At 39.1% G+C, this 144,179-nt stretch overlaps 3 protein-coding genes across 3 annotated transcripts; 1 reads left to right on the top strand and 2 right to left on the bottom strand.

The window, feature by feature from the left end:
* Positions 1-30,580: 30,580 nt before the first annotated feature.
* Positions 30,581-40,991, bottom strand: NAT9 (N-acetyltransferase 9). Its single transcript, XM_070934641.1, has 7 exons — positions 40,808-40,991; positions 38,319-38,405; positions 36,816-36,925; positions 34,152-34,292; positions 33,282-33,341; positions 31,546-31,640; positions 30,581-31,448 (listed from the first exon to the last, which is right to left on the bottom strand). Exons 2-7 carry the CDS (start codon positions 38,393-38,395, stop codon positions 31,305-31,307), a joined length of 627 nt encoding a protein of 208 aa, XP_070790742.1. The 5' UTR covers positions 38,396-38,405; positions 40,808-40,991; the 3' UTR covers positions 30,581-31,304.
* Positions 40,992-41,256: 265 nt separating this feature from the next.
* Positions 41,257-107,445, top strand: TMEM104 (transmembrane protein 104). The gene is made up of 10 exons (XM_070934640.1): positions 41,257-41,344; positions 45,402-45,507; positions 48,025-48,146; positions 53,063-53,144; positions 53,434-53,536; positions 56,630-56,710; positions 68,108-68,207; positions 69,016-69,124; positions 92,336-92,429; positions 106,276-107,445. The coding sequence occupies exons 2-10, from the start codon at positions 45,463-45,465 to the stop codon at positions 107,034-107,036; spliced, it is 1,497 nt and encodes a 498-aa protein (XP_070790741.1). The 5' UTR covers positions 41,257-41,344; positions 45,402-45,462; the 3' UTR covers positions 107,037-107,445.
* Positions 107,446-135,115: 27,670 nt separating this feature from the next.
* LOC139310257 (endogenous retrovirus group 3 member 1 Env polyprotein-like) lies at positions 135,116-137,578 on the bottom strand. Its single transcript, XM_070934417.1, has 2 exons — positions 135,830-137,578; positions 135,116-135,217 (listed from the first exon to the last, which is right to left on the bottom strand). Exons 1-2 carry the CDS (start codon positions 137,576-137,578, stop codon positions 135,116-135,118), a joined length of 1,851 nt encoding a protein of 616 aa, XP_070790518.1.
* Between the last annotated feature and the right edge of the window lie 6,601 nt (positions 137,579-144,179).

Raw genomic sequence — 144,179 nt, 5'->3', positions numbered from 1 at the left:
TACAAGTCAACTTTTGCTGGCAACAACACCTTGGCAATCTTTGGTAGATATTCACATGGGCAAAAAATTCCCATTTGCAGTGGAAGTAGCTGATCAATATACTTGATAAGCTGGAAACCCCTGATGCATATCTTTCAGGTATTTCTCTATCCCTTTTCTCTTCTTAGAACTACTGGGAGAAAGCTAAAGAAATAGTCTGTCACCCAGTTATTACAGGGCGTTTTCTACCTGGTTTAAATTAATCTGTGAGAATTGTTATTTATATTTTCATACACAACTAAGCTAATACCTCACATTTTTCTTGCTTTGCAGGTAGAGTTGGGAGAAAAGTCCAGAGCATATCTGGAAAGGATTGGGTTTCCAGGCACAGGCAGAGCCCAACCACAGACAGGGGTCTGGGGCTTTTGACCTGTCCAAGCAGAGCATGAAAAATATGAAGTTTTGGCTGACTATTACTACTACTACTACTACTACTACTAATAATAATAATAATAATAATAATAATAATAATAATAATAATAATAATAATAATATAGGGACTTAAGCAACTAATAAAGAATTTAACTTCAATTGATTCCTCCTTAATAGAAAATGAGCTATACAATTATGTTTTATGGGTGAAAATTTCAGCAGCAGGACTTTGGGTATAAAACAACTTGTTTTTTAAATATTTGTAGAATTGATTGAGCTTTTTAAAATATGTATCATAATTATTAACTATATTCGTATTTCTTATTTTGAAGAGCTAATGTGCCAAATTATTACTGGGGCAAATTGTTGCTTATTTAAACAGCACTTGTGAAATGTTAAGGTATAACAGAATAACAGAGTTGAAAGGGAACTTGGAGGTCTTCTAGTCCAACCCTCAGCTCAAGCAGGAAACTCTATACTATTTCAGACAAATGGTTGCCCAATCTCTTCTTAAAAGAGATTGGACAACCATTAAAAGGCCTTTTCTCTCAACTGAAATGAATCAGTATATACTTATATTTTGATTTTCTTCATGGCACCATGGACCCTAGGATTTAATTTGGGTAATGTAAGTTGATCAAAGTACAAAACGACATACAAAGGTCCATATTTTTTAGATCAAGGAGAGAAAAACGGTGGGAGAGAACTGGGAGGGAAGGGACAGGAGCGGGTCCACCTCTCCCTGCTTGCTTTTCTTCAGATCTTCTGCCTAAACTATAGCTTTCCTCAGGGGATTTCAAATGCTTGCTTTCTATTGAAGGTGGCAGATAGCCAATACAAATACATTAGGAGTGTAAACAAAACCCCTTATCAGAGAACAATCCCGCACTGATTTCAGTGAGACCACTTCTAAGTCACTTTATCAGTAATATAGAAGATTCAGAAGGTATATGATTCCAACAAATCACCATGCTGAATTTTAGAGAATAAAACTTACATAATTGTCCTCCATTCTCTCTATATATATATTTAGCCAAGTAATAGATCTGCACTCTACTTTTTCCCATTCACTGATCTTTAAACCATTAAGTTAGTCAAGTATCTAACCTCGCAAATAAATAAATAAGGTGTCCTTGGGTTGGTTTTGATTCCTGGTGACTGCCTGGACAAGTTTCTCCAGCTTTCTTGGCAAGATTTCCAAAAGTAATTTGTCTTTCCCTTCTTCTTTAGGCGGAGAGAGAGGGATTGGTCCAAGGTCACCCAGCTGGCTTTAAATCTAAGACAGGACTAGAACTCCTGGTCTCACAGTTTCTAGCCTGGGGCCTTTTACATACACTCAAATTACAGTATAATACAATTTTTACTACTCCATGCTTGCTGGAAGTTTTCAGGTTGTGGAATAAAACAATAATACACAAGAGACAACTAAAATATATACACTGGTGCTAACAAAATAACTGAGTTTATAACTCAATTATGTGGAGAGGTCTGCATCATGTGAAATTCGGGGGAGGGGTTGTCATAAAATCTGATCTAGAAAAAGAGGTGTATTTATTTCAAACTGATATTTTGAAATCTTGGTGGGAAAAAAATATCCTGGCGCAATTTATTTCTCTCAGAAGAGCCCCAAATGATATGTATCATCCAAGGAATTTAAGAGGAAAAGAGTATATCTTTTCCAATAAATGTTAGTAAGGAATGCCTGCAACTGTTTCTTCCTCTATTTTCCCTTCTCATTTGTACAACTAAAAGCAAGAGAATCAATGACTATTATCATTAGCAGCTGCAAGGATTGATTCCAAAAAGACACATAGCTAAGCTGCGTTATCACATTGCATAGCAACGATAGACAATGGACAATGCACGAATGCCAAGCGGCGTTCTTACTACAGAGGCGCATAGATTTCTGGAAATGGATTGAGAGAAGTTGGCCTTTTCTTTATATGTAATCTTGTGCCTAGATTATAAATCAAAACTTATTCTTGGCAGACAGGTTAGAGAATGAAACCACCCAGTTAGCTGGTGTGTTTGTGGATCATTTAGTGGAAATAACTACATTAAATGAGAAAAGATATAGAGCATGAAACTAAAATCAAGGCTAGCCCTACTATTAGATGGAATGAATCATCTGCCTCAGAAAGCAGACCCTGGAAAAAGATGGAGAACAGTGGAAACATATTGAAAAACAAAGCTGGGTGCATCCTGCACCCTGTGAGACCCAATCTGTTGCCTTGACCAACTTGATTCAACTTACAATCTATTCTTTTTTATGTGGTAGGGAAAATATCAGGTTGTTCCTTGACAGGATAATAGTTTAGGTGGCCTTGGTTACAGGTAATCCTCATCTGATGAGCCTCAGTGGCGCAGTGGTTAGAGTGCAGTACTGCAGGCTACTTCAGCTGACTGCCGGCTGACTGCAATTTAGCAGTTCAAATCTTACCAGGCTCAAGGTTGACTCAAGCTTCCATCCTTCCGAGGTCGATAAAATGAGGACCCAAATTGTTGGGGGCAATATGCCGACTCTGTAAACCACTTAGAGAGGGCTGAAAAGCACTGGGAAGCAGTATATAAGTCTCGGTGCTAAGTGCTATCTTACAACCACAACTGGGATGAGAATTTTTGTTTCTAAGCAAGGCAGTTGTTAAGCGAATAGCATCTGATTTTTACGATCTTCTTTTCCACAGTTGTTAAGTGAATCACTGCAGTTGTTAAGTGGCTCATGTAATCATTAAGCAAACCCTGCTTCCCCCACTATTTTTGCTTGTCTGAAACCATCTGGGAAAGTTGCAAAAGGTGATCACATGAGCCCACACATCAAATGCTACAACTATTGTAAATACATGTCAGTTGCCAAATGCCTGAATTTTGCTCACGTGACTGTGAGGCGCTGCAACAAGTGTGAGGACTGGTTGTAAGTCACATTTTTAGTGTGGTTGTAACTTCGAACAGTCACTAGAGGAATGGTTTCAAGTTGAGGGCTATCTGTATATGTTTGTGTCTTCTAAAGACAATATTAATATTATGTTGCTCTGAGGGAAGATGTTGACTTCTACAGGTACAAGGCTCCACTTAATGGTGAACTTCTATCTGCCAGGAGAAGTAACCTACAGAATCATCCACTTTTAGTCTTGTTTGGGACTTGATTCAACCCAGATGAAATTCCATATACTCCATAAGGAGGTCTTCTAATTGTCTGCATCTGAGATCCAAGCTGAGGGATCTCTGAGGAGCTCTGAGGAGCTCTGTTGGCTCAGCAGACTAAAGCACTGTTATTAACATCCACTTACATCTGCTGCCTGCAATTACTGCAAGTTCAAATCTCACCAGGCTCAAGGTTGACTCAGCCTTCCATCCTTTCTAAGGTAGGTAAAATGAGGACCCAGATTATGGGGGCAATAAGATGACTTTGTATAAATATACAAAAGTATGAAGTCTATTGCTTAACACATTGTAAGCCACCCTGAGTCTCCGGAGAAGGGCGGCATATAAATCAAATTAAAAAAAAAAAGTTCCTTCTGATCACTTGCGGTAAATATTCCTCTCCAATGAGTGCCTTTCTTTGGATCCAGAATACTTTTTGGGCAGTGGGCAAAGTCAGATAGTTGTACACTCATCATGGACAATGCTATCAACCCTGTCCTTTCAACTACTTGACTATTGCCCTTATTTCCATCAGCCTTGTACTTCTGGCAAGGGCATCTGCCTTTGTTGTCATCTTATCTAACAAAAGAACTATCAGCCAAAACTGATTAGATGGCAGCAGCTGCTGAAGTAGCCCAAAGACCTTGACTACTGTCCCACCAGAATTGTCAGTTGCCATTTCTGCACAAATGACATCAGGAAGCAATGTTCCAGGGACTCGTATCCATATCCAACTCATTCTGCTAGAAAGTAAGTGTGACAAAGTAAAGTCAGGAGAAAAAAAACCCAGGAGCTCTTTTTCTACACCCCTTTGATTAAGTTTGCCCTGTGCTGAACATCAAGCAAGACTCCCAAACAGGACGAAACAGGAGCAAGGGCTCCTTTATCCATCAGGCTAAGTCACAGCGGTCTGTGGCCTGACAAAGAGCCTATCTAAACTACGCTAGATAATGCCTAACCCACGGGTCAGCAACCTGTAGCTCCGGAGCTGCATGCGGCTCTTTGGACCCTCTGCTCTGGCTCCCTATCAGGTGATCCCACCACTGGCTGGCCCTCCCCTCCCAGTCACTCCTCGCCTGGTCTGAGAAGGTAAGGGTGATGGCGGGGGATGGAGAAGCGGCCAGGGCAGATACAGAGAGATACAGAGAGAGGGGGAGAGAGGGGGGGAGGGAGGGAGGGGATTTTGTGGTTCCCGGTGTTTTTTAACAACTGGTTCTCTACCCTAATGACCAGGTGGGTAGGCGTGGCTAGGGGAGTCATGTGACTGGTGGAAGTGAGTGACATAGAGTTGGTCACGCCCACCCAGGTTTTGTGGCTCCCGGTGTTTTCTTTTTTGTGGGAAACGGGTCCAAATGGCTCTTTGAGTATTTAAGGTTGCAGACCCCTGGCCTAACCAATGACTTTGGCACAGCAGTCAAAAAAGCTGATGAATTTGGAGTGGAATGGGACATCTTGCAGCAGCCATCTCACCATGGTCAACTCACCATGGCCATTTCACCACCGTCAACCCACCAGGGCCATCTCACTGTAGCCATCTGCAAGTGGGACAACTCACCGTGGACAATTCCACATGGGATAACTCAACGTAGTAAATGTTAGCCGCCACTGTTTCTTTGACATTATTTCAACCAAAATGGAAATAATGTTGACGAAACAGTGATGAATAACATAAAATTGCTTTTAAATAAACAGTTGTCATTTTTCCACCATAAAGTGTTCTACATTTGATGATCAGATTTTTGTAAGAATATACAAATTCTGCAGCAAAGCTGGGTTTTAAGGTCTAGATCGATGAGGATTCTCTTATCTTTTTAAAGGGTATCCAATGGTAGTTCATAACTTATCTCTGGGAGAGTAAATATTTCTCTTTGATGTGTCAGTTTTCTATTCAGTGGAGACTCATTTGGGCATCATTTACTCATTGCTGTCACTCAGGATAGTTTAGCATTCTTCCATCTGATGTCTGTCATATTTTCCTGGAGTTCTGGGTTCTCTATCACAACAATTTTTATGGGACAGTACAGGTAGTCCTCGACTTACAACAGTTCATTTAGTGGCTGTTCAAAGTTACAACAGCACTGAAAAAAGTGACTTATGACCGTTTTGCACAGTTACGACCTTTGCAGCATCCCCATGATCATGTGATCAAATATCAGACGCTTGGCCACTGATTCATATTTATGACCATTGCTGTGTCCCAAGGTCATGTGATCTGCTTTTTGTGACCTTCTGACAAGCAAAATCGATGGGAAAGCCAGATTCACTTGCCAACTGGGTTACTAACTCTATCAGATATATATTGATGGTCGTGCTCATTTGGTTCTATGAGGAAGTTATTTAGTCAATACAGCTTCAGGTTCAAAAGGTTGTTTTTATTATTTACAAATATATACATGCATACGATAATGAACAGGATGTCCTGTTACATTTTTACCCTACTTGTATGACTCAGATGTTGAGAGGAGAGAGAAGTCCACGTGTTGTCTCGCTGAGAGATAGATGAGAGAGAGAGAGAAAAAAGGGGAAGATGTCCAAGTGGTTTCTAGGTAAGAGTCCAATAAGAGAGTTCATTGGCTGATATAGTCACATGTGATGTCTGTAAACAACCGTGACAAGAAAGGTCCTAAAATGGGGCAAAACTTACTTAACAAATGTCTCACTTAACAACAGAAATTTTGGGCTCCCTTGTGGTCATAAATTGAGCTATCTATCTATCTATCTATCTATCTATCTATCTATCTATCTATCTATGTTTGTTTTCTGAGGTTTTCGCAGGTGTTTGTATGTAGGTCTTTGGTTATTCAGGTTTTCTCCTGCGTAAAATTGGAAGTGCCTTGGCGACATTTCGATGAAGTCTCATTCGTCATCTTCAGGCTGGTGTTTTCGGCTTCGTGCTTCTAGGAGCAATGTGTGATCGCAGCTGTTTCTTCCTTTTAACTGCCAGTTAAAATCTATCTATCTATCTATCTATCTATCTATCTATCTATCTATCTATCTATCTATCATCTATCTATCTATCTATCTATCTATCTATCTATCTATCTATCTATCTATCTATCTATCTATCTATGACTGTATAAAGACTCCTGCCTCGGGCAGGAGTTGGACTAGAAGACCTGCAAGGTCTCTTCCAGCTCTATGATTCTATGACTGTCCTGCTTGTTTTGCTTTAGTTAACATTAGTCTGGCCTTTACCTGTTCTCTGTATTTACAGAGGACAAGAGTAAGAAAAGCACAGCAGTGTGCTTAATTCATGTCTCCATTTTAATCTATTTTTTATGTCCACTAGGTGTCAGAATAGATTTAGATTGCATTTAATTAATGGAGGTACCGAGAAGTTCAAGAATTCTATCAGCTCCCTTTAAACATGTTTGCAGACCTCAAAACCCTGTAAAAACTATTTACTAGAAATGGTTTTATAGACACAGAATTATTTCTTTAACCATGTTAGCATAATTTTAATCCCCCACTTTCAGCTGCTGCTTCCAGCCATAGATTAAGTGATTTTAACTGGGTGGTTTTTGTCTAGGTTTAGCTAAATATTTGCAAATTCTTTAGCTGTAAAGCAATAGTAATAGCACTTAGACTGATATACCACTCCACAGTGCTTCACAGCCCTCTCTAAGCAGTTTACAGAGTCAGCCTATTGCCCCCAACAATCTGGGTCCTCATTTTACTGACCCTGGAAGGATGGAAGGGTGAGTCAACCTTGAGCCAGGTTAGAATAGTGCATTCTAACCAGTGCACCCCCACAGCTCTTAACTAACGCAAGTAATTAACCCAAGTTTCATCTTTCTGAAATTCTAAATGGACTAGCTTTAGGGAAGAGGATATTCTATTTTGTCAGTTTCTACAATACTGGTTTGTAGTAAACTATCTAGCATTTGAATAAAATATAATATTTTAATGTTAATTAAAGGGTAGAAATTGTAATTAAACAAATGGAGCCAAATATCAGCACAATATCCAGTGTTTGTATTTGTATTTATATTTGTATTTATTGAATTTGTATACCGCCCTACTCCCGAAGGACTCAGGGCGGTGAACAGCCATAAAAATAAAACATGAAAGTACAAAATTTAAAATAGAGATAAAACAAATTAAATAAATTTGGCTGAACCATATTTAAAACCCCGATAATTTAAAACCAAATTTAAAATTCCCATTTAAAAGCGGAGAAGTTTAGGTCAGGCCGGCTTGCTGGAATAGGAACGTCTTAAGCGTGCGACGGAAGGTACGCAGATCCGGAATCCTCCGTATCTCGGGGGGGAGCTCGTTCCAGATAGTAGGTGCCCCCACAGAGAAGGCTCTCCCCCTGGGGGCCGCCAGTCGACATTGTTTGGCCGACGGCACCCGGAGGAGCCCCTCTCTATGGGAGCGTACTGGTCGGTGGGAGACTATTGGTGGTAGCAGGCGGTCCCGTAGATAACCAGGTCCTAAGCCATGGAGCGCTCTAAAGGTGATAACCAAAACCTTGAAGCGCACTCAGAAGACCACCGGGAGCCAGTGCAGCTCGCGCAGGAGGGGCGTTACATGGGAGCGCCACGTCGCTCCCATCACCACCCGCGCGGCTGCACTCTGCGCCAGTTGGAGCCTCCGAGTGCTCCTCAAGGGGAGCCCCATGTAGAGAGCATTACAGTAGTCCAGACGGGAGGTGACGAGGGCATGAGTGACCGTGCGTAACGAGTCCTGATCCAGAAAGGGACGCAACTGGCGGATCAGGCGAACCTGATGAAAAATCCTCCCGGTCACGGCCGTCAAGTGCTCTTCTAAAGACAGCCGTGAATCCAGGAGGACACCCAAGTTGCGAGCCCTCTCCGTGGGGGCCAGTGCTTCGCCCCCAATAGTCAGCGATGGCACCAGCTGACTATATCGGGACGTCGGAAACCACAGCCACTCGGTCTTGGATGGGTTGAGTCTGAGCCTGTTTCTCCCCATCCAGATCCGTACGGCCTCCAGGCACCGGGACATCACTTCAAGGGCATCGTTGGGGTGGTCTGGGGTGGAGATGTACAGCTGGGTGTCGTCAGCGTACTGATGGTACTCCACCCCAAAACCACGGATGATCTCACCCAGCGGCTTCACATAAATGTTGAACAAAAGGGGCGAGAAGACCGATCCTTGTGGCACCCCACATATAAGGGGCCTCGGGGTCGACCTCTGCCCCCCTGTCAACACAGACTGCGACCGGTCGGAGAGAAAGGAGGAGAACCACCGTAGTACGGTGCCTCCCACCCCCAACTCTTCCAACCGGTGCAGCATGATACCATGGTCGATGGTATCAAAAGCCGCTGAGAGATCTAATAGGACCAGGACAGAGGAACAACCTCTGTCCCGAGCCCTCCAGAGATCATCCACCAACGCGACCAATGCCGTTTCCGTGCTGTACCCAGGCCTGAAGCCCGACTGGAACGGATCTAGATACGTCGTTTCATCCAGGTACCGGGGAAACTGTCGTGCCACCACACTCTCAACAACCTTCGCAACAAAGCGAAGGTTGGAGACTGGACGATAATTAGCCAATATTGCCGGATCCAGGGAAGGCTTCTTGAGGAGAGGTCTCACCACCGCCTCTTTCAAGGCGGCGGGGAAGACACCCTCACTCAATGAAGCATTTATAATCCCCTGGAGCCAGCCTCGCGTCACCTCCCGGGAAGCCAGCACTAACCAGGAGGGGCACGGGTCCAACAAACATGTGGTCGCATTCAGTCTACCCAGAATCCTGTCCACGTCCTCAGGGGTCACAGGGTCAAACTCATCCCAGATAACATTCTCAGGACCTGCCTCCGTCATCCCCACTGGATCTACCCAGTCGTGTCGAGACTCCATGCTCGACAATCTGACGATGGGATCTTTCCTGTAGAAGCGGAAGTACCGAGCAGGGGGGGTGGTGGGGTGTGATTCGGGATGTCAGTTCTGAGCACGATCTGGTGACGGTGGGTGTGAGAAGGAGTAGGCGGGCGGTCACAATGCGGCCGAGATAGGATGCTGAACAGCTGCTGCGCGTTGCCGTTCCTAATTGCTGGGGCGCGCCGGCAGAGAGGAGCCCGGAAATACGGCTAATGGGCGTGCTTATTTAACCTGCGCTGAGTGGCGGTGACGCCCAACACCGACTTTGTATTATCTTTACCTGAACTCAGCAAGCGTTTGCAGCACCTCCGGACGCTGAATAAACTGTTTCCTGCCTTAACGAGCCTTGACTGCAGCGTGGTTTATTACCGACCTCAGGTGTGAAGCGAGAGAGCTGAGAGAAAGTCGGCGTTCCCCCCCCTTTTTCCCTGTGAGTAACGCCGAGAGCGAAGGGATGGCGGAGGGAGCGGATGCCGGGGCGGCGATTCCCGAGGGACTGGAGGACGACAACGCCGTGTTGCAGGCGGAGGAACCGAGCCCCAAAGACCTTCCAGTGGTTAGAGCGAAGGAGAGGAAGCTTCAACCCGCCGAAGGTGCCGTTGAGACCCAGGACTCGACCGAGACGCAGCGGCTGAAGAGCTCGGCAGGAGAGTGGTGGCAGAGCTCCGCTCTCGTGGGCTCTGGCACCTATAAAGCCCCAACCCCCGGGGGTTACTCGGGGGAGTCTTCCTTCCGTGGCTGGAGGGAGAGGAAATGGCTAGAAGACGAAGAATGGGATGAGAGTCAGTCTACTGGCCTTGGAGCATCCACTCTGGATATCTTAAGGGAAAAATTCGGGGAAGGGAGTTTCAGAGATGCAGCGTCCTGGCAGCCCTGGATGGGAACGGAAGTCCCTGACTCGTGGCAGAGAGGAGGAGGGGGTCGGGAGTCCCGCTTCCATTTAGCAAGCCCAAAGTTGCGGGTAGAACGGAGGGAAGGCAGCAGAGGCCAGCCAATGGGACAGTCCCGACCCAGGGGTTCTTCAGTAAGCGAGCCGCCCCGCGACACTACCCACGAACGGCAGCCAAGGGTGGCAAGGAGGGGGATGGACCAGAGTGGTGCTGGAGGACAGCCTCGGTCAGGGGCACCGGTGCAGGACAGTGGAGCCAGCAGCCATCTCCCCCCCATGATGTTGCCACCCGGAATGTGGCCTCAGCAACTCCCCGCTGTGTGGGGTCCTCCCCCTATACAGGCTACGTTTGACGGGAGCCCTGATAGGGTCTCTATCTTCCTAAGCCAGGTGCTCAGTCACACGGATCTCTATGGCCATCTGTATCCCTCTCAGTGGGCTGTAATTATGGCCATAACCGCAGTTCTCCAGGGGGAGGCTGCTAATTGGGTTGCAGACTTACATAGCGAACATGCTAGGGAACTGGCCGACGTGGGGCTGTTTTTAGAGGCGCTGCGGGGACGTTTTGAAGACAGCGCCAGAGTCCAGGTCACCGAGGGGGAATTATTGGCGCTGCGACAGAGAGGCCGGCCGGCCAAAGAATACGTGAAGGACTTCCGGACGCTGGCAGGAAGACTTAGGTCTTGGCCCGAACGGTTACTAGTACACCAGTTTCGATCTGGCCTGGACAGGGAGGTGAAACAAGCCTGCGTATACCGTGGGTTACCCCCAAAACTGTCCGAATGGTTTAAGGCCGCAGTGGAGTTAGAGGTTGGACTACGGGAGTTTCGGGGGCGCGTGGGCCAACAACCCCAACGATTTGTACCAACCGGACCGAAACCAAAGGAGTATGGGGTGAGCCCCGCGCCCGGCAGACCAACAGCAGGCGGAGGACGAGGGGCTTTCCGTTGCTTCCGGTGCAACCAACTAGGACACCGGGCTGCCGAGTGTCCCATACCCCCCTTGCAAGCTTCACCAGCACGCACCCCGCCGTCTGGAGCCAAGGTGCGGGAAAGGGCACGGTCAACATCAGAGCGAACATCCACGTCCACACCGATGCCCGCTAGCTGTTCCCGATCCACGTTAACCGGTGTGCAGAGCCCTTCGGGGGAAGGGGCTTTGCCAACGGTAACGGATGGCAGCGATGACAGTGGACCAGAGGACCCTATGGTAAGCGGTCCTATACGTCCGTTTGTAATACCAGTGGTGCTACGCAATATACGCACTCTAAAGGGGGTTCCACAGGGAGCGCTCATAGATTCAGGGTGTACTCGTTGTCTTATCCGCAGTACAGTTGCGGATCGTTTGGGACTACAACGGGTGAAACTAAAGACCCCTATCCGTTTTGAACAGATGGATGGGTCATTGTTAGGAGGTTTACCGGCCTCTCACGTTACAGAGGCCATCTACTTGGAGATCGGGGAACACACGGAGCGGATCCGGTTTATTGTAGTCGACCGGATGGTCGAGTCGATTATCCTGGGCCTTGCATGGTTGGATAAGTGGCGTCCCACTATATGGTGGGAGGGAGGTTACCGGAAGCTGCAGATCAGTTTAGGGCCAGACCCAATTCCCGAACCCCAATCACAGGTCCAGCAGTGTCATGGCTTAGGACATGCTGGGTCAGGATATCCGGATGTATATAAAGATTTAGCAGCTGTATTCGACGAACGTGAGTGTGAGACGCTGCCGCCTCACAGAGTGACAGACTGTGCCATAGAGCTGATACCGGGGGCGAAGTTTCCTAAACCGCGTATGTACGCCATGACAAAACCAGAGTTAGAAGAGCTGCGGCGTTACATTGATAAAAACCTAGCTAGGGGGTTTATCCAGCCCAGTCGGGCGCGTATGGCAGCCCCGGTTCTGTTTCGCGAAAAGAAAGACGGTGGTCTCCGTCTCTGTGTTGACTTCAGGGGCCTGAATGCTGTTTGTGTCGAACACCTTTACCCTTTGCCGTTGATGAAGGATTTATTAGCCACACTGGCGACTGGGAAGGTGTTCACGAAACTGGATTTACGGGAAGCTTACTACAGAATAAGAATAAGAGCAGGAGATGAGTGGAAAACAACTTTCAATTGCCCGTTAGGAAGCTATAAGTTCCGTGTCATGCCTTTTGGGTTGCAAGGCGCACCTGCCGTGTTTATGCAGGTTATAAACGAGGTGTTGCATGAGCATCTATATCGGGGCGTTCTTGTGTACCTGGACGACATTTTGATATACTCCGATACGATGGAGGAACATGTCCAGCTAGTGAGGAAAGTGCTGTCTAAATTACTGGACGCAAAACTCTTTGTCAAATTGTCGAAGTGCGAATTCCACTGCACTACGTTAGACTATCTTGGGTATCGTATTTCAGCACGAGGGGTGGAGATGGATCCGAAAAAAGTGTCAACAGTACTGGAGTGGCAAGCACCCAAAACTCGGAAGCAATTACAAAGCTTTCTTGGTTTTGCCAATTTCTATCGGCAATTTATCCCATCGTTCGCACAGGTAGCCCTCCCATTGACAAACTTGTTAAAGACGAAGCATCTAGGAGGGGGTAAGGTAAAACCAGGACAACTGTTACCATGGACCATGGAATGTCAACAATCGTTCGAGCGGTTGAAAAGTCTGTTCGCTAGGGAACCTGTATTAAAACATCCAGATCCCTCGTTGGAGTTTGTAGTACAGGCAGATGCTAGTGACGTAGCGGTGGGGGCTGTGCTGTTGCAGCGGACATTAGATGGAACCCTGTGTCCGTGTGCGTACACATCCCGCAAATTGACACCCACAGAGCGGGGTTGGGCTGTTTGGGAGAAGGAGGCCTTTGCGGTGCGATGGGCTTTAATGACCTGGCGACATTTGTTGGAAGGAACGGACAGAAGGTTCGAGGTCTGGACAGACCATAAGAACCTAGAGGCCTTGCAAACCCCTAGGAAACTGTCGCCAAAACAGGTTCGTTGGGCACAGTACTTTCAGCGATTTAATTTCGAGTTAAAATATGTCCCAGGGGGCAGGAACTTCCTAGCCGATGCATTGTCCCGGATGCCTCAATTCGATAGTAAACGGGAAGATGTGGTGCAAGCGATAATCCCACAACCCCAACCGATAGCAGGGGTGGGCGATAAATCAACCCGATTCGAGTGGAAGGTAGAATTGGAAAAGGCAGTGCAGTGCGACCCTTGGTTGGTTGAGCACAGAACAATGGTAACCATGCGTGAGGGCTTAGCGTGGATGGGATCCAAGATATATATACCACAATCCATGCGGACAACAGTGTTGAATAAATGTCATGATTCCAAAACCGCTGGACATTTTGGGTTTCTGAAAACACTCCATCTCGTTCGGCGACAGTTCTGGTGGCCTCGTATGCGGAAGGAGGTAGAAAAATATGTGAAAGAGTGTCACGTATGTGCTGTAATGAAAACAAAGCCCGGTAAACCACTCGGTTTGTTACAACCGGTCGCTAGGCCCAGCAGACCATGGGAAGAAATAGGGATGGATTTCGTGGTAGACCTGCCTGATAGTAAAGGCCACACGGTTATATGGACTGTGGTTGATCTTTTTTCTAAGCAGGCTCATTTCATCCCCTGTAAAGGCCTGCCAACTGCAAGACAATTGGCTCGGTTGTTCATACGACACATATACCGGTTGCATGGGACGCCCCAACGAATCATATCGGACAGGGGGGTACAATTTACAGCGCGCTTTTGGCGTGAGTTTATTGGTTTGATCGGTTCATCCCAAGGGTTAAGCTCCGCTTACCACCCTAGTACCAATGGGGCTGCAGAAAGGGCGAACGCTATGATAGAGAGATATCTACGTTGTTATGTATCATATCAGCAGTCCGATTGGTCAGAGCTCATACCACTCGCTGAGGTAGCCTACAACAACGCGGTACACCGAAGTACTGGTGCTACTCCATTCCAAATCGTGTATGGACGAGACTTTATTGCAATCCCCGAACTTGACGTAGGTGAGCTGGAGAAGGTATCTCCTAAGGAGTGGGGAATACGGATTGGAGTCCAATGGCCGAAAATCAAAGAGGCGTTACAAAAAGCGGCACAAGAGTATAAAACATTCGCAGACAGGAAACGGAAAGACCACAAACCGTTTCAGGTTGGAGATCAGGTATATGTATCCACTAAATACATTAGGTTACAGATACCCAGTAAAAAGCTAGGTCCCAAATACCTCGGGCCTTTTACTGTTGTAAAGCTTATAAATCCAGTAACAGTTGAACTTCGGTTACCACCATTACTGGGAAAGATCCATCCGGTGTTTCATAGCAGCCTGTTAAAGCCCGCAACTGGTATGCGTAACCCTCCACAACGTCCAGGGCCTTTAGTCGGCTCCCATTACGAAATTATAGAAATCTTGGATTCCAAATTAAGTAGAGGGACATTAAAATATCTAGTGAGGTGGAAGGGCTATCCTCTGGAAGATGCCTCATGGGTACCAGTTGAAAATCTTCGGGCTGAAAAGTTGCTTAAACGGTATCACAAGAAATACCCCCATAAGCCTGGGAATAGTGTACAAGCAACTGCATAATTACATGTTAATCTCTTATCTTATCTCTTACAGGTGGACCCCTGGTAGGGGGAGCCGCCTGTCGAGACTCCATGCTCGACAATCTGACGATGGGATCTTTCCTGTAGAAGCGGAAGTACCGAGCAGGGGGGGTGGTGGTGTGTGATTCGGGATGTCAGTTCTGAGCACGATCTGGTGACGGTGGGTGTGAGAAGGAGTAGGCGGGCGGTCACAATGCGGCCGAGATAGGATGCTGAACAGCTGCTGCGCGTTGCCGTTCCTAATTGCTGGGGCGCGCCGGCAGAGAGGAGCCCGGAAATACGGCTAATGGGCGTGCTTATTTAACCTGCGCTGAGTGGCGGTGACGCCCAACGCCGACTTTGTATTATCTTTACCTGAACTCAGCAAGCGTTTGCAGCACCTCCGGACGCTGAATAAACTGTTTCCTGCCTTAACGAGCCTTGACTGCAGCGTGGTTTATTACCGACCTCAGGTGTGAAGCGAGAGAGCTGAGAGTCGGAGTCCAGATCTTCCCGAATCTGAGTGATTTTGTCATACAGATACTGAACAAAGTCCTCGGCTCTTCCCTCCAAGGGGTCCTCCCTCGCTTCCTGGTGGAGCAGGGAGCGGGTCACCCTAAACAGGGCGGCCGGGCGGTTATCTGATGACGCAATAAGAGCAGCAAGATGAGTACATTTCGCTGCTTTTATCGCCACTAGGTAATTCTTAATATGAGATCTTACCAGTGTCCGGTCAGATTCAGTGCGACTGGCCCTCCAACTACTCTCTAGGCATCTTTTCTGGCGCTTCATCTCCCTCAGCTCCTCGGTAAACCAAGGAGCCAGGTGAGATCGGCGCCGGGTCAGAGGCCGCAAAGGCACGACTCGATCCAGAGCTCCAGCGGCCGCCCTATCCCAGGCGGCCACTAAGTCTCCAGTCGAGGCGTGAGCCAGGACCTCAGGCATTGGCCCAAGCTCCGTCTGGAACCTATCAGGTTCCATCAGGCGCCTGGGGCGGTACCATCTTATCGGTTCCGCCTCCCTGCGGCGGGGAGCAGCGGTTCGAAGATCAAGGCGAAGGAGGGAGTGATCCGACCATGACAAGGGCTCGATGACTATGTCCCCTATCTCGAGATCACTCAGCCACTGTCCAGAGACAAAAATCAAGTCCAGTGTGTTTCCCCCCCATGTGCGTAGGGCCATGAATTAGCTGGGTCAGATCCATAGCCGTCATGGAAGCCATGAACTCCCGAGCCACCTCAGACGTCTCACCCACGGACGGCAGGTTGAAATCCCCCATGACCATAAGTCTGGGGGTATCAACCGCCACCGCGGCGATAACGTTGAGTAGCTCGGGCAGGGCTGCTGCCACGTGGCAGGGAGCCAGGTACGTGATCAGCAAACCCATCTGAACCCCATGACCCCACTTCACAAGGAGGGTCTCACAACCGGCCGTCTGAGGAACAGTGGCCTCCCTCGGCCTAAAACCTTCTCTAATAATAACCGCTACTCCCCCGCCCCTCCCCTGAGACCTCGGTTGATGAAATGCGTGGAAGCCTGGTGGGCACATTTCTACCAGAGGGACCCCTCCCTCCAGGCCCAGCCAGGTCTCCGTAAGCCCTGCCAGGTCCACGCCCCCCTCCAGAACAAGATCACAAATGAGGGGGGCTTTATTTACTGCGGACCTGGCATTGCACAACATCAGCCGAAGGCCCGGGCCCTGAGGGTCTGTGCAACCTGGAGAACGAGTGGAGCCTTGGGGGCCGGAGCACGCTACCGCATGGAGACAGCGGGTGCGCGCTCCCTTAACATGATATGGCCCCCTGCTCCCGCCATATCTACCCCTCCCCCTCACAGTACCGATGGTAAAAACACAGTCTGGACAAGCTCGACCCCCCCCATTTCCTCCGGAACTCCCACCCCCCCCCGCCGCGTATAGTGGCCAGGCCTGACCTTCCCCTTGGTGGGTTATCCCCCAAACCCACTACCCTAGTTCCAGTTTTACCTCCCCCCCCCGGGACCCCTTAAAATTTTTTCCAAAAATTTACATAAAAAACCCCTCAACCCCCTCTTCGCCGCATGCCACCTCTCTGGGTTCCAAGACCCGTCATTGAGGTAGGCCCTCGATAACGTAGAGGGCCAGGCTTGCGAGAGGGGGGAGTCTCGCAATGCAAGAAGCTGTGCCCTTCGGTACATCTAAGCTCTGAGGTAGTGATAAGGTATGGCCCAGGGCTCCATGATAGTCCAAATTGTCCTGAAAAAGGCAGGTTGACCATAAGCGGAAGAGTCTCCACTGTCCTCTCACGGCAGTGGAAGAGTCCAATGTTCCAACCAATTCGAGGGTAATCGTCCAACCAGCCTCTCACGATGGTTGGACAACTCGCCATGGGGAAGATGGTACATCCCATCGATAGTGAAACAATGATAGAAACCGGCTCCGTTCGTCCTCCTGTAAGCTGCCATTTTTCATACAGCCAGCGTGCTAGATAACAAACAGAGCCAGGTCCAAAGTCTCCAGAAGAAAATAAGCTGTCCACAGTATTCATACAGGTAGCATACAGATGGATAGTACAGGCAAGCAGATAGAGGAAAATAAGTGGGGGCCACCTCCATCGAGCAAAACCGGCAGGGCAAGCAAGTTAATCATAGGGCCTGATAATGGCCCAACTAGGATGGGAGGGGAGGGGGGTGAGAGGGTTAACCAGGGCTGCGCAGTAACTCCAACAGCCCCTCCCCTCCACCCTCATTAACCCCCCCTCGAGTCTTTAATGATAGCTCAGACCAATATCAGACAGCCTCTCTGCAACCAATATTTTTTCCAAGTTAAAAGATGCCCCTTGCACTGAATCATTTGTATTTAATGCTATTTTCTCTCTGGTGGTGTTAGCTGTCATTTGCCAGATGTTCTATTATAATAAAAGTGCCTACTGACTGTATGCTTTTGTCAAGATCTAGTCACCCTTCAGTGACAAAAGACTGAGTCTCTTGGATGCACAGGTGAACCTTCCAAAGGAAGGTGTAGTATGAGCCACGGTGGCGCAGTGGTTAGAGTGCAGTACTGCAGGCTACTTCTGCTGACTGCCGGCTGCCTGCAATTAGGCAGTTCAAATCTCACCAGGCTCAAGGTTGACTCAGCCTTTCATCCTTCCGAGGTGGGTAGAATGAGGACCCAGTTTGTTGGGGACATTAGGCTGACTCTGTAAACTGCTTAGAGAGGACTGTAAATAGAGGTGGGCATCACATACTGCAACAACCGGTTTGCCTGGAACCGAAAATGTAAGCATGCCTTCTGCGCATGCACACAGCATCAAAAAACCAGCAATTATATAGGATGTGATAGCACCAGGGCAGGTTGGCAGGCCCAGCCGCTGGTCAGAATTACCAGTTCATCCAAACCGGTCCAAACCGGCAGCAGACCACCACTGGCTGTAAAGCACTGTAAAGGGGTATATAAGTCTAAGTGCTATTCCTATTGCTAGCATAGAAAAGTAGTGCATACTCCAACACTTAAAACACAAGGAGACACCATACTGCACCATGTACAAATATAACCCATGAGCAAGGAATCTGTTCTTATGGCAATGGTTATGACAGCATACAATTTTGTGGGCAATCCATTCTCACTCTAAGCCCTGTAGACTCTGTTAACCTCAGCAACCCCACATGGTTCACAGATGGACCACAGGGAGCTCCCAATGTTAATCAAGTCAAAAGAGGCAAGCAACACAAGCCCCTGCATGTGCTGAAAGTATCCCCAGTGTAGGGACAACATTAATTGCATGAATTCAACCAATAGTTTTGTAAAAGAGGGGTGTCAAACTCGATTTCATTGAGGGCCGCAATATGTGTGGCCAGGGTGGGCGTGGCCAACTTGACATCACTCATGTCAGGGGCACCTATGGTGGCCCAAGTGCTCTGCCAGCAAAAACAGGTTCCCAATCTACGTTTTCAGCTGGGACGGCCTCCTGCAACCCTCTGCCAGTGAAAATGGAGCTCCCTCACTATTTCCAGGATGGCACTGCGGGCCATATCTAAGCACCCCATGGGCCAGATCCGGCCTGTGGGCCTTGAGTTTTACATCCCTGGGCTAGAGAAACTTCATATCAATCCTTGCTCACAAACACAATGGAGAGAGACCAAGGAAGGACATCTCAGGTGCCTTTGAGAGCCCAGAAAATGTAATGAATTATAGGAGGCATCAAGACAAGATTTGGGGTTGAGTCACATAAATAATCTGCTACAGGGAGGGTAAAATTCATACTTACAGAGGAAATGATATGAGAATATGAGAATTTGAAGATGTAGTAACAGACAATACTTTAGTTGGTAACTAAAGTATTTAGTTACCAACTAAAGTATTTAGTATTTTAAAATAAAACTACAGAGTGAGAAATAAAAATGGACAGAACAGGTAAAAGCAAATAAAACAGAATATATTAGAACATTGGGTAAAACAAGCTGACAAAGAATCAAACAAAAAAAGGACTAAAAGCTAAATGAAAACTATAGAAAGACAATAATGCTTTACCACACTAATTATTTATGTAGAAATGTGGCTACATGTTAAACAATTGTACATTTAAAAATGTATCCTTCTTTCCTCTAAATTTTTAAGAGAGGCAATTACTTTCAGTAATTAACAGTTTTGCTGCTTTAGTAATATTACCAGACTTGAAAAACACTGTCTCAACTCATTTATAATTTTGCCAGAAAACTATAGTTGAGTAATGATCCACCCCGAAATGATTCAAATGTTTGCATTGTTAATTGCAAGGCTGTTAGGCAAGTTCAGAGTTAATAAGTTATTTATTCTGCTTTTCACTGTTAGATAACTGGATTGGTGGTTTTTTGAGTCTTTTTCGGAATCTTTAGCCTGTCAAAATCCTATAGTCAGCAGGGGTGAAATCCAGCAAGTTTTGACAGGTTCTGGAGAACCGGTAGCGGAAATTTTGAGCAGTTTTGAAGAACTGATAGCGGAAATTTTGAGTAGTTTGGAGAACCAGCAAATACCACCTCTGGCTGGCCCCAGAGTGGGGTGGGAATGGAGATTTTGCAATATCCTTCCCCTGGAGTGGGGTGGGAATGGAGATTTTGCAGTATCCTTCCCCTAGAGTGGGGTGGGAATGGAGATTTTGCAATATCCTTTCCCTGGAGTGGGGTGGGAATGGAGATTTTGCAGTATCCTTCCCCTGGAGTGGGGTGGGAATGGAGATTTTGCAGTATTCTTCCCCTGCCACGCCCACCAAGCCACATCATGCCCATCAAGCCACGCCCAGAGAACCGGTAGTAAAAAAAAAATTGGATTTCACCACTGATAGTCAGGCTATTGGTTGGCAACTTATTACACCAATATTTTCCAAAGTTGGCAACTTTAAGATGTGCATTATTAAGATGTATTTCAATATCCAGAATTCTCCAGCTAGCATTAAAGTCCACACATCTTAAAGTCGCCAACTTTGGAAAACAGTGTTATACATACTGTATCACTCTGGCTAAAATAGCTCTGGATATCAGCCTGATTTTGAGCACTGTTCTGATTATTAAATTTAACCAAATGTCTTGCGCCGTAATAATGAAAGAAGCCCTCCTATCAAAAGATAGTATACCTACCATATTTAGACCTGAGAAGGGATATAACAACTCCATAAATAATCAAACTGTCATTAAGCCTTCAATAATAAACATTGGAAGTCCCCTAAAGCAGATTAATGTGAAAAGGTATTGCTTTGAGAGAGCAGTAGTTTGAGAGAAGTTTGTTGATTACATAAATCTGTTTTTCTTCCTCATAATCAGTGTTCTCATAAAACAGGTGAATATTTCCACCCCCTATGATTTCCTTGGGGATGGCTCTTGAGGAGAAGGGTCACATGCCAGTGCTGCGGGAGGCAAAGCAGAGCTGGGAACCAAGCATTTTCTCCCCTCCTTTCCTCTTGTTGACATTTCTCTTTCTCTCTGAAATAATTCATTTTTTGTCTTTCGGAGATCTTTTTCCGTTTCCTCCCCTTCCAAGAACACAAATTGATTGCTTCTAAAAACACTTTTTATAATTAGGCCGAGTGCATCTAAAATTAGCCTGCAGCTGCAAGAAATTATGGGGAGGGGGGGGCGTTTAAGGGAAAATATTGTTTCCTCTCTCCTAAAAGCAGATGAAAAGGGTGGAAAGTCTAAAAACAAATAAAAACAAAAGGGTGGGGAAAAGGGTATAATTTTTTTTGTTTTATTCTTTGGAATCTTGGCAAATGTCTGGACAAGTCCCTGCAGTTTTCCTGGCAAGGTTTTTTTTAAAGTGGTTTATTTCTTTGCTTGTTTTCTTTGTATTATCTATCTATCTATCTATCTATCTATCTATCTATCTATCTATCTCCCACCCTTATTATTATTTTTTAAATAAAGAACTCAAGGCTGTGAACTGGGATGAGATAGAATGATTGGCCCAAGGTCACCCAGACGGCTTTCATGTCTATGGTGAGACTAGAACTATAATAGAATTAAAAATCTCCTGGTTTCTAGCCTGATGCTGTAATTGCTAGGTCAAATTGGCTCTGCCTCCCCATGGTCACCCAGTTGACTTTGTGCCCAAAGTGGTACTAGAACTCACACTCTCCCAGTTTCTGTCCTGGTATCCAGGGATGGGCTTCAGATCCTTTAGCAACAGGTTCGCTGCCCAGTTGAGGGGTGGGGGTGGCCATGTTGGGCATGGCAGGGGTGAAATCCAGCAGGTTCTGACAGGTTCTGGAGAACTGGTAGTGGAAATTTTGAGTAGTTCAGAGAACCGGCAAATACCACCTCTGGCTGGCCCCAGAGTGGGATGGGAATGAAGATTTTGCAGTATCCTTCCCCTGCCACGGCCACCAAGCCACGCCCACAGAACTGGTAATAAAAAAATTTGGATTTCACCCCTGGGGTATGGCCTAGTTGGCCGCCTGCACCACAGTGGGAGGAGGTGTTTTTTCGCCCTCCCCAGGCTCCGGAGGCTTTCTTTGAGCCTCCGGGAGGGCGAAAACAGCTTCCCCTGGATTCCGGAGGCCCTCAGGAAGCCGGAAACAGGCCCGTTTCTGGACTTCTGTAACCTCCAGAAGGCCCATTTTTTGCCTTCCCAGACCCTCTGCACGGCCCCTGCACTTGCCTGGAATGATGAATGGGCCACGTGGAGACTCCTCGGAGGGACGGGAAGGGGCAAGAGGGGCAGGGTGGGGTGGGTGTGGCCAGCCAGGAGTGGCATTTGGGGGTTCACTGAACCCCAGCGATCCTTGGCTAGAGGATCACCCGAACCCCGCCGAACCCCCAGGAGCCCGCCCCTGCTGGTATCTAGGTCTTAACTAGGCTTTAAGTAGTGTTTTGGCATCTTGTAGGATATTCGTGGGGTTTTTTTAAAAGCAGTAAAAAAGAAACTGTATGCAAAATGTCAGAAATGCTTGGGTTCATTCTCACAGCAGTTCAGCAGTTCTGGGCTGACATGTTGAATGCCATTGTGATACTGAAGCCGCTGTGGCTTCATCATGGCTCTGCAGGTCCCTAAACTTGAGATCTGCTCCATCATTGTTCTCTTTATAGGGAATCTCAGAAATATCCATCGATCTTATTTTAAAAAGTTGCCCTGGTAGACAGCACAAGGCTTATTGGTCACTTCTATTTGACCAGCACCCTGACAGATCTTTTCCAAATTTGCCTGGTTTTATGTTATTACATAAATAAACAATTAATGGTTGTCCAACCAACGACTGAAATTTAGCATAAATTCTGGTGATTGCCACTGTTGTCTGTATTACTGTTACTATATTAATTTATTCTTATGTATTCTTATTGTATTTTACAACCACCTTTTAGTTTTGTTAACAACTATAGGTGTATGCATTTTTATTGTAATGTCTTTGACCTAAAGCTCATAATAATGGTTTTAAGTTGTTTTGATTTGAAAGCCTCCCGGCACAAGAATGATTGAATCATGGTGCTGTGGAACCTCCATATCTTTGGAGATTGATTATGTATTGTTGGTGCCAGAGATTATCCTTCTTAATAGAAAAATGAGGTGATGGGAGATGAGGCTGCTGACTAATATGTGATAACATTAAAGAGATGCTCCATGAAATTACTGTAATCGTGAGCTACGAGAAAGGTCCTTCTTGGAAACAGGCAACATCAACGAGTAAGACAGAGGAGCTATTTTACTGAGGTTTGTTAATACCTAATCACACGCATAGGTCTCTGGGCAGGGCCAAAGAGGGCAAGTGATGAAACATGCATGATGATGTTCCAACGCAAATTCTGTCCTTCACATGCAAGACAACAAATGAAAGACTGCTCTGGTGTCACAATGTCCACGTCATCATTTTGCATTATCTTGATTAAGAATGGACATTTATGGCCAGAGGGTTAATGATCTGTTCTAGTCCTTTTGCTTCTGCAGTTAGTCTAATTGCTCTATTAGAACACATCCATATTGGCTGGTCTATTCAAATGCCTTTTCAGCAACCCTTGATAACGCTGGGGACAGTGCCTCTACTCCAATAGAAAAAGTCCAAAGGTAGATCTAATGGGTTGAGTCAAAGGGAGATAGAACCTCCTGTGCTATTAAAGATGTCTTGGTGGTTTGAAAGGAGAATAAAAGAACATGGGAAAAAACAAAACTCTGTGTTCTACTTATATGCATGAAATCCTAAATATGCAACATAGAGAATAGCAGTTAGTCCCCTTTAACAATTTGGACAAAGCAGTTAAAAGATGAATGGCGGTAAATGCAAGCATTTTGTATTGACTCATCAGTACCAAACTTATAATAACATGTTTTTTAACTGTGTTATTGTAAGTTTGGTACTGACGAGTCAATACGAAATGCTTGCATCTACCGCCATTCATCTTTTAACTGCTTTGTTCAAATGGAGAATAGCACCTGATTTTGACAGCTGGAAAAAACAACTCTCTGTCCACTCTTTCCCCAATTTCTCCCATGCCTAGAACTTCCTCAGTCTAGATTTGCATTTTGGATTGTCAACAGACCCTGTGCTATTTGCTACGGTTCAGATCAGAGGCATCTCAAAGTAGCTAGTAAAGCCACTATGGTAGCCAAACTCAGCTTGATTTTTCTGGTTACAATGGGGAATCCAGGATTTGTTATATGGTGGGTGACTACATAAATGTTTTAAATGAATAAAGTGGCAGTTGTCAGTCCATCTGTGTTAAAATCTTGATATTTTGCCATTTGGCAAGCCAATTATACTGTATGAAGGCTGACATCCCATGCTATAGTTACCAGGTCTAGCTTGTGACTTAAACTTGTAACTACTCATATAGCTGTACTTGCAAGTTTGTGCTATCCTACGTAATCTGCATTCATATGACTGTTTCAGTAAGTGACAGTGTGGTTGTAGAACAGCTTGGGTGGCCAGTTCAAAGTGCAAAGATGCAATGGAAAATTCTCAGAAGTCTTGAGGATGATCCAAAGGGATTCTTAACAGAGACTCTTTATCCTCAGTGAAACAAAATGACTGTTTTAATAAAGATTTATATTGCTCACGAGAGCAATATAAAATACTATCTAATAGTATTTTATTTCCGTGGCCCCAAAATGTGGTTTTGTTGTTAGTGTTTGAATCTGGAGGATCTGGCAGAAATTCTCTAATTGAATACTGACTGCTCCAGGGATTTACAAATAACTCTGCAACAATCCAGAGGTTTTTGCATGACCTACAAGCAAGGAACTGGATCTGCAAAAAACAAATTGCCTTTCTTTTTATTTTAAACCCAGCCTTCAAGGAGAAACTAAAATCAATGCAGACTTGGTATTTTTTGCTTTCACGGTGGAAATAATTATTTTTTTCCCAAAATAAGTTTTTCCTTGTTCACTTAGTCTGCCAAGCTATGCATAAATACCTTATACTTTGTTACTCTCTAGTGATTTGATTGGCTAATTATACATAAAGGACACGTAGAAATCTGATGATAAGTAGATATTTATCCTTAATCTAAAACTGTTTCCCATGGCCTTTAATAAGCCATTTTCTTGTGGCTCTCTGTAAATACTGAAGGCACAATTTGCCAGATTTTAAAGCAAGGACAATTTATCTCCCACTACTGATCCACAGGCTCATTGTAGAAAGTCAGACTTGGGAATCCTTATACCTTTGGGGAAGTGACCATAACCTCTGTATTTTGAAAATGTCATACAATTCTTAAAGTAGCGGACATGGCAAATGGATTTGTCCATTTATAAGCGAGCATAGCTTGTCACAAAACATCTATTTGCCATATCTTGAATGAGTGCAGGTGGTTTTTCAATTCAAATTTCATTTATTCTCTCTCTCTTAATTCAACTATCACTACAATAGAATCAATTTTAAGGACACATAACATGCAATACACGTAACTGATGAGGAACCAACCAGTCTAAAAAAAAAACAATAAGCATATCATGGTATCCCATTAACACCCAAACCCCCTTTATTGCTGCATTTCTTTATTAATATGAGCTTTATCTACTGCCTTGGTCCTGAAAGATTCTAGCTGTTACATAAATATTACTAATAAAGTAATGTTAAATAATAAATAATAGAACAATAAAATCAATTTTGGTGTTGGAAACTCCACAAAAATTTCCCAAAGGACTACTGGACTATTCAGTTTTTAAAAACTTCCTGAGGTAACTTCAAGGCAGGCTGTTCCTTAGGAAGGGAGCTCTCAAAGACAAAACCGTGACAGATTTTCTCCTATCACATCTCACAGTAGAGATGTACAGGTGCTCTTTGTCATCCAAACTGGGCAGTTAGAATCAGTCTGGGAAAGGCTACCCAGATACCAGGCCGCATAAAATTGTAGAGGTGGCAATTGGCATCTTGAATTGCACTCAGAAACACAATGATAGAACAGATACCACAGCAATGTTGTCATGACATAGGACTGTAGTCCTCTGCATTTTGGATCTGCATAGCGGTCTTCAAAGGCAGCCCCAGGGTCAACAGACTACACTAGCCTAGGAAAGAGATGTCAAAGGTGAGGAAGGAAAGGGAGGGGAAAGAGGAGCAGAAGAGAAGGTTAGAAAGGGGGAAGAAGGGAGGAGTGGGGGAAGGGAAGGAGAAGTAGGAAAGAGAAGGAGAGGAAGAACGAAGAAAGTAGGAGGAGATAGAGAAAGGAAGAGAAGCGGAGGAGAAGAAGAAACATTGGGGTAAAGATAAATGGTAAAAGAGCAGCTCCGAAAAAGTAAAAATGAAAAATGAAAGTTAAAAGATGAATGAAAAATGATTTGCAATTTGTTGGAAATGTAAGAAATCCCAAGGAACATATTACCATTTATGGTGGACGTGTCCGGCAGCAAAAAAAAAATTGTCAAATATTTTTGTTAGTAAGTAAGCTTTATTGCGGTCAGAGACCAAATTAGAATAGACAAAGAAAGGGAGCATTTTTTACAAATATGGATAGATCATGGGACAGTATACCATCTACTGCCTCAAATACAATCTGTACTGTCAATACTAGTGATCCTTTGCTGTTGGGCTTACCCGTCTCTTTTCCCGTTTTTTTCCAGCCACGACTGCAGCAAAATTTTTTGCCACCTTTAGAGTTATATTGGAGTCTGCGTCCTGGAGTAGGAAATAAAGGCTGAACATATCAGGTGAACCAGGGAATCTCTGGGAAATAGGAGAAATGAGTCTTGATCTTATATCCCGGTAGTGGGGACATACGAATGTAATATTGAACAGGGATTCCGGGGATCAGCCGTCACATGTACAATGGATGGATTTTACCCCCCCTGAAAGCCTACTGTCGAAGACATTCGAGGGGATCACATTAAATCATGCCTTCATAAATGCGAGCCTGTGTTTGATAGAGTGTAACGCGGAGAGGTAAGGTGGAGGGTGAGACGAGGGAACAATACCAAGGGAAAATGGTGAGCATGTTCCCAATCCGTGTGCCAGATTTAGTTGTCTATTAATGTCATCCAGCCGTTGAAAGATCAATGATTTGGCAGCATCAGGGCCTAGAATAAAAGCTTCGATGGGGGAAATTCCGATCTTCAAAAGTTTTGTATGGATATTACGGGCCCAGAGACTATGAAAAGGGTCCCGCCATAGGCATTGGCCTAGGTAATAGCCTGGGAGTCTGGTCCACAGGGACAACCAATAGCCAATTGCACGTTTCCACAAGATTGTTGCAAGTGAGGATATGCCCAGTTCCAAACGAATTGCGGTGTTACTTACGCGGGGGGGGGGGGGGGGGACTCCCATCAGACGGCGTAGGAACTGGCTGTGAACAGACTCAAGAGAAGAAATGTTGGATTGGACCCAGAGGGAGGCGCCATAGGTGATAGCAGCTATCACCTTTGCCCTGTAGACTTTTAATGCTGAGGGGATGTGATGAGCTCCCTCAGTATGAGAAAAGTGCAGGAGGGCATGGGTGGAGCCTTATTACAGAGGGACTTAACCTGCGCAGGCCACTTGGTATTGGATTGAAAAAGGATACCTAGATATTGGAATCCGTGGACCTGTTCCACTGGGATGCCATCAAGGTTCCATTGATAGATTTTCCTGCTTCTTGCAAAAATCATGATTTTAGACTTAGAGTGGTTTATATGCAGTTGATTAGCAGAGCAATAGGCAGAAAGGATTTTTAAGGCTCTAAGTAGGCCCACCCGGGAAAATAAAAGTATTGCGGCATCGTCAGCGTAGAGCAGGAGTGGACATCTATAATCAGCTAATCTAGGGGCATGGATGTAGACCATGTGATCCGAAAATGCCTTTCTCCAGTCACTGATATATAAATTGAAGAGAAGGGGTGCCAGAATACATCCCTGCCTAACCCCCTTGTCAAATATTAAGAAATGGATAGAACAAATAACAGAACAACAAATAGAAAAGAAGCCAGAAACATTCTTGTTAGGAATTTTTACAAAACTATATTCCAAAGAAATAAAATATTTGGTGCTACACATCTTAACAGCAGCATGAATAACGTATGCAAAAGACTGGAAACAGGAAAGAACCCCAACGGAGGAAGAACTAATAGATAAGATCTTAGAATGCACTGAGATGGACAGATTAACAAAATAAATTAAGGAAAAAGAAGAGAGAATATTATAGAATATGGAATAAATGGTATAATTGGTTTAAGACTAACAATAAAGAACAATAACTATTAGGAGAGAAAAATAGAAGTACAAAATAGAGATGTATCATATGTGCGGAGTGGAATAAAAATGTATATAATATGAAGGTAGAAATGTATAATAGTAAAGAGATAACTAAAATGTATAGTTCTCTATAGGGGAAAAAGGAAAAAAAGAGGGGGGAAGGAAAAGGAGGGGAAGAAGATGGAGTAATAGATTAAGATAAAGAGGAAGAAGAATAAAGTAGTAACTGGAAGACCACTAAGAAACAATGCTTAAATATGATAAGTTATTTATATGTTGTATGTTGTGTAAATGTCCAATATGTGTTCTAATAAAATTACAAATTTAAAAAAAGAAAGAAAGAAAAATGATGGATAAATGGCTGTACATGTAAATGTGTTTACAGAAATAAAAAATAAAAAAGGAAAGAGATGTCAAAGGTGATTGTCCTCAGTGTATCCTATTCCACTTAAGGCTGCAATTGGCACGCCATCAGAAACCGGGCAAAGGCTGTTTTGGTTTTGGCTTCCACCATGCTCTTTCAGCAGGAGTTGCAAGTCCAGGAGGACTCCCCAGATTGCATATCTGTTCTGTCTGAAGGGCAGACCTTTGTCAGTCAAGGCTGGCATTTCTCTAAAAGGTTGAACCCTGGGACACTCCAAAACAGTATTCGAAGACCCACATATCTTAGTTGCCACTGCTTGGACTCAGATAGAATAGACCATATAACATGGTGCCTCCAACTCCCAATCCTCACAGATGATTAATCATAAATGAGACACCTAATGAACTCTTTGAAGAGGCTGAAGGCCCAGATCAATGGGTTGTGGACTAATGATTAAAAGTCAATTTCACATGGGTAAAGCTGGCCCATACACTTGCTCAGCCATGAAGTTCACGGAGTCTTGACCAATTATTCTTCCCTAGGATTAGCTTTCTTATAGGAGTCTTATGAAAACATGGAAGAGTGGAGAATCATGGCATAGAAGCAACAGATGTTATTGCTTTCCTGATGAGAAAGTAATAACAGAAAAACGTCATTGACCAGATAAAAGGAAAATCCATCTTCCATTGACACTTTCACGACTAACAATTGATCAATGAAGCTTAGAATATGGTGCTTATTGCCTTGATTGAGCAGCATTTCATCCAGAGGAAATATATTTAATGCTGAAATTTGCTGCATAGGTACCCAGAAGTATGCTCTACAGTAAGAGTTATAACTAGATCTGAGTGTATGTGCAAAGAACTGCATTGTTACCTAATTCTATATAAAGCAGTGCCTAATTCTATGGAGTGGTGGTGAAATATAAAATTTGTTACTACCGGTTCTGTGGGCGTGGCTTGGTGGTGGGGGTAATGTGACTGGGTGGGCATGGCCAACTTTTTTTTTTTTTTTTTTTTTACTTTTAAAAGCATTTTTTCTACAACCTCTTCGGCTGAAGGGGTTTTAGAAAAATGCCTTTAAAAGTAAAAAAAAAAAAAAAGCCCCTAATGATCGTGCGGCTCAGCTGGGCATGGAGGGGGGCAGGGATTTTTGCTACCAGTTCTCCAAACCATTTGCTGTCATCACTACCAGATCGGGTAATCCGGTCCAAACCGGAAGCATTTCACCCCTGGATTGGAGGCCATTTGCTGTTTTCTCCCTACAAATCAGTGGACTTTCATATTACTAAATCTTTCATTCACATCTCATCAAGAACAGAGCCACAATAGCTTCTGACTACTTCTGGCCCTTTTTGTTAATTGTTGCTGTCTTGCACTTTGCTGACATCACTTTGCCAAATGTGTTATTCATTTGTTATCAGCCGGATTGTTTTGCTTTCACCAGCTTCTACAAAGAGGCAAGCCTCTAGTTCAGAAGCTTGATGCCGATTGTCACCACTTTGAAGGTGAGGACAAAACAGTATAGTAGAAGCACACTCCAGACCATCAGACATATGAACACTCTGCCAAAACTAATCTCTGCTATTTTTATTATTTATTTATTATTTTGTACTTTATATTTCCAGGCAACAGTTTAGCAATTTATGTTGAGGTACTTGGAACCGGGACTGAAAACCAATATACCCAGATCTATTGAATTGCCTGCTTTTTAAAGGGATCATCTGTCATTGTGGTTATCATTAATAAAATGTAAAAAGACAAACAATTAGAAGCACAAATATTAAACAGGTTGACGGTTCAGCTTTATGCAATAATGTTGACAAATGAAGTCTCCCCCCCCCCCCCGAATTATGAATGCTGATCCATCTCTTATACAAAATGGAGCTTACAAGCATGGTTTTACTATATTCCTGTGTTCCCTCCTCCTTCGAAGATAGCATTTTTGATTTTAAAAATATTGCAAATATGATATTTTTAGCCTATTTGCAAAAGGGTGCTTTATAGATTAGAAAAAGTTAGCAATAGATTCAGTGGCCAGAGGGATTTGGAATTATAGCCTTGAATTCATTAAAACAAAAATCTCATGGGAAAACAATGATCCCTTTGTATTTTTATGATACGATCTTGAAAATTGGTCAGGAGGAGGAGCTAGAGGATAAAAAAATGGAGCAGACATCAATTATCTGATTTTTTTTAAATAAGCTTCTTCACAAAATGAACTTAATGAAAAAATGGACAAAGTATGTTTTATTGGAATTATAGAAAAAGAACAAGTTCCACTGGATGTTTGAGAAATCACTCTGAAGGAGGACTTAAATGTAACACAAATGGAATTGATGGATGATTGATTCCCTAATGGAGATGTACAGATATGGGACCATCATAATGTATAATACCCATAAAACATTTATATACAGGCAGGCAGAGCCAGCTCTCTTCATTAGCATTAGCTGGTCTATCCCATTATTTTTTTTTAAACTTGCCGTGTTTCCTACTGATGCCAGTAGGAAATCCAAACACTGTGTTGTAGACTGGGAAGTTGGAAAACATCTTAGAAGGTAAGTTAGGGTTTTTAGTAAAATGTATCCATTATAGTGACAGCACTCTCGACCTATTTGTAACATCATCCTTGAGTTCTTTGCCTCAAAATGCAGCTCAGTCATACTTTCCTATTTGTACTGAATTAAACAGTAAAAAAGTCCAGGACATATTGTGACAGCAGCTGTTGATCAAACTCAGTTCAAACTGAATGAGTTTTCAGCTGAAAATTCTTTTTTCTCACAAAGATGAGGCAGTTTATTGTAACTATCCTAGAGGTTTATATCCTTAGAAAAAAAGTACCTAAGGCAATAACAAGGCAGAGGTCACACTTCATTTTCTTCTTCAGCAAGAACTAGTGCCATGGATTCGGGATACGATTTCCAATTTTGGACAATAAAAAGCCATTTTTCTAAATTTGAGACAAATTGAGCATAGCTTCTCAGCTGTCACAATTGTGATGTAGTTTCATGGCAATGTATTTTGTTTCAATCACTCCATTAGTTTGCTCAAGAAGCCACCGTTTCTCCTGTTCGTCCATAATCAGTTTCAGTGTCACTTCTTGGAAGGTACTATTTATTCCCACCTAGGTAATATGGAAGATAAAGTTATCTTTAAATGCTGAAACAAACACACTTTAATATCAACTCGACATACAATAGGAGAGCTTCTAGTTACTATACCTCTTTAAAATGAATTTTTTTGAACATGCCAATACTGGTTTCATTTTCCAATTTAATTTTTGCCTCAAAAGTGGCGAGTCCAAGATGCGTAATTCCTATAGACCAAGATAATAAGGAAGATAGAGCTTTACTTGGAAAAGGAATGATTACAGACTAATGGTAGAACACAAACTTTGCATGTAAACATTCCTATGCTGAATTCATGGCACCTCCAAGTGGATCCACTGACTCCTTAGAAACAGTACCATCTTACACAGATAAGTAATTTGATATGGTTCTGCTAGCTAACTAAAGGTATGCTTATAATGTTCCTACTGTTAAAGATAAATTGAAATGTTATTGTTTTTAATATATATATATATTGTGCGAGTTGGAAGAAAAGTTTCCAACTCCATCTCCTTGAGTACGGGTTCCCCACAGGGCTGTGTCTTGAGTCCACTACTGTTCACCTTGATGACCCATGACTGCTGTGCCAAATCTGCTACGAATCAAATTGTGAAGTATGCGGATGACACAGCAGTGGCGGGTCTTATCCGGGATGACAATGAAGATGATTATAGGCAAGAGGTGAAGGCTCTGGTGGACTGGTGCAATAAAAGTAACCTGGTTCTAAAGGCTAATAAAACAAAGGAGATCATTGTAGATTTTAGAAAGAGCTGGCATAGTCATATTCCACTCAGTATCAAGGATGCAGCTGCAGATGTGGTCAACAGTATTAAGTATCCGGGGGTGCAGATAACTAACAATCTGAATTGGACTCTCCACACATCATCCTTAGTGAAGCGTGCAAACCAGCGTATGCATTTCCTGCATCGGATGAGGAGAGCACATCTTTCGCCTTCTGTCCTGGCCACTTTTTACAGAGGCACGATTGAGAGTGTTTTAACAAACTGCATCACTGTTTGGTTTGGTGGCAGCAGTGCCTCAGATAGAAAGTCCATTCAGAGAATGGTAAGGACAGCCAAGATTATAGGAAGCTCGCTTCCCCTTATTCAGGATACTGCTTATAAGTGCTATGTGCTTAGAGCTCAAAGCATCGTTAGAGACCACACACACCCACTTTACGGTTTGTTTCTATTGCTCCTCTCTGGGAGGAGGTTTCTGTAACAGCTTTGATCCCGTCTGGTAAACTCAGAAGATTCATTTTTCTCACCATGTACATGTATACATTCGAACTAGACTATGCTGTTTCTCTGTGTCATATAAGAGAGTATATGTTTGTTTGTTTGTTTGTTTATTGTCATGCTTATGTAGTGTATACTGGAGGTGGTGACCCTTTGCGAGCTGTATGCAATGAAATTTCATTTTAATGTATGCCAATTAGTGTACATTTAAAGTGACAATAAAGTTATTCTAAATCTAAATCTAAATAAACAATACTCATTCATAAAGTACTTTACATATTTGAAGCTAAAATTCAACATCTACTGGAATGTAAACACACCACACCAATTCAAAACAATTGAATTGAATTTTGGCATTTTTAAGACACAAAGAAGTTGAACAGAAATCACACACAGATCTGAAGTAAAGGAAACAATTGATATGGAAACAATTTCCCATTCTCCCAACATTAAATCTTTTGCTCAACTGTTAATATGCTCTGTCAGAAAATCTGTTCTGTTGGGTATCCTCTTTGACCATACAAATTCCTTAATTTCTTTGCTCATTCTGTTCCTCTCACATTGTAACAACTAAAAATCAGATTTTGCACATTCTATGTCAGGCATTCTTACCATAAAATATCATGATGAGAGTGGCCTCCTTGCCAAACCCTCTGCCACGGTAGCTGGGCTCTGAAAGAGGGAACAGGTGCCAAAGTCTCTTTTTAGGAAAATTATATAATTCTTCCTACATTTTACAAGATTTGGTATTACACAAAACTTATTTTTAGAAAGCATGAGATTGGCAAAGAAAAAAGGAGTGGGGGGAAGCTATCTCATTCTATATCTAACCCTGTTCATCAAGATGTATCCTATAGGTTCAAAACATTAACAATACCGTCTAGACAACCTTCACTGGCCTGCTAAAAAATATTTGAAAGCCATTCTTTCAAACATCTCTCTTTCTCTCATAAATGACTACATATACTCAGTTTGATTCTGGTAGGTTTCAGATGCAAAGGCATGTTGCTATAAACTTAAAGATTATTCCAAGATGTAAAGGAGTATTTGAGAGAATTTTTTCCACCAATATAATCCAACTTCTGCACTAAGTTTTATTTGGGAGGCCCCAATGAGTTGGGCTTACAATATGATGCCAGGAGTACAGCTTTCTCATTGGCAGTAGCGAAATAATGAAACTATCCCCTGAAAGGAATTTGGGTCAATAAAATAGTTGAAGATATCCTTGTGTGCTGAAGCATTTGTGAAAATACACTCCCTTTAAACATGTCTGTGATTTAAGTTTTTTGATTTTTAAAAAATGAGAGCTGATTTTATTTTTTATTATTATTATTAAGCACTGTTGCCTTTGATTGTTGCATTTAAGATTCATCTCCCCCCACCCTTTTTTTTTTGGTCGTGTAAATCTCCTTGGCTCTGCTTGGAAGAAAAATGATATAGTAACAAAATAAATACTGGAAGATATGAAACAAATTAGATGACCTGCAATCATGATTTCTATCTCTCCCACTGTTGGATCTTCAGAATTGGTAAGGAACAAGTTCACATCTCCCACCATACAGTCTTCTTCTGTGGCTTTCTGGCTAGACCACTTTTCAGCATCAAGTATTATAAATGTGCATTCTGGGAAATGTAAGACAAGAAGAATGAAAAAAAGATTATGATGAATCTCTGAAAGAAACATAACACATAAAATCAAGGTAATCAATCATATACATGATTACTAGAAGCAATATTACCTAGCTTTGGCCACTATTCTACTCTCTTACCAGCACTCCACTTCACATTCTGCAGACACAGAAAACTTAATTAAAGATTTCTCACTTTACATAAATATATATCTTCTAAAGGCAATTTATAGTATTTTTCTGAAATACTGAAATCAATTGGCATCAGATAAAAAAATAAATATCTGGTCTTAACAATAAAATTTAAGACATTGTAGCTTAATAAAACTAATGTTAAAAAGCCAAATACAACTTTTCGAAAGAAAGTCTGACAGACTCCCAATGGCAACTCATTCCACGATTGTGCAATATTACAGAAAGCATTTCCAGCCTGCAGATTCCAATTTCACTCACCACAAAAATTTGAAAGAGATGTTTGTTTCATGTCTGAGCAGTAAAGATCTCTTTCTAAATACATAACACCATATATATTGTGTAATAAAAGTCTATCCTGAATGCCATCAGGTTGCACATTTGGGTTTTTGACAGGCGTACAACCTCATTTAAGAGTTGTAAAGGTAAAGGTTCCTCTCGCACATGTGCTAGTCGTTCCCGACTCTAGGGGGCAGTGCTCATCTCCATTTCAAAGCTGAAGAGCCAGCGCTGTCCGAAGACGAATCCGTGGTCATGTGGCCAGCATGACTAAGCACCAAAGGCACACAGAACGCTGTTACCTTCCCACCAAAGGTGGTCCCTATTTTTCTACTTGCATTTTTTACGTGCTTTCGAACTGCTAGTTTCAAAATTAAGAATTGTAGATCTCCATAAAAACATTTGATTTTCCAAACTTTAACTCCATTGTCTTGTTCTCCTACATTTACCCAAAAGTGCTTTCAAATCCTGAAACACAAATTCTAGGGCCATCCTGGAATAAGTAGGTATGTAGAAATAGTAAAGAGATTCTCATGATGATTGCATGGAACTTCAGGATTACTTCCTTGAAGGATTTCAGGGAAATGTTAAACATGGAAGATAGAAGCGTGTTCACAGATTAATGCTGACTAACAATGCTGTGGTAAAATAGAATTTTCTTAGCATCTCATTTTGAGACTATTCTTCCTGGAAGAACTGGAATCAATATTAATATGTCTTCCAGGGTGGGGGCAGGGGTGAAATGTAAAATGTGTTACTACCGGTTTTGTGGGCATGGCTTGGTGGTGGTGGGATAATGTGACTGGGTAGGCGTGGCCAACTTTTTTTTTTTTTAACTTTTCAAAGCATTTTTTCTAATGCTTTGAAAAGCCTCTGGTGATCAGGCAACTCAGCTGGGATCATCAGAGACTTTTCAAAGCATTTTTTTAACCATCTCTTCGGCCAAGAGGTTGCAGAAAAAAATGCTTTGAAAAGTCTCTGAGGATCCCAGCTGAGCTGTGCGATCATCAGAGGCTTTTTTTTTTTAACTTTTAAAAGCATTTTTTCGTTGGAAGAGGTTGTAGAAAAAATGCTTTTAAAAGTAAAAAAAAAAGCCTCTGATGATCGTGCGACTCAGCTGAGCATGGTGGGGCGGGGGGCGCAAGGATTTTTGCTACCGGTTCTCCAAACCACCCGCCATCGCTACCGGATCAGGCGATCCGGTCCGAACCAGGAGCATTTCACCCCTGGGTGGGGATTCTACTTATCTTTACTACCGGTTCGTAATGGAGCCGCGTGTGCGCGCAAGCGAAGCGAGCATGTGTGCGCACTCTTCTGCACATGCACAGAAGCTTCTGCGCATGCACAGAAGTGTTCTGATGATGTCGGAGTCGGTGGGTGGAACCTCTCGCCGGTGTTGCTACCGGTTCTATAGAACCCGTGCGAACCGGGGGCAACCCACCACTGATGTCTCCTAATGGTAATCCAAGCAAATGATATAGAAGGGTATAAAAAAAGCTGAAAAGACTAGAACCACCAATTAATTTGTATTCCTTCAGAAACCTTTCATTGAGTACAATAGAATGCCCCATAATATACATAAACATTTAAATCAGATTTTCTATTATATTACAATATCCCTTTGTGTTTGATCATGATTGAACTGAGTTACAATAAAAAGCGTTTCCAGAAGTGAAAATTATGAAATTGCAAATTTTAAACTGTAACATTTAGTAGTAATGGTCTAAAAATGCCACTTTGAACTATGTGTGGGGCTTGTCATGGGGGTGTGTCATACTGAGGTGGTTAACAGACTGAAATGAGACCCCACCTCTTCTCTGTGTGTATCTTGCTCCCTTCCTTGCCATCTTTGTTCATTTTAAAGTCAATTTTAGTGTCAATATTTATTGTTTTAATATTTTATCTTGGTGCTTTTATCGGTTGTAAGCTACCTAGGCAAGATGGTGGTATTTAAGTTTCACAGATAAATAACATTTGTGAAATGAACCACCCAACGTATGTGTGGACTACCCATTTCCAGGTCTTCCCAAATATTCAGAAATCTCACTATCTGCATCTTCCCGCCAGCTGCACTGCATCTCATATTCCTGTTCAAGGCTTAGTGGTTCAGATGCAGTCAGACGCTGTAGTTCTTCAGACTTCATCCACTCATGGTATCTAATCAGAAAATCGAGAAAAAGTAAGTAGGCTTCTTTAGAATATTATCCCCTATAAACTGGTATGGCGTTAAGTACACCGCTTGATGAACTTGTGTTAGTGATACAATATAACTCATATAGGCATTTTAATAGCCCCCATTCAGATTAAGAGCTGCCATCTCAAATTCTGCACACTAGCCCTTTCCTCCAGTTAGAGGTTGAACTTACAGATAGTCCTCGATTTACAAGTTCATTTAGTGATGGTTCAAATTTACAATGGCACTGAAAAAGTGACTTATGATAGTTTTTCACAATTACAACCGTGGTAGCATCCCCATGGTCACGTGATCAAATTTCAGATGCTTGGCAACTGACTCATATTTATGACTGTTGCAGTGTCCTGGGGTCATGTGATCCCCTTTTGCGACCTTTTGATAAACAAAATCAATGGGAAGCCAGATTCACTAAAATAACTGCAATGCTTTACTTAATAACTGTGACAAGAAAGGTCATAAAATGAGGCAAAATTAACTTAACAACTATCTCACTAAACAACATAAATTTAGGGCTAAATTGTGCTTGTAAGTTGAGGACTACCTGTACTTGATGCTTAGAAAGTGGGTTTCTAGCTATCACGAGGAGAGAAACTGAATATATAACACTGTACTTTTTCTTTTTACAAAAAAAACACCAACCCTCACCCGATAAACATTTATCACGGAAACTGGCATTTTGTTGATTTCACAGGATGACCTTATGGAAAAAACAGGGCTAATGGCTGAACCTGGCATATGATCCTTGGGTTTCTTATCACTGCTCTAGAGTTAGCAAGTAATACAATTTAGGGCAAAGACTAAGCAAGTATGCAGAGTTCATTTCATAAGAACTGGGTTAAGTCCCTTTTGATCCTCAGTTGCCATTCACTTTTACAAGAAAGCGGGGGTGGGGGGGGAGATTTCATATGGCGAAAAACTTGCACAAAAGGGAAAATATGGAATCTTCCTCTGATTGTTGGAAGCCTGGTCCCCATTCAGAAATGATTTTTAGATCTGTTGTAACAGCATATAATAAACATGTAGATGTCTACGTTAGAATTCTCATTGTTACTACTTCTAATTCTAATCTCCAAATTTTAAGATCAAGGATGAAACTTAAATGTACGTTAATTTTGGAGTAAACACCTCTGAATGTAGTATAGTTTACTTAGCCTAAACAGCAATCTATATTTAAAGGGGATAAGATGACTCAGAGTGTGTATGCATGCTGCATCTGTCTGAAACTCCTTAGTTTATACTTATATTTTTCTTTGAATGGAAAACATAAACTTTGTAAAATGAATATATTTTCAAACCAGAGCTCTCAAATCAACATCACCGCACCCCACCCCCCAAACTAAGTTATTTATTGCATACCTGGGTACATGAGCAGACGTGTATGGTACTAGGGCTACCCTCTTCCCCTGCAGTACAGTGTTTTGGTTAATCTTCATAGTCTGAATCCTGAAACAACAATAAATGAGAAATAAAATCTAAGTAGAAAAAATATTATAATTAACTCAAGACATTTACTGAACATTTTATTTGTATTACAGTATGCTTGATTAAAAATATATGAAATACAAAGGTATGTGTACCTATATGAGTCATGAGACAAAAATATGTTATAATAACCAATCTAATATAGTTCTGTATTCTCTATGGCTGCTATAAAAGGCAATTTATAATATTTCATTTCCATTTTGATTTTTTTCAACTACTTTTAACACTTAAAAATCCAGTTAATGTTAAACAAAATAAAGATCTAGAACCATGAACTAATATCTGGATAGGGCAGTGTCCACAGCATTCTTTGGAAAACAGTTTTAAAACTTACATACAATATCCAGATATAACACATAAAAGAATGAATGTATCACCGGATAGTGATCAGGGATATGGAATTTTCTGGCCCAAAAATCTTTGATCATATTTCCATCCTTTTTTATATTGTTTTTTCCTATTTAGAGATTTCCCCCCTACTTAGCTCAGAAAGCTAAAAAGCAAGCTGATAAAGACTAAACTCATTTTCTTCTTCCCTACCACATATGCACTACTGTTTGATAAACAGGTCAGGCTGTTTTAAAGCCTCAGTATGTTTGTCCTCTGATAAGCCAAGATCATAATCCTTTTTGAACCCTATATGGGATGTCAAAAGATATAGATATAACAAAGTTTGTTTTTTTAAAGCTGTCACGCTTTTTCCTTACAAAACAAATATCTACATCTTTACAGACAGCATGTTGACTAAATGAGAGGGACAATAGTATAGATTACTGGTATTTTGTAGGATGGAAAATGCCAATGCTTATGTAGCACTGATGAGTCATGAGTTTATCAGGAATGGGAAGAGTATGAAGGTAATGTGGAGAACAACTGGAAGGCTGAGGGTTCATTAAAATCCACTATGAAGGGTTTTAGATGTAGAAAAAAATAAGTCAGAAGGGAAAAAAAGATCAAGCTAACTCTAAACTTAGGTCTGTATAGCACTTTGTAGCTGCTGGTTAAATAAGCTCCTCCAGTTTCTGATTTTGAAAGTTGAAGAAGCAATATAAGAAGAGTATTGAAGCTTTTGAGCCATTTGTGTTGGACAATATTCTATGGGCAGCCAAGTAAACAAATCAATGGATCATCGAACAAATCAAACCAGACTTCTCACTCAAGGCACAAAATCATTTCTGGCTCCTAGTGACCACATAATTTTCTCCATGATGATCCCTTACTGGTTCTCTAAAATTTTCCAACGGGTCTCTCATTGCCACCATAATGCTGGTCCACTTTCCTTTTTTCCCCACCTTTTCCAACATTAGAGCTTTTTCCCAAAGTTTTGGGTCTTTACATGTGTCTGAAGTAGGGTAACTTGAGTCTTGTCATTTGCACCTCAGAGAATTATTTGCCCAAGGATCCATTGTCCCAAAGGTTCTTTTTTCAAGAGGCAGCTGGACTTTCTGGTTTTTCTTTGAAGACATTGCGCTTCTCATCCAAGAAGCCTCTTCAGCTCTGACTGGATGGTGGGGAATGAAAGTCAGAGCTGAAGAAGTTTCTTGGATGAGAAGCGAAACATCTTCAAAGAAAAACCAGAAAGTCCAGTTGCCTCTTGAAAAAAGCACCTTTGAGACAACCAGGATCTGGATGACTGAGAATCTCGACATTCAACGATCCATTAATTTATTTTTTTGACTGTCCACAGTATTCTCAGGAGTATCCTCCACCAAAATTCAAAGCCGTCAATACTCTTCCTAACCAGCATTTTCAAAGTCCAACTTTTGCTTCCATGTAGTGTCATAGGGGAATGCCATGGCTTGCACTATTCTGATTTTGTTAAGGTATAGATGTATCACAGATCCAATTATCCATCTCATCCTCGTGGGGAAAATCTGTCTGATGTGTTTGATGTTTCAATCAGAATAACAGTTGGAAGGGACCTTGGAGGTCTTCTAGTCCAACCCCCTGCTCAATCAGGAGACCCTATATCAGGGGTGAAATCCAGCAGGTTCTGGAGAACCGGTAACGGAAATTTTGAGTAGTTCAGAGAACCAGCAAATATCACCTCTGGCGGGCCCCCGAGTGAGGTGGGAATGGAGATTTGCAATATCCTTCCCCGAGGAGTGGGGAGAGAATGGGGATTTTGCAGTATTTTCCCCCTGGAGTGGGGAGGGAATGGAGATTTTGCAGTATCCTTCCCCTGCCACGCCCACAGAGCCGGTAGTTAAAAAAAAAACTGGATTTCACCACTGCCCTATATACAATTTCAGACAAGTTCGCTAAGAGTCGTCGCTGACTTGATGGCACATCATCAATCAATGAATCATCTAAGTCATAAACTGGCCAACTGTAATGTTAGACTTCCGTGCTGACGACCGTACCTCTTGACTATTTAGTTGTAGAGAAAAAAAAATCGCCCCACTGAGTTTCGACGACCGTTCCCTCCCTAATCGTACTTCGAGCTAGGCTTTTAATATCTACGCTCCTGAAGGAAGGAGAGCAAATAGCCAACAGAGCTCACGAAAGGATACAAAGCCCACCCGCTCCGTCGCCCACGCCAGCACCAACTGCCGCCACATTTAAAAGCAACAGGAGACCAGCGCGTGTCCCCCGCAATCTCATAATTCCTCGATCTCCACGCTTGCGCAGTCGTAAGGCCCGCCTACCTTAAATTGACCGCTACGGTAGCCGTGGAGCTTCAATCCGCCTCGCGAATCGCCTCCTCGATTGACGTATTCGGACAGCTGTACAGTCGCGGTTGTTGCTTTCTGTAGTGGTTGAAGCGGGCCCCTTTTGGCCGGGGTGGCGCATGCGCTGTCCGTGGCTTCGCTTCCCCGGGCGCAGCATGAGGGGAGCCGGCTTGGAGTTGCGGGTGAAGCCTCTGCCTTGGGGTTTCGCTGGGCTTGTGGTTGTTACCGGTAAAGCCTTTTTTTTTTTTTTTGAGAGAGAGAGCGATAAGGAAGGACGTTTCGTGGTGGTTTGGGGGATGGCGGGAAGCGGCAGGGCGAAGCAGCAGCCCTGGGAGGCAGAATGGGAAGAGGAAACCGCGGCTGGGCGAGCTTAAGGGACGTGGCATGCCCGAACCAGCTCCGGCAGAGGTTTCGTTTGGCTTCCTAACAGCAGGGACTGCAACCCCGAAATGCTTTTCGAAAGAGCCCGTGTAGGATGATGCCTATAAAGTACCCCGAAGTCAGCGTTGGGCGTTTCCGTGGCATTGCTAAATCGAGGGGGTGACTTCGTGTTAGGACGGTCGTCAGCATCGTTTCAGGGGCTGACACGCGTCTGCACGGGCAGGTCTGTGCTTACAGCTGGTGAAAAGGTCCGCTTCGGCGTACTTGATCGCCAAGTACGCCGAAGGATGTAATCTAGAAAAAGGTGTGCAATACTGTATAATAAGCAAAGAGTAAGCAAAGGGACTAACGTGCTAGTTAGTCACATCTTTTATGCTGTATTGTCTTTCCCAAATCCATATTCTGTAATCTGAACTGCATTACTAAAGTTAGATCCCCCCCAATATACATAGTTATATATAATTATGGATTTAGTGAGCATAGGATGAAGTGGGAAAAAATTGGACTCCCACCCTGTAGTTAGTCCTGGATTCAAGATAATTCATTACTGATTTATGAATTGGTTCTATGTCAGTGTTATAGAAAGATTGTCCAATTTTATTCCATATGATCAAGGGGTAATGTGTTTAAAACAGGAGCTGATGGTCTATGTGTACCGTACAGGTAATCCTTGATTTACAACACTTCATTTAGTGACTGTCCAAAGTGACTTATGATTGTTTTTCACACTTTATGATAGTTGCAGCATCCCCATGGTCACATGATCAAAATTCAGATGCTTGGCAACTGACTAATATTTGTGACAGTCACAGTGTCTAGGAGTCATGTGACCAGCTTTTGCAATCTTCTGGCAAGCAAAGTCAATGGGAAAGCCAGATTCACTTAACAATTGTTGAGGGAACTACTGCAAAGGATTACTTAACAACTATAGCAAAAAAGATCATAAAATGTGACAAAATTCACTTAAGAACTGTCTCACTTAGGAACAGAAATTTTGGGCTCAGTTGTCGTAAGTCTACTACCTTGCACTTTTTATTCGTTGTGTATATGTGTTGTTGAAGCAGTTTTTAAAAAGACAAAAGTTGTGCTTAATTGAAATTATGTAGTTTCACATGGGAGTCAGGTGACCTATGCCACCATACTTTTTGAAAGCTGACTTTTGAGTGCTGTAGAAAGCCTGTATGGAATGGATGATGTCAGTAGAGAAGAGGTAAATGAGTATTTTGTTTTTTAAAGATAAAACCTATTGTAGATGCAAGACAGCTAGTTTATTTCTGCTTTAAGTTCAGAGATGTGGATGAAAAAGGATTATTTTGGGGAACACTCTTCATTTAATATTTTTGTTGATAGAAGAAAAATAACTGTAATTTGAGGAGCATTTTTGGAAAAATGAAGTACACAAAAAGAAGAGAGTATTGGTGTTTATCATGAACACCCTTGTATTTAAATTGGAGTCTGTGTGTATATGAGTTGGGTGTAAATATGAAGAGTAAGATTCTGCTTTTTGAAAAATATCTCTAGCAGTCGTAGGCCATTCCCATTTCCACCAAGATTTCTAGATTAAAAAGCAAGCCTTTTGCCTAATAGTTGAATGAGTTTGGTTTAGTACTTGTATTGGAAAATAGATTAGATTGCAGAGTCGAAGAAGTATCTTGGAAGCATCTAATTGCAAAACACTTTGTATTATTCTAACAAAACAATATGGACTTGGCCAAATGAAAAATAAAAGCATCCTGAGGCTAGCCTATGTCACACAAAACCCATTCTCCCATACCAAATTCCATCATAATAAACCAGTAGCTCATATCAACGGTTTTACATAGAATCATAAGTGATAGAAGGAAGCTCAGAGGTCTAGTCCAACCTCTGTTCTATGCAGGATTTTGTGTGCCTAGTTGAAACAGGAACAATTGATGCAATAAGAATCTACTAGCAAGCATACACTCAAGAGTTACTTTTCCCAGAGCAGTTATAAATTCTGTCCTCTCTTCCTATTAGCTTTAAAGGGTAGCATTTTAAACCTGTATGGGGGATTTGCATGCTGCTGAGTAGTGCATAAAAAAGTCGTTAGGAGGAGAGCTCAAAGAAGGCATTACTTCCTAATAGCCTAAATCTTCATTCACTCTTCCTGATTTATTTCCAGACTGATAAATTCCCTTTCAAGCTGTTATATCTTGGGGTTGTCCTCAACCCTAAGAAACAATGAAAGAAAGAATAGCCTAGCAGTCTACTAATCTCTCTCTCTCCCCCCCTCCCTCCCTCCCTCTCTCTCTCCATCTCTCTCTCTTTCTCTCTCTCACACACACACATATATGAGATATCTAATTTATTACCCAGCACAAGAAATGTTATTGTTCTCCATGCAGTGAGACTAAGTTGAGAACATCAGTGTGTTTAGAATAAGATGGTCAGGGAATCTATTTTATTGTGCTTGTGTGTTGAAGTATACACCGAATCTGAACTTGAACACAGACTCCTAATGCTATTCTGTCTCTAAACCTACCTTTTCTAATCCAAAAATGATAGCCTTACTTACTTAGTTCATGATAGAGGTAGATAGAAAGGGTATCGGAGAGCCAATACATTTTTCCCCAAGAGCTAAAGTAACATGTAAGCCTATTGAATAAAGGTGGAAAGTAATCCCTGTTTATTATTAAAACTTAAAGAAATTTATAGCAGTACTTTAGCATTAACATTATTGCAAAGATAGAAAACGGGATAAAAGCAGAGTTAAATGACTAGTGCTACCATTGGCCAACTTTCCTCTGATATTTCAATCCTGTTCTTTATGAGAAATACAGTATAACTTCTCATTTATTCTTACAATAGTTATAATTATAGTAGTGATGATTGCAATCTCACTATCATTGATAAACTTGTTTTAATAATGATGAAAGATCAATAATTAGAATGAGTATGATAATGGGATTCTAGTAACTTTGAGGATGTTAAATAATCTTTGTTATAAGTTGGAAAATATTTATAATGGATTTCAGAACTGGAACGATTAAATATTTCTTAGGCTACACTTCAGAATGAAAATATTGGCAAAAGAGATTTTCATTATGAAATATGTAAAACTGATGACTGGGAATAAATAATACACTTTAAAAAGAAAATCTGATCATATCCCATATAAGCTGTGCCTATTTGGCAGGATGCTCTATTAACAAAAAAAGATGGATTAACTTTCAGTCTGATTTCTGAGAAGTTTTGGAAGTTTTTAAACGTGCATTTGAGGCAAAAAAAAAAGACTTTTGACAAGGAAAACAGTATTTTGCCTTAAGATCTTTGGATTTATTATATGAAATCTTTTATGTCTTTGGTCAGAAATATTGAGAATACTGTTGAATCTTGGAACCATCAAATTAAGGAGATATCTATGGATATTTTAAAGTCACATTTGTGCTTTCTTGGTTAACAGAAAGATGGGCTATAAATCCAGTAAATATACTTTATTGTGTAGAAAATGTTTTGTCCAACAGGTTTCTTGCAGCTTCCTGTTTGATTGACTGACTTTATTTGCAACTGATGTACTGTATTCTCTTTACTTACTCTAATTTTCTATTATGAAGTAATTTCATATATTACTAAGATCTCATAATTAGCTTTTCCTTGAAATAATATAAGTGTTGCCCTAGGATGCAGATCCAATTAGGAACTAACAATTAAAGGGAAGAGTGCCTTTTATTTACTGCAATCCAATTTCAAGCAGAGAAGATCTTAGAGTTGTTTAATAAAGCAATGGCATGAAAACCGGTGATATTTTTTAAAATTGGTTAAAGCCATGATAGTTAAGTCTGTGATACTATTTTTATCTCAGTAAAATTTGTTATGCGGTGGATTCAATTCTTAATAATTATAAGTAAGTTTGTAAAAAAGTTAACTCTTTTGTGTTTTTCAGGTTAACTGGAACAAGAACGACTGACAACATATCTGTCTCAAGTCCTTAAATTCTTTTCAATATGGCTGGAAGCATCACTGATACAGGGGAGCTCTACTCTCCTTATGTGAGTGCTTAGTATTGATACAGTCACTTACGTAATGCATGTTTTATGTTTTGTCCAGTATTAGCATGCAAAATTGTAATTTTATGTAGGGCAATTGTATTCTTGTGCTTGTTTTGTTATTTTCTCCAAATTATTGAACATATTACAGCCTTTTTCTAAATTGGGTTTTGATACTGAATATTGTTTTGATCATTTCACAACTGCATTGTAATCGACCTAGAAAAAGATTTGAAAATACTAGTAAATGATTATATCTATACTTCATGTAAATACAAATTTAAAGAAAATATTATAGCGCATTTTAAAATAATTTTTTGATGCCAAAGGGTACATAAGCAAATTTATAAATAAGCAGCAATTCCCTGCAGAATTACAGCAACAAGTTTTTTAAAAGAAGTTTAAGAATGTTTCCTGCTGACTAGCTATATTACATAATAACAAAATGCAGTAAAATACTTAATTATTAAAATATTATAAATATTATTAGAATATTTTGTTTTTCCATTGATAAATCTTTGCTTAATGTTGATGGTGGTGTCTTATCTTTATTTAGGCAGTAAGAATATAAGCTTGATAGGAATTATTTTATATGTCTTTACAGGTAAATTAAACATATTCAGACTCCTAATTAGCACAATATTTGATAAAATATAATACGTTCAACAAGAGATAAATTGAGATCATCTTCATGAGTCATTATTTCCAAATTGGAAATACTAATAGCAATACAAAGCTTCTTAATTGTTTTTTATTCAAAAATATGTTGTTCAAAAATAGGGTCTTTAGGTACACAGGCACCCTTACATTATGCTCTAGTAGAAGTGGGCTCCAAATCCAAATCTAAAAAAGAAAAGAGAGGAGAAAGACAAAAACAGAACAAAAAAAAAATGTGCATAAAAGACAAAGTAACAAAGATACACATAGATTGTCCTCCTGGTTGAATACTGATAAATATATTTCAACTGTAATAGTTTTCCCCTCTTACAAAACAGGTCCTCAATTAATGAATTTCTAAATCTCTACTAAATTACTATATCACATTAAAAATATTACAGATATGAATATCTATTATCAATCAACCAATTTGACCTACCAACTATCTACTGTAAAAAAGCAGTTAACAGCTAGTCCCAACAACAAGCTAAACTTCTAGTTTATCTATGTACAAGAAATAAAAATATTTTGACAGTGAAGATGGGAGTTCTATAGAGAGCTGCTTTTATGTATAGAATTCCTAATAAAGCAGTTGAAGGCAACAGTGTTACTTTCTTTTATTTTGTCTTTCTTCCCCCCCCCCCTTTTTTTTGTGTGTGTTTCCTACAATTCTGATAGGTATGGTAAATTTTACAGGATTGCGTTTTTTTCTGCCATTATCTTGTGCTTTTAGGAAGTGTTCTGTGTTTACTTATACTATATGAATTTCTTGCTCAGAATTGGCTTTCTGCCAGATTAATTCTCTTCATATCAAGTACACTGTGCTTTTGGGTGCCTTGTGTGTAATGATTTCCAAAACCAGCACTATCCGGATAGGTAGCTTGCTTGAGAATTTATTGATCTATTTCAGGCCTGAATCGGAATACTTCCTTATAATTTGCAAAAGAGTTTTTATAAGAGTGTAACAAAACGGAGTAACCAAGCATTCTTTGCCATCATTTCAATTGTCTCCCAGCACATGAACTGTACTTCAGCCTGTTAAACTCTATTTGGGAAATGCTGATAGTGAAACAAATTTAAGGTTTTCACATATAAGAGGGGGAGGAAGGGGAAATAGGCAAGGAAGCTACCTGGAAGGAAGTTGCTGAACTTGGAAAAAGGAGCTGAAGATGGGTGGTAAACCAAGTGGGATTTAAGCAGTTTTGGCTGCTGAAGAAGTGTAGGTTCTAGAATAGATGGAACACAAGATTACCAAAGATGTAGACAGACCAGGCTTCAAGAAATAAATCTGTCTTGCACAGAATTATGGAAGGAAAAGATAGTGATATGTAATATCAATGAAAAGTAATATATTGCTAGATAAATTTTATAGGAAGCCCTTGGTTAATTTTAAGGATTTTTTTTTATGTCTTGCAGGAAACATGATGAGAATTAATGCAAGTAGGAAGTTCTGGATAGGTAGGAACAGATGGTAGCAAGCCAGATTTAGATTGCTTTGTCCATGGTGACCTTATTTAGTTCCACCCACTGCTCTACAGGCCCCATTAAGCACATCATGCATTTGGCAAAGTCATTGACTGAGACATTTCTTTGCAGGCTTATACTATGCCAAATGAACCACCTCCATGAGTTGAAGGAAAAAAATCCTTCATACCATAAAGCAATATTATTACTGGAACAGTTAATATGAACTAACAAAGATTATTTTTATTGGGCTGTTAGACTTCTGAAATCACATAGTCATAATACCTGAGTTTGGATTGCTCATGTGGAGATTGGTACTGTATACTGTATACCCAATTTGTCCAAAGATGGAACTAATTTAAATAGTTTCTATTAAATGTTTCTACTCTTTCATTGCAGGTTGGCTTGATTTATATGTTCAACCTCATAGTTGGCACAGGAGCTCTAACTATGCCAAAGGCTTTTGCTGCTGCTGGTTGGCTTGTCAGCCTTATTCTAATAATGTTCTTGGGATTTATGAGGTAAATCATACTTTTCTCAATTTCTCAATTTGGCTAAAACAAGAGGTATGTGGAGATATACCTGGGATTAGCTGCAGCTCATTGAACACCAACTTTCTTTGTTGTATATTTTCAGTATGGTCACCAGCAAGTAGGATCAACATAAAATACGCTGCTTTAATTTTACATAGTTCTGTAACTCAAATTCAGCAACATCTTTAGACCCAGTGGAATCACATCTTTAAAACTAAGGTTAAAAAGGTAGAGCTGGTAAAAGCCTTGAGCAACAGTGACATGACCCACAGAATGGAATTGGGGATCACAGTGGAAGAAGTAAGAAACCATGTCTTTTGATAACAAAAGACCTACTGTGTGACTTACTTTTGCTGCCAGCAGACTGAATTCTTGTTTTAATTGATTTTTGGCAAATTGAAATAGCACAGTAAATAGTAATAGTACTTAGACTTATATACTGCTTTACAGTGCTTTACAGCCCTCTCTAAGCTGTTTACAGAGTCAGCATATTGCCTGCAACAATTTGGGTCCTCATTTTACCCACCTTGGAAGGATGGAAGGCTGAGTCAACCTTAAGTCTGGTGAGATTCGATCTGCCAAATTGCAGGCAGCCAGCAGTCAGCAGAAGTAAGCATGCAGTACTGGACTCTAACCACTGTGCCATTGAGGCTCATACACACTCAATACACATTTATTTTAAGTATAATGATATGATTTTTTAAAAAAATAAATTCTTTCCTGTGTCAAGTTTTATTCTTAGTAATTGCATAGATACATCTATATTCTTTACCTTGTTATTGCTGCCTTTAAAAAAAAATCTCAGTTTAATCTATATCCTTGAAATTTCCTGGTGTGCTCCTGTCCAGGTACTACTAAATGTGACCTGGTTTTTCTTCAAGATTGGCCTAGGCCTACTAATATTTCACCTCCTGAAACTATATGAAAATATAATTGCCCTGAAAATTAGATGCCATTCCTAAATTTTATGAACAACACTTTTTGAACAAATGTATCCTATTTTAATGCCAATAGGATACATTGACATTTATGCTTTAAAATGTATCCTATGTTACATTAGGCACGTCTAATGCTTTACTGGGTTGTTTACTTAGCTGCTATTGTTAAAGTTAATGGAAGCTGAATATCTTCAGTTTGTTAGGCAACTAACACGTGAAGATAGCTTTGGGATTTCTTGGTGACTTGAACTGTTACATACTGAATATCATAGATGAAGTGTTTTCTGAATAGTCTAATACAAGCCTGTCAAATTGGCGGCCTGCGGGCCGGATATGTCATGCGCAGGCCACGCCCACCCAAGCTCCGCAAAGGCAAGATATGTCACGAAAAGTCACGTGATACAATCAAGTTTGACACCTGTGGTCTAATACATACAGAAAATTCTATTTTACACATGTGGTATATTCAGTAATCATTGTTTCAATGAAAATTAATTTGCTGAAATCAGATTCTCTTTTTAAAATTATGCTTCATAACTAAAGATCCATGTCTATCCTTGCCTATTGCATACATTGAAATTTTAGTTCATTTCTCCTGAGCCCTGGTGGCACAGTAGTTAGAATGCAGTATTATTGGCAAACTCTGCCCACAGACTGGAGTTCAATCCTGGCAGGCTTTAGGTTGACTCAGCCTTTCACCCTTCCAAGGATGGAAATGAGGATTCAGATTGTTAGGGGCAATATGCTGACATTGCAAACTACTCAGAGAGGGCTGTAAAGCATAAGGAGTGGTATAAAAGTCTAAGTGCTATTGCTATTTAAAATAACTCTTATAAAGCAAAGAGGTTACAGATCTCACTGGGAAAACTAAATGCAGCGCGAATGCATTACTTAAAAGTATCTATGGTAAAACAAGAAAACATTGAGTTGCAATGGAAAGAAGAAGAGATAAAGTCAAGAATGTATAGTGATGCCTGAATGTAGAAAAATGACTGCCCGGTACAAAAGAAGTCCACAGGTTTAGTCCCATAGAGAGAATGAATGAGAATTAAATCATGAAACCAAAACATGAAGAAAAAGTGAATGGGTAAGGAGGAGGGGGAGTTGGAATTGGATGAGATCTTGGAAAAAAGAGAAACAAGAAGTTCACAGTATACCTGAGCGTCCATGATCCCCTTCCCAGCCAGCCAGCCCTACCTCACCTCCTTGCCTGGCCGGCCGGCTGGCATAAAGCTTCACCACTCTTCTCCTCCTCTTCTCCTCCTCATCCTCCCCACTCAAGTGGTGACGTATGCAGGCAGGGGCTGGCTTCCTGGGTGAAAGGAAGGTGCTCAAAATGCAGTCAGCCTGCAGGATAAGACGGTCCCCAGGGATGCAGGGCTCCGTGCATGCTCGCTGCCTCCTGTCCGCATGCCCAGAGGGCATGGTGGGAGCGGCCCTGCGGATCTAAGGCTGACAGCTTTCCGGTCTGGATGGCCACCACCAGATTGTAGATCAGCGCCCAGTTGACCTAGGATGAGCCGAGGTGCCATGGGCTTGTCCTTTGCTGTTTCCAGGCCGGCTCCGTGGGCCAGATCTAACCACATCGCGGGCCGGATCTAGCCCATGGGCCTTGAGTTTGACACCCCTGCTCTAGATCATGGTTGTCCAACCTTTTGGTCTGCTTGGACCTTATTGAGTGAAGAGGAATTACATTGGACTGCATGTAAAATATATAACAGAGTTAATATACATAAATAATACATTTCCTTTATTTTTCAATATTTTTATTACCTTGTGGGGCCTCATTATTAGTTGCCCAGGACCCAATCTAGATGATATATTTCTTCCCCCTACCCCCACCAGTAATGCCCCCTGGAGCAGAGTAGGGAGGTAAAGATTGCATGTTGTGCAGAATAAAAAAATAGATTTAACCTCTCCCATGAATGTTTGCCTTAAGTATAGAGAATTCATGGTAATGGATCAGTTTTATATCTCTAAATGAGCTTTAAAAATGTACAGATCATGCAAGAATTTGTTCTGTACTATGCAAAAAAAAAAAGAGATGCAAGTAAAAAAACTGATAGTTCCCCTCTTAAATGCTTTCTATACTGGTCATTAATAGTTTAAATTTGTGGATTTGTTAGATAAGTGAAACTAATTATTTACAATTTATGCCTGCATTTAATTGTTCTGCTGTGAGTATCATTACCTTCCATTGTAAAAGTATTTCCTTAACAAGATTTTCTTGTATCCTTCCTTTCTCCCTCAGTTGAGACCGTGTTGTTTCCAAATTAATCTTATAAATTACTACTGAAGGCATTGAAAAAGTGCTGGTTTCTTTGGATGGAAAGCGTAAATCTTTATAGATTGCTTCTGAGCTTTGTAAAAGAGATTATTTTAAAACCTTAAGGCTTATCTATAGTTTCCTTCCTTGTGCTGTGATTTCTCTTCCTGTTCATTTCTTTGTATTGATAGGTTCTGTTCCAATTTGTAATTATTTGTTCTATTTGTATTGTATCATCCCTGAAATTTTTCTTACTGCTGTCAAGTTGGAAATGTTTCCTGCAATATTACCCTGATACTTTCACTTCTCTATAAGCACTTCTGAATCTGTGATATCCCTGAAGTATATTTGATATAGTAAGAAGCCCTTAGGGGGAATCATTATCTAGGCTCCGGGGAATAGTTATTATAGATTAATCTTAGCAGAAATGATTTCTCACTCAATTTTTGTAAATTAGTTCAACTTGTAAAGCAGCAAAATATTATTTTTGAGCTTAGCATTATTCTACCCTTTGCTCATTTTTGCTAAAAATAAGAAACAAATTAACTACTTAAGTGGGTGAAAGCTCCATAAATCAAATTGTAATGTTGATCTCTAATTGAAGGATCTTGTAACTTGTAACTTGTAACTCCCAGTTATTGTCTTAGTAGATCTTAAAAAGTATTTTCAATCCTTAATACATAGCATTGTATGTGAACCACTGACCTATTTCCATATATACTATGGTAAGTTAGGATTTTCAAACCATGGTTTGTAAAATAAATATAACCTGATTTAGATACACTAAGGTATACTTGGTAGCTCAAACCTGCCACATTTATGATTTAATATGATGTGTGAAACCAGCTCTGGTATATCCATATAATCTAACTATTGATCTTCTAGCCTTTTCTGTAAAGAGTGGCATAAATACATGAATTGTCCCCATGATTATTATCTACTATCTCCGTAATACAATTGCTATCTGACTAAATAATAAAATCAGTGATGTAATAAAAATATATGAAAGAGAGTCAATTTGGCATAGTGGTTAAGGTATCAGGCTACACATCATGAGACCACGAGTTTTAGGCCTTTCTTCGTATAAAACCAGTTGGGTGACTTTGGCCCAGTCACTTTCTTTCAGCCCTAGGAAATAGTCAATGGCAAACACTTCTGAAAAACATTGCCAAGAAAACTTCAAGGACGTGTCCAAACAATTGGACAAAATTGAACAGAAGAGGAAAAAATGAAACATACCTAGCCTTTCTTTAACTTCAGTTTTGTAGTTCCTTGAAAACATTGGAATAAAATCTGTCACAAATACATAACATTGCATTTTCCAAATGTGTCTTTTCCATCCATCTACAATATTTTAGTCAGGTTAATTTTATTAAGCTTTGCCAATTGACTCCAACATTGAAGATGGCTGGGAGAAAAGCAAAGTGTCAAGGGAAGCTAAGAATTGGAAGACAAACTTACTTGAGTTCTCCAATTCTTCACTGATACCAAATGTAAAAATTAAAGTTCCACCCCTGCTTTATACAAAGCATATTTGGAAAAAAGTTGGCTGCCTGCATTATATTTAACTTTGCTTTCAATATTCAACATTGCCTGAAAACTCCTCAGAATAGAGCTTTAAAATGAACGTGTTAATATAAATGGGACATTGTGAATCATTTTTGTTTTTAAATAACTGATATTTTCTAATTCTCTTATAGCTACATGACAACAACTTTTGTAATGGAGGCCATGGCTGCAGCTAATGCTCAGCTACACTTAAAGAGAATGGAAAAGCACAAGGTTTGTGTGGCATGTCTTAATCTGATATCTCTCCAATCGTACTGTTACATCGTAGGAAACTTTTAAAATTGCTCTTGTGCCTGCCCTTAAAATATAGCAATAGATTCGATATTCAGTATGATGGAGGAACTGGAATTCTAAGCATCTTAAAGACCCATAGCTAAAGAATTTTGCATTTTCTCCAGCTAGTAGATGCGTTTTTAATTTACTGCTTAATTTTCTTTTACTTATCAGAATTCTACAATAATCCTTCATTTTTGAGATCTAGATTAATGTCTTACTTTTCTAGGAAGATGACAATGATGAAGAAGATTCTTCATCTGAAGTTTCTGATAGTGAAGTTCTCCCAGATGTCTATGAACGATCAGAAACACGGCCTATTCTATCTGTGCGTAAGTATCTAGCTGATTCTACTTTCATCTTGACAATATGTAAGAACCAATCTTTCTCAGTTCTTTGCTAATGCCAAAGGCAAGTGAAAAAAAGATCCTTATCCTTTATTTAAACTTTCTGTAAATAATACAAGTGTGCATTCAAATCAAACATTTGTAATACTTTACAAACCATATTTTAATTGAAAAAAAATAATTTATCAGAGTAGAAAGCTTGTTCTTCTTTTGCAGATGACCAAAATGCATATTTAAAAAATATTTTTCTTGATTCCAGGCCACATTGCTTGCAACAATGGTGTCCTTGTAATATGCATATCTTGTCCTTCTTTGCAATGTTGGATACATAGTCGGATAACTCTCAGAGCAAACAACATCCCCATTCTCACTGGTTTCAGTAATATACGCCAGATCTCCCTGCTTGTCCATCACTAAATAATGAATGAAGGTGGTCTTATTGTAGAAGATTAGCATTAATCCGTAACATTATGAGGCCAGGTTCCCTGATAATCTGATTACCAAGACCTTCAAAAGCGTTGGAACAGAAGATCACATCAAGATTGGCAATCTCTCTTCCCTTGAGTAGCTAGCTTGGCTCTCCCTGGTTTTAGTTTTCCTTTTATTGATACTATTTCTATACAATGGAAGATAAATGTATTCTAATAATGATGTATATATTAGAAAATAACTGCTCTGTTGCATCAATATCAATGATTGGTCAGTTCACTATTTAAAATCAGGATATGAACTTTCTACTCCATTTCTTATCGAGCTTAGATACAGTATCATATTTAGTAGGTTCCCAACTTTACCATATTCTACTTCTTTAAATTTGATTGGCTTATTAACAGTTCATTTTGTGTAATTGCAGTGAATAACAACAATCAGAAATATACATCACATTTTAATTAGGATGAAATAATCTTTCAAATAGTTTAGAAGCCAACTTTTTTGGTCTATGTATGTGACTTCTCTTCTTGACTTCAATTACTGCTCCAACTTGGACTGAAGATTTTACAACCACTTAAACTGCTTTTTACTGTTGCTGCAGTACTTGCTATCAATATATAAAACATTTTTACCTTCAGACAAAACTATAAAATCACTTATTTCCTTTAGGTTTCATTTGCTCTTTATGATCTTCCATCAATCTTTAGTAACTTTAATGGAAACTCATTAGTCTTAAAATCTGTTTGAATTTACTCTTGCAGCATCTATAGGATTATTTTTAATTACCTAGAACAAATGGTGATTTGTTTTAGTTTATTTTGTTTGGGGCACAGGAGTGGTACTTGATTTTCTTCTTTTCCCTTTCTCTTGCCTTTGTTATATATCATCATCAAATTCCAAGTAAACAGGGACTTGCCAAAAGCTGGATCTATTCCTTGTATAGTACAAAGCCTCTGCAAGCAAATGGGAGCTATGAATTCAAATCTTTTCAGGCTCCCATATCAAACAAGCTCATTGTTGAATTGCTTTGTATCAATATTATAATTTTCCATTTTCTCCAGATTATAATCTTCCAAGCTCCCCATGACAGCTCCTCTCCAACTAACATAATTTGCTTGAGACATTTATAGTGTAATTTTCAGCCTTGTACAAAACACTTGAAGACAATATCTGCACCATGTTGCTTTCTTCCCTTCTCAGAGGTTATAGAGTTTAACTGATAGTAAACTCTAGTTTCCTTCTTCCCTCATGGCTTGGATTAATATCACATCAAAAGGGAAGAAAATACTGTTGCTAAATAAATTTTACTGAATAACTTCTGCTTTTGAACTGTTTGTGAAAACAAGTGTAGAAAAATTATCTTTTTCACATTTCATTCCATAGATTCTACCTGCTTTGATAAATTCAAGATATGGTTTTGAACTGTTATTGTTGTATAACAATGGGACTGGTTTCTTTGTGTAAGATAAGAAGTTTCAATTTTAACCTTACATTCTAGCAATAATGAGGGGGGGGGGAATCTCATGCGTATGTTTCTCCATAAGACTGCTGTGGACTGATCTTGTTGAATATTATAAGAACTATGTAGAAATAGTGGATTATTTCTACCGCATAGTCCTCCTAATGGCTTTACGTCATCCTGAAATTATTTACTGTGCTTCACATCTGTGGCATGTTGTTTGTCAAATTTTTCAAACAGATTATTGCATCGTGTGGATTAATTATGAAGGATTTATGTTTTGAACTAGAACATCAAAACTCTGCCTGAGCTCCAAAACATTCTACTCCCATGTTTTGCACGTTTACCTTCATAAATAAAAAAATCTAAAATTTGTAAATCATTGGGGTCTTTAAAATTGTGAACATAGCTTTTTTCCCCCTGTTACTTACTCTTTTGGGTCATCAACCAAATCTTCCAGCCTATTTAAGCAGCTGTTCTCCTTCAGAGAGGGAAGAAGGAGAGACTTTTTTTCTTAATTCTGGCCCAAAATTAATCAAGTACATTACTCAGTAGTACAACCAAAAGAGTCATTTAAAGGATGAAAAACAAGAGAAGATTGAGCAATTTAACTATAAAACAATTTAAAATGAGCTTAAAAATATGCATCTATTGCAACATTTCTTTCTTTTTATTACATGTATATATGCATATTGGTACTTCATAAGCAAGATACAGGTCCTTGACATATGACCACAATTGGGATCAGAATTTCCATTGCTAAGCAAGGCAGTTGTTAAGTGAGTCATGCCCAATTTTAAGACTTTTATAGCCACAGTTATTAAGTGAATCACTGCGGTTGATAAGGGAATCATGTTGTTAAGCGAATCCAGCTTCTCCCATTGACTTTGCCTGTTAGAAGCTGCCTAAAAGAATCACCGATGGTGATCATGTGACCCCCCCCAGGACAGTGCAACCATTGTAAAGCTGGTTGCCAGGTGGCTTAATTTTGATCAGGTGGTTGTGGGGATGATTTGATGGTTATAAGTGTGAGGATCGGCCGTAAGTAATTTTTTTCAGTGTGATTGTAACTTGTAATAGTTGCTAAACAAATGGTTGTAAATTGAGGACTACCTGTGAAAGAAATGGTTTATAATATGAATAGTTTGGACTTATTATGGGTCTAAAACATTCCTTCTAATTTTCAGAGAGACGAGGAACACCTAATATTTTTGAAATCACCGAAAGGGTAGAAATGGGTCAGATGGCCTCCATGTTCTTCAATAAAGGTAACTACTTTTAAGCTATTAAGGCCCTGTTTTATATTTCAGATATGTTTTGTTAGGTTTTTATTTAAACATTATCTGGTTCATTTCCTAAAACATGCCTACAGTTTTTATTTGTGGAATACTTTCAAGTAAACACAAACTAGGAAACGCCTGCACATTAATACAGAGAGTGGAGTACTGCTAAATTATTGTCAAAAAGCTCTCAATTTCCCTCTACCCCCTCATTCCCCCCTCAATTTCCCCCTAAGTATAAGTTTTATTGGTGATGGCCTGGCTGAGAACATCTATGGCTGCTATGGAAAATAGATCAAACGTATGTAAGTGATAGTTCCCAAGATCTGGGATTGAATAAGCCTGTGTATGGAATCAGGGGCCTTTGGCCTCTTCTTCATTAAGCTTTGTATTCATAGCAAAGGTTGAAGTATCGTTCTGGTCAGCATCGTCCAAAGTGAGCTAGTAATGGTCAAGATGTTTTGGCTAACTTTATCTTCCCACCTTTCCAAAGGTAGCTCTTTCTGACTTTACACCAGATCTAACTATCTAGTAAGAAGTAATAGTTAATGAAAGGAAGTTGTAGGCAATGAATGAGAATGAAATAAGGAGGGTAAATGGGATGCAAAACTACATTTTGTTTATGCTATTTGTATGCAGGAGTACCTTTATTCCACCATTTTGTTTTCCTTTGAGGTAGGGTTACCTTTTCAGAATTAGAACATTTTCTTACTGTATATCTTAGCATTGAATAAATGTCTTGCTTGGGGAAAAAAGGAGATTTTGTTTTTATCATGGATGAGATTAAATTTTTTTGATAGTGTGGCTGGAGAAATACATTGGAGAAATACAGCTCTGGGATAATATGGTAGCATTAATTCTCTATTTCTGCTATGAATAATTTTACACAGTAGAGGGTGCTCAGATCACATATGTGAATGCAGGCTAAGCATACTGTAGTTAATTTTTTTAAACAAATGCTTTCTTTGGTTGACAGTTCAAACAAAATTTATTCAGCTCTTTTTCGCTTATTATAGGCAGGTTGTGATACTAGCTTTCTTTCTCAGAAGGAAAAGTTTTTAAAAACTAATAACGAACAGTTATAGCAAAATAAAAGTATCCCTTCAAAGATAGGGATGGCCCTAATTTGTGTCATATGATTTTTCTATTCTTTTGATCAGTAGAAAGATATCTGGGTGCATTAGAATGCTTTGGAAAGATCATAGAGATTTCCAAATCCAAGCATACATTATCAAGCTGAATTTAGCTAGGAGAATAATGAATTCTCTTCCTGCCATTCCTTCTTTTGGCTTCTTGTCTATAGAGGTTTTACATTATGGATGTCAGTATTGGCAAAATATTTTAGTGTGCACACAGTGTAGTGTTTTGACTGGTCTCTAAATAGTGTTTGGTTAGAAATACATCATAGTCTAGTAGTATAGTGATATGAAGCAAAAATGTACATACTGAAACTGAAGATAGAACCATGACATTAGCCCATGCAGCATGGCTTTCTATAGGAATGTGGAGGGTGTCTCTAGTTCAAACATATCTAGATAGCAAGATAATTCTAGATAATTTCCCTAAGTGATAAGACTCTTTGTTTTTTTTTTTAATATAAAGGTTTGAATGACAGCCTCTTACTAAATGTTTTAGTTTTCTCATTCAGCTAGACTAAAGTTGACTGCTTCTGTTGCTGAATTATATCTTTTGTCTGGATTAGATGCAATTGCATCTTTTTACAAACAGAAATAAATGTAGGTAGTCCTCGACATATGAGAACAGTTGCGGCCAGAATTTCCATTGCTAAGCAAAGTGGTTGTTAAGTGAGTCATGCCTGCTTTTTTTTTGACCTTTTTGTGGCAGTTTTGTTAACTGAATCATTGCAGTTGTTAAATGAATTGTGTAGTCGCTAAGCAAATCCAGCTTCCCCCATTGACCTTGCTTGTTGGAAGCCGGCTGGGAAAGTCACAAATGGTGATTACATGACCTTGATACACTGCAGCCATCGTCAATACGTGCTGGTTGCCAAGCACCTGAATTTTGACGACGTGACGGTAGGGATGTTGCAACAGTTTTAAGCGCAAGCACCACCATAAGTCACTTTTTTCGGTGCTGTTGTAAGTTCGAATGGTTGCTAAACGAATAGTTGTAAATTGAAGGGTACCTGTACTGCTGAAAAATCAAATTTCTCAAATGCATGGTTTTGCAATTGTCTTCCCTGCTGTTCCCTTACCAGGGGTTTCACTCAGTTTTTCTTGGAGGTTGTTGGGTGTCGGAAATTCCCAACTGCTATCCATCGTTTCCAATTTGCTCTTTCCTTACCTCACCCTGGCATTTGCCAGGCTTCCTGCAACTGAGGAAATTCTGCATAATTTTTCAGTAAATGAAATCCGCACAACATCAATTACTTGCTTTTAAGAGCTAACTTCTGACATTGCTTTTTATGTGATGTAGTTTTAGAACAGACTAAAACAAATGTATGCAGTCACGCTGAATATATCTAATATAATGCCCAATTAAAACCTGGCAAGATTTGCTACCAGGATAAAAAGATATAGCGCAGGCAAAGAATAAGATTTTCAGAATATCATGTTCTATTATAATTGCTGTTATACACAGATCAGTTAGTTATAGGTTTGTTAAAAAAGAAAGTCTTTGTGTTTGCTGCATATCCTGCACATTTCCTTCGGTAATCTTATAAGAATCAATGCTTGTCAAATTGTTATCTTACCAATTTAAGCCTGAGACACATAAGACTTCACGCTGTATTTTGTAGGAAATTGGCATGTAGTCTTAAAGAGAAAGAAAGTCTTCTGACGATTTCTATGAAAGGTGTCTAACTCTGAAGGATAGTTTGGCTTGCTCTAACAGGGATTCTGGAATCATTTATTGTAGTAATGGATTCTAGGCATATATGTCATTACCACTCCTGGAGAAATCCATTGATCTTCCTTTTTTGTGTCCAGTAATGAAAGTATCTATCAATGAAGATCCATGACTGTTTATAAAACAGATCTGGCACAATGTTTACCTTAATTGAAAAAAACAAATGGCAAACCAAAGTCATAACTTTATTGTAAAAATTAATATGAAACACTACTTTTGTTGAAGAATTAAGAAAGGGAAGCCAAAGTGTTCTTCAGGGGAACCACAAGATTGCCTAAAAAGCAATGGTTTCAAATCCTAATCCCAGTGAACTGACCTATCTAATATTAGGGAAAAACTGTGATCCAAAAGAAACCAAGTTTGCATAGTTTCTCCAGTGATGCCAGCTTAACCTTATAGTTAGATCACGCTAGATCAATACTATGGCAAAGGATCTTAGATGTAGAAGATCAAACAGAAATTGCTGCTTTCTTTCATAATCTTCTCAATTATATTGTAACTGTAAATAACCAAATTTTAATATCTGAACCTGCCTCATAATCATATTACAGTTCCCAAATTTGAGAGAGCTTTATTTTTAGCTTGATTTCATGTTCTTCCCACAGCTGTCCTGAAAGGGAAATACAGGAAACCTCATATGAAATACCAGTTGATTAACTGGTGATTGATTTCTTTTATTGAAATTTCTGGGGGACTCTAACAGCTTTTATCTGCACTATCTATAAAACAATAAAGATAAGTGTATTTATCTAAAAATAGCAAAATTTTGTTATGTTATGTATAAGAGTCCCGTACAAATGGTTGATAGTAGTTCTTGTTAGAAGATTGTTTTCATTTTATTGATAGTATTTGACCAAAATAAAGTTCTGTCTGTCAAATGAATAATACAGAATATTAAAACAGAAATATGTTCTTAGAATTACCTTAAATCATAAACAGGAGTCAAGGCATAATCATTTTTGTAGCCCAAAGAATGAGTAATGTGAGCATTTTTGTTTTACTTTCTATTTAAGTATCTAGATTATAATCTACTGAACTAAAATTCTTATCAGAAGCATTATTAAATATATATTCAAGTCTGGAATCAAATGATCTAAGTAGTGAGCAATATATTTAGTTGGTTTGATTTTAACAATGAACAATAGCAGCCCTTTCATAATCCTTCTATCTTACATGTTGTCCTTGGCCTGTTAAATGGACTATTTGAAAAATGACAGTCTAATTTTACTGTATATCTCTGATAATATTACAACTGTTCCTAATTCAGTTTTTTCCTGAGAATCCAAGTATTAGCTTTTAAAATAGCTGCTATCTTGTTCTTACATTTACTGAGATATATTCAGAATACCCTTCCAGGAGATTATAACCTTGATATGGTAGAAAAACTCAGTAACTTCAAATAACATGAAAGTGAGGATAGACCTATGAGTTCCTTAAAGGTCAGCTTTGCCAGGGAAGTTCTAAGGTGGGGGTGAGGGAATGAAGCTAAGGGCTCCTTAGGCTCAGTAACTGGCAAAGACAGGGGTGGATGTGTGAGTGTGAAGTAAACTAAACCACCTTTCAAAAGGAATTGTAAATCAAGAAATTATGTAGTGGATTATGACATGTAAGAAGCCTGGACAACAGAAAATTTAAAATGGACAAAGCTGAAAGGTATTAAATATGACATTTTAGGAATAAGCAATACAGCTATATGAAAACATGGAGTGGCAATCTTTTTTTTTTTTAATGTCCTTAAATATGTGGATGGCTGTAACTGAGTAAATTTGGAATCCTATCTAGTGGCATTAGTTATTATTCATTGAATATCAATATTATATCAATTGATATATTTTAAAATGGCAGGATTCATTCATTCAATACAAATTTAAACTATCTTAGATATAAATATGATATCACTTAACTGAAAGTAAAAATGACTTAATGAGCTGATGATAAAAGTGAAAAATTGGGTTTAATATTAAATATTAACTCTTAAAGAAAATTAAAATGAACCAGCAGGCGTTGGTAGTGAAAAAATGAAGGTAGTAAATACTTTGCTTTCTTGGATGCAGAAATAAAGATATATGGAAAACTGGAGAAATTAAAAGGAGATTAAGTCCAAGAAAGAAGACAATGTACACCTAGAAAAGATCATGAAGAATAAAAACATTTCAATAAAAACAAAAATAATAATTAAAATAATAGTTTTCCTGTGGTAACGTATATTTCTGTATACTGGGCACTGAAAGAGAGAGAGAGAAATGTCTGAGTTAAGGATTTGGAAATTATTTTTAAGATTATTATGGACCAAATAAACATTGGCTATTCCCTTGAGGTGATGATTGACAAGCAAAAATACACATATTTCAAGCATGTGCTGTGAGCAGATACAGTTGTGAAAAAATGATTTTTTTTCAATGTATTTTAACACAGAGATATGCGTTTCATTTCAACAATATTGATATAACAGATTTTATGCAGTACTTACATTTTGTAGTGCATTGTGTGATTGAAAAAAACATAAAAACATAAACATTTCACATTTGGGAAAAGTAAGCACATTTGTAGATTTACCACTAGATCAAATACCTAAAATTAGAAATGCACCAGATCAGGTACAAAGGATTGGAACATTATTAGAGAAGATCTTGAATGAACCTGTCTTATTGAAACCTCAAATATTTAGTTTGTTTGCTCTTTGTTGTTGAAATGTGAGGTATCACTGTGTCTAGATTAAAAGAGCTCTCATAATCTTCAAAAAGGAGATTATAGGCCCCTATGAGTCTGGGAAAGGGATTTAAAAAGATTGCTAAACAATTGTACATCAATCATTCCACTGTCAAGAAGATGATTAAGAGATGGAAAAGATTTCAAAGAAGTGCCAACTTGCCCAAGGCAGGTCATCCCAGTAAGTTCACAAGATACTTAAAAGATCCCTAAAACCGGGGTGGGTTCTACTTACCGTATTTTTCGGAGTATAAGACGCACCGGAGTAAGAGACGCACCTACCTTTTTTGGTGAGGAAAAGAAGAAAAAGAAATCTCCATCTGCCTCTGAGCAATTTTGCCTGGTTGCAGCAAACAGCAAACAGCCTGCTTTACTTTCATTTTCATTTTCAGCATAGCTTGATTAGCACAAGGGGAAAAAAAATCTGCTCCAGCAATTTACCTCTTTGCAGCAAGCAGCAGAGCCTGTGAAAAACAGCTGAGAGCAACTTAGCTGAGATTTGGAAGGCCGATCCAATCAACTTGTGCTAATTAGGCTGTGCTGAAGCTGAAAGGTGCTGTTTTTTCTTGCTGTTTGCTGCAAGGAGGTAACTGCTGCGAGGCAGAGGCCAAAGGGTGGGGGCCAGTGGGTGGGCGGGGCTACATTCGGTGTATAAGACGCAGCTAAATTTTCACCCCCTTTTAGGGGGGGAACAGGTGCGTCTTATACTTCAAGAAATATGGTACCTTTACTACCGGTTCACAACGGGATTGCGCACTCGCGCACGCGCCTTGCTTCTACGCATGCGTGACATCAGGGTTAGTGGGCGGAGCTTCCCGCCAGTTTTACTACCGGTTCTATAGAACCAGTCTGAACCGGGGGCAAGCCACCACTGCCTAAAACCCCCAGAATTTTACCATGTAACCTGTAGGTAAATCTCACTACTATTGGTGTCAAAGTTCATGAGACTTCCATTAGAAAGAAGCTGTACAAATTAGATCTACATGGGAGGTGTGCCAAGAGAAAACCATTGCTTACTGAAAGTATTTGAGGGCAAAATTAACTCATGAACACCTAGGCTGTGAACATGCAAGATAAAGAATTGAGATACTTGGTCACAATATCAGAAGACATGCAAAAAGCCAAAGCTATCATTTTACCAGAAGAAACTGATTATAAAGCAGGCAGGGGCGTGCTTTATGGTATGGAGTGCTTTGGTGTCCATCATAGAATCCATTGTTCATTGTGCCAGAGGGTATTTGAGGATAACGTGAGATCATCTGTCAAAAGCTTAACTAAAAGTGGACCTTGCAACATGACAATGGCAATAACCATTCTAGTAAATCCACCAAAGAATGGCTGAAAAAAAAAGAAAGGAAATGGAGGGTTCTGGAACGGTCAAGTCAAAGCCTAGGTCTAAATCCCATCAAGATTCTGTGGAGTGATTTGAAACAACTTGTGCATGCAAGAAATCCCTCCCAACATTGCACAACTGAATGAAGAGAAAAATGAGGAAAAAACTACTCCTATTCAATGTCAGAAACTGGTAGACAGTTATAAGAAATGTCTACTTGAAGTTGTTTCTGCCAGAGGGGGTAATAATCAAATATTAAAGGTGGACTTATTTTTTCTATGGAAGGCAATGGCAGGTACAAAAAAAACCAAAAAGGCAAATGATTGGAGCCTGGAAAATGGGCCCCTTGACAGTCAACAGGAGTGTTGATTTACCACCAGCTTATCCGGTATTAGGAGCCGAGAACTTGGCAGCACAAAGAAAAAACAGGCAACAATTTAATAGTTGGCCATCAGCATCCCAATCAACAACTAAAAAGCCACACACAGCCAGGCATCACATAAATACTATGCATAGAATAGCCCAAAGCACACATTCTGGTAGAGAGAAGTTCCCTGTTGATTGGCTCCAGCACGAGTCCGAAAGTTCAAAAGAGTAAACCTCTGGTCCCAGTGACAAACCCAGGTTGGATCAATCTGATAGTACCTAACTGTTCTAAAAAGGTAAAAGTGCTGCCTTGAACTTGTTAGCTGAGGTAGTCATAGCTTGATTTCAAACTTGAATGTTAGCCCAAACTCATTTTCTTGTCAGAGTTTCATGAGACTAATTTCTCTTTCTCCTAATTAAGAGTATTTTTTTCTCTAGTGGGACTATATATTCAATTTAGCATTTACAAAAGGGCTGACAAAAATCCATTATAGTTTAATAAATAATATACATGAATAATGACTTTAATGTTCAAGTTTTATTTGGTTTTAGATTAATTTGAATTTGATTTTTTTTTCTTTGAATAAGATTTTAATAAGCATTTATAGCTGCAGTTGTTTGTACATTTAGCTGGGGAAAAAGCTGCAATAGGTCTTAAAGAATTAATGAATATTTTAATCTATTTACTACTTTAAAAATAATAGTAAAGCCCAAGCTGGGAATAAGTATGCTTTTGATTACCATGCTGCTCTTGTCTCATTTTAATATTATGAATATCTAAATGTGGAGACATAATTACTGATTATTACTGCAGAAAAATAGTTTTGCTTTTATTCTACTGATAGACATATCAGTATTAACAGATGGCTAGTATTTTGTGGGTTTTTTATTGTTTTTTATGCTTTCTTGTTAAATTACACTAACAGTTTTAATAATTTTTAAGAACTAAAATATTTTTAGGAGGAGAGGAGAAAGAAGAATATGTTGTAGGTATAAACAAGATTTTTTTCTGGTTTCTATCTATTAGCATACTCTAAAATTATTCGGCTTATTCTTTATGAAATATCATTGCTTAGAACAATTTCTGGGCTATACAATGGCATAGAAATGCTAGCAATAAATGAATTGATGACTCTTTCAATTGAAGTTATATAATGAATGGAGGTTTTATAAATGGGATGGCTATTCTACTGCACTGCCCACTTAATTGCAATATACAATTAGCAATTGAAACTGGCATGCGCTGTGCTTTTTGCATATTGTGTGATGCATTAATTCATGATGGTACACATTTTAGTAGGCTTTGACAGGACACTTGCCCGGAAGGTAGAAAGTGAATTTCATCTAGTGTTACAATTTGAACTTGCATGTGCGACAGACTCTTCTCACCTAGCATCATTGGTTTCAGTTAGATGTTGAAGTCAAAGTCTGATCTCTGGGTAGTCATAAGGAACCCTCAAATAAGTATCTAAAGAGGAACATGTTGTAAGTCAAGTGAAAAACCAGCCTGGCAACAGACCTCAGCAGGCATAAATATATTGGCGATTAGCGTAGTTCATAGATCATTATTTGTTTAATAAATACATATAATTGGCATTGATCATGTTTCAGTGTATCATGCATGGAGGAAACTAGAAAGCTTGTCACCTTCTAGTGGGCCAGATGCTTAAAACAAATAACTGCTTGTCCAAGCTTTGCATCAGGTCAGGCTTTGACATACTTTTGGTACTGATTCATAAAATAATTCGGTAGGAACCTCTTTCAGGAAGTGAGACGAATTATGATGGGGAAAATATTTGCTAAGCAGTTATAGAATTAATACTGCTGAATAGTAGCATAGGTGAATAGTGCTCATTTCCATTTATCTTTTGAGCAAAGTGTTCTGAAGAAATAAAAAGACTTTTTGCTTGACCCCATTTAGTAGACATGCAGTGGCTGAGTACACCATGTTGTTTCTGTTTGGGGATATTTTTTTTTAATGTAAAAGGCATTATTTTGGTCAAGAAAAGAGGGTTGCCATTTCTTGTAGTACTTGTATTTTTCTAGCGGTGACCTTGGCTGATCTCAAAACTTGAGTAAGATGCGTTTTATATTCAAATGGGAGACTATCAAAAAAAATAAGGATAATTCATAGGCTAGATTGGAAACCAAAACTCAGAAGAAAAAGTTGGCAATTTATTTACTTTTTATTTAAATTCTGCATTTATTTATCTGAGCATGGATAAAGTTAATCCAGTACCTCAAAACTGGTGAGATATAGGTGGTTTGCAAACGTTGCCCAAAACATATAGAGACATGTTTGTGAAATCACCAAGCATTAAACTTGACTGAAGAATACTTAATATTTTAACAGAGTTGTGCATGTGTATATGTATACAGTCTGTGCATATGTATATAACTATGTGTACATATATTCCATCCTCACAAATAGATTGTGGAAGACCATTCATAGTGCCAAGCTGAATATACTCCGTTTTTGTATTTCTTATATTCCTTTTTTCTTCCTGTCTTTGAATTAATGCCTTCTGTCCTTGGCCTGATTACTTTGAAAATGAAATATGTTTAGATTGAGTTATTTCAGTTCCTTATTGAAAAACAAGCTGATGTGTTTTGGAATTTCTTTATCTTTCCTGATGTCTGACCATAAAGCTTCTTTGAATATCAATAATTTTGTCCCCAAATTGTAAAGAAAAAGAATTGCATCATAGCCTTTTATAAATCGTATGGTAATTTGGCAAGATTAGAATCATACCCAGTTTTGGAAACTGGAAGTAAATGTTGGTTTTTAGCAAATCGGTTGCAAAACACATCATGGAAGACTGCCAGAGTTTATAAATGTGGCCCAATTGCCAGGTGCCCAAAGTGAAATCACATTACTGCGGGGGGCGGGGGGGGGCGGGGGGAGACACAGACAACTGCCAGAATTTCAAATCCAGGTTATAAGTACTCCCCAGGTAGAACTTCGAACCAGTCTGAAGCCAAGGCCTACCTGTATATTGTGGCCCGCCAGTGGCCTGCACGGATTGTTGCTGATCCCGACGACAAGGAGGCTGGTGTGGTGCTGCGCCAGCAGCCTGTGCAGCCAGCATTCGAGTTGGACAACGAGGAGGCTGAAGAAGATGTGGTGCCAGAGGCAGGGAGTCAGTCAGGGCCTTCAGAACCTCCAGAGGCTCCTTTAAGTGAAGAGGATGAAGAGGAGGAGCTTCTTCTCAATGCATGAGCACGCAGAGCTGCCAAAAGGCAGGAGTGGTTCCTCAGGAGAAGGTCTCCTCGAGAGTAAGGCTTGGGGCTAATTGGCCACTCCCTTAGCCTATTTAAGAAAGAACACAGCTTGCAACAAGCTGCAGGAAACAACTTTAGTTCGCTAATCATCTCGTTGGGATTTTTCTGCAACCTTGATTCTGGGCTTTCTGCCAACTCCAGTAAGACTCTGACTATCTTATCTGTGGAATTCTGGCAGGCTGTTAAGTACGCTTATTAACAGCCGGCATTTGCTAAAACTGCGTTATTTGAGTAAACTAAGTTTTATTCAGAGTTTGTGTGTGCTGTGTTCTTTAGGATCCGTAGTTGGGGCAGAACACTGTAGTCCATTAAAGAGGGTTACTGTATGCTTTAATAAAATGAAATTTCAGTGTGATCATACGGTACCTATCATAATTTTTATATACTCTGAGTGAAATAATAGATGCAAATTGTAGTCAAATGAAGCAGGTATTCTACTCTAGAAACACACACACACACACACACACACACACACACACACACACACACACAGTAAGATCCTTTACTTCTGCCTGGAAGTTTGTCATAGTGAGAGCCTTATATTTAATGTAACATTTTGAAATACTTAATTATAGAAAACAATGTTAACAGATTTTAAGATACTAGATAGGGTACCATGTTTTTTCCTGTAAGGTTTAATTCCACTATGCATTGATTATATTCTTTTTTTCAAGCAGTGTTTTGGATCTGTTTCATTTCAGCATCCATGGGTTCTAAAAAAACAACTTTCAACAAGAAATGACTAAAATATTAAGCTTTTTTAAAAAAAGTGATACAATTTTGTGAATTGCAATGGTTTATCTTTTTTTCATTTTTCTTCTTTGTAGTGGGAGTGAATTTGTTTTACTTCTGTATAATCATCTATTTATATGGTGATCTGGCAATCTATGCAGCTGCTGTCCCAGTTTCTCTCATGCAAGTGACTTGGTAGGTATGCGTTTGTTAACAATATTGTGGATGTGTTCATTTTCTAAAAAAGCTAAAATATTGATGGTTTTGACTTTTTATTGATGTGCTTGCTTCGATTTCTATCCCAGTTTTCAAGTCAATTTCAGACTATACAAAACTTAAAAGAGCCACAATGTACTTAAAAACCATTGTTAGAAATATCATGAATCCAGCTCATAAAGATAATCAGCAGGAAAGGAGAAGGGCTCTGTTACAATGGCAATGGGTATGCCATTGGGAGACTTGAAGGTTGAGGACAGATCATCTTGGAGAAGATCTATCCACATGGTTGCTAAGAGTTGATAACACACATATAAAACTAATGGCAAATTTTAGTGTCTGGATATATTTGTTTATAGCTCGAATTGTTTTCTCAGATAGGCCCCAAGCTAATTAGGAAAGTGAAAACCAGCACTTGAATTCCTGAAAAACATTTGTCAATGTATGCAAATATTCAAGGCAAGCTAAATATACCAGTTAGTAATCCAACTGTGGCATGAATTACATCTTCTGAATGCTGTCTAGGGCAGCCCACATAGAATACATTACAACGATAAGAAGTAACTGCAGAATGGAAAACCATTGCCATAACCAACTAGCTAAGGAATAGTTGCAGTTGTCATACTAGCTACATCATCTTCTGCTTAAAATGATGTTATTACTTGATCTGCAACTGTTTCCTGGACATACTTGTATGATAGAATGTATATTTATGAAGGGAATATGTGAAGGGTCTCCTCACATATTCAGATGAATATTAATATTTTGCTTTGCTTCTTTTTGTTAGTACTGTGACTGGCAATCATTCATGCAGTGTGGAAGATGGGACAAAGTATAATGACACAGACAAATGCTGGGGGCCAATCAGGAGGATTGATGCTTACAGGATTTATCTGGTAGGTGTCACTAACCAAAGGCGCAGTATGAATTTTGCTTTGTTCTTAAACAAAATAACATTGTGAAAGAATGATTGATTTAAATTTTAAGGGTATAATCTGCTGCTGTTTTCAGCCTCTTTCTCTTCCTTTTTTTTTTTCTCCTGGAAGTTTGTTAACTTTATACTTTTCAGTAGGTCAGCCTTGTACTGTAGTAGTCCCTTGAGAAACACATAGGTGGTGGAAAATTAATGATACTTTTCAATGGAAATTACCTCAGCCTCAACTCATATTTATCAGGCTGTCTACACACTGCACTTCAGGCACAGTATCCTGTTGAGTGTTAGCTTTGGCTAACTGTAATGCTTCCTTCCTAATTTTCTTCTTTTCCTGTACAAGGCAATAACTTAAGTAGCTCTTCTTTTCCAGGCCAGAAATATTTACAATACTAATAAAGTGATGAAAGCTTGAAAAGGGTTGTCAGACTACCTTGGAAAAGCAACTAAATTTTATTAATATTGCTACTTGGGTCCAATAAATATTAGATGCTTCATATACTTCAGCAGTTAAAGTAGGACTGCTCGTTGTATGTTGGCATTTTATAAATGAGTGTGATTTTTAGCAAATATGTTCACTCGTCCTGCTTTACCAATATTTCAGTATATAGTAAAAGATTTTACCAAAGCAGACGTGTAAATTTTCAGCTTGGGATCCAGTTCATTTTATTCCAAACTTGTGATATACCAGTTGAAGCTGCATGTGAAAAATACACTGCCTGCTTAAAAAAAACAACTGAAAATTAGCTCAGTATTTGAACTAATTTCATTCTTTCTATGGAAAAATCAACCATCTATCTTGATTTTAGAAGTATAATTTAAGATGTTAAAAGAGATATTTTTTTGCTGTTGTAGTTAATCAGGTGACAGACTAAGGAGTTTGCTTGTCTACTGCAGTTTATCCAGAGATTACCTTCTTCATACTTGTATGTTTGTCATAAATTTACTTTGACATTCGGCTGTTAGTTGGTAACAATCAAGCATTAAACGTAATAATTAGGGAAAAGAGTGATAAAACAAAAATCTTTTTAAAAAGTTCATCAGATTTTTATTGCTACAATCATGGCAGTGGCAGATGGTAAGTAAATCATGCAGATGGCAAAGAAGAAACAAACCTGAAGCAATAAATACAGTTTTCCTTCAGGGTACTCTGTGCATCTTAAACTTTGTTCCTGCACTCCTGACTAGTTTATTATTATGAAAAGCACGCTTTGGGAGGATGGGTGACACACAGTAATAATGCTGAAACAGGAAGAAAGCCTTGGTAATATTAAGAAATGCCATAGCCTGGTTAATTATTTAAAGGAAGTATTGTTTTATTAAATTGTGTCTAGGCCTGTTTCTCCAGAATTTTTATACCACTGAAGGTTTCTTTTGTACTGAGTTTCAGTAACAGTTTGATCCAGCAGAAGGAAAGGCGTGCAGGCATTAATTATGGCCTGTATCTCTGAGATATTGCACCTATAATTCATAAGGTAATATTTTAAACCAGGGATGGAAGAAAATGTGTCTTTATGGAAACAGTAGGTTGAGTATTCTGTGAAAGCAATAATAGTCTATAATAATACAGTTCTGTAATGCTGTCTTTCCTTGGCTTTGTGGTGCATTTGGCATCTTTAATGTTGCAGCTTTAACAGTATGTAAAAATTAGTAGTGGAATCAATGAACCTTCTGTGCTCAATTGCTGACTGACTCTAAACTATTAGGAAGAATGATTGGGTTGAGTGTTTCAGAATCATTGCTCATGGCCTGCGGTACATTCATACTTTGAGATGAAGTGTTTAAAATTAAACGACCTGATTCCCAAAGTTGCATGTGATCTCTTTTCTTTATGGGCTTCAGAGCTTTATATGACCACTGCAGCAGTAAACCAGCAATATGATTTACTGCTTCCAAACCTCCCCCAAACACAGGTTTAAAAAAGTAGCATAGGTTTGCTCCCATGTGTTACACCCTTCCCACGTTTTTTTGAATTTACTTCATTATTCTATGTACTGTGGCCTTTGCTCTATTAAAAAAAGAAGCAGCATCAGTAATAGTTAAATAGAATCCTTGGCCACCCCTCAAAGTTGTCCTTCCCCGATCTAGATCACTAAATATTTTCCTAATTTTTCAGTTTTCCCGTTGACAGTTGTATGCACAGTTGTAAAGACAGTTTCCCTAATAGGTTCATTGGGAAGAAGAAAATAAGGCTTACAACTGAGTCCACTATCATTTTCAGTAAATATGGTAAAGATTTCAGTGTATGTGAGTTTGTTCTCAAACTGTCCACTTTTGCCCCCCAGAAAGTTGAAGTTTGCATTCTGGTTTCCTATATTGTACTATATTTTGCCAGTTTCTTATATTGTGCTATATTTAGAATCTCAGAATTGCTGTTTGTCCATTATGGTAATTTATTATATATACACATGTGTGTACTCACACACACAAGCACATCTATACTCTCTTTATTCTAAGATTTCTGTTCCTTTGTACTCTTCTCCCTCTCCTCTTGCAGTATTAACTTTTTTATTATACATTAACTGAATCCTGAAGCTAGAAAAGAAGAAGAGAGAATGATGGGCATAAAAATATTATTTTGTAGTTTGATGTGCAAAAGCTTCTCCAGAAATAGTCTTCATTCCTGTACCTTGAATGAAGGCTGAGTGCCATGCACGTAGTGAAAATATTTAGACAGATTAAGCTGCTTGCTGATGAGTTTCCTTCCTGTGCAGCATCTTAATATTACTCTGCAGGCTCCAGCAACCTAAACATAGCTCTACAGTCTGGTAGGCTTACATTTAATCTTCGTCTTTCACAAATTTCAGGCTGGACTCTCTTGTAAACTACTCCCTGGAAACTACCATTCCAAAGTATAATCTTGATATAATAAACAAGTAATTAAATAAAAGTTGTTTAGATGATAAATGATTAAACGTTCCCTCACTCTCAAACATCATGTTGTTGGATGTGGGATAACCATTTGAAATGGTATAGGGTGGGGGTTGGACTAGAAGACCTCCAAGATACCTTTTAACTCTGTTATTCTATTCTATTCTATCATTTTGAAGTCTTTTTACAGATGGGTTTTGAATCTTGGTCCACTCATGAAGTGTTGTCAATACTTCCCCTCAGCCCTAATAACTGGCATATTTGGTGGCATGAATTCATGACAATGCAGATTTATTGGTTAAAGCAAATGATAAAGTTTGACCATGTTTTCTGGTTCTTATTTATTGTTTATTGGCACCACAGCATTCAGATTCCAAGTGGTTTTGGAATCACTTGCAATCTCCGGTTGAGTTAATTTTTCCCATTTTAGCTCAGATAATAGTTTGAAGCCATATTAGAAATTAACTTGCAATGCTAGTTTGGAGGGCATATATTTTCCTAGTTTGGATGTAAACAGTTTATTATATAGAAGGAGCAATTAATTGACATAAAGTCAAGAGAAAGGTTGAGGGAGTTTATAGCTTTCTTGAATAATAACAGACCATAGCTTGGCATTATGCCTGAAAATATCAGTATTATTTATAAGCTGTCATAAATATTTTTTCTTAGTCCAGAGTGATGAGGCAATTATGCAGCATACATTATTTAAGAATGGGTAGTTCTCTTTGCTATACATTCTTGAATAAGCTCTTTGCTTTGTTCTGCAGCAATTCTACATGTGGATTATAAATTAACGAATTAGCATCCCATCCAGCCTATTTATTCTTAATCTTATTATATCAGGCTCTTTGGCAGGGGCTAAAAGTGAAAGTGATTTTTTTCCCAAGGAATATTTTCGGATAATTCTCATTAGCAAGATTTATTGAAATGAATGGGATGTGGTTAAAAGAACTGTAGCCTATTATTTATTTAAATCCAATATATCCATGTGCATATTAGGACCAAGACATTCTCCTTTTGTTTTCTAACAGGTGTTTTGGGATCTGTTGAGAAGGCAGGTTTCTTCACTGATAATGGAGAGAGTTGCTCCTGGCTTTTACATAATGGCCTTCTAAATATTTATCAAAGTAGAATCAACCCTCACAAATTACAGCTTTGTTGTTATCTTTGTGGCGTAGATCTTTGTCTTGGCTGTTATGTTAGAATTTAAACTGGAACAATTAGCAAAGGGATACAACACAAGAATTGCAAACAATTCTATTGATATCTATCTGTCCAAATTGCTTTAGTTTTCACTCTACTGTTCAACTATTTTTCAAGCACAAGGAAATATTTAATGCTTTCCAGATAAGAGAACAAAATATTGATTTGATATAGAGTGTTGCAAAATATGTTATCTCCAATCTGTCTTGGTCTGTTTGAGACATTTTATTACATCTGTTGGGATGCAATTTTTGAGTTAATTAAGATGAGGGCTGTATTCAGGCATATAGTTTCAGAGATGCTGCAGTATTACAGAGAGCCCAGCAGGTGTAGGCTGAGCAAAGAGAGACATGCAGATGGTTTGATGGACATTATCCCAGTTGGAAGCATACTAGTGCAGTGAGTAAAATTAGGGTTGCAAGTACTTAAATTTTCTTTAGGAAGAGGCAATGCTATCCCAGGCAGACACTGATTAGAATCACAAACAGGTATACCTCTTCTGGTTTGATAGAATGGTGATTCTGATTTGAGATAAACCAGATAAAGAAATACTAAAGCTTCACTTCTTATTTTTTCTCATTTTGATTTACTTCCAGAACCTTACTTAAGAGAAATGAACCCATGTGCTATAATAAACATGTATTATTCTTATTTTTTTCTCTTTTTTCACCTCCCATTCCAGTCACTGGAGTCTCCTCTCCTGTCCATGGATTGTGAATAACACTTGATATTTATCACATGCAGAACAAGTCTAGAAAAAATCTAGGTGGTTTGAAGTGGAAAGCTCACCTCATTTAGTTTATATTAGGAATTAAGTAATATCCCTGAGAATTTTATCAGACCTCTTGTTTCTGGAAAATGTTCCCATCTTAGTCTTTGCAAAATATCTGGAAATTTTTTTGCTAATCTTAGATATTTTACTTAGATGTCATTGTTCAAGCCCCAAAAATAATTTCCAGTATTTAGATACAGGCCCTAAACAGACTTGTTACGGTATTTTCCACACATGAGTACACACCCTTTCAATTTTCTTAGTATGGTCTGGCATTATGCACTGAAAAGTTGTGATTAAAGAATGCAAAGGATGTTGTTTACATTTGATCCAATAATAAGTAAATGGTCAGAGTTTTTTGTAGGCTAACATTTCCTAAATACTTTAAAAATGAATCCCTAACCAAGCAATTTTTTCATGTTCTGACTGTATATTGTTCCTGCACTCAACTATAAGCTTGTGACAATTGAATGCAGATAGTTTAACAATAGAACAATTGTGATTTAACAATTGTGTGGATGGGGATAAAGTAATGAAAGATCTTTACTGTCTAATATATCCTTGCCATATCTTTTTGGATTTGGAAAGGAAATAGTTAACAGAATGGTCGTCCATATTTTTTTTTAGGATTAGTAGTTGTTGAAATACTTCAGTCTAGGTTATCATCTGATTTTGAGATCAAATTCGTTTTATTGTCCCGATGGAACAATTTTGTCAGAGACACAGGGATACATTTTTAATCCAATACTTTATTATACCTTCCTCACATTTATGCCCGTTGCCACCACAGTGACAAGATAGGGCGCAAAACATAAAATGTGAGTACAGTTGTAAGTGCGAGGACTGGTCAAAAGTGCGAGGACCGGTCAAAAATAACTTTTTCAGCCCTCTGAGTAATCCATATACACAAAAGGATACAGCAATAGAGAGGGATGAAGGAAGGAGAAGAGAGATGGAAGAAAGAAGGAGAGACAGGGAAGGAAGAGAAGGGAGGAAGGGAAGGGAAATTAGAGTAAGAGTGAGGGTAAGAGAGGGAGGAAGAGAGGAGGAGAAAAAGAGGGGGGGAAGAGAAAGTAAGAAGGAAAGAAAAGAGAGAGGTGGTAGGTTTGAGGAGAAAGATTGCTGTACAGTAAAAAAGATGAAATGGAAGAAAGGCAACCCCAAACAAATATAAAGATATTAAGATAAAGAATGAATTGTTAAACTTTAAAGAATAAAAGAGAATAAATATGAATAAATAGCAGTAATTAGAAACACACATACAAACATACAATGTATTTTCTTTGAACAGAGTATTTGGCCAGTTCACAAATTTAAACAGTGTTTAATCATTTCAATTAAATTTACAATTTCTATATTTCCTTTTTGCCATATTTATTCCTTATCTATTTTTTTTTAAAAAAAACAATATTACCCTTCATCCTCATCTCTAATCTTAATCAAATTCAATTTTTCCCTTCTATTCTATATTATACCCCTTCTCATTGTCATCTATTTTTATATCCATCCTCACATTGGTTAATTATGTAATATTACAGTTGTTTAATATAAATTCAACATTTTAATATAAATCAATTAGTTATATAACTATCTTTTTTGTATATTAATCAATATGAACATGAATATTCCAATTATTTCCATGCAATCCAATTTCTTACAAATCAATTAATTATATTTACCAATAATAATAAACCAAATAATTTCCCCCATATATTCCTCCAAACCACAATTTAACCATTTCTGCTTTCAACACAATATACAATTAATAGTATCTCAATTATTACAATTCCCTATTTAAATAGAGCTTTTTTTCTTTTGTGTTTTAAAATCTTGAACTCTCCTCTTTTTCCCTAAAGAGGAACTACCTCTTTAGGGAAAACTACCTTTCCACTAAAGGTAGTTTGCACCTACCTTTTTTGGTGAGGAAAAAGAAAAGAAATCTGCCTGCCTAATTTTCAAACGTTACAGTAAAGCAGGCTTTTACTTTCAGTTTCGTTTTTCAGCATAGATGGGGAAAAAATCTGCACTCTTTGCAAGCAAGCAGCAGAGCCCTGAGCAAAACAGCTGAGAACAAATCAGCTGAGAGTCTGGAGGCTGTTAGAATCAAGGGGCTAATTAGCCTATGCTGAAGCTCCGCAGGCCAATAAAATTATAAAAAAACACCGAACCGTTTGTTAAATTGCTGGCTCGCTCGCCCCTCGCCCACCACTATTTATTGGCAATAAATAGTGGTGCGGAGGGGCGGGGCAAGGGGTGGGGTGAGCCAGCAATTTAACAAATGGTTCGGCCGAACCCCCTAGAACCGGCAGAATCCCACCACTGAGCCCTTACTAGCATGTGAAATGAGTGCAATGGTGCGATAGTTTGAACATTCTTTGGCATTGCCTTTCTTTGGAATTGGAATGTAAACTGACCTTTTCCAATCCTGTGGCCATTATTGAGTTTTCCAAATTTGCTGGCAAATTGAGTGTAGCACTTTTACTGCATCATCTTTTAAGATTTTGAATACTCAGTTGGAATACTGTCTCCTCCACTAGCTTTGTTGTTGCTCAGATTTCCTAAGGCCCATTTGACTTCACATTCTAGGATGTCTGTCTCGAGGTCAGTGACCACCCCATCGTGGTTATCAGGAATGTTAAGCTCATTCTTGTATAGTAGTTCTGTGTAATTTTGCCACCTCTTCTTAATCTCTTCTGCCTCTGTTAGGTCCCTGCCATTTTGGTCCTTTATCATGCCCTTTGGTCCTTTGCATGAAACGTTCCATTCATATCTCCAATTTTCTTGAAGAATCCCTGGTCCTTCCTATTCTATTGTTTTCTCTATTTCTTTGCACTGTTCATTTAAGAATGCATTCTTATCTCTTCTAGCTATTCTCTGGAATTCTGCATTCAACTGGGTGTATCTTTCTCTTTCTCCCTTGCCTTTCGCTTTTCTTCTTTTCTCAGCTATTTGCAAAGCTTCCTCAGACAACCATTTTGCTTTCTTGCCTTTCTTTTTCTTTGGGATGGTTTTAGTTGCTACCTCTTGTACAATGTTGCAAACCTCCGTCCATATTTCTTCAGGCAGATCTAATTCCTTAAATCTATTTGTCACCTCTACTGTATATTAATCAGGGATATGATTTAGTTCATACCTGAGTGGCCTAGTGCTTTTACCTACTTTCTTCAATTTAAGTCTAAATTTTGCAGCGAGAAGCTCATGATCTGAGCCACATTCAGCTCCTGGTCTTGTTTTTACTGACTGTATAGTCAGTAAAAATATATATTCTACTCTATATTCTACTCTACTCTACTCTACTCTACTCTACTCTACTCTACTCTACTCTACTCTGAATTCTGAATTCTGAATTCTGAATTCTGAATTCTATTTATTTGATAAAGCTATCTATCATTCCTGATGCTTCATCCTGCATTACAAACCAAGTATAAGCTTCAGAATTAGCTTCTGAGGTCAGATTTTAAGGTGGAATTTGGGTGGATTAGAATGAGAAAAATAGACTTCGGTGATATGGCTCTGAAGTGGATACTGAGCTTGTCATGCACTGCAAAACTTGAGATGGTTGGGAGAAGGGTTTTAGGAGAAAAGCGATCCTATTGGATTTTTTTTTTAAATTTGATTTATATGCCGCCCTTCTCCGGAGACTCAGGGCGGCTTACAATGCGTTAAGCAATAGCCTTCATACTTTTGTATATTTATACAAAGTCAGCTTATTGCCCCCACAAACTGGGTCCTCATTTAACCTACCTTAGAAAGGATGGAAGGCTGAGTCAACCTTGAGCCTGGTAAGATTCGAACCTGCAGTAATTGCAGGCAGCTGTGTTAATAACAGGGTGCTTTAAACCACTGTACTACCAAGGCTCTGTTTTATTATTTTATTAGTTTGTCTCACCTTACAGATAAATAGTAGCAAAGAGGGCTTGAGAATATTCTTTGAGAGACAGAGGTGTCTTTGCACTTCACAAGAGGCCCAATTGTATTTATTAGTTTCCTTGATTGCTTGCTCAATTTATATTGCTCTGCATGGCTAGGATTTTGGCTTGTGGCTTATTTTCATTTAAAGCATGGTCTGTGCTGTCATTATAGATCAGACTGTTTTGGAATAGTCTTATAAGGAGATTTTTATAAATTTCCCCTTTCCAATCCCATAGCCAGAACATTTATGCAAGGCAAAAAAAAATATATTATGCATAGTAGTTCAAAACTACATAGTTTGATTTATTACTTACGGGCCATGAAATCTGTAGGAATACAGCCAAACTATGGCAACTGGTCATATCAATTGAAGGCTTACTGATGCAAAACCATACTGTATTAGATTCAGAGATTTATTCTTTTTAGAATTTGTCAGTTTAAGAATATGTTAGGATTTGTCAGAAGAAACTATCATTTTATATAGTATTAAGTTTTCTAGAGCATATCCTTTGGAAGAAATATAAAAGTCTTGATTGGGGCTGTATATATTCTGCATGCTTGGTAGCAGATTTCTGTATGGACATAACTGCTAAGGCTTCAACTAAAGAAATGTTTGTCTTTCTTTTTTGGTAACTTAGGACCATGTAAGAAGAAAATTCACAGTTGAGTAATATATTAAGAACAACAAAAGTGCAAGTATGTGTTGAGTTTTTCATCTCCATGGGGAAAGGATCTAACCCTAATCCTTTCTGTTGTCAACCCTTATTCAACTTATTCAAATTTACCTTAGTTGCAGATAAGTTTTTATCATTTTCAGTTCACTTAATAAAATATAATGAAGGTATTTTCATTCAGAAGCAACTCAAATCATTTTAGCAGTTGAAGTATGAAAGGATAGAATCGTATATTTTGTTTCAGGAAAGAATACTTAGATCTAGTAATCACATGAGCTAATTTTGGATATGATTAATTTCCTTCCATCTATGTTCCTCCCTTTAAATATGCTTTAACTTTTTGCTAATTGATTGTAGTCTCCATTTCTCAGGGATTTATATTTTTGTTGTTGTATTATTTAATAGTAATATTTTATTATACTCCTTTGTTGAATTGTTTATGCTTCAAAACCTACCCCAAAATGTCCTTAGGCAATTATGTAACTACTAGAAACAATTTATTGGATTTCTACATTTAATTAATTGTTAAATAGTTTTGTTCATTATTTTGGCAACTTTATGCCAGAGCAATTCCATGGTATATAATACAGATAGTCCTCGAGTTATGATCATAATGAAGCCTGCCCATTGTGTTGTAACTTGTGGCAGACATAAAGTGGGTCGGTCATGTAACTAACCTGATTTTATTATCTTTTTTGCGGCAGTTGTAAAGCAAATGCCACTGTAATTAAATGAAAGCTGCAGTTATTAAGCAAGCCAGTGGCTTGCTATGGATGTGATTTTGCTGAAAACCAGGAATAAAAGCTGGTTTTTGTCAAAATCATCACAAAACACAATCAAGTGACCACAGGACACTGCAAACAGTTATAAATGTGCCCCCACTGCTGAGCCTCTGAAGTGTGATCATGTGACTGGGTGTGTGTGTGTGTGTGTGTGCAACCATTGGAATCTTGAATCCAAGTCATAAATACCCCCAAGTTAGGTCAGGGGTCCTAGGTGACCTGTTGTAAATCGAGATCTACTTGTATCAGTGCCACATTCTTAATCCTGTTTTCTTACTAGTTTTGTTTTCGTCCTTCTCTATCATGATATATTTGCATTTAGAATAGTAAAAATATAAGCAAAATATGGTGCCAAAGTGATTCCTGATACAGCACCATAAATAGTCTGGTAATAAAAAATTAAGTAGCGGTCATCTTAGGAAATTGGCAGTCTCTTTTTTCCCCCCTAATTTGATTGTGGAAAGTAACAGTGGAAGTATATCTACATTCTAAACTGCAAGCTTGCTGTTCATTACCATTTTTTGTCCTATATGTGGTAGGATCCTGTGTCCTTGCATTAACTTTCTGAAAAATAGCATCTTTTCAGTTTACTAGGAACAGCACCACCTATTTAAAACCCACTTTTTTCAACCTAAGGAATAGATTCAAATACATTAGTAATTCACGCCTTCATTATGCTGTTGTATTGGCATCCCCATCCCTTAACTTTGAACAAGGAAAGCAGTTCTTATTGGTCCTAAAACAATCAGGCCAAGAAACAATCAGGTTGACAGCATCCTCCCCTCCCCTCCCCTCCCCCTCTTTTCTTTGTTCTTCAATCAAGTCCAATTCTTAGAGATTGCCTGGAAAAAGACCCTGCAGTTTTCTTAGCAAGGTTTGTCAGAAGTGGTTTGCCATTTTCTCCTTCCTACGGGTGAGAGAAAGAGTCTGGCCCAAGGTCATCGAGCTGATTTTGTGCCTAAATCACAACTATAACTCATAGTCTCCTTACCAAGCTGCTTACAAATCTATGCCCGGAATTGCATAGGTCAGGAACCTTGGATCAAACTGACTTCTCAAGTGAGTGCCCAGCATCTTGCAGATTCTTACTGAAGCCTTTGAGTAGTGTCTGCCTTTCTGGCACAGGAATCTGTGCCTTCCTTACACTGCAGGATTACAGCTCCTATAGTCCCTCAGTATTGGCCACACTGGCTCAGACTGCTGTTTGGTGGGTGGGTGGGGGATGAGGTTCAGCATCATCTGAAAAGTCCCCCTGCCCCCTCATTTTTTGGTAGTTATAATTTTTTTTTTTTTTTTAATTTGATTTATATGCCGCCCTTCTCCGGAGACTCAGGGCGGCTTACAGTGCGTTAAGCAATAGCCTTCATACTTTTGTATATTTTATACAAAGTCAGCTTATTGCCCCCACAAACTGGGTCCTCATTTAACCTACCTTAGAAAGGATGGAAGGCTGAGTCAACCTTGAGCCTTGGAGAGATTCGAACCAGCAGTAAATTGCAGGTAGCTGTGTTAATAACAGGGTGCTTTAAACCACTGTAGTACCAAGGCTCTTTTTAATTCCCTAAAATATTTAACGTAGCAGAATAAATAGCTGCAAAAAAAAAAAAAAAGATAGAGAGATGGTGGAAAAGAATAAAGTATCAATAAATAACAGAGGTTAACAAAATGACAGGTTAACAAAAATTTTGAGAGATCAAAAGGATCCCGCATATTTTCAATGCTGGGACCAATGGTATACTTGGTTGAACAATAGAATGAAAAGAAGATAAGGTTAGTGTAGATTTTATATCTTATTTGTATATTTTGACTGAAGTTAATATATTGTGTAAAGCTCCCGTTGCGATCTGTATGTGAATAAATACTTTGTTTGTAAAGAAATAAATAATTTTTTTTAAAAAATAAAAAATAAATAAATAACAGAGGAAATAGAACAGTTCATACTGACTAGAGGAGCTTAGCCATAAATGAGAATAACTGCCTTGCTTGATCTGATTTTAAAATATTTTCCTTAGGGGACAATAAAATTTGTTCCTTGTTGTCGCTTGTCTTGTTTAGTCTGATGTGAATGTCTCTTTTGAATCAGTTGTTGTAAACCATCAGTAAATTAATGCATTCCAATTATGAAGATTTGTCTGTTCCAGCTCATTATACGTCTGGATCTTTGTCTGTTTGTCTATCTGTCTATGTATCTAACTTATCTAATAGTGTTAGATTTAATTGCTTCTTTTCAGCATGGTAATCACTTTCATTTTTATTGATTCAGTTTATGAGGTTATGAAACAGACATTGACTGTGCATCCAGCCTGTTGATACAATTTCTAAAGAACCCATTTTTAATTTCTTCACTTTAGTTCAGGTACTCTGGCTCCTGATTTGCATTTTTATTTCCTATATTCTATCCCATATGAGAATCATGTTTTAAGATTGTATTTTTATACCATATTTTAGTTGCTTACATTATTTTTCCAATTCCTTTGTTGCACTTGACCTGTGGCTCATCCTAATAGGGGCAGAGTTCCCCAGATTTTTTCAGCTTTGCAAACCGGCAGGGCGGGGGAGAGAGGTTGGTTGCACATGTGTGATGAGTGCGTGCACCTGTGCTCACACAAGTGGGTATGCATACACACATGCCTGCTCTCGCCCACCTCTTCCATGGCCGGTTCCGAGAGGCGCTCAAGGCCCAGTAGTGGGCCGTGGGCTGGGGGTTCAGGACCCCTGTAATAGGGTGTAGATAATTGGCTTGATGTCATGCATCAGATGTTCATACTTCTGACACATACATTTATTACCCTCTTCTTGCTGATACCTTCTCTTTTAAGTATCCTACTGAATACCACAAAATCTTATTTCTTTATCTATAGAATGTTATAAGATTTTAAAGAGTCCTGGGTAGTAAGGTTGTTACCCTTAGGATGAACGAGATAAAGCCCAAGCTCACATTTTCCAAAGGTTTGTCACTTTTATTCTGGGTTGGGAGTCCTCATTCGAAGAAGTGTTCCAAATGTATGTTGCCTGTGTGTCTTCCGTCTTTGATTATGTATGTCAAAGAAATATAATCATAATCATAAGTTTATTTGCCAAGCATATATAAGATAACAGGTAAAAGTATAAACATAATTTGAATACATGAAAAGAGTAAGTAAAAAGGAATATTAGGACAGGGACGGTAGGCACACTGGTGCACTTATGCACGCCCCTTACAGGTGTGGAATGGGGTGAGGTCAACAGTAGACAGTTTAAGGTTAAAGTTTTTGGGGTTTGGGGAAGAAACTACAGAGTCAGGTAGTGCATTCCAGGCATTGACCTCTCTGTTACTGAAGTCATATTTTCTGCAATCGAGTTTGGAACGGTTTACCTTGAGTTTGTATCTATTATTTGCTCATATATTGTTGTGGTTGAAGCTGAAGTAGTCATAAGAATAAGAATATTCTTATGCAGGGCGTAAGAACAACAAGAGTTAATTGTTTTTAACTTTGTTTCATGGCAAGTGGAATGCCAGGACAACTGCACTGTATTCAATATATTTATGTCTACAACAATAAAAATATATATTTTTAAAAAGAGTTAATTGATTCTGTGAAATTAACAGTTGCGATAGTACTGAAAACCAGGTTGCATTTTCTGCATTCAACCCGGGCACAGAATAAATTGGATGATAGTCTCTTGAGCCAAGAATCTACAAAACATAAACCTAGATAATCCTGCTTGGATTTCAACACAGAGAACTTTCAACCACAGAGTAGGGTGGTTTCAGAAGCTTTTCTATTCTAGGGCTGAAAATTCAAGCTGTTCTAAGGCTCTTGTGCACCCTCCCAGGCACTTCCTCACTCTCTCCTCCATCTATCCTTTCTGGGATTCGCAACTTCCTGTCAGTTTCCTCACATAACAACCAGCACATTCACTTAATGATGGCAAACAGGACTATCCAAATTGCTTTCTCTAACAAAGCAGTCACACTTTATGACCACATTGCTTAGTGACAGCAATTCTGGTGCCAATTGTGGTTTGTGATCTGAGGATTATCTGTATGTTTGTTCCTTAGTAAGAGGCTGACTTATGTGTGTGAGAGAGTGGGAGAGGAAGGAATTAATTTTCTAAATGGGGTAGTCTTATTTTACAGGCAATTAACTTTAATTATTAGTGATTGGGGTGGGTTTGCTCATTGCTCTGTTCTTTTTTGGACTGTGGTTGCTTGCAAATATACAGTATACATGCACGTACAAGTATCATATGTCACACATTTTTTAGAGAAGGTGGAAATATCCTGGATTGGTTTCTGCTGGTGTTGACAGTTTTAGATTAATCGTAAAGGGAACTTGGGCAGTGGCTCTGTTTTAAAGAGGGAGAGAGAGGGAAGGAAGGAGGGAGACGGGGAGAGAGGGAGAGGGAGAGAAAGAGAGAGGGAGGGAGGGAGCGAGAGAGAATGGTACAAAATATGGTACAAATCTATTTCCCATTCCTTTATCCTGATTTTTCTGTTTGGGGGGATAATATACTTATTGCACAATTAATAGTTATATCCGCTAGAAGTTACAAAGGATTTATTCTTAAATGTCATGGATTGAAGAGTGTGGTATTGTTTACTTCCTTGTATGGGTTGTTTTGTTGTTTTGTTTTGTTTTGTTTTGTTTTGTTTTGTTTTTTTGGCTGCTGATTATTAGACATAACCACTTTGAGCTTTTTAATAGTGCTTATATGAAACCTTTCTGAATAAAAAGTTTAGGCATTATTTTTCCAGCATCAAGTACATTCTCTTTCCCCTCTCAGATAAGGCTTATTCATGCATGCTTACTGGTGTGATACACCAGTAAGCATTTGTTATTTGTATTCGCATTCATCAAGCATTCCTTTAAACTTTTAGCTTAATTTAAAATGCATGAAGAACAAAATATTCTTTCTTAATACAGGAGACTGGAAAACAAAATTCATAATTCAGGTGCAATGATTTGTGACTATTCATTCTAGTAATGAACTACATGGTAGAACCTTTTAGGAGAAAGAAGTATTTGAAGATATGATCTTATGCAATTTAATGGTGAAGTTTGCTTCAGAATTAATAATCATGCAAAAGTAAGATAGATTTCCAATCCGAAAAAGGGTTCACTTCAAAAAAATCTTATAGCAATAAATCAGACAGCACTTTTTTTCCTCCAGTGAGGAAGACTGTTGTGGCTTTAAATAACAGTTGATGTGCTCAACTGTAGGTTTCCGATGCTTCAACTTTGTTGATGGCAATTTTCTGTCCTTTTATGGAGCTGAAGCAAGTTGCAGATTTTGCTGGTGGATTTTGGTGTGTTCCAATTTGCTGTGAACACCTGTTCTTTAATTATCCACATCCCTTGTCTGTCTCTTTGTTTCACCTCTTTTTGATCTATGGGCTAATCTTTTTTTTTTCCAGTGGGGATTGCATTAGTAGTCCAATCATGTTTTCCTAAGAAAATTGAATAGGGATCTGAATTATAATTTCTAGACACAGAAGATAGCTATTCTCCTTTTGGCACTGATACAAGCTTTATACTTACTTAGTGTGGCTATGAATCATTATCCTTTTTTATCTTCATTGTAATACGAAGTTTCAGGACACTTCAGATAATTTTTGTAGATCAAATATTTAAAAAGAGAAATTTTACGCTGCACAGCTGCTCATATTATGGCTTAAAACATTAGTTTAGCAACATCAATTGACACATTGTTAACTCAAAATGTTTAGTTTGCATTCCACCATAAATATACAGGTAGTCTTCGCTTAATGTAACTGAATGTGTGGATGACTTTGGGGAATGAGGGTAGAGATGCTGCCTAAGAAGCAATCAGACAAGAGAAGTATTTATTTATTTATTTATTGGTTCGATTTATATGCCGCCCTTTTCCAGAGACTCAGGGCGGCTTACAATGCGTTAAGTAATAGCCTTCATACTTTTGTATATACCTGCTTAGTAGGGCTTTCGGCCCCTCCTAAGCGGTGTTCTTTTTTTTTATACAAAGTCAGCTTATTGCCCCCACAAACTGGGTCCTCATTTTACCTACCTCGAAAGGATGGAAGGCTGAGTCAATCTTGAGCCTGGTGGGATTTGAACTTGCAGTAATTGCAGACAGTTACTGGTGTTACTTAACAGTGCTTTAGTTTGCTTTGCCACCAAGGCTCACCAAGGCACTAAGGAGCCCCCAGTGGCTTAACTTAGTTAAGAGAAACTTAGGAAGGACCTGCCCAAATGGATCAAACAGTTAAAAGTGGTGGCAGGAAATTTGTATTTTCAGACTTGCCAATTCATTTAATGTAGCCTTACAATAAAGTAGAATTAGTCGTTCTAATTATGTGTCCTGTCTAGGAGTTACCTGAGAGGGTTGATAGTTCAGTTGGGACTGGCAACTCCATCGCTAAACAACATGGTCCTTAAGAAAAACATCAAGTGACCATGTCTAACATATGACATCATTTCCACTTCAGTTGTTAAGCAAATCACCCATGGTCATTTAGTGTGATGTCACATCAGTGGTGGGTTTCTACCAGTTTGCCCTGGTTTGGGCAACCCGGTAGTGGCAGCAGTGGGAGGCTCTGCCCACCAGCCCGGACATCATTGCAGACACGCACTCCTGGTTCCGAACCGGTAGCAAAGGTAAGTGGAACCCACTACTGTGTCACATGACTGCAATTTGTGACTTATTGCTGGAAGTAAGCAATTTATTTTGTTGGAAGCCAGTTGTGAAGGTCATAAATGGCAATCATATGACAGCAGGACACTGTGATCATTGTAAGTCAAATTAGTTTCAAAGTGCCTGAACTGTGATCATGCGACCTCGGGATGCTTGTGATGGCCATAAATTTGATGACCAGTCATAAACCTTTGTCAACTCTATTGAAAAAGTTTGAATAGTTGCTGAACGAGACAATTGGTAAGTGAGGACTACCTGTATCATTTGGCCTCTTCCTGGTTTCTCATTTTTGACTCTAGTTGTAGAGACAATTCATTGAAAGTTAAAGGTAGTCCTTAACTTATGACCACAATTGAGCCCAAAATTTATGTTGCTAAGTGAGAAATTTGCTAAGTCAGTTTTGCCCCATTTTACAACTTTTCTTGCCACTTTTGTTAAGTGAATTGCTGCAGTCGTTAAATTAGTAACACCGTTCTTAAGTGGACCTGGCTTCCCCATTGACTTTACTTGTCAGTAAGTTGCAAAAACAGATCACATGATCTTGGGACACTGCAACCGTCATAAATATGAACCAGTAGTCAAGCATCTGAATGTAAATACAAATGACCATGGGAACTTTTTTTTTTATTATTTGATTTATATGCCGCCCTTCTCCGGAGACTCAGGGCGGCTTACAATGCGTTAAGCAATAGCCTTCATCCTTTTGTATATTTTATACAAAGTCAGCTTATTGCCCCCACAATCCGGGTCCTCATTTTACCTACCTTAGAAAGGATGGAAGGCTGAGTCAACCTTGAGCCTGATGAGATTTGAACTTGCAGTAATTGCAGGCAGCTGATGTTAATAACAGTGCTTTAGTCTGCTGCGCCACCAGGGCTCTTCAGGAACTTAATTTCCTGATGGTTGCCAATCTATAAAATACCTATTTAATGTAGGTAAAATTACTAAATTTTTATATGGCCATTGGACAAGTATTTTTAACAATTGCATTGTAACTTCATTCTTGGTTCTGCAGAAAAAGGAATGACATAAAAGGAAAAGAATATTTCTCTGGCAGCAAAAGGCAAATTTTCCTATCAAATGTGAGATTAGATTAGTTTTGTGGTCTGTGAGATCAGAAATGCAATCCCTTGAAAAATATGCAGCTAATTTTTAGGGTTAAAGGAATAGATTGGCTAAGAAAGAAGATCATAGGAGGCCTTTTTCTGTATGTTTAAGAGTTTTAAGACATTGGACACATCTTCAGACTTGGTATAACAGGAGAGCAGATCTTACCTGCAACAAAAGGGTACCAGATTTCATGAATTTTATATTTCCTTTCTATTTTGAAAATGCTTGTGATATTAGCTACCTGTGTTGTTTATGGATTTGTCATATTGAGGTGTTTATTATGGCTTGCTGAGTGTCCAGCTGAAAGATAGACCAGTGAAAAATATGATAAAAATGCTATTGTAACCTCTGCTTAACACTCTGTATTGTTTAATTCCTTCATTTCTTCATAATGAGTTCAGAAATGAGTTCATAATATTGCATTTGTTTTTAACCTTAAAACATGTCCTGAAATCTTTGAAGAAAGGTTGTAAAGATGATTTACATGAAAATACATACATTCTTGCAGCCACTGATCCACAAAGCACACGTCCTGTCACTCAGAATGTAGTCTGCATTGCTGCTTATATGATGTTCTAGTGTTGTTCCAACAACACTAGAAGCTGAGAAGCTGTTGTTCACCTTACTAAACTTCAGGCGTATCCCGCTACCACTAAATATTGTTTTCCTCTGTTGCCTTATCTTAGGGAATCGGAATTCACCTTTTCCCCTTCATTCCAAGCAGAGTTGATTAAATGGTTTTGTCAGAGGCACACAAGGACTGTTATAATCTTAAATCCAGGAAAAGTGGGTCAATATTTCTGGAGAATTCACCTTTTGAATTATGAATAATAGCAACCAAATGTGTGATATTAAACAATATTAAGGTTCTTTTATTATTAATTGCTGAATACAATATACCCATATGCCAGATTATTCCTTTTCATGTAAATTCTCAGCCAAATTATACAGCAACATAGTACACTCTGCATACAGAAGTATTCATACATGCCATCAATGAGCATACCACAACCGTTGCATTCACATGTATGCATAAATATACTTAACTACCAGGATAATTCACTTGTCTTATTCCCTAGACACAATATAGAATTGCATCTTATCTTTAATTTGCAAAAGGACAGGCTTGCAACAGAATAGACTGTATGCAGCAGAATATTTTTTTTCCAGCTTATTTGGCTATATTATTTAAATAGAAAACACATATAGAATTAATCAGTATCCGATATTTTATTGGTATTTAGGAAATTTTCAAGATTACTTTTAAAATGAATTTTTCATATTTAGATAATAAATTTAGAATGTTAATATCATTAGTTCAAGGCTAAATAATAATAATAACAATTATACCTATCTGGGCATTTTACACTTGGATGACATTAGATTAGGAACACAAGTTAAAATAGGGAAGAAAATGGTAAGTGAGCACCTGTCTACCCTAGACAAGTTCAAATCACCAGGACCAGATGGATTACACCCCAAGATTCTGAAGGAACTGGCAGATGAGATCTCAGAACCACTGAACTATATCTTTCAAAGATCCTGGAGCACCGGGGAACTGCCAGAGGACTGGAAAAGAGCTGATGTAGTTCCCATCTTAAAAAAAGGGAAAAAAATAGATCCAGGAAACTACAGACCTATCAGCCTTACCTCAATACCAGGGAAGTTTCTGGAAAAGATAAGCAACGAATCAGGGTACACCTAGAAGCAAACAAAGTAATAACCAAAAGTCAGCATGGGTTTGTCAAAAACAGATAATGCCAGACTAATCTTATTGCATTCTTTGATAAAGTGACAAAATTAATGGACCAGAGGAATGGTGTCAATATAATTTACTTGGACTTCAGTAAGGCATTTGATAAAGTAGATCATAATCTACTACTAGATAAAATAGAAAAATATGGGTTAGACGGCATCACCACCAGATGGATTCGTAACTGGCTGGCCAACCGCACTCAACATGTAGTCTTCAATGGAACTGCATCTACATGGAAGTATGCAGTGGGGTACCCCCAAGGCTCTGTTTTAGGCCCAGTACTCTTCAACATCTTCATCAATGATTTGGACAAGGGGATAGATGGGGAATTCATCAAATTTGAAGATGACACCAAACTATCAGGACTAGCCAATATTCTGAAAGATAGGCTTAAGATACAGAAGAATCTTGACAGACCTGAACATTGGGTGCTACCTAACAAAATTAAATTTAATGGTGAAAAAAGTAAAGTTCTACATTTAGGCAAGAAAAACAAAATGCACAGGTACAGTATATGTGGTACCTTTGTCAATAGTAGTAACTGTGAGAGGGATCTTGGAATCCTAGTGGACAACCATTTAAATATGAGCCAGCAGTATGCAGCAGCTGCCTAAAAAAGCCAACACAGTTCTAGGCTGCATAAACAGAGGAATAGAATCAAGATCACGTGAAGTGTTAATACCACTTTATAATGACTTGGTAAGGCCACACTTGGAATACTGCATCCAGTTTTGGTCGCCACAATATAAAAAAGTTGTGGAGACTCTAGAAAGAGTGCAGAGAAGAGCAACAAAGATGATTAGGGTGGGTACTGGAGGCTAAAACATATGAAGAATGGTTCCAGGAACTGGTATGTCTAGTTTAATGAAAAGAAGGACCAGGGATGACATGATAGCAGTGTTCCAATATCTCAGGGGCTGCCACAAAGAAGAGGGAGTTAAGCTTATGCACCAAAGCACCTGAGGGCAGGAGAAGAAGCAATGGGTGGAAATTAATCAAGGAGAGAAGCAACCTAGAACTAAGGAGAAATTTCCTGACAGTTTGAACAATTAATGAGTGGAACAACTTGCCTCCAGAAGTTGTGAATGCTCCAACACTAGAAGTTTTTAAGAAGATACTGGATAACCATTTCTCTGAAGTGGTGTAGGGTTTCCTGGGTTGGACTAGAAGACCTCCAAGGTCCCTTCCAACTCTGTTATTCTGTTATTTTGTTAATATCAAGCATGGATAAATTTAAAAACCAATTAATAAAGAATACATCCAAAGAATGAGAAAAATGCTAAAGACAAAATTGAATGATGGAAACACCATCAAAGTTATCAATACCTGGGCTAAGCCTGTGATATGACGCACACTTGGAATTATTAACTGGACACAAGCTGAACTGGACAATTTGGATTGAAAAACAAGAAAACTGATGACTATTCGTTATGCATTATGTCCCTGAAGTGATAATGATAGATTATACCTGCGCTGCAAAAATAGAGGCAGAGATTTACTTTAGGACAAACTGTGAAGCATGCATTTGGTTTATTTAAAAGTCAGTAAAAAAGGGGACTGATGCAAGATAAAAATTGAAACTTACTGAATGTACAGAAAAAAAAATTGAATACCAAAATAATACATGAACAAAATGCCGGCAAGGAAAAGCATTACATGGTCAATTTTTTTTAAAAGATGGAGGAGAAAGTGGAAAAGATAAAACTTGGCAATAGCTTACAATTGGAAGAATAAAAAAAAAAAAAAAGAAAGACACTGAAGGATTGATTTTGGCTGCTCAGGAACAAGCTATTTGAACTAATGCAATCAAGACCAGAAGTGAAAAAAATCATCAAATGATTCAAAGTGCAGGTTGTGCAAAGAAGAAATAGTAGGTTATATACTCAGTTCGTGCAAGAAGATTGCACAGATCAATTATGAAAAATTATCATGACCCAATAATGTAAATTAGTGGGAAGATATAGTTGTAAAAATTAATTAAAAATGAGCAGGTTAAAATATTGTGGGATTTCCAAATACAAACCGATAAAGTCTTGCCACATAAAACAGCAGATTTAAGTGTGGTTGAAAAGAAGAATAATGGATAATTATTATGTAGATAATTGATGTGACAATATCAGGGGTAGTAGAATAGAAGACAAAGAATTGGAGATCACCAAGTATCACAAATATCACAAATTTGAAAGATTATGGCATAAATTGGCTGTGGTCACAGTGGTTATCAGTACACTGGATGGATGGTATACGAAAAAGCCTTGGATGACACTTAGAAAATCTGCACATTGACAAAATTTCCATCTATTAATTACAAAAGGCCACATGACTTGGATCTGCACATCCTAGGTTCTTGGGAAGAACTCAGTGCTTATGAAGGCTAACACCAGTTAAAGAACTGGTAGCTGTAATTTCATATTGTTGTGTATATAATAACAATAATATAGAGAATTTATAAAATGTTTATGATATGCTTTAAGAGATATTTCTGAACATTTTGGAAGTCCCTTGAAAGGAAATGTGGAAACAGGTTATTGATAATCCCATAAAACTGTATTGATTCTGATAATACTGTATATGCATCACTACTGTCAGTTTTTGAAAACATGGCCATGAAATGAGTTCCTGAACCAAATACTTTAAAAAAAGTGCAATTTGAATCTCCCATCGTTTTTTTCAACACCTTGGTTAACAAGGAGAGACATGACTGCACCTGGGATATATTTCCAAATGAAAATGAAACGCATGCTCATGCACACATTCACTTTCTTCTATCCTACGTGGCAAAACATGAATATTCAGTAGGACAAATAACAAATTAGGGGTGATATTCATTGAGTCAAGCAGAGTGAAAATAACGTCTCTTTTAGACTTCAGTCCCAAATGGATTTGTCCACATTTCTGTCAATTTTAAAACAACAACATAATGAATGATTAATCATTTTAATCATGACAACCTCTTTAAAGTCAGCAGTGAAATGTGCAAGAAATATTGGGCTGCTTTTGCACCTACATAAATGGGTATTCTGAATTTGTGTTTGCTATTTATCACTTTTTCTGATGATGTATTCTATATGGCATATTTTAATATTAATGATATACATTTAATAAACCACTTTAGAATAAATTTGAGTCTTACTAAAAATACCAAAATTTGTTTCTTCCTAGGAGAAATTTGCAAAAAAAATATTAATAATGGATACTAGGTATAGTCTGAGGTAGAGAAACTTGTGTAGCACTGTCTATCAGCTGTAGCCAATGTGATGAAGCCTGTTAGTATTATGCCTCTACCTTAATAAAAAAATAAGTAAATTGTTTACTAAGCAAATGTATTCTTTTTAAAAGTGAATAATAAGTGGTAAACCTGTATTTTACTGAACTCTTTATATTTCTATCAGGAAGCTGGTTTTCCTAATCGGCATTGTTTTCTCAATTGTTTTTCTTCCAGGCAGCATTTACTCTTCTTTTGGGCCCTTTCACCTTTTTTAATGTGCAGAAAACTAAATATCTTCAGATCGTGACATCGCTAATGAGGTGGTTAGGTAAGTGTACAAGTCTCAGATATTTCCATATTGGATTTGGCTAGCTGTGGGAAGATAGAGGGAGGAAAAATACCGTTCTGTGTTGTTATTACAAAAATGTATGTTATTGTTTCACTTACATTGCAGTTGTGATGATGGCTTAATGGGTACACCATAGAAATTCTCCTCTGACCAGGGCATAATTCTTAAAAACCAGAGCAATTCATGATATTCATTTTATTATTTATTTATTTATTTATTTTATTTATTTATTTATTTGTCAACAAGTACAAGGAAACAAGTAACAGTATAGACATAGACATGGACACATGAAAAAAAATTGGCACAAATAAAAGGAAATAAATAAGCAAAACATAGCCATAAACACATAAAATGAGTACATATGAATGGGAACAGTAGGACAGGGACGGTAGGCACGCTGGTGCGCTTATGCACGCCTCCTTAGGGACCTCTTAAAAAACATGAAAGGTCCACGGTAGACAGTTTAAGGTAAAAGGTATGGGGATTAGAGAGACTAACAACAGGATCAGGTAGAGTATTCCAGACATTTACTACTCTATTGCAGAAGTCATATTTTCTACAATCAAGATTAGAGCGAATTACATTGAGTTTGAATCTATTGATAACCTTTGTGTTATTGCGGTTGAAATTAAAGTACTCATTTACAGGTAGGACGTTTTGGTAAATAATCTTATGAACTAAGCTTAGGTCAGAACGTAGACGACATAGTTTGAGGCTATCGAGCAGGGGTGAAATGCTCCCAGTTCGGACCGGCTCGGGCGAGTAGATAGCGATGGCGGGCAGTTCGGAGAACTGGTAGCAAAAATCCCTACCCCCGCCCCCCATGCCCAGCTGAGCCGCGCGATCATCAGAGGCTTTTTTTCTTTTAAATGCCTCTGACGAGCCAAGCTCTGACGATCCAAGCTGAGTTGCCTGATGGCAGAGGGTTTTTTAAAAACCCTCTGACGATCAGGCAACCCCGCTGGGATCGTCAGAGCCTTTGGAAAACATTTTTTTACATGGTTTTACATGTAAAAAAATGGTTCTAAAAGTAAAAAAAAAAATTGACCACGCCCACCCAGTCACATTACACCCCCACCATCACCAAGCCACGCCCACAGAACCGGTAGTAACAAATTTTAGATTTAGGCCTCGATTTGCTATCGAGGCCTAAAATTTCAAGCCTGGTGCTATAGAGAATTTTATTTTGAGCAGAGGATTTCAGTACTCTTCTAGTAAAATATCTCTGGACCCTCTCTAATGTATTGATGCCTGAAATACAGTGAGGGTTCCAGGCAGGTGAACAATATTCAAGTATAGGTCTGGCAAAAGTTTTGTATGCCCTAGCTTGAAGTATAGCGTTACCAGAGAGAAAACTTGCTAAAATAAGATACAATAATAAAATATGAAATTAAGTAACTTTGTTTCTGTAATTGAATGAATGAGTAGCAGTCATTACCAGGACTGCAAAGAACTCAAAAGAGATGTTTTGCAAAGCATATAAACACGTGCTTTGCAAAACCTTTCTTTATTATTGGAATACTAAAGCAATAATATTTTACAAGTTTTATGTGGCTGCTTCAAAAGGTATTCTCAACTATCTTTCTGTACATATATGCATGCATAGTGGACTTTTCCACTGAGACCAGCTATTAAGCAAATATGTAGTGGAAAAACCACTTATTCAGTCAGTCAGTCAGTCATGCTCTCCTTCACTCCCTTGGGACATAATCATATTTTAGATAGTCCCCTCCCCCCAAGAGAGATTTTAATGGGCATTATTAAACCCAGAATCAAAGAGATCAAGATGCTAATAATATCCCAATTATCTATGGTTAACTCATTATTTGAATATATTACCATCATAATAAAAGAGACAGTGCTACTGTTCATCAATTTTTTGGTTTATTTTTGTATGCTTCTTAAAATCTGTCATGAAATACACAAATCTAGTCTCAATGTTTCATCCTGAACACATATGTAACTCTTTAAGGTCACCAGCTGTTTGCAATTAAACCAAATGTTATCATACCAAATTTGATATAATTGAAAAAAAATATCTTAGGTAATTGTTTTGGTGTTACAAAATCGATATTTGTTGGGCATGACTGATCATAAAGAATTTGTTCTTTGCCAGACTTAACTTGTATTAATTTGCAAAGAATATGCTAACAATATACCTTTGATTTCCATAAATCTTTGATTTTTCTATATATTGATTTTTTCTAAATCAGGGTTTTGAATCCTTTTTTCAGGCTGTAGAACTTCCTAGTTTAAAATAAAAAATTTCCCAGGCTGTTTCCCATCCAGGGATGCTACACTGTATGTTCCTGTAACCCAAAATTATTTCGGTTCTCAAGGAAATGGCTTTTTCATCCCTTTTACTAGAGATGCTTGGAATAGAAAAGAAGGATCCTCAGAGCTGCTGAGATATGAGTAGGCAAGGTGTGGCTAAATTCAGCCTGGGACTTTATTTCAGTGCCATAATACCATAGAAGAAATGCCAGTCTCAAATGTGTTTCAAATTGTTCTCAGGTTGCCCAATATATTTCAGTGTTATAATCAAACTGAACAATGAACAGAACTTCCTAATGAACTCCGGTAGCTTGTATGCAAAAAAATTAGAAAGATATCTAAGGAATAGCAAATACGTGCAGAAAGAATATGAAAGGAACATAAATTGGACTTTTTCATCTTAAGGGTTAATTTCCTCCCTAAATTCCTGTCATTTCCCAGTACTGTCCTACAAGCCAAACCTGGGGTGGTCATTTATTTTTAATATAACCAAACACTCTTATGAATCAATTAGCTTACTCCACGCTTGTTGGAGTTGCCTGCTCCCAAAGTCTCTGCCACCTCTTAGCTGCCTCCATGGCATTCAGTCATTCTGCCCTTGGTTGCCCTCCTCCTGGATCATACAATGACTCCATTTGTCACTTAGTACTGGTGTTTTAACTGCAGTTAGTCCATAATGTGACATTTATCATCCGTAGCTTACTTGTGGATGAACAAGTTAAACAGTTACGTATTATGAATCTTGGATATGTAGAGTAGAGACAAGGTTCCTCGGTTTTGACTGTATAAATTACATAAACCATATGCTCAAGAAGAGTGGGATTGCAGTAAGACTCTCAAGAATTTACATTGAGTTTGTGTACCTGGTGCTAGATCAACAGAAGAATTGGACATTCTGTTTGGCAGCAAAATGGTTGCCACACCATCAATATTTTCTCTCCCAGGTGGCAGAGGTTTTTTAAGTAGAAAGTCTCCTAGAACAATGGGAGTGATTTATTAAAATTGATGTTATATCTTTTAACAAAATATAAATAGATGCATTGTATTGTGGATGCAGGAATTAATTAAAATTCAGTATTTTATGCAAGAAAACAGGTAGGATTTAATAATCAGCATTTTAAGGACTGCTGAAATGATATAAGCTGATATGGTATAAAGTTCTCTATGATTACATCAGAAAAAAATACAGTGGACAGTAGTTTAATACATATGGTATAAGGTTATCCTTATGCAAAATCAGCCCTAAAGATGTATTAACTAAAATAGTTGATTGTGTTTGATCCAGTTAGTTTATAAAGCTTCCCCATACTTCTCTCCTTTGTGTCAATTATATTTCAGACTTCAAAAATTCTTTTATGTTACAAAATTAAATCAGTCTACTTCTGACTTTTTGTATACCACATGAAAGTAAGAAGGTAAATTAGAGTTTTATTACTTATTTCTAAACACAAGAAAAATTAAAATGTACTCTTAAATTCATTTGTAGAATGTATTTGTAGAATGTAGAAGCCCAGTGAAGAAATAAATCCGAGCCCTAAGGAAAAAAGTTCATTTCATCATTAAGAGGAAAAGCTGGCTTCATATGCCATGTTGAACACAAAGAGATTTGCTTAATTTTGTCATAGTGTGTTGTGTGAACTCATTTAAGGAATCACAATTTATGTTTTAACATTCCGTATGATCCTAATCATTATGATGTTTTCATTAAATCATGGTTTAGCATAATGAGTGAACTCCATCATTATTCTTGATTTAACAATAAACTGAGTTCAGAAAACAATTTCAAAGTCAAAAGCTTAAAACATACATATATATTATTCTTATGTTTCTAAAAGACTCCAGGCTTTGACACTTATCCAAGTTGGTTTCTCTGGCAAACTGGCCATTTTAGAAATAGATTTGGGTTTTGTAGCTGTTTCAGAACCAAGTGCACAATATATAAACATTCACATCAGATTAAGTGACAGGCATGAGGATGCAACATATTCCAGGCACTTTCAGCAAGAATCTGAATTTGGATTTTATTAAAATGAAATAGAGTTTGGTAAACCTATTGTTATTAGTAATCACATCTGGTTTTTGGTGTAATTGAGATTCACAATAGTCGGTGCCTCTGAAAAGCTTACTTTGCACATGGTGACAGCTAAAAATCAGTACTTTTACATCACTGTTGTTGTATAGACTTTGAATTCTTAGCTGTGGCCATCATGTATTTTGAAATTAAAATGTATCTAACTGACCCACCTCTGAATCAGTTTTACTGTTATGCAAATTGGGACTGGAGAGAACTGTTTTCAATATTTAGAGCCACGGCTAATATAATGATATATAAAATCTGTTATTAAGTTAATGACATTAATCTGTCTATATCATTACATTTTATCCAGATGAAGTGGAAAAAAGGCTGAGTGCTCATGCAAAGTTTGTATGATTTATTCCTCCTTAGATTTTAATTTACATATACCGGTATTGGTTATAGAGAAGCCTGAACCATCTTAACCAATTTTATTGTATAGATGATGTACAATGATAATAAAGGCTATACTACTACTTATGTATGTTTAGGATTTTAACTGGTATCTGTAGCTCATAAAGGTTTTATATGTGCCCACGTAAAACCATTTTTCTTGATCCTTGCAGAGAGGACAAGAGTAGCTCTCATAAATAATGTGATGAGAGAAGAACATATTTTCACAGATACAGAATTGAAATATTCTCCATTTTATAGTATCAATATGATTGGTAGGGTAGAATAGGGCCAGCTTGCTTCTTAGTCTTTCTTTACCCCAGGGCCTTTCAACCCTCAAAAGGAAAATAGGGCTTTGGGGAAATGGGATATTGTTTTGTCAATGGTGTTCATTCTACAGTAGAGATGTTAAGCCTAAAATAATTCTGTTTTTTTTCTAGAGTCAGCTTCAAGTTTATGAAGGAAGGTTTTGTCTCTGATACTTATTAGTACAGGTAGATCTCAATTTACAACAGTTTGTTTAGGGACCATTCAAAGTTATAACGGCACTGAAAAAAGATTATCAATTTTCACACAACAGTTGCAGCATTCTCATGATCACGTGATCAAAATTCGGACACTTGGCAACTGACTCATAGTTATGATGGTTGATATGTCCCAGGGTCATGTAACATTCCCTTTTGTGACGTTCTGACAAGCAAAGTTAATGGGGAAGCCAGATTCACTGAACAATCGTGTGACTAACTTAACAAGTGCAGTGATTCACTTAACAAAGGTCATATAATGGGGCAAAACTTGCTTAACTGTCTCAGTTTAGCACCTGAAATTTTGGACTCAGTTGTGGTCATTAGTCAAGGACCACCTGTAGGATTTTTCTGAAGACTGGACAAAATCTCTGTACAGGACAGGAAATGTAGTAGGATTTTTTCCTGATAGATATAAAACTTTTGCAGCTTAAAAAATGAAAAGGCCCACCCTGCTTTTAAAATCAACTTCTGCTTTTTCCTGGAAGGAGCCTAATGGGCATTCCAGAAAGGCCTTTAAAGGTTTTTTCAAAAGCCACAGGGGATCTGTCAGCTAGTACTTTAGACCTCTGTGATTTTTCTGTACAGTGGAGAAGATAACATTCTACTGGATTTTGCTTGTGTAGGAGATTTTTGACGAGCAAAGTATCTAGAATCCAGTTCCAGATGAAAGAAAGATGAAAATTCTTCTACATCCGTTGGTGGTAATATCACACATGAATGTGCGTATAAAATACAAAGAGAAATATTTGGTTCCAATTTTAATTTAATTAAGATGCTTTTTTTTCCTCAGATGTTGTAGACTTTGAAGAGAAATTTTGTAAGTAATTTCTAAAATCAGTTTTAATTCCAGTGTTACAATCTTTAACCTGATCAGTTAAGTACAGTAATACATAATCAGCCTTATGAACTTAGCAAATTTCAAACAGGCCTTTTTTCATATTTTAAGATGTAGTTTGTAAAGTCTATCACTCTAAAGTACTGAAGACCTTTGTTATAAGAGACAGCCTGTTGTGAGCCAAAGAGCCTTCCTTTCCATAAAATATATTTGAAAGAGAATTTTTCCAGAGAGATCATGATTTGGTCTCACCTGCCTTCTCTTTCCCTCAAGATTCTTCTTCCCACTAAAATCCTGCTACTTTTTTCATGAAAAATGAAGCAAGAAGCACATATTTAAAGAGGGTGATTCATTATCATTATGCTCTAGAATATTGACTCTCAGCTTTGAAGGGAATATGTGTCACGCCAGGAGCCAGTACTGATAGATAGCTCTGTCATAAATGTGTCAAAATGGTTAATAGTTGTTTGCTTAAACAAATGGTTTTAAATTGGATCAAGAGAGCAATGTGGTTTAGGCTCCTCCCTTTCTATCATGATGATATGGTATGATTTTATGCTCTGATCTAATCTAGATTGTTTGTAGCAATGACAACTAGAATAAGATATATTCTGTTGATTAATATTAAGGATTCCGAGCTGTGCAATTTGTGACACAGAACAAGGTAGAATTGCTAAAAGGCTTGAAAATAGAAATCTTAATTTTCATCTACTCCTCTACATGTTTGTTATAACGTAGGATCACCTCAGGATCATCCTTTCAGTCTGTTTTAAGTCCTTTTGACATTGGCTCTGTTGTTCTATAAACTTCTAGAGTTGTTTCTAGAATTGCCAAAGTACTGTGTCAAGTGCTTGAGGAAGAATACAACATCTGGTGGATTCTTAATTGGCATTTTTGAGAAAGCTAGACATGCTGCTCAATTCCTCTCCCAAAATGCTCTGTGATATCCCAGAAAGGACAAAAACAACCCCTGCAAATAAATGGGATGCTAGAGGCAGATGTTGCTTTGCAGATGCCACCTCTCCATTTATTTTATTTTTAATTATAATAATCTTGAGGGGGCATGTGAAAGTAAAGTGAGAAAGAAAACTAAGTGAACATTGAAAAAAGGTATATTTGGAGAAGCATCAAACCTGTGCGGCAGGACAGTCTTAACAGAATTTGTTTTTCCTTTCATTGAAAATATGTGTACTTTTTTTTTTAAACTTGATGATACTTTGTAGAGCCATTTCTTATACTGCTTGTTTTCTTTGTTTTCATTTTTCACCTTTATTTCTTTTATTTTCTCTGGATTTTTCAGTTTATTTCTTTCTGCATACATATAATTATTTTATGTTGCCCTACGTCCAACAATTAAGGGCTCCCATATAAAATTTGTCTCCAGTTATATAACACTCTAGAAGTAGAATTATACCCCAAAATATCTAGCATGCTATTTATTTTCTTAAATCACATGTATTCAGCATTTAATTACAGATGCAGCTTATTTTTTAGACAAACTGAAAGTTCTATCAATTTTCTAATAAAGACATATGTAGATAAGTATTTTAACATTTTTTATTTGAAGAGGAATAGCTAGTAATACTCACTGACTTCATAGTTAACTTTCATAAAATTGAATGTTTGTATTCTTTCCCATTACTTGAGGATCCTGAAGTTAGATGAACAGGGCATGTCCCATATGCCACCAAAATCCTAGCTTTAATACTTGTTATTATTTTTTAAAAAAAATTTGATTTATATGCCTCCCTTCTCCGGAGACTCAAGGCGGCTTACAATGCATTAAGCAATAGCCTTCATACTTTTGTATATTTATACAAAGTTAGCTTATTGCCCCCACAAACTGGGTCCTCAAGAGTTATTACCCTCTTTGTTTTGATTTATTGTCGGACATAACTGGGTTTTGGAGCATTGTCTTCATCTTGCTGCCTTTCAGGACAGAAAGATAAATTTAGCATATGAATATTCAGCTTTGCAGTACCTGCACCACAAGCAAGAAGATGTTCCCATTATCCACTTCACTCGGAAAGAAATTACTAAGATAATTGCTAAATATCTTGAATTGCATCAGGCTTTTGTGAATTGTAGATCAGAAAAAAAATGAACATTTCCAGCAAAACCTTTGGTTTACAGCTTATAAAATATAAGGTAAACCAGATCACTCCTAGAGGAAAAAAAAGAGCTAATATTTTAGTGATGTTTTTGCATATTTTAAAAATAACTAGCCCTGATAATGTTACCTACTTTGGATAATGAAAAGTCTGCAAGAAAATAACCAAGCTCAGAGAGCACTAACCATAACTTGTTTTGAAAAGTTTCGAGACTCATTATAGGCAGTTTGCATTTTGTTCATGTGTGCTATACAAAAATGGAGTCAGATGTTACAAATAATTCTCATATAAAAATAATGGTGTATGTCTATTTGTGGGCGAGTTTTCTGTTGCATATCTGTTGATGAATTCATTTTTAAAAAAATCTGGACTTATGGTAATGTCATAAATCAGTTACCAGATACAAACCATTTAACTGCACAGATGCAAAGTTATGCATGCATTCATATCATTCAAACAACATATCATATTGTAGAAGAGTAGAATAAGAAGAGTAAAATAGACATATTCTCTGAGTAGAGCAGACATATTCTTATGGCAGTAGAAAATCCTAGGGGACAGATGCAGAATAATGGGTCTAATTATATGAAGGCAGATTCCAGGTATTGTAAATGGTATGAACATTTTTTCTAACAGAAGAAGCATTTAGATAGTGGAACCAATTTAGAAAATTGGTGGGTTTCCCCATCACTGGATTTGTTCAGTAGAGGCTGGACAAGGGACAGCTACAGTCACAGATATCTTTATACAGCTTTCCACATATAGCAAAGATTTGGACTTGATGGCGTGAATTGCCTCTTCTAACTCTATAGATTCTGTAAAGTATTAATTCACTGTTGCCTGTGGTCTCTAAGTCTCGCCCTGCCTTTCCAGCACAGAAATAATGCATTCTCTCTAAAAAAAAAAAAAAAATTCAAATGATACAAAGTGAACATCAGAATTATTCCCAAACTGGTGAGTTCAAGCTAGACCTGAGTGATTGGTGACTTGCCTCCTGAAAGTGACCTTGAGAATGCTATATACAGTAGTGGCCAAAATTGTGGAAACCTTTTGGGAAAAGTGTATTTTCTAAAATTAGCTAATAACTCCACTTTTTGGGGGGAGTAGTACCATAAAATTATATATCAATGGAAAGATAAGATAATCAAGAATGTAATGCAATAACTTTTATGAAGGTTTTGCTATTAGAATAGCAGTTACAGTATAAAGAAGAAAAGTAGAAAAAACAAAATATTACAAAAATTATCACCATAGAAAAAAACAAAATATACAAAAAATATCACGCCAGTTAATACTTAGTTGGGTAACCTTAAGCATGAATTACGGCCTTACGACATCTTCCCATGGAGTGAACCAAGTCTTTTAGTTCTGCAGTTGTTATATTGTGAAACCAAGATTGAATGATTGCTTCTATTAACTGGGTTTTATTGCTGGATCGCTTCTGACTAACAAGTTTCTTTAGTCGGCTCCATAGATTTTCAATTGGGTTAAGGTCTGGGCTATTCCCAGGCCATTCCAGCAGTGGAATATGATTATCTTGAAACTCCAAAAAAAAAAAAAAGTGTTGTTATTAGCCATGAAACTTCAAAAATACACTTTTCCCAAAAGGTTTCCACAATTTTGGCCACTACTGTATAAAGTTGCTAGGTGACTTTAAACCAAAGGGTTTGGAAAGATTGTGTTTGCTGGGGCAACCACTGATACTCACATGCTTCTATTATGGGAAATAGTGAACAGTCTCTACCTGATAAAGGGAACTTTGGGAGGATATAGGTCAGATCTTCACCCTTGAATGAACAGAAAGAGTAGAGATATATTGTTTCACTCTCCAGCAGCAGAAGAGGTACAGAGGTCTTATAGTTAAATATAATTAAATTCCAGCAGTGTATATGGGACTATGTACCATAAATCAAACTCTCTTCTCCAAATAAAGACTTAGATATTTTCCACTTGCATTTTCTGAAAAGACTAACTTGTCTTACTTGATCTTTCTTTGAAGCTACCATTTGGTATTGCGCCTGCTGTCCTACTCCTGTCAGGATGTGTGAGCTTGCAATTCTTGCTGCCTTACTGATAATATTTTATGTCTTTGTGAGAGTTCTAGATAATTTGAAGAGCTTTGTACCTTTCCGGTGGTGATTTAGAGCTTTTGTACATAATTGTCTTTAGAAGCAATAAGAGACTTGTAACTGTTACAGGTTGAGCTTTAAGGTTGTTTTCTTCAACAAAGGGGGGAAAAAATCTCCAAAACAGAAAAAGCTGTTTTCTCCATGTAGAATATGTTAACATAATATATTCCCAAAAACTTTATGATCCCATGGATAGACAGTTGGATTTGGAAAATGAAAACCAGGATTCAATCTTCCTTCTGTAATGAAATGATGTTATAGCGGTTTGTAAGAACTAATAAAGAAGAATATTTGTAGCTCAGGGTTGACATGAGGGGTCCTTGGTGCTCTCTGAGCTTGCTTGCACAAGCAAGTTCAGAAAGCACCAAAGACCATTCAGTTTGTAAGAAAAAATAGGAGCTGAGGAATTCTAATTTAACTTTTCTTATTTTATATTTTACTGAACCATTGCGAAAGATACCTTTTCCGGTGCAAACCAAAATTACTTTATTGGAGGAAGGCATTATTTTATTTCATATGAACATTGTCTGTGGTGTAACATGGAATCCTTGTGGAAGTAACAGCAAAAAAAAAAAAAAAAAAAACCCACTAAATATAGTTTATGCCTTGTACAGAATTAAAACAAGGGAAGAAGTAGCTAGTAGATATTAACTCGGGTTAAGAAAAGAGAAGGAATCCTGGCTCTCCAAAGGCAACAGACCACCAAAGTTCCAATGGACTGTAGCCTCACTGTATCCCAATACTCCTGGGAAGAACCAGCTTTTTAGACTTCTAGAATGCGAAGAGTGTAAGAGCCTGCTGGATCTGAGGGGGAAGGATATTCCACAGAACAGGGGCTGCTGTGGAGAAGGTACACAATCTTAGTCCCATGAAGTGACAACATTTAAAGGAAAGGACATGAAGTCGGCCCACCCTATCAGATCTGGTTGGACACGCAGATTTTTCCATTCATAAATTATACAAATATTGCAGAGCAATTTTCAAATTAAGGACACAATTCTGTGGTTCCTGATGAGGTACCAGCATGAAGAAGCTGGTATTTGGACACTTTCCCCTTGCAGGCACAGACATCTGTTCCTTGTTACTCTGCTTTTGGGCTGTAGTAGAAGTAAAATAAAATGGAATATTATGAATATAGTCTGCATGCCAGAATGCAGACTTAAAGATTCACAGTCTGCAACTGTGAAATAGCCCTTTGTCAAATACAGTATTCAGTGCCAGATACCCAACTGCTTTCTCTTTTGGATAAAGACATGTTTAGTTTTTTTATAACAAAGTTGTTGGATAAGGAACAGAGTTTTTATGCCCCCAGGAGCCTCTCCAAGAAGCTGCAGAAGTTGAAGCAGTAATTGAAGTGGCAGAATATTTACATTCGGAAGCTTCTGTTTTTTGTTGTTTTTTATTTTTGTTTTTAGAAACAGGTAGATAAGTATAGCTAGGAATTTGTGCCAGCTAGGTTTTTTTTATGTCTGTGTTCTGTGTTGTTGACTCTTATTAATTTTTCTGCACAAGTTATAGAACTCATTCTTTAATTTCAGCTTTCATATTTTGAGCTATTTACTGGGTTCTCTGCTGTTTTGAAGTAACTTATGACCTGTAGTACATTTCATCTTCAGATTCAAAACAGATTTAAAACAGCAACAGCCCTATTTATATTTTGCAGTTTGATTGTTTTTTTAAAAAAAAAGAAAATGGAGTCTTCGGGTTAAAAGTGACTCTAAACACTATTAACAGTTATTGGAAACATGTCATTATGAATCCTAAGAAAATTAGCTTTAAGTTTTGTTTACAGTTAAGATTTTTATAGAGGTGGATTTGACCTGGGTTATATGGGATGCCTTTGTGATCTTGAAACAATGAGCCACTTTGAAGTGTGGAGTAAATACCTTGCCTCCAACATACAGATGATGGAGAGCAAACTTTGAAAATACTGTAGTCTGATTTCCTTAGGTTTGCTACATTAACTAAACCAAGTGACTAACAGAAGGTTGGGGAGGCAGTAATCAGAAATGGATTTTTGTGAAAGCTCACACATTATTGAAATCAAATCCAGAGCCTAACGTCTATGTTCAGTAACTCACTGCACCTTAATTCTATTTGTGGTATTTTGAGTTGAGCCACCTTGTCCCTACAATTGGTAGGTCTTGAAATTCTCATGAAGAAAAAAAGTAAATTCTGTAAGACAGAAGTCTGCTCACATTGGGTGAACATGATGAAAATCAGTACTGAAAGAATCCAGGTGGGAGCTGAGGGGGAGCTAGTTCCTTAGAGTGAAATATTTTATTATGAAACAATAAACTACAGTGGTACATCTTCTAAGGTGTATGCATTTTTATGCAAAAAAGAAAGAGAAAAATAATAGAAAATAGAACGCACAATAAATGATAACTTACCCAAGTTTGTTGTGATTGTAGTTAGCCAGAGGCAGCAAATTTGACTCTTGTTGATTCAGAACAATGCTGGTGATTTCTTTATTCCATTTGCAAGAATTCCTGTCCTGTCAGTTTTTTAAAAATTTAACAAATGCTGCCCTGAACCACAGGGCATGTACTCTTGCGCTGCCAGAGGCATTTTTCAAATGACCTTTCATCCGAAGTGGTATATGCTTATGTTAAGAAGTTTTCTTTCATGCAACTTTATTAGCACCAACGAGACAAGAACCCTCAAATAAAGGGACCATGTACATTCATGTACAATTCAAAGGTGAAGTAGGGACTCCTGAGAAAAAAAATAGTAGTATTTAGAAGCGTCTAAACAGAGCCTTATATAACCCTTTTTCAATCTTCAGTACAATCAGGTGGGTTGTTTACGTACTGATAACTCCTCATGACTCATAACTCCTAAAAAAAATGTTGAGACTCTAGAAAGAGCGCAGAGAAGAGCAACAAAGAGGATTGGGGGACTGGAAACTAAAACATATAAAGAACGGGAATTGGGTATGTCTAGTTTGATGAAAAGAAGAACTAGGGGTGACATGAGAGCAGTTTTCCAATATCTCGGGTTGCCACAAAGAAGAGGGGAATCAACCTATTCTCCAAAGCACCCGAAGGCAAGACAAGAAGCAATGGATGGAAACTAATCCAGGAGAGAAACCTAGAACTAAGGAGAAATTTCCTGACAGTTGGAACAATTCATCAGAGGAATGACTTTCTTCCAGAAGTTGTGAATGCTCCAACACTGGAAGTTTTTAAGAAGAGATTGGATAACCATTTGTCAGAAATAGTATAGGGTTTCCTGCCTGAGCAGGGGGTTGGACTAGAAGACCTCCAAGGTCCCTTTCAACTCTGTTATTCTATTCTATTCATGGAGCAGCTTTAACCAGATGAGTATTTTTTCCTTGTCCCTTCAGCTATAGACTAGGAAAGATCCAGCAAAGATTAGAGGGGAAAAGTTCCAAAAGTTAGGATCCTGCCTACGTCTCTGACTTAACTCTGTTCCTTTTCTCTTCTTCCCTTCCCTTCCCTCACCCCTTTTTGTTTCAGCATTCATCATCATGATCATTGTGGCCCTCCTACGCATCGCCAAAGGTCAAGGGGAAGGTCACCCCCCTCTGGCTCAGCTCTCAGGAGTACGGAATCTCTTTGGAGTCTGCGTTTATTCCTTCATGTGTCAGCACTCCCTGCCATCCCTCATCACTCCCATCTCTAAGAAGAAGCATGTTAACAAGCTAGTCCTGCTGGATTACGTCTTGATCCTGGGTTTCTACAGCCTTCTGTCTTTTACTGCTATCTATTGTTTCCGCAATGGGACTCTAATGGACATGTACACACTCAACTTCACAAACTGTGACATTGTCAGCATTGCGTTTATCCGCTACTTCCTGGGACTCTTCCCTGTCTTCACCATCAGTACAAACTTTCCTATAATTGCTGTGACTCTAAGAAATAATTGGAAAACTCTCTTCCACCGGGAAGGGGGAACCTACCCATGGGTCGTGGACAGGATTTTTTTCCCAGTCATCACACTAATTCCTCCAATTATTGTGGCTTTCTGTACTCATGATCTGGAATCCTTGGTAGGAATCACTGGCGCCTATGCTGGAAATGGGATCCAGTACATCATTCCTGCTTTTTTAGCATACTATAGTCGGAAAGAAACACAAACGACCTTTAGAAATAGCACACTCAATAAACATTTGTCCCCTTTCCGGCACACCTTCTGGATTGGGTTTGTGCTGCTCTGGGGACTTTTTTGTTTTTTGTTTGTGACTGCAAATATCATTTTGAGTGAAACAAAAAACTGATGGAGCAATGCACCTAATAAGGATATTTTTAAGCTAATTTAAGATTAAACTACTTTTAAACTACTAATACAATATTGAGCTTGATGCTCATTTGAGGCACCTTGCTACTTGTTCAGTTACCTTTCAGATTCTGATTTTCCATTTCATGCACAAATTGGACTCTATCCTACATCAGGCTGCTATGACTTTTTAAGCAGGGTATTTTCCTCTCTATCAGAAGATGTCAGAGACTGTTGGATATGCATCTAATCCCTCACGTGATGGAAAAGACCAATTTTACTAAAAGTTTTACTTTAGTAGTCAAGCCAATAGCCAATGACTCAAGCAAGATCTGACTTACTAAGATCTGCTTCCGTAATCATTCATATTTCTTTGAAGTGGCTTTCTATCCTGCCAATGCATTGAATATTAGGAGCAAAATGAAAGCAACTGATGGAACTTGGTTTCATAACTTAATATTGCATGATGTATGTGGCAACCTAAGCACTCTGGAATGGGTAGAGGAGCCCCACTACTTCCCCTTCTCCCCTAGTCTTGCTTTGATTGTTTTCCCCATTTGTTTTTCAGCCTTTCCAACGCCTTTCCATATTGCCTTGTTTCATATAATGCAGTCCTGAGACTGAAACTTGCCAAGCTTTAAGCTTTGTTGCTATTTTATCTTTGATATTTCCCTCCTCAATTGTTTATATACAATATGGGTCTGAGCAAGAAGTCCTATCATGAATTATATACACTTGGTTGTTACAAAGCCATCTCTTAATACTCTTAATAAGTAATAAGGAATGTTTCCCAGTATAATGCTTTGTTTTTTTCTTTATACTGCTAACGGAATCATGCTAGTGTCACAGCAGCAGGGCAGGCCCTGTGCTTTCTGTATGGATGTGAAAATGTTGATTACTTACTGAAGGACTACTTTGATAAAAGTGGAGAGCAGCTGATAATTGTCTTAATGCAGTATGTTATGACTAAATCTATTTAAAGAATTGTCTAAATTTAGGGGTGGGGAGGGACTATAGAAAGTGGAAAGAGACTTGTTCTGGCAGCCATTCCATCTTCTATCAGAATATTGCAGACGATGCCTCCTGATTCTTGCTAAATCATGAACTCCAGTCCAGTCTCATTTCTCTCTCTCCTTAAACTGATGATCACATCATAAAATGTAAAGGTTGAAGGAGACTTTAGAGAGTGTTGAGTCCAATGCCAACCCAGGGCATGATTCCACACTGTGTAAACACCTCTTGTGAAGTCAGTCATCATCTGAAGGAATCTGTTCCATTGTTGAGCAGCTCCTACTATAAGGAATTTCAGACAACCCATTACTAATTCCTTCCATTGTTTGCCATTCTGTCTTCTGAAATAACTTTGAACAATGCTGTACCCTACCTAGCATCACTTCCTGTGAGATGGGCGGCCATATAAATTTGTTTAATGAATAAATAAATAGAAACAATTCCCCTTCTACATGACAGGCATTCAGCTACTTAAAGACAACTCCCTGCAGTCTTCTCTTCTCCAGGTTATCTATCTACTCAACTTTTTCCTTCCAGGTTCCTTATCATCTTAGTTGCTGTTTTTGGATGCAGAGCTGTGTGAACCAAACTAAATAAGTAAATATCAGTTTGTCAAAGTCAACACTAAAATGCAATGCCCAGAACTGGATGCAGTATTCTAGGCGTAGTGTTATTCTCTTTTTCTCTTGAATCAGGCTATTATATGACAACTAAGCCTTCTGAAAAAAAAAATGAGGTGGGGGAGTTTGAAAGAGAACTCCCAATATCCATCACCTATTACAGTATTTGGATCTTAAATCCAATATCTACATCCAACTAGATACATGATGGACAAAATACTGTATTTCAGTTTCTTCTAGTTGGGACCATAAGGCTTTGCTAAGAAGGAATATTTCTTCAACTGCTGTTGATACAAAGTCACAAAAGGAGTTTGGGTCACTACTCACAAAGTTATCAGTATAAGGAAAGTATTATTTTTTCTTTCCTTTGGCTATAGATGTGTTGAAAGTGCTTTTTCTGTTATTAAATTCCATCTTCCAAACATTGGATGATGATGCTCTTCTCCAGGCTGGTTGTACCCGTGATATTAAATTTGATGTTCACCAAGGTTAGTTGATAAATTCGGTGGTGTTAGGATTTTTTTTAAAAGAATTATTAAGGAGAATGATTTTTTTTTAAGCCCAAATTGCTTTTGTTACAGAGATTGTCAGCGGCTGTGCTTTAAAAAAAATATAGACAATATCTTTTCTTCAGTGAAACTCAGCTATCTCCAAAAGAAGACTGTGTCTTTGCTAGATTGCATAAGGTTAGGCTTGGCAGCTAGGGACGTTTGCTGCAGGCACATCAAGACCTGATGACAGCACCCTCTCGATGTCAGGCTGTTCTTGGCAGCCCTTATGGTGCATCAGAGAATCACGTACACAACCTGCAAAGCTTGCAAATGGATAAGGCTGGTTTTCGGACATCAGATTGCGGGGAGCTCTTAACGACTGAACCCATAAGAGTCAGATTTCCATCCCAGTTCAGGGAGAATGAAAATAGTTTTGTTTAAAAAACGTATCCACCCTCCATTGAAATAGGAAATCTCCTAACCCAACAAGCACATAGATTTAGCTTTGTTCATTTCTGTCATTCTTGCCTGCAATTGCCGTAAACCTTCCTAAGCAGCAGAAGAGAGATCACAGAGAGTCATGTCAAGAGCTGTCAGGTGCTGCTCCAATCTATCCTCGGAATAATAAGATACTAGCAAAGATAGGACGACTGCTAGTATTTTAGTAACAAAATCTCCTTTGCCTTAGGAATCACCTATACATGATGAGAGTGCACATTTTGGCTTTTACTACTTAATCCTCCGGCCTTGAATGATCTGAAAGATAAAAAAAATACCCTATTTCACCTAAAAGAATTTTCCATATGTTTTATTTCTTTTTTCTTCTGGAGAGAGGGTTACTCATTTCATGCATGTACCCCTCTCGAATCTTCACAAGGTTTTCTTCTCTTCCCCCTTCGTTTTGATCTTCATCCTCGACACTCAGCTCAGAAGAAGCTTCTCTGAAGATAGGGTTTGCCATCGCTCGATTCTAGAAGCAGGCAAGAAGGACTGGATTTCAGCAAAAGCAGAGTTCCTGCCACTGTCTTCTGTTAAACAACCTCATTTTTCCTTCTTGAAAAGAGGAAACCACAGGCTTCAAACGCACTCATTTTCTATCATTTACTTAAATGCACTGTTAGTGGTAAGTTCACAGCTACTGCCACTGGTATGCTTTGCGGGATTTCCCCTGGCAGCTCCTTCCCAGTTCCATGTTGTATTAAATGTATTTTCAACCAACATTAGCTGCCCCAAATGCTACTTTGAAGGTTGTAAAACACAACATGGTAGTAATTGTTTCCTGATTTCAGAACAACTCTCTAGATCAGGTGTATCCAACCTGGGTAACTTTAAAATCTCCCAGAATTCCCCAGCCACCCCTGCTCTAGAGAAACATGGCTTGCTTTCTGCATGAATGGCATCCAGATTTTTCCATGGGCCTAATAATAGTGCCCTCCATTAGTCTTCCAGTTTGGAGGGTTCCTTCGTAGGGCTGGAGTGACTGTCCAAATGCCATCAATAAGCAAGTGGCAGTGCGATCCAATTCCCGTAATAGTTGTAACTTATATTTTAAAAGTTTCAGAAGAAGAGCTAGAAATGTGAAATAGGATTATTTCTGTTCTTGCGTATTCTTCATTGATCCCATAATCAAGGACTGCAGGGAACAGGATAGGGAAATCCAGAACATACCTTGAGTGAGTATGAGCAGCTGAGATCTTCTCCACTTGTTTTAACATGGGAGATATTTTTAATTGATTATTCTAATGCAAAAGTTCTCCCTTATGGCTCTTTGCTGCTCTGTGTCCTTGATTTGTCCCTAGGGGTAATTATTTTTCCAAAACGTTATGCATCTATGGTGTCTGGCCTTTTCCTCCAGGGGTTAGGGGAAATCTAGAATTGGTTTCTATAGCCAGAAGCAAAGAAGGGCAGCCTCAGGGCAGCAGCTCACAGAGATGTTTTGTGTGTGTGTGTGTGTGTGTGTGTGTGTGTGTGTGTGCGCGCCTTCTCATTCTGTATTAGCCTCCTGCTTCCAGCAGCAGTAGGTACTCTCTGAAAACTCAATTAAAACAGCTGTACCTCACCCATCTCAATTACATTTTCTCGAACTGAAAAACGGAGCAAATCAAATCATTCCACAGTCTTGGGCAACAAATGAAGTGTTGTTGGTTTTCTTCCTGGTAAATTTATTATAATCATAAACCACAGCTTGATTTATGTTGAAATATTAAAAGGCATCTTTATGATGGAAATAAACAGTTTCTACTTTCCCCTTTTGTGGCTCACACATTATTTCTGTCTGAGGGATTAAAACACTGTGGTAGATTTATTGAGGAACTGGAGTGTAAATCTGAAATCAAAGTAGTGCTGGAGCTGATGGCCATTTCCCCCCCCCCACTTCAAAGATCACGTGGGCAAAGAGCCACCTCCAAAAGTAGGGGAGTTGGAGATACCAGATTTGAGGAAGAAGACTTTAGGGGCAATTGTCAACATTTCACCCTTATTGTTCCACTGAAGCTTGTGAAATCAGAATATTTTGCAATTGCCATGGTCCAGTCAATCATTCTTGATCAGTTCTTGAGAACTGTCACATCTCTGGAAAGCTCTGGAGGAGCCATTCTCTCTTTCTCTTTAGAATCTTGCCTGTAAAATTGGGTTGAAATTCCCTCTTAGAAGAATTATTTTATTCTAAACACTTGTAAAACACTTGCTATATTTTTAAAAACTACTTTCTGAGTATTAAATAAAACTTCTTCAATAAAATGTTAAATAACCCTTGATTTAAAAAAATTGCTTAAAGATGGAATATCATGGGAAATTTAATACTTAATGGAGGTTTAATAATCCATGTATGGATTATTCTATGGGTATGTCTATTTCAGGAGAATCTTTTTTGCCGCAATCATTCAGTGTACGTCACAGTCATTAAGTGAACCAATGGTTTGCCATAGGTTTGGTTGTGCCAAAACTCAGAAATAAATGCCGTTTTTTGGGGAAAACCTTTGTAAAATACAGTCATGTGACTATGGGATGTTGCTTGGCCATGAATCTGGCCTGGTTGCCAAGTTCCCGAAATACAGTCGTGACCATAGGAGCAACCTTCAGAACTTTGAATCTGGATAAGTACCCACCCCCCAGATACATCCATTATATCTTTGAATGGTCACTAAGCGAGTGATGATAAGTCAAGAACTACCTGCACTGAGAACTTGAAGGATAGACTATACCACCCACCACAGCATTTTGAATATTACCTACTTTTTTAAAAAAAACTTTCTATAATTAAAATACTTATATTTTATATGTCCCTGTTTCTTTGTAGCGAATCTTGTAATAGCAGTAGTAGTTATTTTTGATATATTTTTCAAAATATATCCAGGCCTTCTGGATATTCAAGATGGCTAACAATTATTATTATTATTTAAATTGTCATAAAAACAAAATTACAATCAAATAAAGCAAAAATAGGTGACCAAAGTGGAAGCAATACACAGAGCAGGCCTCTTCTTTCCCTGTTATAAAAGTCTGGTTTTGTACAGCAAGACCTATAAACTGGCAGTTTGATGTATTCTGAAAAACTGTATGTCCTCCAACTGTCAATCAAAATAATTTTCACTGCATCCACCTGCTGTAGATCTGTTTATTTTGGGAGGAATAATTTTCAAATAACTGGCTCTTGGCTTTACATCTTACAGCATGTGGAAATAAAATGCCATAGTTAGGGACAAAGCAGAAAATAAAAATAATGTGGTTTTTTTTTACTCCCATTGTCATCCAGCAGGGCCATCTCCTTTGAACAGCAAGAAACCTGCTTTATCTGCTTTTACTCTAAATGTAAATGAAGTTTTTGTTGTGCAGTTGTGCACAAACTGCTTTTTTTTTTTTTTGAGACAAAAGATTCTTGCATATTGAAGTAATATGTAATAACATTTGCTGGCACCCAGTGCCTAAAAGAAGAAGAAAAGAATCTGACATGGGGTGAAAAGGAGAAATGCGTCTTTGTATGGAGCAGAATTCTTTATGATCAGACCTGGTCACTATTTGAAGCTTCTTTTGATTAGTTATGCTACCTTTAAGAAGAAGCCTGATGGAGGGATATAGCAATAGCACTTAGACTTATATACTGCTTCATAGCCCTTTACAGCCCTCTCTATGCGGTTTACAGAGTCAGCATCTTGCCCCAAACAATCTGGGTCCTCATTTTACCCACCTCAGAAGGATGGAAGGCTGAGTCAACCTTGAGCCGATCAAGATCGAACTGCTGACAGTCAGCAGAGTTAGCCTGCAATACTGCATTCCAACCACTGTGCCCCTACGGCTCATATAACTAATTAAAGATAAGGAGGCTGTGCTGTGTTCTCTGCTCTTGCCCCAGGTCAGCTATTTTCTTTACTATTGCCAGTTTACCTTATTAAATATTTTCAGATAATAAAACGATTTAAGGAGAATCTTAAGGAGAATCTGCTCAAAGCAAAGGGAATCAAAGCTTATTTGGAAATCCGAAAGAGGTTGAGGAGCCTCTTCCCAGCAATAAAGAAGAAGCAATGGAGGAAGGAAGCGCTTTCCACCGACATGGACAGACATCCAATATGGTGGTAATCGGACAATTAATAAAACAAAGAATAGAAGGCAGAGTAGGATAAACATGCTGTGTGAATAACTAAAGACTTATTGTAGGTATGTCTGAGCAAATGAATAAACAATTTAAGAAAATGTCACAGCAAATAGCAGATACAGGTCAGGTTATTGCCAGTAAAGCTTATGATATGGCTGCAATCAATATATTAGAGATAGATAAGGCGCAAAAGAGTATTTCTGAAATAAAGATTGACTTGGCAGATTTATTGAATCGTAGCAGGAGATAACTTAAGGATGAAAGCAGAGAAAACTGCAATGACCAATTTGACTACTTATCTTTTCTCTAAAATTAATGACCTGATCTTTGATTTGAAGTTAAGGATAGAGTTCTTGAACTTGCTCACTGGGTTTGACCCTCCTAGGAACACCCAGAAATCTAGACACATTTTGGTGAGATTTGTAAATTCAAATCTAAAAAATAAAATCACATGAATTAGAGGAGATTAAATAGGGCCATGAGATAATATTATTTTTCCAAGATACATAGCTACATTGCAGCAAAGAAAGGAATTCAAAACGACAGAAAAAAACTTGCACAAAATAAGATTTGATACATGTGGGGATTCCCATTCAAGTTAATTGTCTTAATGCCACAAGGACAAAAGTTATTTTTATTTTGACTTGAGATGCACAACATCTTTGCAGAGCTCTCTAACAAGGGATGAAGGAAGCAATCTAGGACTTGTCCTTGGAACTATGGAGAGCAATTGAAGATTAAGTAGATTGTATTTTGTTGAGGAATAAAAGAAATTATATTGACTGCATTATTCATTTTGAATTCTTAGATTTGGAGGAAGGGAGAAGAGGGAGTTAAATAAGAGTAAAGATTTAAATAAAACAATTTAGGTAAAATTATGTCTAAGGTATTAGTGTAATTAAATGTTTGGGAGTTTGATCCTTAAATTGGGTGAAAATTCCTATGATTTGGCATTTTATAGGCTCATCTCACTTCTCAATATGGATTATAAAATGTGCATTAAACAATTAAAAGACCAATTAAAAGAGATTATATTTATTTTATAAAAATTTTATAAAATTTGTATGCTGCCCTATCACAGACAAAAGTTAAATTAGTGAGACAAGAGAGGCAGAAACCGCAATTTTATCAAATTTGGATGGATTTTATGGTTTATGTCAGGGTGTCAAACTCGCATCATCACAGTGGTGTCATGTGATGTATCACGACTTTTTCCCCTTCGCTAAACCAGGCGTGGGTGTGGCCAGTGCGTGACACATCCGGCCTGCGGGCTGTGAGTTTGACAGCCCTGGTTTACATCAATAGCAATAGGTTAAAATTTGACATACTTTATGTATATATGGCAAATTTCCATGTGTACAGGACCTGTCTCTTTACCTTCATTGCAGTAGATCTCTTTTGTATTTTCTGATTTTTTTTTCTCTATATGCATCTTGGATTTATGTTACCACATATTGTTTGTTAAAAGTTAAAGTATCATTTAAAAGAAGGAAGAAGCCTAATTAATCCTGCAGGAGTCGGTCTAAAATCCTCAGCACATGAATAGAATTGCAAAAATAAAACACAATCACTGCACCTGCTTTGGAAAACAAACATCTTTTTCTTTGGGTGAATTTGCTGTTCTTAGATGTCAATATGTGTGACTAGCATCCATCAAATGAGTTTTCATGTGTCACACATTTTAACGGCACCCTGCCTTTGGGCTGAGCAAGAGCAGGAATGAAATTAAAATTTATTCCTCTTTAGTCTTTTCCCATTTCTACCAGCCAGTCTTTGGATTGCCCTAGAAAGCACCAAAATATTATCTCAAAGGGCTCAGCTTCACATTTAACCACGACATGTAGATGCTCCACTAAATATTTTTAAAGGACACAACCTCATCACACTGTTGTCTCATCCCAGCTTCAAGTTCAGGTCATCTTCAGCCGACCCAATTTAAAACAAGTGTGTTTTCTACTGGCACATTTTTTGCTTTGGGCACAAACTTGGATGATTCATCAACAATGTGCTTGGTGGTACATCAGGCTAGCCTAGCTCCAATATAGGTTCTGAAATTTCTGTCTTCTTGAAGTAGAAAAATACAATCTAAAGTTCTTGAGTCTATATTCATATGCAACGCTTTCCAAAGACATACACACACACACACACACACACACACACACACACACACACACACACACCACAAACCTCCTTAAAATATTTGCAGGAAAAATAAATTGGAGTGGGAAAAGGTTGGTGGATAGGGATGCGGCTGACAGTACAAGAAAGTTAAAAGCTCTCTTTTACAGTTTCTGACCGGAGCATTTCATTAGCTTCAAAAGGAGACTGAAAATTGTCCTGAGTTCCACTGGCTGCTTTTAAGAATTCCTCGTTGATGCTGAATATTGGAATTCAGAGGTAAAGCAGATCTGCCCTTGTCTCTCAAATTAATGTGGTGTCCAAAAGTCTTTCTCATTTTGAGCAGCTTCCGCCTGGGGAATTCTCTATCGGTTTTCAAGCAGCTGGTATCTAATTAGCAAGTCTTTATAAAATAAATATGTGTGGGATGTATTTTACTCAGTGTCTGTTGTTGAAGAAATTGGTTTTTCTCTGTTTGACTGGCCTGGAGACTTCCCCTGTTGGCAATCTTTTGACAAGACGTGCTGAGGAACTAATACATTCTAAACAATAAAGGTCTTAATAATTGGTCTAAATATACTATGTATTGTCATCAGTTGAGCCACTTTATAATTTTACAAAAACGTCATGCTAAAGGAAAGGAAATGGCTAGGGAAAATATTAATTTCACAGTGCAAATTGCACTTGTCTGATCTTAAGAGGGAAACTCATTCTTAGTAGTTAAGATATATATACATACATACATACATATATATATATATATAATTTACTAGATGTTTATCCTGCCCTTATTGCTTTATAAGTAACTCAAGCCAGTGACCATACCTAATACTCCTTCCTCCTCCTATTTTCTCTACAACAACGATTTTGTGAGATGGGTTGTGCTGAGAGAGAGAATAACTGATCCAAAATCACCCAGTCAGCTTTCATGCCTAAGGCAGGACTTGAACTCATAGTCTCCAAGTTTCTAAGCCAGCACCTTCACCACCAGATCACCACTGGAGTCTATCCAATCCCTTGCTGAATTTTGAGTTGGAAAGTTCTCAAATTCAGTCAAAGCTCTAAATCAGGGGTCTCCAATCTTGGCAACTTTAAGACTTTGCTGGCTGAGGAATTTGAGAGATGAAGTCCACAAGTCTTATAAATTGCCAAGATTGGAGACCCCTGCTCTAAATGTTCGGCCTTCTTTTCGTAATTTAAAATTATACTGCTTATGTAAAGACATTGGAACTGGTCAGGTGGTTCTGACCACTTTGAAGAGAAAGTCTCAAAGGATTTCTACAAAAATTTGCTTCCTAGTAAATCAACCTTGCAGTCCATAGGATTTATTATTTCTCTACTGACTAAATTTCTCTAAATTTTCACTTTCATGGGAATACATGTTTAATAATGACATTTGATGAGATCTTGGCCAATTCTTTTTCTGTGATTATCCTATGCATATGATTGAATGATCTCTTATAAATTGTGGGTTTCTGCTTACGTCAAAGATATTTGTGTAAATCTTCTAAAATAATGTTCCCTCAACAGAAGTAATCCTGTGATAAGGCAACGTGATACAGTCTGTAATCCAAGTTTGGGATCTAGCTTCATAACAGATTTTGAAATTTGGTGGTGCCAAACTACTTTGTTCTTTTAAATCCTGTAATATCTGACTTCCCCCCCCCAAACTATATAAAATTAGTTGTTTGTCTGACAAATTGTCATTTAATATTAATAATCTTTAAGATTATTAATCTTATTTTCATTTTTATTGGAATAATTTGAAACAAAGTAATGGCAGAATGAACATTACAAATCACTTGAATCTTTTCTCTTAATCTGATGTTGGATTATGTTTAAGTGTTAAATCTAATTGCTTTGACTCATTTGCTACTATATCCTTTTGTTTTTTTCTCTTTCTATTTGATGCTAGAGAGATAATCTTTTTATAAATGCTTTGCTGAAGTCCAACACTGTAGATTTGATATCATCCTGCAATAATAATAGTCCACTGAGAGTCCATCTCTTAGATCTAGAGGTTCCTCTGTTTAATTTTACAATTATTGAGTAAGATTGCATGTTTATGAGATTAATTAACAATCAATTGGAAATTCAGCATGTATCTGTTCTCAATTAAATTTTATGAACTGAAGAGCAATAAAATATTCCTTCTCTATAAGATACTTGTGTCGCCATACATCGAAGAAATAACGAAGTAATGACATATACCTAATGAAGTTTGAAAAAAGAACTCTGAACATATCCCCAAAAATGAAAATATCTCCCTCTGCAATTTCAAGCATTATTAAAAATCTTTAATGTAACTTTATTTTGGTACCATTTGGAGCATAAATTGTTGCACAATTCAAAGTAATTGTTATTTTCCCATGTGAAATTGTAATATTACAACTCTTCATTTTGGATTTATCTTTTTAAATTCCAATGGTAAATTTCCCATTACTCCATTTTTTTCCCATTTGACTGAAACTACACAATTTTGGCCAAAATGTTTTTATGCCAATAAATTCATTTTGTCCTTTTTTGATGTAAGCCTCTTGAAACCATATGATATGGTTGTATTTTGCATGTTCGGTTGCATGTTTGTATTTGCATATACATGTACAGTTACATTTCAGCTGCAAATAAATATTTTTCTACACATGGATTATTCAGCCTCTTAATATTAATTGAAAATATTTTGAAATTGATCCATGATAGCAATTATTAAGTTAATATATGAAGAAAACAGTTTTAAGATTGATGTAGAATTCCTGGTTTTCTGGAATGTAAGGATGATTCTGGAAGTTGATAATTGGTAATGTAGCATTCTGACTTCCTGTTGTGACCCAGGCCCAAGTAGATAGTATTAAATACAAACAGTTCGAAAACAAACAGATTTTATTAGAACAGCTGAGAATTAACTCATTCTCAGCATAGTTCACACTAAAAGCAAATTCTTCAAAACACCATTCCTCAGTTTACCACTGACCTTGGGATAATTAGGTAAACTGCCAAAGACGCTTCTTGGCAAAAGTTCAGAAGCAGAAGATGCCGACAAGAAATGAATACAGTGAAACAAGAAGCAATTCTCTCAACGGTTGTTTTCCGGCAAAGAGGCCCAAGAGCCATTGCTGGTCTTTTAAGCCTTATGGGAGAGGCCAATCATTTCTTGGCCCTACTCCCAAGTCGTCCTCTCTGCTTTATTTGCTCCTGCCTTCTGGCAGCTCTTCTCATACGTGCACTAGGAACAGGCTCCTCCTCTTCCTCTGCCTCTCTACTGTCAGCCTCTGGAGGCTCCAAAATCTGTACATCACTCCCCGATGGCCCTGGCCCCATCTCTGCCTCCAACACAGAGCCCTTATCTGGGCCTTCCCCAGCCTTCAGGACTGGCCCATGTTCTTCCTCAGCCTCATCGCTGTCCGACTCCGCTGCCAGCTCCGCAGGCTGCTGGTGGACCATAACACTTCCTATTAAATGTTGTTTAAAATTAAAATAATGGGGTTACCAGTACTGCAGGCTACTTCTGCTGATCACCAGCTGCCAGCAGTTTGGCAGTTCGGGTCTCACTGGCTCAAGGTTGACTCAGCCTTCCATCCTTCCAAGGTCGGTAAAATGAGGACCCAGATTGTTGGGGGCAATAAACTGACTCTGTAAACTGCTTAGAGAGGGCTGTAAAGTACTGTGAAGTGGTATATAAGTTTAAGTGCTATTGCTATTATTTCCATGCCTTAAAAAGGCTGAGATATGATATCCAGTGGAAGAAACAGAAAAATCTCGTCAAGGTCATCTAATAATAGTCATATTGACTTACTTGTAAGTAAAGACTGAGGACTTATTGACTTCTATATACAAGGAACAATTTCCAGTCTGAATAGCCTTTGGCTCATATGGGTGTATCTATATTCATGGCTGGGGAATCAAGGCTTTTTTTCCCCTGCAGTGTTTTAATTAGTTTTTTTTTTCTTTTTTGCATATTCAAATAGGTCCTTAGTTCACTTAAGCAACATATTTGATCGAAATTTCCATTTTTGAACAAGGTCAGATGGTAGTTTTCAATTGTCCAGTGACTTCAGATTAAATGCAAATGTTCTTTCACCCTTCTACAGGGCATCGTCCACCCATGAAATTCATCCAATTAAAGTTAGCTTTAGGCAACTGTTCCAGATAGGCTCCAAGGTGCTGAGAAAGATTGTCAGAGAGAAAAAATACCAAAAGAATATTTGTCTCATTGAAACTGTTACTGTCCTCTAGACAAATGCAGAAGACGGGACTATGTTTCAACTCCTACTTGTGAAGGAACTACAACAAGCTCTTTGATTATCTTCTCCTCCTTCTATAGGTCCGTGCTAAGGTAGATTCTTAATGCAAACATACTTATTTTAGCCGAGTGTAACTATCAGAGGTGTTCCCGCCCCCATTTCCCAATCCTGAAATTACAGTTGAGTAAGTTTCCTTGCAGAACCACTCTTCACTCCGAGAAAGGAAACAGCTACTGTCAATCACTTCTAAAATAGGTCTTGGAGTTCGTTGAACATAATCCCACATAGGGACAAAAAAGGAAACAGGAGACAAAAAGCAAATTCAGATATTAATGTTTGAAGTTATGTAAATCAATGCCTCTCATCTAGCCTAGATTGCAGTAGGTCAAATAATGTTCAGTAGGCCCTTATACTCTGGTGTATGGGAAGGAGCCAACTTCTATTTCCATAAAATTCTAAAATCTCAGAAGGACTGAGTGTGCTTTTTCTGACAAAGAAGGATGAAGTAAACTCCCTGTTGTATCTTCTCTAGCTAATGGATGGGCTCAGGCTGATCTCTTCTTCTTGTTGTTGTTGTTGTTGGGAGAGCATGTAAATTATCCCAGCAGCCTGCTATTAAACCAGTTAAGCTCCCAGTTTAGTAACAGGCTCTGCATGCTGTTTTTGCACAATGAGAAATTCAAAAACCATTCAGCTGAAAGGTGGCAAGGACTTTAACAGGTTTCCATCGTCCCTTATTTAGTCTGCCATACATGGTGACCTTGAATAGTAACATTGCTGAGACAACTTCCCTCTAGCTAGTGCCAGTTTGAGACCGAGACTGTTTCTTGAAATGCGTCTGAATGTACATCGTGATGTCATCTTTAATTAAATGGCACAAAGCCATTTGTGTGCCTTTTAATAAGAGATAAGAGCTTCAACTAGGCAAAGAGAACCAGAGTTGGGGGCACTTTGCAGGCTAGCATGCTAATTACGTTTGCGAATCTAAATCTACTTCTGATTTATGAAGTTTAATCCAAAACTGACAGGCACACCCATGTGTGCATGTGCACACCAGGGGTGGGTTCTACTTACCTTTACTTTACTGTTTGCATCGTGCCTGAGCGTGTGTGCTTGCTTCCCTCGTGCGCGCACGCTCTTCTGCGCATGCGCAGATCACTTCTGATGATGTCTGGGTCAGTGGGCGGAGCCTCCCACCAGTTTTACTACTGGTGTACACACATACATACACTGGTGGAGAAATGAGGTGTGTGGAAATCAAAACAAAACAAGGACAAGGATAATGACGCAATACAGTACAAAAAGCAAAGTTGCTGGCTAATTTTTCTTTTTTTTTTAAAAAAAAAATCAAAATAGCTACTATGAGAATTTATTGAGTGATGTTGGAAAAATTCTAAATTAAAGTTCCGGATGAATTGCAATTTGATGATTTCATGCTGGATTTGCCTTCTGAACTTTATGAAAGGATGGCTAATTTAACATTTTTCTCCTTTTTCTTTTTTTTAAAACCATTCTTGAAGCATTTTCTTCCAGTATTTGCAATAATTACCCTTTCTCTGGAACTGGTGGATTTGAATCCAACAAAACCCATAGCCAATATAAAGAAATAGTCTGCTGCCTCTTACCTTCTGAATATGGCCATTTCTAATATGAAACTATAACAGTCTATTCTCCCATTGTCTTATCCAATTTATAAAAAGGCTATTGCTGGCAGAGAAAAGCATATATCCTGCATATCAATATACTACATACATTTTCTCCCCATTTGAAAGATGAACCTTTGAGTAGACTGGGATTCTTAGTACAGTGCTACACTTCAGCTGGCTACAGGGTAAACCCACCCTCATTTGTGGGATTCCTGACAGCTGAAGGGACATAAGCAGATTTTCATTCTTTCTGTCAATTCATATGGCTTATACTTAAAATGTTTAAGAAACTTCACCATGAAACCATGTGAAATTCACATCAGTTGGAAGAGATTAAATATTATTTAAATTTAAATTTGGGGTTGGTTTTTTTTGTAACATGATTGATGATACAGCCCAACTAAAGTCCAGATAAGACTTAATACTTAACAGTTATGCTTTAGATCCCATCACAATTTTCACAAGTACCAAGCCGCTTTTCACCTTTACTATTCACCTTAGCTCTAGAAATTTTGGCACTAGTATTTGGATCCAATATTTAGATTAACCAGATTTTCAAAAATGGGAGATAAATGCTATCACTGATCAAAGAACTGAATGCTCCCCAGAGCCAGGCTTACTGCATTTATTTACAGGACCAAACCATAAGCTTAAAAATCAAGAACTAAAGAATCCTCATTGCAGTAGAACCCGTTTGTATTTTCTCTCTCTATATATATTTTCTTTGTTTGTTCTATATGTACCTTGGTTTTACATTAAGATAGTTTACCTGTTATTATATTTAGTAAAAAAAATACTAAAGTATATTTTTAAAAAAATAATAAAAACTTCACACAGACACAGTGCAATTGCAACTCCAAGTGCAATTCAACATTTCATATCAGAGAGTCTAGTTATTTGTGGTACTGTATGTCTCTGATACCTCTGCCCATCCAATAGGATTGGCCAGGATTGTTCTGAGTCCTCCCTATCTCTTAAGCAGTGTCATGAAGGGGAAATGACAGGAGTCATAGCTTCTTAGTGGCTAAGCTTACCTTACAAAGTGGCATTCTCCAGAGTTTCAGAAGGCTCTTAAGATCTGGCTGTCCCCCCATTCCCGAATACTGGGTTAGCAATAGCACTGAGGCTCATACATTGCTCCATAGTGCTTTACAGCACTTTCTGAGCAGTTTACAACATCAGCATATTGTTCCCAACAATCATTTTACTGATTTCAAAAGAATGGAAGGCTGACTCAACCTTGAGCCGGTGAGAATCAAACTCCTGGCAGTGAGCAGAGTCAGCCTGCAATACTGCACTCTAACCACTCTGCCACCACGGGTCTTTAAAGCATTTGTCCTGATTATTTCTAATTGTTTGAACTTGCTCTGATGCAATATGTGCTTGTATCTATGCATTCATGCATGATTTTTTGTGTATAAAATCATACACACACACACACATATATATACATACTTGTAATCTGTTATTTCCAATTGTGCATGTACCCTAAGTCATATGTCGAGTGGCTAAATGAATTGAATAATAAATAATCTAGGTGGAAAATATTCTATTAGCTGTTATAAATGAATGGATGGCAATAAAATTGGGCTTATGTTACCCAAGAAGGAATGGAAATGGTAATTGTTTTGTAAGCATCTACTTTGAATAAGTTTGTGTTGTTTCAGTTACAGAGTTTAAACACCAGTGTATTCATGTATACATACAGAGGATTTGTGAGTGATGAGAAGTCCTGAATGTTGAACTGATCATTTTCCACAGAATCAAGAATGGATAATGAATAAAAGGACATAGAAGAAATGGAAAAACATTTCCTTTTTTAAAAGAATAGAGTGAAAGTAGAATCATATATATATGTATATTAGATTTGCCCAACAGAATGAATGGAAAAATGATGTGGAAGCTGCTGGGAGGGAATGAAAAAAATTAAGTGATAGAGTTCCACTGAAGTGTGTGAAGTTACACTAATGAAATGTGTTAAAATAAAAAGCTTGCTATAATAGTAAAATGAAAGAGGTTGTGGTTGAGAGGGAAAATGCATATAACAGAATGATTCCTGCAAAAAAAAAGAAAGAAAGAGAGAGAGAGAGAGAGAGAGAGAGAGAGAGAGAGAGAGAATGAAAGAAACTTTGCACCAAAAAAAGAAAAACAAAAGAGACACAAAGACTGTAAAAGAGTAAGAAATGGTTATGATTAAAAGAAACAGAGAAAATTAAATAGAAAATGATGGAAATTAAAAATGTTATGAGACTGGGTAAATATGCTTTCAGAAAAATCTTCTGGCAAAGGGAAAAAATAAAAGTGATTATACAGTAATTATTTAGGCTGAAAATGAAGGGGAGGGGAGGTGTTGTCCTGGAAGGAATATCGGTATATAGAAGTTTGTATGGGAATATTGACGGATAGAATTCAAAGGAATGCTGTAAATGTTAACATCCATGAAAATATGATTGACAGGAAGCCATAAATGCTCTCTGAATACTGAACAGTGATATAAGGCTGTAGATAGAAATGGTGAAACTACAGTAAAAGAACTGCAGGTATGGTTTGCTTACGACACTGCTAAGTGGCTTGTTTTACAGCAGTTTGACGGCATTGGTAATACTTGGAAAGCATGCCAATTTTGTTTCCCTCCTATTGTTCTGTCCCCGTCCCACACACGCACCCCCACAGACGGCCCGGAGTTAATAAGCCACACGACAAAGTCTTTGAAGATAAAGCTGGCAGCAACCCAGTGGCTAGCTGCCAATTCAGACTTTACTCACACAAAACAAAGATTAGACTGCAAGCATTCCGATAAAGCAGGCAAAATTTCAGCAATACAAGGATTAGTCCAAATGCAGTCCGACAAGGCAGGCAGAAGTCCAGTAATGCAGAGATCATGGATTATTTCTAGTTTTTGCTCATCACAAACTGAACCGGCCACCACACCTACATTTATACCCTGTGGGATGTGGTCCAGTGACTCAGCTAATCTCTGGCACGCCTTCCCCTCTGCTGCGCACGCTTCTCCCTGCGCCGCTGTCGAGGATCCAGCCAGCACTTATCTCCTTCGTCGCTGTCCACCTGTGGCTGCGGGGACGTGCTTGGCTCTGGGCCTATCTCTTGGCCTTCGGTGTCCTCCGGAGGCATTGCCAGAGAGGAGGGTCCTGAAGAGGGAGGCCTTGCCAACTCCTCTCCCTCAGAGTCTGCATCTGTCGATAGCAACAGAGCCACAACACCTATAAAGAGAGAGGTACAAGTAGTCCTTGACTTAGAACAGTTCATTTAGTGACCATTCAAAGTTACAATGGCACTGAAAACAATGAGTTATGACTGTTTTTCACATTTATGACCATTGCAGCATCCCCATGGTCAGGTGATCAAAATTCAGACGCTTGGCAACTGACTCATATTTATGACGGTTGCAATGTCCCGGGGTCATATGATCCATTTCGAGAACTTCTTACAAGCTAAATCAATGGGGAAGCCAGGTTCACTTAACAACCATGTTACTAACTTCACAGCTGAAGTGATTCACTTAACAACTGTGGCAAGAAAGGTTGTAAAATGGGGCAAAATTCACTGAGCCACTGCGACAGAAATATCGGGCTCAATTGTGGTCATAAGTCAAGGACTACCTGCAATAAGACTTATTATAAAAACTCTAGGCGAATTAGTTCATGCTGCAATAATGTTTGTTGAGGTTCAATCAAAATGGTGCTAAGAGGTTCCATAAGCAAGATGTAGTATGTCTTTATGACAAGCAGAGGATGTGCAAAACAGATTTGTTTTTCGGGGGAGGGGAGTGTCATTAAGGAAAGCATGGAGGTGAGAAGAAAAAGCTTATTTACACTTTCTTTATTTTAAGAAAGTATCATAAAGTGAATAGTGTGGAGGTGCGGAATGTTTTAAAATGAATATAAAGTTCCCAATTGGTTGCTGAATGGGATGACGGTGGTATATGATAGAAAGAAAGTGCATATGAGATGTGTGAAAAGCTTAGTGAATGGTTCAATATTGAGCAGACAATAAAACAAAGATGTGTAATGTCCCTTGATTAGTTTATATATGCCCAAATTTATAAGGAAGTGATATAAGGAGGTGATGATAGAAGTGTGCTGGTTGGGGAGATACATTTTTATTTGCAGACAATGCCATGTTGTTGGCTTAGAAGCTGAATAATTAGCAGACAATGTTAGATAGATTATATAGGTAGCAAGGTGTATGGATCTAAAAATTAGTCTAAAAGAAACCAAAGTGATAGTGTTTCACTAGGAAAATGGAACGAATAATTGAAGGTTGTAAATATATTACCAAAAACTAAAGCAAACATATTTATTTATTTTATTATTTATCGATGCCCATTTTATTTGACTATATTAATTTGGTTACCTTGGTAGAATGCTTACTAAAAGTGGGAAAACTTTTTTAAGACACGCAGATGTTAGTAGTAAGGTAGTGGGTTGTATGTGACCTGCTACAAGGATGAGTGTTTAATGTAAAAAAGGTTATGTATAGCTATGTACAGCTAATCCTCAAATTACAACCATAATGGAGCCTACTCATCACCATCTTACCTTAGGACAGTTGTAAAGCAAATCACTCACATGACTGACTCAATTTTATGACTTTTTTTTGCAGCGGTCATTAAGCGAATGCCGCAGTTGTTAAGCAAACCCATGGTTTGCCATGCGTCAACTTGGCTGAAAATCAGAAGTAAACGCCATTTTTCAGTAAAACTGCTGTAAAACACTGCAAATGACCTGGTTGCTGAGCACCCAAACTGTGGTCACGTGACTGCAGGAGGGACTCAGTGTTGGAACTTCAAATCCAGATTGTAAGCGCCTTCCAGGTGGGTCCATCGCAACTTCGAATGGTTACTAATCGACTGATTGTAAGTCAAGGACTACCTGTATTCATCGTTGGCATACTTTATTATAATGAAATGAGGGTACACCATTAGCAACGTAAAATTACTTTGACTGCTGTGTCCAGGGCCGGATTTAGATGAAAAGAGGCCCTAGGCTATTCCACTTATGAGGCCCTTTCACCTATAGTGAAAGTGTAATTTTAATTTTGCTAACAATTTGAATGTAGGCCCCTCTTGATCTTGAGGCCCTAGGCTGAAGCCTAGTTAGCCTATAGGAAAATCCGGCCCTGGCTGTGTCAACGGAGTACTGGGGAAACGTGTGGGTTAAAGCAAGAAGAGGGAAGCGCAAGGATGAATTAATACGGAACGAATGTAAACTGAATATAAAAGTGAGCGACTGATACAAAAATACGGTGGAAGAGTTGAGTCATACAGAGAAAATGAATGAGAATCAAACTGCAGAACGTATATATGAAGGAAGGTGACTCAATTACGAGGAAGAATACCCAGCAAGTCACGGTTGGATGGAGTTGAAATGATTCTGAGAAGAAAGAGAGATGAAGTTTAAGAACAAAATGATGAATGAAATGGTGCACAAACGTGATAGAAATACTAGAAAGGCATGGAGAAATAGAGTGAGTGCTTTGGTTTAACACTAGATTCAATTATATTTCCTATTCTTTTCTCATGTCTTACAGCTCTCATTTCTTCTGCTCACTCTTGCTCGTTCGTTTTCCTCCGTTTTCTCACCCCATCAAAAAGAAATCGCAAATTTCCCCTTTCTCCACACATGCAACCTTTCCAAAGAGTTGAAAAATGCTACTTAGTGTAATTGTAGGTTGCAATGGGGAAGGAATGGATGGTGTTCCAGATTGGACACAATATTGTTCCTTAACAAAGCTCAAAGCTACCCTGTGTTTCACTACCCATTCAATAAGGTGTTCTCTCTGACAAAGTCACAAAAATCTCTTAGTGGCATTTTCATAAAACCGAATGTGTGAGGGAGAGAGAGGAAGGGAGAGGAATGATGACTTCCATCAGTTCAGTTGAACATACATAAATCTGGACCCAAAGGAGCAGATTTTATTCTTATATTCCCAATTTAGCATACATTTTAATGAGTTCTCAATTGAAAAGCAAAATAATGTAGGATCTAGGTTTATTAAGTAGAACTAAAGAAAGTATTAAAGGCTGCATGCAAATCAGTCTCTCAATCAAAACATGACACTCATTTTTTGCATCTACTTAGCTGGATCCTCTGAGAACTCTGAACCTGTAGGAAATGTTGCATTGATTATAGCATGGCTCTGGGAACTGGCCTCAGGCTCTTTGAAGCCAGCAGGTATTTAGCATCAGGGATTTCTGACTTTTAAATCAATCCTACAGATTACGAGGTATTGATGTGAAGTGAATAAATGCTTCCAGTTTTCCTCTTTTAAATACTGTATTTTCCGGCGTATAAGATGACTGGGCGTATAAGACGACCCCCGAATTTTCCTGTTAAAATATAGGGTTTGGACTATACTCGCCGTATAAGACTACCCCTCTTCCAACGCACACCAAATAAAAATTAAAAAACATCAACTGGCTCACCCACAATGTAAAAGCAGCTGTGCTAGACCCAAAATGGCCCCTGCAACAAGCAGGAACCTCACACAGCCACAAAAAGCCCAAAAACCCAACTTTCACACTTTACACACACAAAATTCCACATACAGCTTTGTGAGATTTTGTGTGTTTGTGTAGTTAGAGTGAAACACTACAGAAACACACTTAATCTCAGAAAGCTGCACAAATATTATTTTATTTTATTTTATTTTTATTTTTATATGAATGCTAAATTTAAAACTTCCTAAACTTTAAATGGCTAAGTCTAAAAAAGAACAACTAAAAAATACCCCAATTAACTATTTTTTTTAAAGCTCCCAAAGGGGAAAAAAACTTACCCAATAGAACAGGGGTTCCAACCTTGGCAACGTTAAAACTTGTAGACTTCAACTCCCAGAATTCCTCAGCCAGCTTTGCTTTGCTGGCTGAGGAATTCTGGGAGTTGAAGTCCACAACTCCCTGCCTGCTTGATTGCAGGAGGGAGTAGCTTGCTGATGGAATGGATTGCAGGCAACTCAGCTGGGATCATCAGAGCTTGGATCGCCAGAGCCATGTAAAAGAAAAAAAGTTTTTTCCTTTTAAATAGCCCTGGCGATCCCAGCTGAGTTGCCTGATTAGCAGGCAACTCAGCTGGGATGGTCAGAACTTGGCTCGTCAGAGCCATTTAAGGCTTATCAGAGCCTTTCGGGCTGGTCTGCCTGGTTACAGGAGAACGACACCCGGCATATAAGATGACCCCCGACTTTTGAGAAGTTTTTCATGTGTTAAAAAGTCATCTTATACGCTGGAAAATATGGTAAGCTGTCTGAACCCAAGCAGGCAGTACTGAAAGGGTAATGATGTTAGACAAACTTACTGGAACAACAACAAATAAAGGAGTTTTAGTAAATAAACAAGGTAGGTGCTTGGAGAATAAGATTGCTGAACAAAGATATTAGAAGCATAAATGTATATACAAGAGCTAGCTGTTATTAAATAGCAAACATGCAAATAAATAGAGGAACTAAAAAAATGAGCAAAATTGAAACCATCTAAAATCAAGCTAGTACTGCAAAGAAAGAAGATGCTCTTAATGTTCTATCTACTGTATGGCTTTCCTGCCAACTTTACCCTAATGTTCCAGTTCCCCTATTACTTTTGAATGAATGGCTCACACATCCCAGGCCCACTCAATAAATCTGCTTCTGAACTCTTTCGTGTTTCCAGGACCTGGAGACTCCTTAGTTCCTGATTCCAGGATGGGTTCCATTCCTTGTCTGACACAGAGAAGGACTAGGGGTGACACGATAGCAGTCTTCCAATATTTGAGAGGCTGGCACAGAGAAGAGGGGGGATCATTCAGCAGGTTCTGACAGGTTCTGGAGAACCGGTAGTGGAAATTTTGAGTAGTTTGGAGAATCGGCAAATACCACCTCTGGCTGGCCCCAGAGTGGGGTGGGAATGGAGATTTTGCAATATCCTTCCCCCAGGAGTGGGGAGGGAATGGGGATTTTGCAGTATCCTTCCCCTGCCACACCCACCAAGCCACGCCCACCAAGCCACACCACGCCCACCAAGCTACGCCCACAGAACCGATAGTAAAAAAAATTGAATTCCACCACTGGGGTCAACCAAGAAAGAGGACAATAGTATCTACAGGTTATCTAAAGCAGTATTTTTCAAATTTGACATCTTAAAGATGTGTGGATTTCAACTCCAAGAATTGTTGGCTGGGGAATTCTGAGAAGTCCACATATCTTCAAGTTGCCAAGTTTGAAAAACATTGTTCTTGAGTTACTATCTAGCTTACAGGCTTCTAAATATCCTACACCAGATAATTAATGCTAGCTATAAAAGTCTCAGTAGAGTTGCATGTTTCACTACTGTGCACATATTCTAATTTTCTATACACTATGTAAGCAAATTCTTTAAGATTATTTTTCAGTTTCTTGATTTGTAATTAACTATTGAAAAGGCCATCTGGATGGCAGAGAGAAGAAGCTTGTTCATTTTCTCTGATTCTGACGTCCCAAATTATATCCATTTGGAATGGATTGTGTAAATTGTACTTTAGGTCAACAACTGAATAGTTATGATTGCAATTTTTTGACATAAGGGAGCCAATATTTAAAACGTGGAATATCTTCCACTAAGGAAACTGGACATAATATTTCCTGCTACTGCACTTTTTGGCTAAATAGATCCAAATGATTTACAATTAGTGTAACTAATTGTTTACTCCAGATGGCCCTATTTGGGTGACCGACTTAATATACAGCTAATTCTTTGCCACAAGATCTGGAATTGGCCAATGGTTTACATTACTTTTAATGAGATTCAACAAATTAAGGGAGGACAAAAGTTGGTAACTATTCCTTGCATAGATTATATAGAATATTACTTTCAGGATCAGAGATAACATGCTGCTCACTGCTATTTTCTAGGAAACAATGGGTGGTGAATGTACAGCTTACGACCAGGGGTGAAATGTTCCTGGTTCAGACCGGATCACCTGATCTGGTAGCGATGGTGGCGGGTGGTTCAGAGAACCGGTAGCAAAAATCCCTGCCCCCACCCCATGCCCAGCTGAGCCGCACGATCATCAGAGGCTTTTTTTTTTTACTTTTAAAAGCATTTTTTCTACCACCTCTTCAGCCAAAAAAATGCTTTTAAAAGTAAAAACAAAAAGCCTCTGATGATCGCGCGGCTCAGCTGGGATCGTCAGAGGCTTTTATAAGCATTTTTTTCTACAACCTCTTCAGCCAAAGAGGTGGCAAAAAAAAATGCTTTGAAAAGCCTCTGAGGATCCCAGCTGAGTTGCCTGATCGTCAGAGGCTTTTAAAAGTATTTTTTTCTGCAACCTCTTAAGGTTGTAGAAAAAATCTTTTAAAAGTAAACAAAAAAAAGTTGGCCACGCCCACCCAGTCACATTACCCCCCCCCCCCCAGCCATGCCCACAGAACCGGTAGTAACAAATTTTACATTTCACCACTGCTTACGACCTGCTAGTGGGACTTACAGGGACAACTATTAACTACTGGTTTGGTGGGCAAAAAAATTGGTCAATCATATGTCAGTATTTCTCAACCTTGGCCACTTGAAGAGGGGTAGGCTTCAATTCCCAGAATTCCCCATGGCTGGCTGGGGAATTCTGGGAGTTGAAGTCCAGCCCTCTTCAAGTGGCCTAGGTTGAAAACCATTGATGTAGGTTTTTGATCTGATCAATGTATCTCTTACTATGTTTTTAATTACAGCTTATTTTTTATAATTGTAGCCATCCTGACTTCTGTTTCTTCTATGGAATCATGGAAATTGAAATATCCTTAGGCTCTCTGCTTTAATCTCCTCCACTGGAGCAAATTACTAATATTTGAAAGATTTAGATATACATTAAATGGTAACGTGGAAAGTAGGCTTAGCTCTTGTAATGAACTGGCCTCTTACACTGCCAGGTCTGTCAGAATCAGACCGTAAAGCTTACTAAATCAGTATATTAAATAACATTTGGGTTAATGACATAGAAGCACTTGGGATTCAATTGTTACGATTAACAGTTTGCCAATCAGCAAAAAATATCTAAGGTGAAACACATTTGGAGACTATAATGGCCAGTGACTTAACTGGCTGAGTCAAAATGAGAATTGAATAAAGTAAATTTAAGAGAAAGAACAGTGAAGGGAAATTGCAGAGGCTGAGTTTGTAGGGAAAAAATGTGAGAAATTAAATCGTGGGGAGTGGAGAGATATGCTATCTGTGCTTATCCTTTCCTTGCAGGATTTAGCAAATTAAAAGCAAATTTTTACTTCAGGATTTAAGAAATCATCAACAAGCAGGGGTGAAATCTACTTACCTTCCTTACCTGTTTGGAATCGCACACACTGTGCACGTGTGTGAGCAAAGCGCAACCACAACCTCTTTCATTTTACTATTATAGCAAGCTTTTTATTTTAACACATCACATGTTCTGTGCATGCTCAAAACTTTCTGCGCATGCGCAGAAGGTAAAAAACACATTATTTCCTGGTTAAAACCAGGAAGTAATCACACCTGGCCGGGTGGGTGGAGCTATGCTCTGCCGTCACTACCGGATCGCCGAACCACCGGCCAAGATCGCTACTGGATTGGGCGATCCAGTCCGATCCAGGAGCATTTCACCCCTGTCAACAAGGTACCATACAAAAGAAGAAGACAAAAGCCTCTTTTTTTTCATTTTTCTTCCTAGGCTAAGGAGGGCAATATCAGGCAATGATCCAGTTTTGAACATAGAATATGGATTATTCCAACGTCTTGATTGTTTATTGTACAGGGAATATTTGAAAAATGATACAAAGGCTTAGCCTTCCTTTTTGTTTTCTCTTTTCTTTTGTTTCCCTTTTGTTCTCCCTGGTTGTTGCTGGTGGTCATTGTCACAATAATACAAGTATTAATAAAGGAGTAGAATCAGAGAGTTCACTAAGCATGTTTGTAGAAATTGCCAATTCATTCATTCATTCATTCATTCATTCATTCATTCATTCATTCAATTTCTATAGCTGCCCAACTTAAACAAGTGGCTACCAAACAAGTGACTACCACTACAAGTGACTAATGGAGCCTGCCCATCACAGTTGTAAGTTATGATGGTTGTAAAATAGGTCAGTCATGTGACTGACATGATTTTAAGAACTTTTTTTGCAGTGATCATTAAGCAAACATGGTAATCATAAAGCGGCCACCAGAGTCATTAAGCAAATGCTGAGGTCATTAAGTGAACTAGCAGTTCACTATGGGCACAGTTTTGCCAAAGCCCAGAACTGCCAATTTTTGGCAAAACCATCCTAAAATGCAATGACCATGGGATGCTGCACATGGTTATAAGGAAAAATTTCCTAACAGTCAGAACAATCAACCAGTGTAATGGCTTGCCTTCGGAAATTGTCGGTGCTCCATCACTAGAGGCTTTCAAAAAGAGATTCGACATTTGTCTGAAATGGTATAGGGTCTCCTGCTCGAGCAGGGGGTTGGACTAGAAGACCTCTGAGGTCCCTTCCAACTCGGTTATTCTATGTTCTCTGCAACCCAGTTACCAACCTCCCAGAGTTAGCCCAGAGTCATCCTGGGAGGGATCCAACTGTTGTAACTCCAAATATGGGTCATAAATACCATAGAGCTAGTGCAATAGTATCTACAGGCAGTTGCCAGTCATCTCTCCAAGTCCTGGGTTGTACATACTTGTTGATGCATTCATCATCTCAAAGCTATTTCTCTTGTTCTTATAGTCCCCTGCATAGCCAAGCTGCTAAACTCCACTCAGGAAGTGTCTTTTACTGAAGAGGTTCCATCTGCAGCTGGTTCTTCTAAATGAGATTGATTAGTAACTTGACCAGCTAATTGATTTCTAATATTTCTCTTCTTGTAGCTTTTAAAGAACGGATGAAAGAGGATTTATTTCTAATGGGAAGAGAGAGATCAAACCCAAGACGCATCACCAAAAACTGAGAGAAAAAGATAATTCTGTGTTGCAGTGATGCCTAGATACAGCCAAGTATAAAGCTAAAATCATGAAAAGAGTGATTGATGAAGAGAAGCATAAATTGGCCATATCCTTGAGGATATACATAGTAAGAGTTCAAGGGCTTGATTGGTTAATGGCTTTCCTGCTGGCAGGGACAGAGATTGCCAAAGCTGATATTTGCTTACCTCCTTGGCCTGCCAGGCCAGACATCCAGATGCAAGTGTCTTTCTGCTAAATCTGCCATTGTGTTGCCAAGATCCAGAAATCAGCAATGCAAATAGAGAAGCGGAGGGACTTAAGTACCGTGGTACTTAAGGCTCACTCTTGGGTCACCTTATTATCATTTCAGTCCCTATCGCTCCCCAGATTTGCTGAGTGAAGGCATTACTGTATGAAGACACTTTGTTTTGCTACCTAAGATCCTCTGCCAGCTAACCTACATGCTTTCTTGCCTTTTTTGGAGTGTTTAAGAATGCCAGCTTCCATTATAAGGGTGAGTTTTTGCTGCCAACTCTTTCTTAACCAGATTATGGAATCAGGGGTACAATTGTGGGACTCCAATTTAGAGAGAGACCTAGTAAACCAGGTGATGCTATGCCTTTTAATTTTCATCTGATGTCTTTTGTTCTTCCATTTACCTTCTCACCTCCTTTTCTGGGTCTTCCATAGTATTTCTTACCCTGAAAGTCACGTACTGTGTTTAAACTATATCTAGCTTATTACATTCACCAAAAAGGAGGTGGGGAGGAAGTCAATGATCAAATCACCATGACAGAAAGTCTTTTAGATGGAAAGATATATATGTAGTGAAGCATTTCCAAAGGGTCCCCTCCCCTCACATATTGCAGAGTTGAGCTGGGAACTTGTTTGAGATGGGCAGCTATTCAAATTGAATAAATACATAAATAATTGAAGAAGTATCACCAGAGGAATTGTCTAAAATGTATAAAGGTACATTTGCTGGAATTCTTTGCTGGAAATGTGAACATACTGTATCAAAATATTTTGTTATGTTTGGTGGACATGTAAAAAAACCAACAAACCATTTTGGACACAAATACAAATTCAGAAATTTTTAAACGTTAAAGTACAACTTTAGAAACCAGAGACTTTTCTTTTGGGGCTAGAAACCAGAAAAAAAGTCACAGAACTTTGTTTTTACATATGATAACTGTATACTCAATAGTGAAAAGGTTTGATTTGTTGCAGGAAAAGAAACGGAACCAGGCCAAGCTCTTCAAGGCAGGAAAGAGTTTATTGTGCACGGTTCAAACAGTCCAAAGACAAGCAAAAAATCTGAACATTGATGGCTTCTTCTGGCCATGTATTTATACAATTTAAAGGCAGAGTTATTACAGAGAGTGATACATTTCACACGTAGAAGTTGCCCTTTCATCTATCTCTAGGAAAGGAAATAACAATCCTGTTCTCACAGATTCAGGTTCTCTGCTCCGGAGCTCAAGACATAATAAAAAGGAGATAAGAGGCTTGGAGACGCCTCAAGGGCAATAAAGGAAGCAGTACTTCTCATCTAGGGATATACATGACATTTGGGATGCAATAAACAATAAACAACAGGATGTATCTGTTTAGGGTCAGTTTGCCCTTTTACAATTCTTTGCCTACGTCAAATACCTTTTGTCAGCTTAGCACCTTGGCACGGAAGAGGCACTTCTGTCTTGACCAAAGATTTGAAATTCTAATATTTGAATTTTGTCCCAATATCGGATCTTAGCCTGGCTCATTACCCCCCTTTGTGACTCATCTGTCTTATCCAGACGAGTCACACCTCCAGGTCCTCTTCCTGCTGGAGCCGTTTGTAATCCCACATAGCCATCACCTGAGCAGTTGTCTTACGTTCCACCAGCAAGGATAGACTTTTAGAAATAGTTTTAACAAACAGAGGTAGAATACATGGGAGAAAAATACACCCTGCAGCTATTAATCCCATCAGGCCAAAGATGGCCTGCAGGCCGGGTAACTTTGGCCACCATCCTGAAAACATATCCTGCAAATTAAGGCCTTTCCAAGTCTGGACTGGCACATGAGCTATTTTGACCATTTTATCCGTTATTTCCTTAATAACTTTCCCACTTTCATCAATTACTATGCAGCAATTAGTTAAATTAAACTTTCCACATACCCCTCCTTCTTTAGCTAATAGGTAGTCCAAGGCTAATCTATTCTGCATAATATATGTCCTTGATTTAACACTTTCCCTGGCTAATTGAGTAAGACCTTTCACAGTTTCATTGGTGATTATTTCGACCACTGCTTGCAGACGAATTAAACGGTTCAGAATGTACATGGGGGTCCGATAGCCATACATGCCATCTTCCGCCCATGTAGCTGGTCCATAAACCTCAATAATTCGCTCTGCAGGCCACTCCTCACTTCCCCAACTGCGTTGGTTGCCTCCGACCCTAACCTTTCCTATTGCAGATGTATCTACATGTCTCCTTCGTCTTAAGCTCCCCACCTCATCATATACCGGGACACCTAAAACCTGTCGAGTTTTAAGGGGAAGCAAAAAGAATCCGGGCCTAATTAGTCCCAGGACACAGGCTCCACACCAAGTCTTTGGTAGAAACCCATATGCCATCTTGCCACATATCCAGTACAGTCCATCAGGAGCCAGCCATTCGAGAGTCTGATTATCTGGATCCTTTAAAAAGGCTAACTCATTTACCTTAAACAGAGCCATTTCATCAGTTCCCTCTGTGCCATTACTTCCTGACCACCATATCTTACTTTCCCATTTGCCTGTGCATATGAGGTTTCCTACCTGATGACAGCCTGCTACAATTTTTCTCTGGAAACATACATTCCCTACCAGACTAGTAGTCAGTGTCCAGTCCCCATCTTTACCCTTGTTATATGACAGGTTACCTTTTTGATCCATTTCTAGTACTTTGGAGTAATTTAATTCCTGGGCTTCCCATGGCCATTTTTCTCCCATGTTAGTCCCTCCACAAACGAAACAATTTGATACATTCAGGGTATGGGCTATGTCTTCTGCCAATTTGACAAAGGTATTTGTTACATGACTAGGGGTTTCGGGTACATTCAACTTCTCCATCTCCAAATAATATGACCAGAACAACCCTTTCGTGTCATGCGTTGCTCTGGTAACTTTAGTGACATACCATCGAAGGGTTACAAGGGGATCTTTTCCCTTGGCATAAATTCCTAATCCATAATCCTCCTTCCATAGTTTTGTCGGGGTACATGTAATCTTTATAGGATTACATTCATTCTGTCGGCAGTTACTACTAGCTACCCCATTTTCCAACTTGCATTTTTGGGTACCCCCCGGCTGATCTCCTGACCACATAACTGCACAAGACCAATATGGACAATAACTATATGTGTCCCGATCACCGCATTCTCCCTGCTTTCGACACATATACTTTTTGTCTAACATATAACTTCTTTCCCACTCCAATGTCCCACACGTTGATTTCCATACATCACAGTTACGATTGATAGCTAAACAGGCATCAAATGTTATTTCTACTGGCTTCCCTAACTTTCTAAATTCTGTCTTATTCAAAAGCTCTTCTCTCCCGCATTCCGTTGTGTATATTGACATTTCATAAGTAGTTATCTGTTTGGCTTCTGCGGGGTTATAGCACTGCACCTTATCCTTCAGTATACACATGTGATATATGGTATTGTTTACCTGACAGGTTCGGGGGGGGTGTTCCTTGCACCCGTCAGGTTTTTGAGTGTGATAAATCAAAGTATTCGAAACCTGTGTTCCCTGCAGTGTTGTACGTATGCATGGGTCACAGTTCTCCTTGCTTATTGCTTCTATCATGGGAATGTCTGGCTCGCTTCGTAGTATCATTACCCATCCACTCATCCATAATCCCACTCCAACAATCACCATGTTTTGCATCCTCCCGGTCCTTTTCATTCCGATCTCTCAATGCTGTCTCAATAGTGGGGCTAGTCTTAAGCGTATAATAAGATTTCTCTAAACCTATCACCAAATAGTGCTCTAGCACGTCTTCTATGATCTTTATGTCACACTCAATCAAACACCCTGTACACAAAACACAGTCTATACAATGAGCGCAACAACAACACTCACATCCACAGTTACAGAACCAACACATTTGAGAGAAAAAAATCTTTGTACATTAAAGAACCGCCTTTCGCCTGTCGCAATAAGTACTTCTTTGGTCAGCAGACGGTTTATACCGCGTGGGTGTTCAGGAGAAGATCTGGACAGTTAGGGATTGGAGTAGCTGATGCCTCAATGCTCTTCAGTTGTCCGCAAAACCACTGTTTATACCTGTAAAACACAATAATCGACAGGATCAATACCCTCAATCCCCAACACGCCCACTGCCAACTCTCCTCCCACATGGATCCTTGTTCTTCAGCCCCTTGTCCTTAATCAGCCTCCAACACAATGCGACAACCCAGGTATCCAGTCCACTCTTTGATCTGCTGTGAGTCCCCACAATCGATTACACCTCCAAGTATCCTATATATAAAATAGAAAAAGCTTTCTTTAAGCACGCTTGAATGTTAGCTTAGTTGGGTTTTGTTTGTTCATGGTCACTTTCCAGCCGGTTTCCGCTGCCGCCTTGACTCATGTCTTGTGAATCCACGACTTTGATTCTGCAATCTTAATAGCAAGTGGAGAAGTCATAATAACAGTAAAAGGTCCTTTCCATCCTCCTTCTAGTGGCTCCTTCTTCCAATGTTTAACCCATACTTGGTCCCCTGGTTTAAATGGGTGACAATGGGTTATTAGTCGGGGGGGTACTTGCTCCATCACATATCGCTGGAGCCTCTCAACTTGCTTATTAAGTTCTTGTACCATCTCCATATTCCAGACCCCACCTTTATGACCCAAGTCTGGCCACCCAGCCAAGTTCCTTCTTAGCAACCCTGGCGGTTGTCCATACATTAACTCATATGGAGATAGCTTATGTTGGCCCCTTGGAGAGCTTCTGATTGCATACAAGGCCAGTGGTAAGGCATCAGGCCACCTTAAATGACTATCCGTACAGATCTTAGTTATTCTTTCTTTGAGTGTCCTGTTCATTCTTTCTGCATATCTTCCTGATTCTGGCCGAAAAGCACTGTGAAACCTCCACTTTATCCCTACCGCCGCTGCAACTGCCTGATTAATATGGTGAACAAACTCAGGACCATTGTCTGACGAGATATAACTGGGAATTCCAAATCTGGGAATTATCTCTTTTAGTAATAGTCTGGCCACCTCCCGCGCCTGCTTGGTCTTTGTTGGAAAAGCCTCAGGCCACCCCGTATACATATCCACCATAACTAACAGGGCTTTAAACAATCCACATCTAGGCATATCAGTAAAGTCTATCATAATGTAATCCATGGGGATGTACGACCGGGGTATGGCACCAGGGGGCAGTAAGGGCCCTTGCCTTGGATTAACCTTTGCACACGTAACACACTTTGCAACCGTCCCGGCAGCGACTCCGGCCAGCCCATTAATATAGTAATCCCTTCCTAATGCTAGTTCTAAAGCCGCTTTCCCCATATGTGTTGTTTCATGGGCTAGGCGAGCTAGTGTCCAAGCTATCGAGGCTGGTATAAAAACCCTCCTGTCTGGTAATACATACCACCCATCTTCAACCTGAGCTTTCAAATCTGTCACTGCTTTCACACTTTCCTGTTGCGTATATGTTGGTTTAATTTCAGGGGGTAAAACCCCTAAATCCATAGCTATACAAATAGATAAATCGGGCAGTGGTCCCTCTTGTTTCGCTACTTCCCTAGCTTCTACATCAGCTGCCCTATTTCCCATAGCTATCTTATCATCTCCCCTTTGATGTCCTTTACAATGCATCACTGCCACTTTCTTTGGCTTGTTTACAGCTTCAATCAAGCGACTAATAAGATGTCCATGCAAAATACCTTTCCCTGCTGAATCTCTGAATCCCCGTTCTTTATAAACAGCCCCGTGTGCATGTAAAGTAAGGAATGCATATTTACTGTCTGTCCACACGTTCAATGTTTCTCCCTCGGCCCTTTCTAAGGCACGTATCAATGTCCACAACTCAGCCACCTGTGCATTATGTCCACTTCCTAGGGGTCCACTTTCCACCACTCCATCATCATCTACAACAGCATATCCAGACACCCGGCACCCATCTATAATATAACTGGATCCATCCGTATACCAATTAAGCTGTGCATTGGGCAACGGAATATCTGTTAAATCAGGTTGGGTGGAATAAACTTTCTCTAATACTTGTAAACAGTCATGCTGTGTATCAACTTCCGTTGGCAGCAACGTAGCAGGATTCAGCCTATTGGACATTACCAAGCGCACCTGAGGATTCTCAATCATAATTGCCTGGTATTTTGCCAATCTTTGTCCACTAATCCACAAGTGTCCTTTAGCGTCCAAAAGGGACTGCACTGCATGGGGGGAGTGCACGATTATAGGACAGGAAAAAGTAAGTTTGTTGCAATTTTGAATTAATTCTGCGATCGCCGCCAACACTTTTAAACAATGGGGCCAGCCTCTTGCTACTCCATTCAATTGTTTTGACAGATATGCCACGGGTTGTTGCCAACTTCCCAGCGGTTGGGTGAGAACCCCCACCGCAATATTTCTGCTTGTGTCTACATACAAATTAAAAGGTTTCTGCAAATTTGGTAAGGCTAGCGCCGGAGCCTGGGTTAGCGCAAGTTTTATATCTTTAAAAGCTTTTCTCTGTTCTCCTCCCCATTCAAGGGTTCCTTGTTGGCACCCCTGGTGGCTGCATACAAGGGTGCTGCCATCAAAGCAAAGTTAGGGATCCAAATACGACAAAAGCCAGCCAACCCTAAAAAGCTTCTCAATTGTCTCTTTGTTCTAGGTTCGGCCAGCATCAAAACTGCCTGTTTCCGCTCCGGTCCTAAAGCTCTGTGTCCCTTTTCAATATCATATCCCAAATACCTAACTCTCTTTCTCACCAATTGAGCTTTCTTCCTTGATATCCGATATCCACACTCTAGTAACAAATCCAACAACATTTTAGTATTGTCCCAGCATAAATCCTCTGTCTGTCCTGTCACCAAAACATCATCAACATATTGTAAGAGTGTATCTCCCGGTTGCTGAGGCGTATAATACTGCAGGTCCCTAGCCAACGCTGTTCCAAACAATGTCGGGGAATTTTTAAACCCCTGTGGCAACCTAGTCCACGTATATTGCATTTTCGTGCCCGTAGAAGGGTTCTCCCACTCAAATGCAAACAGTGGCTGGCTTGATGGATGAATAGGAATTGTAAAGAAGGTGTCTTTCAAATCAATTACAGAAAAGCACCCAGCTTGTGGTGGAATTAAATTTAGCAAAGTGTATGGATTTGACACAGCTGGGTGTAGGGTAACTGTCAGGTGGTTTATGGTCCTCAGATCTTGTGCCGGGTGGTAAGACCCATCTGCCTTCTTAATTGGGATAATTGGGGTATTCCATGGGGACTGGGTAGGCACCAAAACATCTGCTTCCAAATATCTCTGTATACTATCATAGATGGCGTATATCGCTTCCCATGAGATGGGACGTTGCCTTATTCTTACTGGCATCGCTCCCAGCTTTAGCTCAACCACCACTGGAGGGTGGTGTGCTGCAAAACCTGGCAGATTATCCTCTGCCCACAAACCTGGCACATCAAACAACCTCCACTTCTCCTCCTTTTCTCTCTCTTCAACCTGTCTCCCTATCATCAACCTCCAAATCTCCTCCGGGGAATGCCTTATGGTCATTTTCTGACTACCTTCATCAAAGGAAATTGTTGCCCCTAATTTACTCAGCAGATTCCTGCCTAACAATGGAATAGGGCATTCAGGGATATACAAGAATTCATGCTGGATTTCAACTCCCTTAAAGTCACACATCACTGGCTTTAGGACCTGCCGTCCCATAACCTGTCCTGATACCCCCTGAACCTGGATTTTACGTGGTCCAGGGGCTGCAATTTGCTTATTTACAACTGAACTACCCGCTCCTGTATCTACTAAAAATGTTGTCTGCTGGCCCCCTATCTTCATTGTAACCAACGGCTCAGGTGGGGGTTCTTCCAAGCCTGGTCCCCATCAATCTGACATCATATCTGCCAATCCGATACTTTCCGCTTCCCTTTGTCCGGCACCCCCTCTTGCTCCTCTACCAAAACCTCGGCCCAAGCCTCTTTGTCCAAATCCTCTATTCAAGCCCCCCCTTAGTCCTCCTTCTCCCCTTCTCCCCGCGAACTGCCCACGCATCCCTGATCCAAATTCTGGTCTTCTCATCATCCCTCTACCTCTCATCACCCATCTGGGGCATTCTCTTTGCCAATGCCCTTCTCCTTTTCAATAAGCACATTGGTTAGGGCCCAAGGGAGCCCCTGGGTTGGGGTCCAAATTCATTCCTCCATGTAATGCTACTGCTAATAATTCAGCCTTCTTTTGCATTCTAGCATCTCTCTCCTTCTTTTCCACCTTATCCCTATTCACATACACCTTCCGTGCCAATTCCAGCAATTCAGTAGTATTCTTCCCAAGGGCTCCTTCTACTCTCTGCAACTTTCGCCTTATATCTTCATAGCTTTGAGCTATGAATCTCTCATTCAACATCCGCACATTATCCCCATGCCGTGGGTCCACCTGTGTGTATAACTCATATGCTTCAATCAATCTTTGAAGGAAACTTTCCGGACTTTCATCCACTCCCTGCATCACTAAAGATGGCTTAGACATATTCACTGGGGGCTTTCCTGCTTTTCTAAGACCTTGCACCACCAAATTCTGATATTCCCTCAAACGTGTCAAGTCCTGTGCCTCCTTAGGGTCCCAGCCCGGATCCGTTTCAGGCGCCCGAATCAATACCTCTGGCTGAACGTCCTGATCATTTGGCAAGATCTCTCTCATGCACTGCCTAACTGCGGCTTTCCACTTTTATTTATTTATTTATTTGTTTGTTTCCATTTCTATACCGCCCTTCTCCAAATAGGACTCAGGGCGGTGAACAGCCAAAGTAAAAAACAGAACATACAGAATTTAAAAACAGTTTAAAATAATTAAATATTTTGGCCGTAAATTAAAACAACCCAATTTAAAATCAATTTAAAATTTAACTCAAGCCAGCCCAGCTAGTTGAAATAAATAGGTTTTCAGGGCCCGACGAAAAATCCGGAGGTCTGTTATTGTACGTATCTCTGGGGGGAGGTTGTTCCAGAGGGTGGGCGCCACCACAGAGAAGGCTCTCCCCCTGGGGGTCACCAGCCGACATTGTCTGGCGGACGGCACCCTGAGGAGGCCCACTCTGTGCGAGCGTACTGGCCGGTGGGAGGCTATTGGTGGCAGAAGGCGGTCTCGTAAGTACCCCGGCCCTAAGCCATGGAGCGCTTTAAAGGTGGTCACCAACACCTTGAAGCGCACCCGGAAGACCACCGGGAGCCAGTGCAGCTCGCGCAGGAGAGGTGTCACATGGGAGCGCCTCGTCGCCCCCATAATCCCCCGCGCGGCCGCGTTCTGGACCAGCTGGAGCCTCCAGGTGCACCCCAGGGGGAGCCCCATGTAGAGAGCGTTGCAGTAGTCCAGGCGGAAAGTGACGAGTGCCTGAGTGACTGTGCGTAGGGAGACCTGATCTAGAAAGGGGCATAACTGGCGTATCAGGCGGACCTGATAAAAAGCCCCCCTGGCCACGGCCGTCAAATGATCTTCTAAAGACAGCCGTGCATCCAGGAGGACGCCCAAGTTACGAGCCCTCTCCGTGGGGATGAGTGATTCGCCCCCAATAGCCAGTGATGGCGTCAGCTGGCTATATCGGGACGCCGGAAGCCACAGCCACTCGGTCTTGGAGGGGTTGAGTCGGAGCCTGTTTCTCCCCATCCAGGCCCGCATGACCTCCAGGCACTAGGACATCACTTCAAGGGCATCGTTGGGGTGGCCTGGGGTGGAGATGTACAGCTGGGTGTCGTCAGCGTACTGATGGAACTCCACCCCGAAGCCACGGATGATCTCACCCAGCGGCTTTACATAAATGTTGAACAGAAGGGGCGAGAGGACCGACCCTTGTGGCACCCCACAAGCAAGGTGCCTCGGGGTCGACCGCTGCCCCCCTGTCAACACAGATTGCGACCGGTCAGAGAGGTAGGAGGAGAACCACCGCAGAACGGTGCCCCCCAACCCCGCCAACCGGTGCAACATGATACCATGGTTGATGGTATCAAAAGCCGCTGAGAGGTCTAACAGGACCAGGTAGAGGAGCAACCCCTATCCCAAGCCCTCCAGAGATCATCCACCAACACGACCAATGCCGTTTCCGTGCTGTGCCCAGGCCGGAAGCCGGACTGGAGCGGGTCTAGATAGACAGCTTCATCCAGGTACCGGGGAAGGTGTTGCGCTACCACACTCTCAACAACCTTTGCAACGAAGTGAAGGTTGGAGACTGGACGATAGTTAGCCAAAACAGCTGGATCCAGAGAGGGCTTCTTGAGGAGGGGCCTCACAACCGCTTCTTTCAAAGC

The sequence above is a fragment of the Pituophis catenifer genome, unplaced genomic scaffold (assembly GCF_029215685.1).
Source record: "Pituophis catenifer annectens isolate HBS135680 unplaced genomic scaffold, rPitCat1.0.hap2 SCAF_2, whole genome shotgun sequence".
NCBI classification, from domain to species: Eukaryota; Metazoa; Chordata; class Lepidosauria; order Squamata; family Colubridae; genus Pituophis; species Pituophis catenifer.
This window is presented reverse-complemented; position numbering and strand designations above follow the sequence as displayed.

Coding starts and splice junctions, on each gene's coding strand:
- NAT9 (XM_070934641.1), bottom strand. CDS start 38,395: ATGAAGATTAACCAAAACACTGTACTGCAGGGGAAGAGGGTAGCCCTA. Junction 34,293..36,815: donor CTGGCGGGAAGATGCAGATA/GTGAGATTTCTG, acceptor TACATTTCCCAG/AATGCACATTTATAATACTT. Junction 31,641..33,281: donor TCTCATCATGATATTTTATG/GTAAGAATGCCT, acceptor CTTGGTCTATAG/GAATTACGCATCTTGGACTC.
- TMEM104 (XM_070934640.1), top strand. CDS start 45,463: ATGGCTGGAAGCATCACTGATACAGGGGAGCTCTACTCTCCTTAT. Junction 53,537..56,629: donor ACGGCCTATTCTATCTGTGC/GTAAGTATCTAG, acceptor TCTAATTTTCAG/AGAGACGAGGAACACCTAAT. Junction 92,430..106,275: donor ATCGCTAATGAGGTGGTTAG/GTAAGTGTACAA, acceptor TTTTTGTTTCAG/CATTCATCATCATGATCATT.
- LOC139310257 (XM_070934417.1), bottom strand. CDS start 137,578: ATGGTGATTGTTGGAGTGGGATTATGGATGAGTGGATGGGTAATGATA. Junction 135,218..135,829: donor TATTAGCTAAAGAAGGAGGG/GTATGTGGAAAG, acceptor GTATATCCCTAG/ATGAGAAGTACTGCTTCCTT.